The following is a 144,179-nucleotide window of genomic DNA, read 5'->3' on the forward strand; positions in this document are numbered from 1 at the left end:
TAGACGCTCCACCACGAGGTTCCTTGCTCCTTCTCGGTCGTCCGGAATCTATGTTCTTCCACTCTATTTTTTTTACGTGAGCTTTGTTCATCCCTTTGCCAACACGCGAGACATCTAGCATCAAGGTGCACGTGTTATGCAAGGATCGTTCCATCTATATGAAGAACACGTGGGACTGGAACTACGAGACGGACATGTACCCAGGAGTGGACGTACGAACCTGAGTAATGTAGCGCAGTAAGTGAAGTAGAAAGGCACAAATGGTATGAACATGCGTGGCATATAGGGTGTGTTTGGTTGCGTTCTCGTCTCAGCATAGTTGTTCCCTCTTCATGCATGCTCAACTCAACACCCCTCTTCATGCATGCTCTCTTCATGCATGCTTCTAGTGTATTTGTGCTAAACCAGTGTGGACTCATGCACCCTCCATACACTCTACCAAACACCCAAAAGTAGGTCGAGAAGGGAGCTCTTGGGCGGCATTTGTCTCTTACTACGTACTACCACTAAATGTTGTACATGCAATGAACGGTGATGTTATGGAGTATGTGCCTAAGTACTCTACTACTATATTAGTTGGAGGCACATATTAACTTTTATATTTGTTTACGTGTATGCCCCGAGATATTCCAACTAGACGTGTCTTTCTCTCCAGGTCGCACTTTGTATCATTCATACCACTAAGTACTACTACGTGTGGTTTCCGACCCAGAAGTGGAAGAAGTGGAGACGCTCTACCACGCTGTTTTTTTACGCTGGGCTCTACCACGCTGTTCATGTCCCACTCCTTTCGCTGACGTGTGGGACATCCAGCACGTGCCGTGTTTGGCACCCTTCGTCGTAAGAGTTGAAACGCTAGCATTCATCAGAAATAAAAAATAATTATAAATCAGTAGTGATACTATTTTTTTGTGAACCAATCAGCAGTGATACTATACCACGCGGTTTCCTTGCTCCTCGATATCGGAAAGAATACTTCCGTTCGCCAACATGTGGGACGTCGACCATCCTGGTCCACTTGCCATGCACGCAGAACTCCAAGGGAGAGTCACCCAGGTCGTCTCGCCGCAGTAACAATGACTAATGAGCCGTCAAATCACAGGCCCACTTCCCACTTTGAAGTTGCTCGGATGAAGGAACCATCATGACTTCGTTGAATTCCGCTTCTTGAAGAAAACTACTGTACCAGCAGTACTGCTAGCTACAGTAGTTACTCCAACAGAGGCCTCCTTTCGTTCATAGGATAGGAATATGAAAATCATAGGAAGTGAGATGACATGCATCTCAATTCCTATAGAGAAAGAGATGCCATTTGATGCTTAGGATAGGAATTTTTCCATTTAGTCTAGGCTAATGTACTGGTAATTTGCTCTAAAAACTACAGTAGTAACTAGTAGTATTGGTACATGCTCGTACTCAGACATAGACACACACACTAACTACTAGTACTACTACTTCTCAGATGCTGGCCAGACGCCGTCGTTCTCCTTCCCGGCTTTGTCGGCGACACCCCACCGTGCTTGGATCTCCGCCAACCTCTCCGTAGCAGCGCGTGCATCCTTTTCTTTCTTGCAGCGGCGGGCCTCTCTTTTCTTGAGTGCTTTCTGACTTTTCCGCTCCCTCTGTGTGGCTTTGGCCGCCTCTTGCTCTACTGCCCATTCGGCCTTGGCATCTTCAAATTCCTCCCACATAGTTGTGAGGTCGCGAGCGGCTATGAACTCGGCACGGTGGGATGCCATCGCTTCCCTACCATTTTGTGTGCGGTCGTGGGCGGCGAGGAACTCGGCGCGGCGGGATGCCATCGCTGCCTTACCGGTTAGTGTGCGGCGCGGTGGCATGAACGACGCTTGGTGAGAGCTCTGGGGTGGAGTGGCCGGACAACTGTATAGTGCATTGGTTTGTCAAGAGCTCAAGGACAGAAGACGAAGCAAATTTGGATTCCCCTTCAATCCTAGTCATTTATTACTGAGTAAAATGCATTGGCGGTCATCGAACTTGTCTTGATAGCTCACTTTGATCATTGTATACGAGATATGGTGATTATACGGTCACTGGCTCAGCGTATAGCTCCGTATTTGTCTGGTTGACCAGTCAAACAGTCCGCATGCGCCTCATCAGCTCATGTTCTTTATCTATTTACGCGGGCCTACCTGTCAATGGAGAACTGTAAAAACCAAAATTATGCGTATGTGGGGAATCAAACCATGGACTCGTCGCTGCAACGCACCCTCGTCAGCCAAATGAAAATGAAATACTTCCCGTCAGACACTCACGCTCACGCTGTCAAAGCATGCTAATGCATGCATGTCGCCCTCTAAATCAAAGTCCTGCTCATGGCGCAACGCAAACGGCGAGCCCATCACCTACGCGCCCCGGCGGTGCCTGACATTACTATTTAGACATTTGATGGAGGCCTACGCGAACGCCGAGCATGTATTCACCTAGCTCAACACCAACGGTCATACTCGGACCGCCTTGCTCATGTATATCGTCCATCACAATGACAATCTATAAAATAGCCTAAGCTAGAGAGGGTACTATGGTAGTATGGTACGGAGTATGTACTATCGTGAGCGACCGATCTTAGTGCCACTGCACACCGAAACCCCTTCCATCGCTAGCGCGCGCTTCCCGCCTGAAACAGTCACCGTCTCTCCAGAATGTCAATGCCGCATTCACCGGACTTAATTGCAGCTGCAATTGGTGTGTCACTGGCATGCGGGCCAGATGCCCGTTGGGCCCACATGTCAGTAACCCAAACGCATCTGTAGTTAAGTCATTGAAGCAGCGTTCGCATTCACGCCCGACGAACCTACTCCGGCGCCAGTTGTCCATCCGTCTGCCGTGGCTCATTGCCATTCGCCCGCTATATTAACTTGAGCCCCAGCTCCCAGCCATAGCCAAAGACCCACACTTATTCTCCTCCGGTCCCTTCCTTCTGTCGGCACCACTTCAACCATGGCCTCCTGGCGCTCCGAAGCTCTCTTGGACGTACTGTCGCAGGAGCAGACGAGGGACATCGGCGGCTCCGCTCCGGGCGCGCTCCAAAGCTCTCTTCGACGTACTGTCACAGGAGCAAATGAAGGAGATCGCCGGCACCCCCCGGCCGCCCTCCGCCGCCACGACCACGAAGCCGGCGCGCGTGTGCGGGCGCAGCCGGCAGCGAGGAAGAGTAGTACACGGTAGGTCGCCACCGCTCTGGAGGAGGAGGTTATCGAGGCGGATGAGGAGGAGGCAAAGGCAATGGCCGGCTTTCTCGGGTTCATGGCCGGACATGGTGGTCGGGCGCCGGCGATCGTTTAGATTAGGTTTACAGTAGGTTTTAGTACGGTTTGTGCGAAATATGTAATGAATTTCGTCCAGTTTGTAGGAAAAGTTTTCGAAATGTAATGAATTTCATTCGGTTAATTTGAAATTTGCTTTGTTTGCACGAATTTCGTCCGGTTAGTTCATATAGTTGTGGAAAGGTATGCGGGCAGCATCGGATGGCATCCATCAGTGTCCTCGGACAGATGCCGGTGTTAATTTGTGGGCCAGCGTTGGAGATGCCCTAACTATCATGATATAATCGCTAACAATCCTCCATTATTTGGCAGGGAACAGTTATCCCTCGATCAAAATCAGATCCGCGGTGTTTCAAACTCCTCCCGCGTAAGAGTGTAAACTCTTGCTTACATAAAAATGGAGCAAGTGGACGGCACTGTAGCATGTCATATCACTCGAACTAGCCCGCCTAACGAGCGGGAAAGCACCGCCCTCGTCATTTTGTTCTGGATTTCTATCGATCGATCGCGCGAAAATGTTATGCTTTGCAAGTTCTAAAGGAAAAGGCGGCACACTTACGACTCGTATGCGTCGCAACCCCGACAGTCCGGCTCGCACGCCGCTCACCAAAGGGGACACGCGTTGTCTTGCAATTTCACTGACATATGGACCGTAATTGAATAAACCGTCGATAGCCGAAATCTAATCGCTCAGCGGGCGTCGGCTGAGAAGAGAGAAATGGGGGAGGGAGAAGAGATCTCCTGCCTGTCGCGCACGGACTCCAAGAAATATATGGTGATAATGTGAGGTGGGCCATGCTGGAGTCCGGACCGCTTCCGGAGCCCGCTCTCACCGCCCTGGCCCCTCAAGACGCCAGCTGCCCGCCGCATGCATGCATAGCAAGTAGTACTCCTTATGTGGAGGAGAGAGAGAGGCATTGACAAAGTCAAGGAGTGGGCTCTGGAAGAGCCCGTCTCTACACGTGCTCCTAGGTATAAAAAAATAATTCTAAAAAAGGCATAAAAAACAATTGTGTCTTTAAAAAAGAAAGGTAAAAAACATTTGGGAGGAAATAGATAGAGAGAAAGTGAGAAAAAGCTATAACCTGGGCATTACATGAGGAAGGAGGGAGTGGTGCACATGCCAAGTTCACTGGGCTGCCATGTTTCACACTCCTCCGTCGTAACAGTGGAGACAATAGTTTTCATCAAAAATAAACAATGAATACTCGTTGCTCGTCCTCTATATCAGAAAGAATACTTTCATTCACCGACATGTGGGACGTCGACCATCCTGGTCCACCTGCCATGCACAAAATTATCCTGGTCTACCCCGGTCGTATCGCAGGCCCAACCTTTCCCACTGTAAGTTGTTCGGACGAAGGAACCATCATGACTTCATCGAATTCCGCTTCTTCAAGAAAACTTACTGTACCCGCAATACTACTACCACACGCGAAGACTGGACGGCACTGTACCACGTCATATCACTGAAACCCACTAGGCCAAACTAGCCCGCCTAGGTCATCTATTTTGGAACGGAGGGAGTACGTCTCTGCACTGCTATGATTTTGTGTTGCACGTTCTCTGTACTTTTGCTATGATTTTCCTACCCTATGAACCAAATGAGGCCTGAATGTATGTCGACTATTGTCTGATCGATCGCTAAGCCTACAATTTTAGGAGCTAGGTCTATTGGTCGATCGACGAGGGATAAGTATAAGCGTACCACGAGCTCATCAGCCCCAACGTTTCTCTTCGGTGAGTGTTTTGCAAGTACTATAACTCGCACAGTAGCTAGCCTACTAACACCAAGAATCATCAAACAAGCCCTGCTGATATGATAAACAGTTCAAACTTACATCTAAGCATGCCATATATTACATCAAAAGCTGGTGAGGATACATCTGTTTCCAAAACTCGGAGAGGGTTCGCATGATTCATCGCATGATTCACTATCAAACAAAAGTAGCAAGATCCGCCCACACAAGACAGTGCACTAGCCCTAAGATGGTTTGATAACACACATCGTTCTGGTAATTAAACACAGGGCAATGCAAACTACCCTGAAGGATTAGCGCGACCAACTATTTCTTGTCATTGATCTCTCGGGCAATGACCACAGCACGGACAGTGGCATGGGAATCGATTTCTGGGGTGATGTCCACAGGACTCACCGCGACATCGGAATCGATCTCTGGGGCGATGTCCACAGGATGGACAGCGGCATCGGAATCGATCTCCGGGGCGATGCCAACAGGACGGGCCACGACATCGGAATCATCAAGGACGTCCACCGGCACCTGCACAACCCTAACATATTAGCAAGCACATTGCAAGTAATCAAAAACCACAACTATGGTAATAAGCCATTATTTTTTACCTTGTGCAGCTCACCGGGGGATCTCATCCCTCCGGGGGCCATCTCCTCGTCCTCGATGGGGGCCATCACCTTGCTAGGGGAATACTGCTTCTCAACGGCGACTATCTCCTCAAACTCGGTCTTGAGCCTCACATAGGTGGCAATCAGAGTTCCTGGGGTAGGCACGGTGGGGCCCTTGCTGTTCTTCCAACTTTCTTTGAGGAGTTCGTCCGCCAACGTCCTCAACTCTTTGGCCAGTGCTTGTTTCTTGGAGTTCTTCGTCTCCATGGGTTGGCCCGCCAACATGGTCAACTCGTTGGTCGGTGCTCGCTTCCTGGAGATCGCTGTCTCCAGTGGGTTGTCCGCCGGCAACTCTTTGCCTAGTGCTCCAGGATCCATCAATGAACTGACAAACAAAAAGCAATCGAAAGGAAACCACAATCGCAATGAAAATGGGAAAAGAATAGGATGTGAGAATCGGTCGGTGCTTCACAAAAAGAAGATTCTTGGAATGAAAATATAGCAGCATAACTGATTCGCCCACCTTTCCTTCGTCGGTACAGAAGAAAAATGGCAGAAGTGAGTAGCCTGGAGTGAGGTTTTCTTCAAGAAAGGGAAGAACGGGCTTGAACGAGCGTTCCAGTGAAATGATGGTTGCTTCGTCCAGTCCAACTTGGAGGCCACCTTACCACTGCTGGTAAAGGTGTGGGTTTTGTGATATGACGGGTCATGACGGCCACACCGGGGTGACAGGTGAGTCTCGACTATAGCACCTCGCTGTGATTTGGTGGATGGCACATGGGCCCGGATGCTTTGAAATGTCCCGCATGTAGATAGAGCGGCTAGTCATATAGGAGTGCTCAATATTGTGCACCGCGACCAAGGCGGAGAGGAAAACGAGAGAACTACGTAATTAATGCATGAGTTTAATTAGGGTAGTTTTGTAAAGTACGAGATACATTCCTCCAATCGCAAAATGCCTTGGTTCATGAGATTTGAGATTTGATCCCTATAAACCGGAAGGGAGTGAGTACTGCACACGGTGTAGTCTAGTCACTTGTTGAAATCTCTAGAAAGGCAAATACTCCTTTCCGGTTTACAGGGCTATACTACCCCCTCCGTCTAGGTGTGTAAGTCATCTTACGAAAACCAAATAGTCCCAAAACACTTAGGCGCGGTGCATTAACTTCTACCTTGTTTCTTGTTTCTTGACATATCAACCAATAAGAGATGAGAGGTGTGCATGCTTTTAATGACTTGCAATGGCTAGTTCATTGCATGCAATGCTGTTAATTAGCAAATAAACATTGGTGACCCCAGGAGGAAACGGTGCTAAGCGCGTGGACCTATGCAGAATGAGTATCAACCAATGAATAATGGAGTTTAATTGTTAAACAATAGAAATTTTGTCTCATGCAAGAGCCTCGCTAGTACTCCAAAGAACCGCACCACGCGAGCGTTCGCAACTGCCACGTTCGGGTTGCGCTTGGCTCTTCGCCTCTTCGAGAAGACGAACAATGATGTTACTCCTACTTCTACAGTATCGAATCCACTGCTGCATGTCCGTCCACCTCGTGCGGGAGGGATAGTGTGTAGCGAAAGCTTCTACTTACTGCTCCTGCCTTTGCATCTATGATAGGTGGGCCCAACAGGTGGTTGGCCCTCCTGTCATGCAGCCAAAGGCAGGTGTAGTTAAGGCATCGAAGCTCAGTCCGCGAGGGAGAGGGCGTTGTAGTAATCAAATTTCTCGGTCTTGTACGAGTTGACGTGACACATCAAAGCACTACACTCGATATAAGTCTTTTTACACATTTCAAATGGGCTACTTCGTATGTAGGAGTAGACATATTATGCTTCGTATGTAGTCACTTGTTGCAATCTCTAAAAAGACTTATATTTGGAAACGGAGGGAGTACAACGCATGCATGCATGCCGTGAATTTCCTTTTGATACTTGCATGTGTTGATTTGATGCACCTTGCCAAATTTTGACTATAAATTTAACTAACCAAATTTTCATGCATGTCACAAAAAATTACGGGGCTGTTTGGATTGTGACTATGTTTGTCTTATGTTGCCACATTATTTTTCCCACACTTGCCACACTTGCCTAACCTGAGTTGCTCAAATTGTTAGACACACTTTGGCTTGCCTAAGGGAATCTTGCCACAATTTTTGTGTCTATGACATGTAGGGTTCACTGCTAATAAAAAAAATTCTTGTCTTAGGTGTGGCTAATAAAAAAGACTTATATTTAGGAACGGAGGGAGTAGAAAATATAAATAATAATGCATGTTGGGGCAACCCACGTTTCCGCTAATTTTAGCCGTGGGCTTGTTCACAATTTTTACAAGGGGGTGGTTGTTCATTTAATGGAGGGACTTGTAGTACCAGACTTTAACGATACAAAGTGCGACCTGGCACACTGTAACACCAGTTGGAACAAGCGGGTAGCTATCTCAAAAAACAATCAACAACTAAAAAAACTGCGACCTGGCATGTAGAAGTACACAATTTTAAATGATTGTTTTGATGGAGTGAAAAAGGAAAACTACCCCACTACGTATATATAGGCCGGAGCCTCCGCGCTTGCTTGCTAGGGTTGCTCTATTCACACACTCTCATCCTCTCCAGATCTAAACAAGATAGGGGTAGTAACACTGTCTTTCTCCCTTCAAAAAACATTGGCTTTCTATCCTCACCGCTGGTTACAGATCCGGACGTATCCCCCTCCGCCGGTGATGGGGAGGAGGGGCAGCGTTTAGGCCGTCGTCGACAGCGAGGGAGGAGACCCATTGTCGGCCGCACCGTTATCTTTGGCCGAGCGTCGGCGCGGGAGGTCCTCCGATCCCTTCGTCATTGCCTGTGGGCGGATCCGGCCTCCCGCCGCCCACCTATCCACATCCCGACGACTTTCAGGTATATCTTTGTTCAAAACCGCCTTAGCTCTACTTCCCCAGCTCGCTACATCGCTGCATGTGCATCATTTTCTACCTCTCAGCCCCTCTCGATCGGATGGTGCAACGTCACATATTTTTTTCTTCTATTGTTAGAGGTAAAGCTACTTCACGGAGTCGAATCTTGTACTCCCTCCGTACGAAAATACTTGTCATTGAAATGGATGTATCTAGATGTATTTTAGTTCTAGACACATCCATTTTGATGACAAGTAATTCCGGACGGAGGGAGTACATGGTTCAAACAAGAAATAAAGTGGGGGTGGGGGGATTTAGTATGTACATCGGACTTGGTACAAACAGGAAGGAAAGGGGGTGAAAGTAGTACAGACTGGTCATCCAACCGGTCTCTTGGTCGAAAAGGGAAATATAGGGGTAACGCTGTACACAGTGGTATGACCAGGACTAGATTTGCTATCCACACATAGGAGTAGGTGACTAGAGTGAACAAAAATGGGACCAACCCAGATATGTTTCTTGGATGTTTGTTTCTCGGGGCAACAAACTATGAATCACCACTTTATGCCCCTGTTTACGTACATGGTGCTGGACTGCTGGTGCACCCACTGTCCCATGCCCTGTCCCTGGTAAAAATGAAGCCATGCCACTGTTATAAGCCATGACAAGTTTAGCCAAATGTTTTTGCCTGTAATTGTTTGAGACTCTGACTGTTTCCTCTGTGCCTTTTTGTGCAAACAGGGATATCCAATTCACCTGGTTGCTGTTGTGACCTTTTGGTGCACTTCACAAAACTCTTCCTCAAAGAAGTGACTTCTGTGCTGTTTAACTGGAATGTCAGAATGGAACAGTTGGTTCATTTTGGTGGAACTGCACAACGGGAGATCTGTGTTCCAATCCTCATCATCCATATTGGCGCCATAACCTTCCTTTAGGTAAGAATGATATTTAATGCATGTGTTCATCTCTATTTTCCGACTGCCATGAGAAAATAATGCTGTTTTTACTAGTACACTTGTACTCCCTCACTGACAAAACCAATTCTGAATTAGAAGGCCAATCATGTACTTGGTTTCACCAACTAGTGAGGAGAAAGAGAAACAGAGCATGAAGAGGAAGAAGAAGAAGAATAAACAGTGCCAAGGCGATCTTGCTGAAGCCAGAGGCCTGAGTCGAGGCCATTCAAGGGCTCCGTCAATGACTACCTTACATGTGAGACGATCCTCCAGGGAGCCCTTCCACTTCTGCTGTCTCACTTAATTAATTAGGAGTACTTAAGTACCACTAATTTATTACTGCCTAATTTTCCTGTTGGAGTTAAACAAATCTTTAGTAGGACCCTATGCTGAATCATGTACGTGTGTATGTTTGTCTATGGAGGTGAATCATGTGGTGGAGCAGGGAGGGAATATTATTAGTGTCATGACATAATAGTGCTATTGTTTTGCATGTCAATTTATTGCCATTGGTTCAATGAGGCAATGGTTTGCGTATTGTCCATCATGAATTTGATGCTACTGTTTGAGTAATATGCTAATGTCTTCCTATCCTTTCTCACTAAGCTAATGAAGGTTTCACCTTGTTCCTACTTGTGCAAACAGGGATCATGTTGTGCCAATCATACATTTTAGTGGAACTACACAAGACAATACAATGAACTATATCCCAGCCAGTGCTTTAACTCTGCTGGAAGTTCTTGATAATCTTTCGATATAATCTCAGCACTGGTAAACAAGAGTGATTTCAACCATACATTTGAAGTGCACAAAAATATATACTATTGTGTGATTCCAGTGAGTGCTTTATCATCTCTTATGGGACTACATGAATAAGCTTTTTTTCTCAGGTTGGTACGGCCCTAAGGCCTTCATCCATATTAGTTTGCTGTCATCTCTATTTGTATCGTGCTACTGTCATGAGAAACTCCTTTATCTTTGCACGTTAAAGTTTTGGAACCTATGATAAATGGCAATGCTTTGAGTGTTGAGTTGAGCTAATTGGCACTGATTAAATAAACTAATACCTCTCTTTAAGCAAGACTACTATGTTGCTAACTTTACCCATTAAGATAATGAGGGTGCTTCTATTTGTTAGTGTATGTTTCATCAACTAGTCCCACTATTACAGTAATCTCACTCTCTCAATATATGTGCCAACAGGCATGCTCAATTTTGGTGGAACTACACAAAAACTTTGGGTGCTTCATTGCCTCGACAGCTTCCGTCCTTTCCTGTTAGTCGCTAATCTCCGCTTGCTTTCTTCCTTTGCTGTCAGTCGCTTGGCTTATCTCGGCTTCCAGTCAAAGGAAATAGTAATTAATATGCTACCTCACACAGGTTGGTACTGGTCTTTATCCTGATTATTGTGCCTGTCATATGTATTGGTAATTTAGTATTGTGCTACTGGTTGCCGATTTCATAAAGGAGTAATTTGGAGCCTGAACTCGCAGGCAAATCATTACATCGGGTGATTTCAGTAGAACTGCACAAAATGATCAGATGGACATGTACTTATGCTGCTGCTATGTACTCCAAAGTTCACCCAGACAAGCATCGATGTTGACAAGAAGTGCCTATATTCATTCGAGTATCAACCGGCGTCAACCAATTGTCAAACTCCAAGTATTAGGAGAGTGAACGCCAAAAATATTGCTTGGTGCATAGCCCAGAAAAACGCAGTCCAGTCTTTGGTCCCAACTTGTGCCTTTTGGTTATCGGCACATATGGTAGCGAACTATATGGCATGGAGTCTAAAGATTCCAGACAAGTTGGTTGACGCATATATTCATCTGGCACTTAATCAGTCTGCACGCCAAGGATGCTCCATTTCAGTTGAACTGCACAAAAAAATTGGGTGGTTCATTTTCTCAACCGCCTCCTTTCTCATCTGCAATGTAGAATTTTGGCGAGATACAGGACCAATATGAGCCAGTAAACTAGTTGGATGAAAGTAGTGGCCAAGTTGCTCAAACCTCCCTCGGCACGAGGCCACTATTTGAGGATAAACCTACAAGCAAAGTTCAGATTGTCTGTGCTGCCTCTTATGTACTCGAAAGTTTACTCGTACAAGAACTAATTTTAGCAAGAAGTACCTCCAATTGAACACCATTTACCAGTCTGTACCCTAGGTAATTAAAGTTCATCCATGGATCATATTGGCTGTGATCTCAATCATTTGGATGCATAAACATACTGAACATGTGTATATCTGAATCTTTTTGTGAATTATGTATGAATATTGTCGTGTGATCTATCAATCATTTGGATGCATAGATATGCTGATCTTGTGTATATATGAATCTTTTGAGTTGTTGATAGTGAATGTTGGCTATGAATATGAACGTGTCCTGTGAACCTGAGTTTGATATGAATGTTTACCTTTTCTGTTGTATTTGTGTGTGAACTTGTTAGTATGCCTACTGTGGGGTATAAAACGCAGGTCTCTTATAAAAGTAATGCTACGTCCAATTTATGTTTTCCCTTCTAACAACATTATATATATTTATATTATTACTATTATTGTATATTTTATAGAGACTTATATATACATTATAAAAACATCCCACGTGTTATTAACTTATAAAAGTAAATGTTTAACGGAAGTTGGCAAGGAAAATCCTGGTTGTTTTTGACTCACAGGCAAGGAAAATCCTGGTGATTGCGTACAAAAGCTTGCGAAGATTTTAAGGACCAATTTAATAATAACACGCTCATTTTTATTTTGAGCAATAACTCGCTAATTTCTTAATTATATATATAAAAAATGTGCCTCTCCGGTTTATTCTTTGATATTAATTGCTCCTTCTAACATAACATTATATATATAACGAGCCCACCTAATACGTGTACTTCAAGGAAGTGCAAATGGGCTGGGATTTCTTAGAAAATATAAATGGGCCTGATTGACGCGAAATTATTTGTTCACCCAGCCTAGCAAATGGACTGTACATTCTAGAAAACATGGGTTAAATATATGCCACATTTTTGCAGGCTGGCAGGTGGGCCAATAGGTCGAAGCCTACGTAGGGCGTTGTCAACTTGGTCAACAAATGATTGTGTCATCCACAGCCATTGGATTTATATCCAACGGCCGGCATGCACCTTCAATCTCTCATCTTCTTCCTCCAGTGTCGCCGGGACCACCTGGTCCGGCCTCCGGCGGCTAGCGGCTCTGCTTAGCACGCATCACTGTGAAGCGTTACCCCACCGCCGGCCAGGCTATCCCTCCACCCCTCGACACCTCCTGTTATTCTCCACAGACTATAGCCCCACGCCGCAACAGAACCAGTTATAACCCTTCTCCTCCTCTCAATCTACGACTCCACTGTTGCGTTTTGCCATCTCCGAGTCGTTCCCATCCGGGGCCTCGCCGTCGTCCACCGCCTCGCTGCGTTCGGTGCGGCGTGGTCAACAAACGAGAGTCATCAGAAGAGGACTGTACGTGGAGATCCTGACGGCTGGGACCCACGAGGTCCATGGTTGCACGCAAGGAAAGTTCCTCCTTATTAAGTTGGAAAAAATGTTTCCTCCACCTGACAGCTGGGACCCACCCGATGTATCTTCGCACGGAAGGAAGTGCCTCCTTGTTTTGCGAAAAAATTATTCATCCCTTTGACAGGTGGGACCCGTCAGATTTGGTGACTGACTTGTGGGCCTACTAAGAGGACGTGTACACACGGCTTTGCCAACTTAATCAACAATTGATTCTAGTAGCTGGACCGTTGGATGTTAATCCAACAGCCGTGCTCCTTCTTCAACCTCTGTTCTTGCTCCTGTCTCCCGTGGGCGGTACCGCGGCTGTGCTACCGCGCACCCGAACCAGTGAAGTTTCCCACTCCTCTCCATCTGCGACTCCACTGCCCCGTCTTCCCCATCTCCGGGTCGTTCCAGTCTGGGTGCACTCGGCACGGTGTGGTCAACGTGGTCAACAACCGAGAGTCATCGGAAGATGACTGTACGTGAGAGGCTGACAGTGGGGACGCACCACACCCATGGACGCATGCATGCAACGGAATGCGGCGAGGTCAACGTGGTCAAGGAACAACTTCCATCGGATGTACACTGTACGTGGAGAGTCTCAGCTGGGTCCACGGCCGCAGCAAGTAAGTGCCTCCTTATTACACGGAAAATAATGATTCCTCCAACTGATAGCAGGGACCCACTAGACGGGCCACCATATTTTGCGAAAAAATGTTTGCCCCCTGACTGCTGGGACCCACCTGACGGGCCACCGTATTTCGCGAAAAAACGTTCCCCCCACTGTCAGCTCAGACCCACCGGAAGTGCCTCCTTATTACGCACAAAAAAATGAATACTCCCCCGGCTAGCTGGGACCCACCTTGGTGGGAGGCTGACTTGTGGGCCTACTAAGTTGACGGGGACGAAGGGCTTTGTCAACTTAGTCAATATGAACGATTCTAGCTCCAGTGACCGTACGATGTCCATCCAATGGCCGTAGTGCTTCTTCAACCTCTGGTCTTCTTGCTCGAGCCGCCCAAAGCAGCGCCGGTCGTGCCTCATGCTCCTGCCTCTCGTGGCCGGCTGTGCTGCCGCGGAGGCCTCACCGCCCCCTACTATTCCCACCGCTGGCCAGGCCCTGTGGCGACGGCAGCCTCGCACAGCAGCCGAACCAGTGAACCCTCGTATCCTCTCCGCGCGGGCTTCCACTTCCGCGTCTTCCCCGGCTCCGCGTCGTCCCCTTCCTAGGCCTCGCCGTCGTCCACCGCCGTGGTGCTCTCCGCGCGGCGTGGTCAACGTGGTCAAGGAACGACTTCCATCGGAAGAGTACTGTACGTGGGGAGGCTGACAGCTGGGTCCAAGGCCACAACCCAGTTTTTTTGTGATTTGCCAAGTAAGTCGCTTTGTCAGGCCTATTGGGCTGCAAATCTTTCAAGACGAGGAGAGCTTTCATTCGGCTGGCCGAGAAAATGGCCCATCAGTAATGAGAAATGGGCTGTACATTTTTAAAACACATCAAACCGGCAATTAGTTTCAAATATCTTTTTTTTCATTTCAGGATTTTAAATTACATTAATTTTTATGCATGGAGAATTTGTTGGATTTTATATTGATATATATTTATTTTTAAAATCAGTTTGAATGTGAGTCGAAATTTCGGTATTAAAAATAGTTCGGACCGCACCGAAATATGCAAAATTTCGTATAATTTTTTAACCATGGCCACAATATGGGCTGTAATGCTAACAAAAAGAATATGGGCTCCAAAAAAACCTTAATAATTAGCAAATGGGCTGTAAATTATTAGAAATAATGGCAGATGGGTTGTATGCTGTTTTCCACAGATTTGAGGCTTTCCTAAAACGCACAAGCAGTGACTGTTGCATGGCCATCCAACGGCCGTCGTGCTTCTTCAATCTCTGCTCTTCCTGCTCCAGCCGCTCAAACAAGCGCCGGCGGGACTGCTTGCTCCCTCCTCCCCGCGGCCGGCTCTGCTGCCGCGTAGGCCTCACCACCCCACCGTACTCCCATCGCTGGCCTAGCCATCCCTCTACTCACCCACACCTGCTGTTATTCTCCGGCGACGGCAGACGAACCAGTAAACCCTCGTACAGTCGTACTCCCCTCCGCGTGGGAAACAACTGCCGAGTCTTCCCTGCCTCCGTGTCGTTCCCTTCCCAGGCCTCGCCGTCGTCCACCGCCCTAGTGCTCTCGGCGCGGCCTGGTCAACGTGGTCAACGACCGACATGCATCTGAAGTGGACTGTACGTGGAGAGGCCGATAGCTGGGTCCACGGCCGCACGCAAGGAAATGCCTCCTTATTACGCGCAAAATAATGATTCCTCCACCTGACATCAGGGACCCACCGAAAGGGCCTCTGTAGTTCGCGAAAAAAACGTTACCGCCGCTGACAGCTCGGACCCACCAGCTATATCTTCGCACGCAAGGAAGTGCCTCCTTATTACGCACAAAAAAATGAATACTCCCCATGTTAGCTGGGACCCAGTATAGTGGCAGGCTGACTTGTGGGCCTACTAAGTTGACGGGGACGGAGGGCTTTGTCAACTTAGTCAATATGCACGATTCTAGCTCCAGCGACCGTACGATGTCCATCCAACGGCCGTAGTGCTTCTTCAACCTCTGGTCTTCTTGCTCCAGCCGCCCAAACCAGCGTCGGTCGTGCCTCATGCTCCTGCCTCCCGTGGCCGGCTGCGATGCGGCGGAGGCCTCACCGCCCCCTACTACTCCCACCGCTGGCCGGGCCATCCCTCTACTCACCCACACCCCCTGTTATTCTACGGCGACGGCAGCCTCACACCGCAGCGAACCAGTGAACCCTCGTACTGCTCTACGCGTGGGCATCCACTGCCGCATCTTCCCCGGCTCCGCGTCGTCCCCTTCCTAGGCCTCGCCGTCGTCCACCGCCCTGGTGCTCTCGGCGCGGCGTGGTCAACGTGGTCAAGGAACGGCTTCCATCGGACGTGGACTATACGTGGAGAGGCTGACAGCTGGGTCCACGGCCACAGCAAGGAAGTGCGTCCAGGCAAAAAAACGTGCAAAATAATTATTCCTCCACCTGACAGCGGGGACCCACCGGACGGGCCACCGTATTTCGCGAAAAAACGTTTGCCCCTGACTACTGGGACCCACTAGCTACATCTTCGCACGCAAGGAAGTGCGTCTGGGCAAAAAAATGATTCGCCCCCCTGACTGCTGGGACCCACCAGCTACATCTTCGCAGGCAAGGAAGTGTCTGACAGTCGGGACCCACCTGGTCGAAGTGTACGTAGCGTTGTCATTCTGGTCGCGAACGTGTACGTACATATATGCTGGTGGATGTAGAGGCGTGCACGTGTCGTAGTAGAGGCGCGTACGTGTCGTAGTAGAGGCGCGCACGTAGCATGTACACGTACGTACAGCGGCCAGGGTGCAAGAAAGAAAATACGACCACGTATGTGTACATACGGGCGGGGTCTCGAACGCCTACTCGCGCATACGTATGGCCAGGGCTCGTGTACATGGCTGGGTCGGAACGGAGAAACATCGTCGTCGTCGTGTTCATGGGGAGGTAACGGAATGCGTCGTGTTCATGGGGAGGCAACAGAATGCGTCGTGTTCATCGGGAGGCAATGGAACGCGTGGGAGCCAACCGGCTGGGTCAGAACGGAATGCGTGGTCGTGTTCATCGGGAGGGCTTGGACGGAACGGGCGATGGAAACGAGGCCTGGCGTACCGCACAACGGAGGAAACGGACCTCCTACGTTCGGAACAGGGTCCTGTTGATCGGGAGGGGTGTGGCGTACCGCAAAACGGAGGAAACGGACCTCCTACGGTCGAAACGGGGGTCCTGTTGATCGGGAGGGGTGTGGCGTACCACAAAATGGACGAAACGGACCTCCTATGGTCGAAACGTTGGTCCTGTTGATCGGGAGGGGTGTGGCGTACCGCAAAACGGATGAAACGGACCTCCTACAGTCGAAACGGGGGTCCTGTTCATCGGTAGGGGTGTGGCGTACCGCAAAATGGGACTCCACGGGATACTGTTCATCTCCACCGTCGACCTCCTCCAGCCTCCACGGGCTACCGTCGACCTCCTCCAGCCTCCACGGGCTCCTGTTCATCCAGCCTCCACCGCGCGCTACTCCACCGGCTACTGTTCAACCACCCCTCCACGGGCACCCCTCCACCATCTACTGTTCATACAGCCCTCCACACCACGGGGTCCTATTCAACCACCCCTCCACGGGCACCCCTCCACCGTCTACTGTTCATCCAGCCCTCCACCACAACACGGGGTCCTGTTCATCCAGAGGCAACGCCACCGCTCACTATTCATCCAAACCCCCCCCCCCCCCCGCAACGCTCACAGTTCATCCCAGAGGCAGCATCGATCGGCTTCAGTTAGCAGCAGTAGCGAAGGAATCGCTCGATCGGGTTCAGTTAATAGCCATCGATCGCTCGGGTTCAGTAACGCGTAGCCTGCAGTGCAATCGCTCGGGTTTAGTTAGAGCCCAACCCCTCGCTCGGGTTCAGTTAGAGCCAACGCCTCGCACACACGCGCGTACGTGTACGAGAGAAACGCGCATCGCTCGGCCCCTGACCTCCCACCATAACCGGGAACTCCCCGAAATTTTCCTCCCCCTCGCTTCTACCACGGTTTTTTCCGTCATGGACGGCCCAAAGAATGTCATGCAGCTGCGTCTCCGGCCCGCCCAGGACGAAAAGCCCATTTTCTGTCATGATTTTTTGTCATAGAAGTAGGATCCCACCACATCTATGATGATACTGGGTTTTGTCACAATTATCATCATAGAAGTGTCATATGTATGACAGAAAAAAAATTCGTTCAGCCCAAAATGTGACGGATGTGTCTTTTTTTTAGTGAAATCGGCCGCAGACAGCATGGTCCGCCTTTGACCGCCATGTGCAAGGTTCGTGCTATCTTATTCAATCTCACCGTGGTTCCATTGTACCAATTCATGCGGTGGCCCGTTGCATGGCTGATCCCAATGTTGGACAAAGGTTCTACAGGAACGGTGTCACTGTTGTAAATGTTGTGCAAATTGATGTTGGTACCCTCCCGTACATATGCAAGCCAATCTCCACTTGCACCGAGCCTAACCTGTGAAACAGTGGGCAGGGGGAGAATTAGGAAATGGACACGGAAGTAGTCTTCAGAATGCATTTACTACGTGATCAAACTCATCTTACCTGCTCATCGGAGGAAATCCGAGTGCCCCTCAACGTCGGCATCTCAAGGGGCGTCAACTTGCAACTACGGCCACGCCGCGCTGGAGAGACCCCCAAGGAAACATCCTCGTGCGTTCCATGGAACATCAAGATGCATTTGTATGAGTAGTTTATATTGTGAGAGAAAAGGATGAACGAGGGAAGGCCTCTAGAGATAGAGATGGACACTACTACTACCAATGTGCTGGCCCGTGCGTTGCAATGGATCCAAAGTAGTAGAATAATACTTGTTCACGTGCTTGAAATATAAACACTCTAGTTTTGATATACATGTGTCAGCAGACATGAAAGCTTGTCCATGGAAGTTGAACCACGGCGACCATCACGTTTCTTGTTTCTACCACTGCCACACCCACACGCGATTCCCACGACGCCGCTCCAACCCACGGCACGACGTCCCCCGACGTGGACATGGATCCTCTGACGTGGCTATCACTGCCTTGCCCTGCCTTTCCTTCGCTGACAGGTGGGACCCACGCTTATGGGTCCCACATGTCAGTGACATAATGGTAGGATTGTTTTCGCGTCAGGGGATCCTCATCCCCCAACGTGCCCCTCATCCCTCTCGGCCTCACCGCTCCTCTGCCTTTGTGTGCATGACATGCGGGCCAGCTGAACTGTGGCGACCATCAACTTTCTACCACAGACACACCCGATTGGATGCGGTTTGCCTGCTCCGCTGCTGTGCTCCGATCCGTACTCCCGCACCTACGAATTTTCATCCAGCGGCTGTGACACATTTCGTCCCGGGCATCAATCCTCAGCTGGAGTACTTATGTACTACAGGTAGTACCCGCTGGTGTGGCCATCTACGCCTCGTAACGCCCCGACGCCCAGCTGTGGCACCCTCGCCAGGGCCACGCCACCACCGGCCGGTTCATCTCAAACGAGTGAGTCGCGAACCACGCCAACACCATAAGAATGACATGTGGGCCAGCCGCATTTAAGGTCCGCATGTCATTGACTCATAGGCCGGGCACTAAGCCACTGAAGTTCGGTCCCGTGGGCCCCGAGAGGGAAATGTAACTCCTGCGGCAGGCCTTGTGGGTCTGTTGCAATGGATCCAAAGTATATCTATTTAGTGGGGTGCACTCTAAACACATTATCTATTTATTTTTCTCTAACCTTCCGTAGCCATCCAACCAAGCCACAAAATCTTCATGGGTGCCCCCCACATCATATTATTCATACTACGTTGATTGAAAAAAAGATAAATCACCCAAAACAAGATCTTCCCTTTTTTCCTACGATGTTGTGTCGTGCACGTACCTACTAGTTGTATAGTGGTAGTACTAGTAATATAGTATTAGGAGTACAAACTTGGTACTAGTAGGAGTAGTACTAGTACGGAATGCTCCTACTCTATCAACGAGCCCCGTCTGACACCAAATTTCTTGGCTTCCGTGCTACAGCTAGATCTTCGCCTCGTTTCTGTTTTCCAACCCGGCGGCGGGCGGGGTGTCGGTTTGCTCAACGGCGGTCCCACATGAAAGTGAAAATGCTAGGCAACACACCTTCCCTAAGCTATGTGTCGTGCCGGACGGGCCGTGTTGTACTCCCGATTCCCGGGCATGTGGGGGTGCGACGCGAACGCGACAGGACTTTTCCTTTTACCAGCAATGTGCCCGTGCATTGCGACGGATCCAAAGTAGTATAATAGTAGTATTTGTTCACAAACTTGAAAGAAATCACTATTGTTTTGATATACTCCTAATATATTACTCCCTCCGTACCTAAATATTTGTCTTTTTTGAGATTTCAAATGGACTATCACATACGGATTATATAGACATATTCTAGTGTTTCTAGCAAGATGCCCGCGCGTTGCACGAAGTTGATGGAAAAGGTAAGCACAACTTATAAATTGACGGATGGAGTACTAGTTACAGTGATGCATAGAATTAAGCAAAGGGATCGCACATGTCGATATTGACTGGAACGAGAATGCAACAACACAATAAGAATTAAGGCCACGATGATGCGATCGCAGTGGTGGTTACAGAAGGCAAGAAGAAAGATGGATCCACGAACGTATGACCTCCTCCTCCTCAACTTAGTGCGTCGGGCCACCAACCGGCGGCTAAGGAGCGGTGTCTTTTGTGGCGAGGTCGAGGTGCTTCTCAGCAAAGGCATCCAAGGCTTCTAGCCGGTTGAGGAAGGCCAACGTCATAGCGTCCTCACTGGCCTTGTAGATACCTATGTACACGATTTGCTCGTACACGTGGATGTGTAGGTCGACGAACTCTTGCAGGGCGAGGCACCTCGCGGCGAGCGCGACCTCCAGGTGGACATTCTTCATGGCGTCGGCGGGCAGTAGCAGGGCCACCAGTGCTTGAAAGAGGTTCCGGCGATGGAGGCCGATTAGGGTGGCAGGCAATGAGGAGCCCGGGCGCGCGGGCTGGAGGAGTACGGCGATGTCGTCCGCGAGCTTCTTGAGGACGGTGAACTTGTTGCTGGTGTCAACGATCATCTGGTCCAACTGAGAGTCGTAGTTGGCGTCGACGGCGGCCATCCACCAGCCGGTCTCCAACACCGTCTGGAGACGATCCTCGGCGCCATGCCGCAGGCCGGCGTCGTGGACCATCTGGCGCAGCCGCTGGCCGCTCACGCGCATCGCCGCCATGGGTCTGGAGTGAGCTCTTTTGCGCTTAGTGTAGGTGCTTAGGCAAATGCTTAGGTGCGTACGATGTGGTAGATGCATTGGAATGGAGGGGCGCCTTTATATGAGGGCAATGAGGGCAAACTGCGTTGCATTCACATCGTGCAGCCTCTTTTCCCGGACCTCCTCCCATAACTTCCCTCATGCATTAATTGAAGGAGGATGCATTGGCCGTTCAACATATCGGGAACCGCTACTCCCTCCCTCGTCTGCATTAAAGCCGTATCGGGAACTGCGTAGCCCACTGTCAAATCGAATACTCCCTCCGTCTAGGTGAGTATTAAGTCATCTTACGAAAACCAAATAGTAAACACATAGGCGTGGTGCATTAACTCTCACGTTGTTTCTTATTTTTTGACATGAATAGAGGAATCAACCAAGAAGAGATGTGGGGCTTGTATGCTTTTAATGACTTGAGACTATCAAACATGACATGCAGTGGTCAGTTTGTTGCACAAGAACAAATACAACCCACGTCAGCACACACGCATCTTAGAGCATGGTTAATAGTATAGCCAGCTGCTGGCTATAAGCCAGTGCCATGTCATCTACAGCCCATCTTATAGCCAATATGTATAATAGTACATCAAAAGAGTGTACTACTTTTTTATTATGTGGCCCACCTTTCATTCTCACAAAGTGCCTAGGAGCACGTGCTAAAGCTGGCTCTTCACGAAGAGCCCGCTTACCTTCTCTCTCCTCTTCTCTTTCCTCCAACTAAGCAGAAATATACTAGTTTATTCCTTATAGCCCGCTGACTCAGCTCTATTATACTTGCTCTTATATAGCATCACATCCAATGGCTATAAAAGATGAATGAGACCAAATTATATCTCATCTAGATGAGTTCTAGCAAAACTGTATTAATAATACTTAGTACTCCTGCGCCATGTATCATATATTAGTATCATGTAGTCCTTTACTTATTGCCATGTATGACACAAAGTACTCAACTCTCTCTCTTTCTTCATTTAATTCTATGACACCTCCTCAAAATTGCTAAGGCTAGTACCATTACAACCGGCCTTAGCAAATGCTAAACATTAAGTTCTCTCGTTTTCCTCTCCACCTTGGTCACCTAGACGGAGGGAGTATACTGCGCGGGCTTTTCCTGCGCGGTAGGCGGGGCAGTTCCGCCTAGTCGGTTCGACAGAGACGCGAGAAGACGAGGGAGTAGGCTGCTGCAAACGTAGGGCTGTGTGATTTGACAGCGAGTTACTGCTGGACAGGTGGGGCCTCGTGATTTGACTTGCCATTATCATTTTAACTGCGGCGCTACGACCGGCGTGAGTCTCCCGATTCCTGACCACCTCCATACAGGTGCCTCTCCCAATGCTCCACCATGTAGTAGAGGCTGGCTCTTGCATGAGAGCCCACTTCTCCACTTTTTCCTTGCCTCTCTTTCCTCCACATATGCAAAAATGCCATGTAAAGCGCACTATTGTACTTACTTGCTCCTACAGGTGCTTAAGCTTGCCACATAGGCATAAAGTCTGATGTGGCAAGTTAATCAAGAAGAGAGAGACTAGTTTGGTGACCCAAGGAAGAAACGGTGCTAAGCGCGTGTACCTAGGTGAAAAGACAATTTTGAGTCTATAGCTAATTAAATGAAGCAAACTTAGCAACACCATTTCATTGGAAGAGGTCACTCCTTGGCAAATGCAATAAATACTAGTACTCCCTATGTCCCATAATATAAGAACGTTTTTGGCACTACACTAGTGTCAAAAACGTTCTTATATTATGGGACAGAGGGAGTACGAAGAAAGAGATAGAGAGAAGTAAAAAAAATACACTTATAGCCAACCTTATAGCCAAAACCTTGTTGTAGTATGAGTGACTAAGTGATGACTATGTATGACATGCCAACATCAGATAGCCTAATGCACCGTGTTAAATCTCCAAGGGCGCGACCGCACGAGCGACGCGACGGTCGTGGTAGGCGCGACCACGATACGGGCTGCTGGCAGCCCTTGGATCTGAGATCAAACGGTCGCATGCTAAGTTGCTGAAAATTTACAGAATAACCCTCCAGGATAGGATATTCACCCATAGGTCTAGAATCACGCCATGCAACCGTTCGATCTCAGATCCAAGGGCTCTCGGAAGCCCGTATCATGGGAGAATGGAAAGCCACTACCCTGCCGTTCGCATGCTGGCAGTTCGCTCCTACTCGTCCCCGCACATCCTTCAATACTACGGCGGTTCGCTCCTAGTCGTCCCGTCCATTCACATTACGGCAGTTCCACTAATCCTAACCCTCCTCCCAAATCCATGGCGTCCCAAATCTCCCCGATCGGCGGTGAGTACAAGGTTAGAACCATCACCGGCGATGAGTTCGACGTCATCTACACCCGTTCTTCCGCGACGGTGAAAGGATGCCTTTCTCACTTCAGACGCATGTTCGAAGACTCAGATGATGTGTGGGTCGCTGGGCTAGATGTTGAGTACACCACAGTCCTGGGATGAGAGAAGGATCTAAAGGACGAAGAGAGGAAGAAGCCCGCCGTGATCCAGGTTTGCATGCATGACTTATGCTTGGTCTACCACATATGCCATGCCGACGTTGAGTGCCAGGATTTTAAGGACTTCCTCGAGAGCAACCTAGTCAAATTCGTTACTGTAGACTTTGGTAACGACAAAGAAGTCCTGCGTCGGATAGGCCTCGTTGTAGGCAACACCTTCAACCTCCAGAAGAATCGGCTGGTGTCCTCTCGTCAGCCTTCAATGCTGACCCTGGCAGGAGCCATGGTTCATCCTTCGTACGGTAAACTGGAGAAGCCTCCATACACGTTTCATCATCATGCATGGCAGCGGAATGTACTAGATATAGAGCACATCCACTACGCAGCAATGGATGGCTACCTTTGCTTCAATATCTACAAGGGTTGGATGAAGAGCAACAGCCAAGTGTGTGGTTCAAGCAAAGAAGTATCGGCCAAGAGGACGTGGACGAGGACTCCGAGTAAGGTGGCAGTGTCGTTGCTCATGGTGGTTCTAATGCAGTGTCTACCGGAATAGTTGCAAAGTTTAACTTCAGGTGTGCTTAATTTAATTTGAGGGGTGTGTTGTGCTGAGCCCCCAGCAGAACTATGTTATGTTTCTTCTTGTTACTTTAACTCTTCAGTACGTACATACTAGTATTTCTTACATTTCATCTTTTAGTTGGTATAGTACTACCACCCGTTTCTTCACATTATATATGTACAATATATATGGCCAACATCATATAGCCAGCAGTTTAGTTGTCAAAGAATTTCAGGGTGCTTAGTTTTGTCAAAGAATTCCAGGGTGCTTAGTTTTATTTGAGGGGTGGGTTGTGCACTTGTGCTGGACACCATTATTGTGACAAGCCTTTTTAATAGTACTATATGCATAATTTGGCGACGAGCGCTCTCTATATGTACCACCTTTTTTAATTTCAACTTTTGCTCCATGGCGCAATCCATCGATACTACTACTGTACAAAAGTGGAGTATATACATTTTTAAAAAGGCTAGAGGGCGGGGCAGTCTAGCTCGGTCGGTTTCACGAGAGGCGAGGGCCTTTGTGATTTGATGGCTCATTACTACTGTCAAATCGAATAGTACTGCGCCGCCCGCTGCACGCCCGGTGCCTCCATTAAACCCCTCCATTAAACCCGCATGCAAACCGAGAATCCTACTCCTGCCACACGTCCGTTCATGAGCGGGCCGGAATTAAACGCAACACCGGCCGAGCTCCTCCCGTCCACTCTCAGTTTAAACGAGGCCAGACGCCGACCAAGCTCCTACCATCCGCCCTCTATTTACACGAGGCCAGACAAACAGCGGGCAAGAATCGCACCCCTCCGCCGCTCCCCCATCTCCTCCTTCACCATTTTCTCCACTCTTCCGATGGCTTCCGATGAGCCGTTCTCCGGCATATTACCCGGCTGGGTGGCCCGCCGAGCCCTCCGGATACGGGCGAGGCCGCTCGGTGCTTCACCAACCTCGCTTGGCCCGACGGAGCCAGTTGCCGCCCCAAGCAGGCGCGTGGTTCAGCAACTCGCCGCTCCAGTTCAGCTCGATGAGGAGTGGCGAGTTGCTCCACGCCGGCACGGCGGCTAGCACGCCGGTACGGGCGCCGTCGCTGCCGCGTCGTACCGCGCCACCAGTGTCTGCGGTGGCCGTGCCTCCCGTGTCTGTGGGCGCGCCTCCCGTGCCTGCGGCAGCGCCATGCAGGCAGAGACAGAAGCCGGGTGCGTGGAGAGCGACGAGTTGGTGGCCAGCTTCTCCGTGTCCGCCACCATCATCGAGGAGAAGTAGAACACGGGAGGCCGCCGCCACTTGGGACCCATGAAGGCCACCGCCGAGGCGACGACCGCGGATTCAGGTTGTTTCTTTGCTGTTTTGTCTCTTCCAAGGACCTTCGTCGACCCCGCAAGTGTCTGACGGACATGAGGAAGACAAAGGGATCCGCGGGCGGCCATTTAGAACTAAAATAAGTCTAGATACATCCATTTCTAGGACAAGTATTTCCGGACGGAGGGAGTATTAATTATACAAGAGAGCCGGATTGGCACCTCTTAGTTCATGTAAATGTAATGAAATCCATCATGTTTATATGAAGATCCGGCTTTTTTATACGAAATCCTTCATGCTTATATGAAATCAGTCCGTGTTTGCACGAATTTCATCTGGTTGGTTAGAGTTGTAAAAATGTATGCCGCTGGCGTTTCATGTCGTCCTCCGCTTAAGGAAGCGGGAGGAAATTTGCCGGCTGCCATTGGAGATGCTCTTTATGCTGGAAATAATAGAGTGACATCCAATCCATTTGAGTTAATTGCCTGTATGATTGTCCCTCTATAAAAAGTTAATTGCATGTACAGTGTACACGTGACTTGCAGGGTGGCTACAGCTTCGTACAGAAAGTTAAAAAGAAACAAGTCCATCCTTAATCTTGTATTCTAAGTACTCTGTGGGTTCCACTATCAGTACAGTAGCAAAAGAAGTATATTTTAAATAAGTAGAGTAATATATAATATACAAATATAAAGTTAAAAGACAGAATTCGAACTCATGTCATCGCGTTGCGAGCATCCGGCGCTAACCAGCCCATCACATTTTTGTTGTAGACCATGCTGGAGATATATCTCCATGTCTACTCTTATATGTACTCCATTCGTTCCTAAATATTTGTCTTTTTCAGATTTCAAATGGACTACCACATACGGATGTGTATGTAGACATATTTTAGAGTGTAGATTCACTCATCTTGCTCCGTATGTCTTTTCAGGAAGGGGTTAGATTTGTCCTTGATTTATTTATGAGGTATCCAGATGGCACTGCAACATCAAAATTATGGACTACTTTTTTGAGTATGTTGGTAAGGTCCGGTCTTAGTCACTTGTTGAAATATCTAAAAAGACAAATACTCCCTCCGTCCGGAAATACTTGTCATCAAAATGGATAAAAGGAAATGTATCTAGACGTATTTTAGTTTTAGATACATCTCTTTTTATCCATTTTGATGACAAGTATTTTTGGACGGAGGGAGTAGAAAACAGAGTTGGTGATGATGGTGTGCGTGCCATCCTGCAATATAGGCCGTCGGATTTATATCTAACGGATAGGAAAGAAACTATGGCAATTTTGCAAAAATATACCCACACGTCTCTCCACGTTCGCAAATATGGCCTTCCCTCAATCAACCTTTTCTCTCACAAGATAAACTACTCATACAAATGCATCTTGATGTTCCGTGCAACGCACGGGCAGCTAGCTAATTTCTTTTAAAATAGTTGCTGCGATAATTGGGTTGAAGTGATATATTTTATGTCTGCCCCGAATGATTTCAGATTCACTAGTAGTAACAAAGAAAAGGTTGCCTCGTTAATTAACAGAAAACAGGGTGAAAACTATCACATGAGGCCGGTAAAAACAAGGCACACTGGGTTCAGCGTCATCATCACTACAGCTGTGCGCGCGCGAGAAGTCTACATATCGAGGGGGCTACCGAGCGAGGCACCGAGACACAATGTTTGAGAGAGAAACCAGTTGACAGATTATGATCAGATTGAGTTGTCACCCTTCTGCTGTCATTGTTGCGGGGGGGGGGGGGGGGGGAGGAGGGAGAGAAAGACGTATCGAGAGTGTGCGCGGTAGGCATAGAGGCACAACTAGCGCGCGCGTGTGTGTGTGTTTGAAAGAGGAGTAGATAGATTATTATGAAGATCGATGTGCCACCCTACTCCTTCGGTGTCGGGTAGTGTGTGTGTGTGTATGTTTGAGAGAGAAGCCAGTCGATAGATTAGTATCAAGATCGAGGTGTCACCCTACTCCTTCGGTGTTGGGAAGTGTGGGTGTGTGTGTGGGGGGGGGCAGTGACACTCACATATCTCTACTCTTATAAAAAAAAGAGTTGGTGATGATGGTGTTCCTACCATCCTGCAATATAGGCCATCCGATTTATATCCGACGGACAGGAAGGAAACTATGGCAATTTTGCAAAAAGATACCCACACCCCTCTCCGCATTTGCAAATAAGGCATTCCCTCATTCATCCTTTTCTCCCACAAGATAAACTTCTCATACAAATGCATCTTGATGTTCCGTGCAATGCATGGGCATCTTGCTAGTAGGGAGAAGGAGTTTGTGTGACACATATCTAGCTATATTAAGGGATAGGTAGATAGCATATGTGTGAAAGACATTATTATACTTTGAGACATTAGTGGCTGTGGGTGGGCGGAATTAAAGGGGTGGGCATGTTAGACATAGAGAGCGTGTGTGTTTCTGTGTGAGAGACTTGTAGGACGGGGTAGAAAGACGAATTTAACCCTGACAGAGGGAGAGAAATACACGAACTGCGCATGTGTGATTCCGATGCCCACAGGGAAATGAGATATGTATGCATGTGAGAGAGATTGCACAATTCATTCACGTATCACTATCTAGTGATCGTGGATGTGCATCGCTTGAACATAAGTCAATATCTACTTCGTATCATGGCCAAAGGTACAATATCGATTGAACGCTATAAATATTGGACACTCACATATCACATTTTTTTTCTATTTAAATAAACCTTTTCAGTTGTGCATGCCAAAGTTACAGTGATGTTTCTTCAAACAACCAATGTAGCTATCATGTATATGCACCATTGTTACTCTTGCATTCAAATTCATTAGTCTTGGATGATTTAAGTTCCTATTGAAGTAATATATGTAATATTCATATATGAATTCAACGGGTACGCAATTTATGAAATGGAGGCTATGTAATCATATGAGGTAACACTTTTAAGTAGCTGACTACAATATCCATTTCTTTTTGTGCGCCTCTACACTAACACGTCAATGCATTATGTTTAAAGTAAATAACCAATGGCACTAAATTATCTATTTACATGCGAAATACATAGGCTTAGCGTTTGATCCCTATTTTTGTGAACGAGCCACTACACCCGTACGATTGGCCGCGCCCGTGTGAACGTCCAAGTTATCGGCGCATCATCCCGAGTTATTGTCTTTTTTTCTGGGGTGGACTTCACACCAGTTATTAACTGCTGACGCGTGCCCCGTGTACACAGTCTAGCATGACCTTCCCGCTAGCACGGTCCAAAATTAGTTGAAACTAGATACGAACGATCCCGCGGGCGGCAAAATCTACCGCCTCCTTCTAAAATTTCCGCCACCTTAGTCTTTAGCATGCGAAATCCCCCTTTTGTCCTTGGTGCACGGAGACCAACAGTTACAATACCACCCTCATCTACATGATAGGTCGGGGCTGCTTTGGTAACTTCCGGTTCCCCCACTACATGGCACCCCCATTTCCTCTCCCCCTCCTGCAAAAACGACTAACTCCACAGCACCAGAGCATCTTACATCACGCCGTCCGTACTTCATCGCCCTTTCTCCCCTCCCCTCTCGAAACCCTAGACTGCTCATCCACTGGCGTACCACAGCCCATTCACTGCCAGCGGCGTCCACCTCGCCGGATCTGCTTCTGCGGCCGCATCTACCCCTCCCACCTCCCCTAGAAACAAGTAGACTGCTCATCCACCACTGTACCACAGCCCATTCAGTGTCGGCCTTGTCCACGGCGCCGGATCTGCTTCGCCGGTACTCTTGTCAACCGCCGCGCATCTGCAGCGGCTCATTCGTACTCCCCACCGGAGACGCTTCGTCCACACCCCCCGGAGCCGCCCCACCGATGCCCCCGTCGACGGCCTCTGATCCTCTTCGCCGACACCTTCCTCAACCCTACCGAAGCTGCTTCACCGACAGCTTCCTCAACCCTACCGGAGCCGCTTCGCCGACACCATCGTCAACCCTACCGGAGTAGCTTCGCCTATACCATTCTCAACCCTACCGGGGCCGCTTTGCCAACTCACAAGTCCACGGCCTCAGATCCGCTTCCTCGCACCCTCATCCAACCTACCGGAGCAGCTTCTGACGCCCCGTCCACGGCCGTAGATCCGCATCGTCGACACCACCCTTAACCCAACCACCGGAGCAGCTTCTGACGCCCCGTCCACGGCCGCAGATCCGCATCGCCGACACCATCCTTAACCCAACCACTGGAGCAGCTTCTGACGCCCCGTCCACGGCCGCAGATCCGCATCGTCGACACCATCCTTAACCCAACCACCGGAGCAGCTTCTGATGCCCCGTCCACGGCCGCAGATCTGCGTCGTCGACACCATCCTTAACCCAACCACCGGAGCAGCTTCACCTACGCCCTCGTCCACGGCCACAGATCTGCTTCGCCCACACCGTAGTCCACTCTACCGGAGCCGCTCCACAAACACCCTACTTGACGGTTCTAGATCTCCTTACCAGACCCCGACAGCCAGCGCAGCGTCATCACCCTCGACGTTTCTAACCAGATTCCCACCGTCTGGAGACATGCCAGCACCCGCCACGGCCTAGGTACTTGTCACCTTTAAACCCGTCCAGCGTCACTTGCCCGATGTACTTCAAATATACTAACCGGTCGCTGTTACCTGTTATGCAGCTGGCAAAAACTACAAGGACGATGTTTCTTCTGGATCTAACAGCTTGGCCAACCAAGATCCTGGACTGAGGCATTGCTATGATCTTGTAAGCGCGTCTCTCTCTCTTGTATTGTTCTGTGCCTGCTAGCGTGCTTTGCTAGGATTTTCGACCAGTAATCCCTTTGTGCAGACAATGATTTCTACTACTGGCTGCTAAATTAGATATGTAGATGTCATACATGATACTACCTCGTACCTCCATTCCTAAATATAAGTCTTTCTAGAGATTCCACTATAGGCTACATACAGAGCAAAATGAGTGAATCTACACTCGAAAATGCATCTATATACATCTGTATGTGGTCCATACTGGAATCTCTACAAAGACATATATTTAGGAACAGGGGCAGTACATTACACAAAATCGTAGGTGGCATGTAGGAATTCCAGTGCACTACATTAGGCTCCCTTAGAGTGCCCGCTAGTCCAGCATACAGAGTCATGGCTAGTTTATGGTACGCACACAATCCTTAATTGGTGGTTTAAATATGCGCCAGGGATATGCAATGTAGTATCATGTAGAGATGTCTGAAATTAGCCGTGTCAACTTGCAGATAGGGTTACACAATGAAAAAGTACAAGATGTATGTGGCAATTTCATGGAACATCGCAAAAAAAGGAGAGGCAGCGGTGAGCCTATACAGTGTGCTATGGTACGTCACTCCTCCATTGCAATCATCGTGACATGTTATTTGTATGCCAGTTCTATTAGCCAAGTTTCTTAGGGACAGTTATTACAAGTTATCCTAAGAAAATAAGCACCTGTGAATATAAGCTCCATGTAATAAGCCAACCAGTTCTTTTCATTGCGTTTTCAGCTTATCTTTGGTATGATCAGTGGAAAGCCTAGATTGCATTATATTTTTTCATTTTGCCGCCAATATGGAAATTAATTTGACTTGCAAACATCACAAATTGAACCCAGTGCAGTAATTAATATGATAGGAAAACAGACCATCACTATTTGCTCAAAATGCAAATACAAAGATACCATCTACTTGGCACAATCTACTTTGGTCAATGTTTTCCATAGAGATCCCAATGCCTAATTTAAACGAAGAACGCATGACCCACATTTAAATGAAGAACAATTATTTATTGAAATTCGATAGTCCAAGTGGCTGGTTATTATCGTATAGCAGCACCACCTGAAAGCATCATATAGCAGCAGCAGCAGCTCATAGCAACTCATCATACAGCAGCAGCAGTCTGCAATTCATCATATACCAGCAGCAGCTCATAGCAATTCATCATATAGCAGCAGCAGGAGCAGCTCATAGCAATTCATCATATAGCAGCAGCAGGAGCAGCTCATAGCAATTCATCATATAGCGACAGCAGGAGCAGCTTGTAGCAACTCATCATATAGCAGCAGCAGCTCATAGCAATTCATCATATAGCAGCAGCAGCAGCTCATAGCAACTCACCATACAGCAGCAGCTCATAGCAATTCATCATATAGCAGCAGCAGGAGCAGCTCATAGCAATGCATCATATAGCTGCAGCAGAAGCAGCTCATAGCAATTCATCGTATAGTGGATCAGAATGAAAATTTGGCAAAAAATTAGAGGAGATCCTCACCTTGTTGGATGAGCTCATCCTTCAACAGCACCTCAAGGCCATGGCCTGGGAGGAGGGGAGGGGGAATAAGGTACCTTCTGCCGCAGTGTGGCATCAGCCGTAGTTGTGCAGCGCCCGCCGGAGTAGTGCGTTGGACGAACCACAGTGGAGCAGCTGCTGGAGACCATGAGAATGAGGGGCGGCGCCAGAGGGAGGAGCAGCCAGGGAGATTTGCCCCTACCCGCCGGCCATGTAGCCTAGCTGGACATAGCATCGTCGAGGACCAGGCCAGATGGGACCAGTGGCGACGGCTCGCTGGAGGAACCCTAGTGCTGCAGGTAGGGGATCGAGGTAGAGGGAAAGGGGAGAGGAGATGCAAGTGGGCAGGGCAATGAATGCTTGCGTGTTTGTTTTTACTTGAGGGTCAGGTGTGACACGGGTGTCAGCAGTTGCATTTTGAGTGTAATATAGGCAGACAACAGAGTCATTTCACTATTCCCCTTCCCTTCAATTTTTAGTGAGGTTCTACCCGAAACACCCCCCTCCAAAGCGAAATTAGTTAAGCCCAAGCCCATAACTGAAAATGACTTCTTTACATCTTTTATGGCTTATTTTGACAATATGCCCTGAAAAGGCGGAATCGAACTGGCCCTTAACCTGCAATTCAATTGTGCGTGCAATGATGAATCACTCCTGCCTGCTATCTGTACATTTAGGCATCATCATACATGGCATAACCTAATACATGTGCATTCCATTGTACAATCTGGAATATGCAATGTTTATGTTAGTTCATACGTTGCACATGATGTTTAAATGCCCCTTAAATCTGGTCAGTCAAGTGATGGTCTTCAAGCCTCCTTCTTTGCTTCTTTTCTTGATATGTAAGATTTGCTCACACATCTGTTCAATTGCTTGTTTGCATCAGCCAGCCATACTAGGACTGTTTGCTTTGATTACTTGTTGTTCTAGACCTAACACTCTAACAGAGCTTGTCAACGATTTAAACACTAAGGGCTGCTGTAGTGGGGCCTTGTCTAACTCATAGGTGACATAAAGGTTTGGCTGTACACTACAGTAGGCTCTCCAAGAGTACCTGGAGATCCAGTTCGAAGGTATGCCTAGTTTTTACATACTGCAGACATAGTAAATGCACATTTCATTGTGTGCAAGTGCAAGAGATGCGGCATGTTTCATTATGTGGTGTTGTTTTGTTATAATCTCATCCTTTTGTGTTCACAGACTGGGAAGTATGCATATTTATCTTCCAAGAGGACGAGTAACTAGTTTGTGTCACCTTGCAGAGGGGGTGCAATGAAGATAAGATTGAGGATTTCCAAGTACAAGATGTTAGGAAGGAGCCTTGCAAGAGAAGTAGGAGCTGCGCTGAGCCTCTTCAACCTACTAAGGTAAGTCACTGTATGCAACTCAACAGTTCAATTCCTTGTTTGTTTCAGGCATAGTTAATTTTCTCTTTTCAATTGCTTTATTTGTCCTCAGTTAATGAGATGCCCAAATAATCATGCCTGATGTTCAGTACTTGTATCACTATTAGTTGACATAATTAAAGGCCTTACCATTTAATTACTCTGCCGAAGTGTGCCTGAAGCTTTGAAGTCTATTAACCAACTATGATTGGATGAGGCTCACAATCTAGTTTATAATACGCTAATGATTGCATAGTTTTGCCTGCTGTAGTATGTTTGTATGAAACCCTCTGCCGTTCATTATGCTCCCTAAGACTTTAATTGAGGCACAGAATGGCCAACTGCTTGCTTCTTATACGCAATGTGCTGTCTAAATTTGTAACTTGTCTGTGTTTTTGATTGGGCCCCAACATCATCCTCCTCTGGTGAGCTAAGAGGGATTTCTGTATGCAGGCTGCACAGACTATCTTTTTTATAATTTTTAAAATATCACCTGCTTATGCTTCATGACGTGTAACATTTTTTTGAAAGTGACGTGTAACATTATTGTTAGTCCTGTTTTGCCATGTAGTACAAAATAGTGTCTTGTTCGCTTCACTGTTGTAACTATATTTTTGCCCTAGTCATGTGTACTTACAGAAACATTTCAGGATGAAGTGACATCAACACAAAGATCTGCGAGCAGTGCGGCATGGCCGTTACCGAATGATTATGGATTGGAATTGGAATGTGCTGATGTTCTCGAGCATCAACTAGAGGTGGCAAGACAACGTGTACATGATTGTCAACGTATAATCAACAAGTTGAGACTGGACATGCAGGTATTAGATGCAGGAGTCAAAAAAATGAAACAAGACACTGAGGTAACCATGAAGGAATTGGAGATTTTGCAGACTGAAATTTGTGCTATCTGAATCCGGCCAATCCTATTTTCTGAAGAGATTATAGTTCAAATGGAGTTAATTTGATGCGCGTCCATGATGTATGAGCTGTATTTGCCCGGTGTATGTAATTTGCTGTTTGTGTATGCTTTATTATCACCTGTGCCGAACCATAATGCCCAGTGGGTATAATCGGCTGTAATTTCTTTATTATATAATGTAGGATTATTCTACCTTTCTATGCCTTGATCTCTTTGTTGTATAGTGTATGCTTTTTAGAGGTGATAGTATTGAGTAGGATAATTCTTTGAATATGCTATATCGTTCAAACGGGGGCCAACTCGCCCGACCATGGCCCTTCACGGGCCGTCGGATCCATGGGCCTTCTACGTCTCGTAGGATCCATGGGCCTTCTACGTCTCGTAGGATCCATGGGCCTTGTACGTCTCGTAGGATCCATGGGCCTTGTACGTCTCGTAGGATCCATGGGCCTTGTACGTCTCGTAGGATCCATGGGCCTTCTATGTCTCGTAGGATCCATGGGCCTTCTACATCTCGTAGGATCCATGGGCTGCCGACTCATTTATGGGTCTTGTACGGGCCTTTAATGGGCCGTAGACGGGCCTTTAATGAAAATCGTACATTTTATGGGCTGACCATAACGGGCCGTTAATAGGCCGTATTTGGTGATGCTATGAAAATGGCCCAACAGACTAACGGTCCACAAACGGGCCGACTGTAACGACGGGCTGAATTTGGCCCACAAGCAGAAATGACAGTAACGGGCCGTAAGTAACCGAATGCTGCAAATGAGCCCAAGAATAAATGGGCCCTCGGAAGGCCGAAAGTTAACTCGGGCTGGAAATGGCCCAACGGAATAACGGGCCGTTAATGGGTATAAAGTGATACACTGTTCATTACGGGCCAGTTTCACCACGGGCCGTTAATGGGTGTAAAGTAATACACTGTTCATTATGGGCCAGTTTCAGCACGGGCCGCTAATGGGCCAAGATTTACAAAGGGCCTCATATGGGCCGAAAGACATCATGGGCTATACATGGGCCAGAAGTGAAAACGGGCTGGAATCATATTGGATGGCCCAGATGACGCTACTGTGCCTAATTCGGATAGGGCGTAACGGGCCTTGGGTTAGCGGGCTGTAAATGGGCTATATGCGAATAGGCCGTTAACAGGCTTTCCATGGGCCGGCCCGCCAGCTTTTGACCATGTCAAATGGGCCGGCCTTTTCACAGGAATGGGCCACTGTTGGGCCGTGCCATGTGTCGACGTATCATAGGCGCCTTCTGTCCAGTGAGTGGATGACATCTGTCCCAACGATGAGCCGACACGTGTTTCCTCTAGCCAATGATGATTTTACACGTGGAAAATCCCCATTGGTCGGGGCTGTTAACGGGTTATCGGATCCAAAACCTGACCCGATAGCTTAACAGCGTTCCGTTACGGTGGATGCCACGTGTCGGTCACCCTTGACGAAAGCACTTCTGTGACGCGCGATTTATCGTCATGGAAGTGGACACTTCCGTGATGATAATTTTGGTAATGTCATGGAACACTTCTACGACAGCACAGGTATGACTATCTTGATTCTGTCATAGATTTGTCATGGATGTACATGCATGACAAAAAACGCGACCTACTGTGACAAACACGTATCATCATGGAAGTGTATTTTTTTGTAGTGCTAAATGATTGTTGTTCCTTTTTATATGTTCTAAATCCCCCAGTGGGTGCCTTAGATGCGAGTCCGCTTCGCCTAAGTTTCAAAAAATAAAATCCTGCCGAGTGAAGAGCAAGCCTCTCACTCGGAGGCTTAGCTGCGAATCCGTTTCGCCTAAGTTTAAAAAATCCTACCGAGTGGTGAGCAAGCCTCTCACTCGGGGGCTTAGCTGTAGTCCAGTACTCGCCTAAGTTTAAAAAATCCTACAGAGTGGTGAGCAAGCCTCTCACTCGGAGGCTTAGCTGCGAATCCATTTCGCCTAAGTTTAAAAAATCCTACCGAGTGGTGAGCAAGCCTCTCACTCGGAGGCTTAGCTGCGAATCCGTTTCGCCTAAGTTTCAAAAATCCTACCGAGTGGTGAGCAACCCTCTCACTCGGGGGCTTAGCTGCAGTCCAGTACTCGCCTAAGTTTGAAAAATCCTACCGAGTGGTGAGCAACCCTCTCACTCAGGGGCTTAGCTGCAGTGCACTACTCGCCTAAGTTTAAAAAATCCTACCGAGTGGTGAGCAACCCTCTCACTCGGAGGCTTAGCTGCAGTCCAGTACTCGCCTAAGTTTGAAAAATCCTACCGAGTGGTGAGCAACCCTCTCACTCGGGGGCTTAGCTGCAGTCCAGTACTCACCTAATTTTAAAAAATCCTACCGAGTGGTGAGCAACCCTCTCACTCGGAGGCTTAGCTGCAGTCCAGTACTCGCCTAAGTTTAAAAAATCCTACCGAGTGGTGAGCAACCCTCTCACTCGGAGGCTTAGCTGTAGTCCAGTACTCGCCTAAGTTTAAAAAATCCTACCGAGTGGCGAGCAACCCTCTCACTTGGGGGCTTAGCTGCAGTCCAGCACTCACCTAAGTTTAGAAAATCCTACCGAGTGGTGAGCAACCCTCTCACCCGGAGGCTTAGCTGCAGTCCAGTACTCGCCTAAATTTAAAAAATCCTACCGAGTGGTGAGAAACCCTCTCACTCGGAGGCTTAGCTGTAGTCCAGTACTCGCCTAAGTTTAAAAAATCCTACCGAGTGGTGAGAAACCCTCTCACTCGGAGGCTTAGCTGTAGTCCAGTACTCGCCTAAGTTTAAAAAATCCTACCGAGTGGCGAGCAACCCTCTCACTCGGGGGCTTAGCTGCAGTCCAGTACTCGCCTAAGTATAAGACACATTCCGAGTGAGAACCGATCTTCTCGCTCGGGGACTTGGCCACACGCTCCATCCTGATCAGCAAGGACGAGGAGGTGCAGGTCGACCACGACCTTCTCCTCAGAGCTGCGCCATAAGTACAATGTGCGCTCCATCCTGATCCGCAAGGACGACGAGGTGCAGGTCGATTGTGACCTTCTCCTCAAAGCTGTGTCATAAGTACAATGTGCACTCCATCCCGATCCGCAAGGGCGACGAGGTGCAGGTCGACTGATTACCTTCTCCTTAGAGATGCATCGCAAGTACAAAGACTATTCCGAGTGAAGAAACAAGTTCCACTCAAAGGCAAACACGAACATCTCAGAGATAAACCAAGTTTAGATAAATCCTAAGGTTCCAGACCACGGATTAAAGTACTCGGGCATCAGGCCCGAAGGAGTTTAACGGTTACAAAATCACTCGGCATTCCGAGGAAAATTTAAGGCGAGGCATAAATTTTGTTCACTCCGCAGGAGGAGGGCTAGCAGGCTCGACGAACTCGTCCAGATCAATTCCGTCAGCAATCCGAGTGGCAGCAGCAATGAAGGTTTCCATGAAGGATTGGAAGTCATGCCTTTTGGTATTGGAAACCTTAATTGCCGCCAGCTTCTCCTCTCGGGCTTCCTTGCAGTGGACACAAACCAGCGACAGAGCCACGTCAGCACCGCATCGGGCAGAAGACTTCTTCAATTCCTGCACTCGACCAGGGACCTCATTGAGTTGGACCATCAGAGACTCAATGTCATTTTGGAGCGTCGCCCTTGGCTAGAGTGCTGTGTCGATTCGCGACACCGCAACTTTCAGACGAGCAAGGTAGTGGAAAACACCAGCGACACGGGATTCCACTCAGAGCACGTTCATGGCAGCTTCGTCCTTCACAGGAGAGAGGATGGGGTCCAAGCTTGTCTCAACTCGCCCGGTCTCTTCCTAAAAGTTCTGGCAAAATTCTGCACACACAATACAATGATGAGTAATGGCTATATATCGAGTCGACAGCAACAATTCAGTCGGACAAAGGAAAGCACCTTCATGCATGACGAACAACTTCTTGGCAAGTCCTCCCAGATAATTCTCCAGGTCATCTCTCTTGCGGGCGATGCCTTCCACTTTGTCGGTCAGGACTCCCTTGTCCTTCTTTAAACGAGTCGCTTCCTTATTGGCTTCATTAAGGGCAGTTTTCAGCTTGGCGTTCTCTTCCTCCAGTTTGCCGACTGAAGCCAGCTTCTGGTCGGCGAGTGTAGTTTTCTCTTCACCTGCTTTCTGCGCGGCTGCAAGGTCCAGATCCTTCTTCGCCAGAGCCTGGTTCATTGTTTTTGAAAGAAATAACGCTTGGATCAGAAAAAGCAAATAACACCCGGTTCAGGAACAAATCAGTCGACAAGTTTTTCGTACCAGCGGCTTCATCCTTGGCCTTCTGCAAGTTTGTCTTGGCTAGCTCCAGATCAAGATTGAGCTGAATCTGCTTCCGCTCCAGGTCGGCAAAACGAGCTCCAAGTTCACAGGATTTCTTTAAACAAAGGACGGTCAGTCGACAGATGAAAAGATTGGTTACTTCAGAGCAATAGAGTGATAAATTCAACAAGTTCTAAGACTACTGCCGAATCAAACATCCAACACTAGTCTCGGGGACTACACCCAGTGGGTGCACTTAGCGTGCCCCCACTTGTTCAGTTTCCACTCGACATGGTCTGTCCAGGCCGAGTGTAAAAAAAGAAGAAGAGGAAAGTTGTTCTCAGACCACAGCGACTGCCCGCAGTCGACTACGGTCTCGAGGACTACACCCAGTGGGTGCACTCAGCATGCCCCCACTAAGTTCAGGTTCCACTCGACATGACTCGTTCAGACCGGGTGAGAAATTTTTGATTCTCAAACCATAGCCAACTGCCCGCAGTCAACTATGGTCTCGGGGACTACACCCAGTGGGTGCACTCAGCGTGCCCCCACTGGTTCAAAGACTCAATCGACACAACCTAGTCGACCTAAGAAGCAAAGCTATTCAGTAGTAAGTCAAAACACCCAGTGGGTGTACAAATGCAAAACACAGACTGATGGAAAGATCCCTCAAGGAAAGTTTTCCGGTAGCATATCCTAACAGAACAAGCGGCAAGCTAAAGGGTCAGTCGGTGATCAACCAACCTGGACATTGCTCTGGAGAGCTGAGCTGGCATCGTAAGCAGCTTGGCTGGCCTCTCGGACCACCTACATCTACTCCATCATGATGCCCGCCCGGCGTATAGCCTCCTTGGTAGCACCCACTTGGTCCTCTGGGACGTGATGTGCAGTGAAGAGTGAAGATGGATCGGCTGGAGTCTGCGCAGCCGACGCCGAAGGCTGAGCACTTGACAACGGTACGGCGAAAGTCACAGAAGTCCGATTGGCATCGCCGGTCTCTTGGATTACCGGTTCCGTCACCGGCGTCGACTGAGGCGCCTTGCTAGTTGATGTCTTCCTGCTTCTTCTTCCCATGGGCCTCAGCGGCACATCCTCGTCGTCGTCTGGTAGATCAATGACATTTGGAGGAGCTGCAAAAAGAATCAATCGCTAGAATTCAGTCGACCAGCAAAACAGCTGATAAAGTAAAGACAAGATCGCAAAAATCATACCTGGGTTAGAAGTGACCGCGTCTCCCATTTCCTCGTCACCGTCTCTGTAAGCAGAAGTGCCAGAGGTAGCAGCACTACTAGTTTCAAGATTCACTCAATTAAATCAAGAAGAGAGTTGACAGCAGGTCCTTGAGCAAAAAATGAAGGCAGGTGAAAGTGCGTTATATCGACTAGAGGGGGGGTGAATAGGCGATTTTTATGAATTCTTCACCGAGGAATTTCAGGGTGAGGAAATTCCTAAGCGAAGAACTACTTGCAGCGGAATAAGTACTCAGATGTAAACATAACAGAACATAGGCATGGTCATCATGATGAAATAAAGACAAGGACAGAGTACGGAAAGCGTAAACACAGGATAACACAGGATGAAGACAAACAGACTGAAGAAATTGAATTGAGGACATTGAGAAAGTCTTCAGTCAAAGTCTTCAAACAGATATAAACAAGCACACAACACAGTAATGAGGAAATGGAAGAGTTGAGGAAATAGAACCAGTAAGCTCGGTGAAGACAATGATTTGGTAGACGAGTTCCAACTGCTGTGTCAGTTGTACATTTTATTGGAGCGGCTAGGTATTTAAACCTGAGGACACACAGTCCTCACCATATTCTCCTTGAGCTAAGGTCACACAGACCTCGCCCAATCACTCGTGGTAAGTCTTTAGGTGACTTCCAAACCATCACAAACTCGGTCACTCGACGATCCACAATTTCCTCTTGGATGCTCTAGACCATGATGCCTAACCGTCTAGAAGAAGCACAGTCTTCAAAGGTAACAAGTGTCGGATCTATGCAAGATCAATTTCTTCAGTCATGCTCAATCACTTTGGGTTTGTAGGTGTTTGGGTTTGGGTTTTCCTCACTTGATGATTTTCGCTCAAAGTCCTCGGAGGATGGGATGCTCTCAAATGACAAGTGTCAGTTTCTATCGGAGCAGCCAACCAACTAGTGGTTGTAAGGGGCGGCTATTTATAGCCTAGGGAGCAGCCCGACATGATAAGACATAAATGCCCTTCAATGATATGACCGTTAGGTGGGTAGATATTTTGGGATAGCTGGCACAAGGCACATCAACGGTCGGAAATTTGAGTATCAAATTCCTCAGGGCTATCATGTTCCTCACTGTGTAGGCAATCCGCACTGGCGAATTCCTAACTCCTCAGTCAGAACAAATTCCTCAGAGACCAGAAGAACTTCGTCTCTGTCACTGAAGAATATGACTGAACTGTATGAGATTTCCAATGGCTTCACTCGAAGGGATTGGTAGGTGTAGGATTTTGAGTTGAGCATCACTTGGAAATTTTTCCTTTGTATTTCCTTGACCCCCTTTAACAATACGGTGTTTCCTATGACTCAAGAAAGAGAAAAAGAAACTACGAAAACAAAAGTCTTCACGCTTCATGTCCCTCGAATGGATACCTAGTCTTCAAGGTCACACCAATTTCTTCAATTTCCAAGTCTTCAGAAAGTCTTCAGAAATCCAAAGTCTTCAGACGAAGAACTTCGTTTTTAGGGGTCGACTTTCTCTATAAATATCAAACTCCTCATAGACTTATAGACCTGTGTACACTCATAAACACATTAGTCCCTTAACCTATAAGTCTTCAATACACCAAAATCACTAAGGGGCACTAGATGCACTTACAATCTCCCCCTGTTTGGTGATTGATGACAATATAGGTTAAGTTTTCAATGGGGATAAACATATGAAGTGTAAATACCGAAATTGAGGAATTTGATTGCAAGATATAGAAGAACTCCCCCTGAAGATGTGCATAGTGAGGAATTTGCTTTTGAAAGCAATGCACACTTGAAGAGTAGAATCATGGAGATCTCCCCCTATATCTTTTCATTCATACATGCATTTGACATAATATATGAATTTGAAATGCATGATGAAATATGGTGACTGATGAAATTCAGCATGCGTGCATAAACATTAATGAGGAATAAGCATGCAGAAAAGCTCAGCAAAAGTACCAGGCCACCATAGAGTTTAAGTTTACAACTCGATCCAGCAAAGTCTTCAAAAGAACGAGAGTTGTAACTTAAGAAAAAAACGCCCATATAAGATAGACTCACTTGAAGACTAACTCAAATTTCTCCCCCTTTGTCATCGAATGACCAAAAGGATCGAAAAATGAGGACTAACGCCCGTGAAGAATATCATGTTGATGGAGGAGCGCCAGCGTTGTTGGGGTCGGTTGTTGTTGTAGGGCCTGCCGTAGTATCGTCCAAGTCTTCATACTCGTCGGTGTCGCGTGACGAGGAACAGGAGCTGGCCACCAAGGAAGGAACCTTGACCTTCTTGTATTTCTTCGGTGGAGGTACAGACCAGTCAAAGTTCTCCTTGAGACCCATTTGCTTCAGATCTTCTTCACCATATAGATGTGACAGAACAACCCAGGTGCGACCGAAGATTTCATGGAGGTAGTAATGGTTTTTATTCACTGCATTATGTGTAGCAGTCATGTTGTGAAGAATGGAAACAAACTGACGCTTAACCCATTTATGGTTTCGATCCACCTTCTGGTGAAGACTAAGAAGCAACTCACGGTCAGTCATCACCCTTGGAGTTGTGGCTTGAGGAGTAGGCTTGGATGCATTGGCAGCAGAATCATGAGTGGCAGAGTCAACATTCACGGAATAAGATGCAGCTTTGCGAAACTGACCATCCAATGGACGAATGCCTTCATCAATAATAGCTGGTGCCTTGCCCTTCTCATCAGCTGAGGAATATGTCCGCTTGAGGACTTCGATTGGGGGCAAGTAGCTGAGGTGATTCTGAAAATCAGCCTTGTAGTTGAGTGAAGACCTTGTTTTGAGGAATCTCATAATCCAAGGAGCATAAGGCTTCAACTCAAACAGAGAGAGTGCAACATTTGCCAGAGTCCTCATGAAGAAATCAGAGGCCGGTGCTTTATAATGAGTGTTTTTAGTCATCCAGTCCAACACCCAAGTATTGATATCGCCAGCGTCACCTGTGACATGTAGTGTTGCGTAGAACTGAAGAATAAGCTCTTCATTCCAATCTACAATGTTAGAGCAAAAGTTGAGGAGGCCTGCGTCATGAAGCACACTGAGGACAGGAGAGAAGCACGACATGGATTCCATGTCCACATGAGGAATGTGCTTGTGGTCGAAGACTTTATCCTTGTTGAAGAGTAGTAAAGAATAGAAGTTGGCCTGCCTAGCAGTCCAGAAGCGCTTCCCTCTAAGACGAGCAGAGTCATAAGGATTATAGTCAGTGAAGAACACGTGCTCGCCGAAGAAGTCACCAGCCTTGAATTTCTGCTTCTTCGAGAATGGATCCTTTGGCTTGGGCTGAGGAGTATCAGTCAATTGCATTACTACCTCAGGAATCGCAATCTCAGGTTCCACAGGCTGGGGAATTTCAGCTACTTCTTCAGTGGCAGCTTGGGTCTTCAATTCTTCATTTACATTTTCTTCAGCACTAGTGGCTGGAATCTCTTTATGTACAGAAGGAGTTGCACGAGGTTCTTCAGATCCCATTTGTACTTCAGTGTTGACAGCGGACTGAGGAATTTGTTGAAGTGGTGTGAACAGAGGAGAGTTGGGGTGCTGACTTTCCCAAAAGTCATCATTCAGCACTGGAGTTGTACACCCAATGTCCACATCTTCATCTTCTTCTTTTTCTTCAACGCCAGCCTCTTCAGCAGTGAACTGAGGCATGGGCGATGAGACTTGTGGGGTTGAAGGGATTGCATCCGCTTCAATTTCTTCATCCAACTGCTCTGACGAAGCAGCAGAAGGAATGTCATCATCAGATTCACTTGGAATCACATATTCTTCATCAAAAGGAACAAGGTCCTTTGATGGCATGGATGAGACGGGAACAACATCAATTGGATTTGCAAAAGAGCTGGTCAATGGCTTCATCTTCTTCGGAGCTGAAGAATCTGATGAAGTTGATGCCTTCCTTTTCTTCACTGCTGCACGCTCTGCAGCCTTGGTTTTCTTCACATCTGATGCAGATGGAAGGATCGGAGTTGGTTTAGACGCAGGAGAGCAGAGGAATTTGGTTCAAATTCTTCAGGCACAACTGATGCAGGTGCCCTGACTTCTTCAGTTTCTTCAGGCGCAACACTAGTGGTTGCCCTGGCAATTTCTTCAGCGGCTGGAATGCAGTCATCAGCCCTGGTACTTTGAGTTTCTTCAGCAGCCTGAATGTCATCAGCGGTGCTGGCATTTTCTTCAGTCGGCTGAGCAGATGCTTCAGCCTGAGGATTTTCTTGTTGCATTGGGGCTGCAACATTGGAACTGAACTTTTCAGTCAAATTCACAAACCTGACTTTGGCTCCAAGCCAGTCAGCACGGCATACATCAAATTCATCACTGAGTTTCTTGATCTCAGATTGAATAGTGACAAGTTCTTCAGTTGTCATAGAGACAACGTTTTTCTTCAGGAAACGCTCCTTCTTGTACTGCACTTTCTTGATCTGCCTGGCCTTTTCAAATTTCCATTTTTCTTCTTCGATGAAGGCAGTCAGCATATGACTTTGGCCAGGAGTCAGCTTGAAATCAGGCATAGGAGTGTTGGGTTCCTTGTGCCAGAGATCAATGTACTTGCGATCCAAAAGAAGAGGCACATTTGTGCCTTTGGATCTAGCGGCCTTGAGCTGCCTGTCTCTGATGATTTTGGCAAGTTCTTCATCATCAGCTTCGTCTTCATCAGACGACACTTGGAAGGCGACCTGCTTCTTGTGAGGACTCGGGCGAGAGCCTCGTCTAGCAGTGGCCTTTTTCTTCAGCAGAGAGGGGCCAGCTGAAGAATTTGGAGCAGCTGAGGAACTAGCAGAAGCTCCTGAGGCAATAGAGATGCCTGTTGTCCTTTGGCACGTGGCGAGATGCACATGTGCTGAGGATTTGGACGGAGCAGCTGAGGACTTTGGTGGAGGAGCTGGAGCAGTTTGAGGAGTTGGCCGTGAGGGCTTTGAAGAATCTGGTCATGAGGGCAATGCTGAGGAACTTGGCCATGAGGGCATTGAGGGTGAAGCACTTGGCTTATGAGCAGGCTTCTTTGCCATGGCCTTCTTCGGCTTGCTTGCAGAGGCCTCAGCAGTGGCAGCAGCAGAGTCTTCATTAAATTTCCTCACTGCTTCTCTTGCCTATTTGGCTAGTTTGGCCTGGCGCTTGGCCCATTCTTCAGGATAGTCCTCACCGCGCTTGAGGCTGGTGGGATCTGCTACTTGTCCAAGTGCCAACGGAGGTCATGGGCATGGAGGATTTAGAGTGAATTTCTTCATATACTTGGGAGTAACATACCTGTACTCCCTCCACTCCCTTGCCCATCTCATCTCTATTCTTTGGATGCGCACCTTGCGTTGATTTTTGTCCTCCTTGCCAAACTTGGCCTCATCAGGAGTGCAATACTCCTTGTATATGTCATCAGGGATCTCAAAGGCGGTATTGACCTCAGGCCTCTTTCCTCCTTTCTGTGGCTTCTTTCCATCAGCCATTTTCTTCAGCTGAGGAATATGAGCAACAGAATTTTCTGAAGATGTGTGCACCTTTTCTTCAAGGAACACTACAAATGAGTTAAGTTGATGAGAACCTAGTGATTCAACAGCGGACATGAGTACCTATGAACAGAGTATACTCGCGAGGAATTTGGAGAGGTCATATGCGTTCTCAGAAGGTTTTGCAAAAAGAACAAGTTTGAGGAATTTGACCAGATGAGTCTTGAAGAATTTCACTAAGCGTTCTTTGTCTTAGGTTCCAGAGTTGTTGTAAGTGCATCTAGTGCCCCTTAGTGATTTTGGTGTATTGAAGACTTATAGGTTAAGGGACTAATGCGTTTATGAGTGTACACAGGTCTATAAGTCTATGAGGAGTTTGATATTTACAGAGAAAGTCGACCCCTAAAAATGAAGTTCTTCGACTGAAGACTTTGGATTTCTGAAGACTTTCTGAAGACTTTGAAAGTGAAGAAATTGGTGTGACCTTGAAGACTTGGTATTCATTTGAGGAACATGAAGCGTGAAGACTTTTGTTTTCGTAGTTTCATTTTCTCTTTCTTGAGTCATAGGAAACACCGTACTGTTAAAGGGGGTCGAGGAAATACTAAGGAAAAATTTCCAAGTGATGCTCAACTCAAAATCCTACACCTACCAATCCCTTCGAGTGAAGCCATTGGAAATATCATACAGTTCAGTCATATTCTTCAGTGACAGAGACGAAGTTCTTCTGGTCTCTGAGGAATTTGTTCTGACTGAGGAGTTAGGAATTCGCCAGTGCGGGTTGCCTACATAGTGAGGAACATGATAGACCTGAGGAATTTGATACTCAAATTTCCGACCGTTGCTGTGCTACGCGCCAGCTGTCCCAAAATATCTACCCACCTAACGGTCATATAATTGAAGGGCATTTATGTCTTATCATGTCGGGCTGCTCCCTAGGCTATAAATAGCCGCCCCCTACAACCACTAGCTGGTTGGCTGCTCCGAGAGAAACTGACACTTGTCATTTGAGAGCATCCCATCCTCCGAGGACTTTGAGCGAAAATCATCAAGTGAGGAAAACCCAAACCCAAACACCTAGAAACCCAAAGTGATTGAGCATCACTGAAGAGATTGATCCTGCGTGGATCCGACGCTTGTTACCTTTGAAGACTGTGCTTCTTCCAGACGGTTAGGCGTCATGGTCTACAGCATCCAAGAGGAATTGTGGATCGCCGAGTGACCGAGTTTGTGAAGGTTCGGAAGTCACCTGAAGACTTACCATGAGTGATTGGACGAGGTCTGTGTGACCTTAGTTCAAGGAGAATACGGTGAGGATTGTGTGTCCTCAGGTTTAAATACCTAGCCGCTCCAACCAGATGTACAACTGAGACAGCAGTTGGAACTGGTCTACCAAATCATTATCTTCACCAAGCCAACTGGTTCTATTTCCTCAGCTCTTTCATTTCCTCATTACTCTGTTGTGTGCTTGTCATATCTGTGTTTGAAGACTTTGACTGAAGACTTTCTCAATTTCCTCAGTTCAATTTCTTCAGTCTGTTTGTCTTCATCCTGTGTTATCCTGTGTTTACGCTTTCTGTACTCTGTGCCTGTCTTCATTTCATCATGATGACCATGCTTGTATTCTGTTATGTTTACTTCCGAGTACTTATTCCGCTGCAAGTAGTTCTTCGCTAAGGAATTTCCTCACCGGAAAATTCCTCAGTGAAGAATTCATAAAAATCGCCTATTCACCCCCCTCTAGTCGATATAACGCACTTTCAATTGGTATCAGAGCAAGGTACTCCCTTGTTCTGTGTGATTTTGGTTTAACCACCTAGAGTTTTAGTTATGTCGACCGCAGCTATGATCTAGGTCTCTGCTGGGTGTCCTACCTTCGATGGGACGGACTACCCCTACTGGAAGAATAAGATGCGATTGCATCTTGAGGCAATTGATAACGATCTCTGGTATGTTGTGGAAAATGGTGTTCCCTCAGTCACACATTGTCTGAATGCTGCTGATGTGAAGAGATTCAAGCAACTCGACTCTCGAGCGAAGAATATCATATGTGGCCATCTGAGCAAAGGACAGTATGGAAGAGTGAGTGCTTTGGAAACTGCTAAGCTTATCTGGGATAGGCTGTCCAAAGTCAATGAAGGAGTCTCAACTCAGTGTGACTCTCGAGTTGATGTTCTTCGCAATCTCTTCAACCGCTTCAAAAGACTCGACAATGAAAATGTCCAACAAACCTTCGATCGCCTCACTGACATCTCAAATGAGCTTCAAGCGCTTGGTGCCACTGACATCACCGACCATGAGGTGGTGAAGAAATTGTTGAGATCGCTTGATTCCTCATTTGATACTCTGGCATTGATGATACAAGAACGTGCTGATTACAAGTCACTTGATCCCGCTGATATCCTCGAGAGGCTAAATACTCATGAGTTCCAGCTTGCTGAAAAGAGACCTCTATGGTTCGAGCTATGGCAGATCACGTGCACTGAAGGCCAAGGCAGTTTCTGAGTCTAAAGATGAAGACTCTGGCAGCAGCCTTGGTGATCCTGAAGAAGTGAGCCAGGAACTAGCACTGCTCCTGAAGAAATTTCAGAAGTTCTCAAGACGTGGTCACTTTGGAAGATCCTCAAGGAGCAATGATTCCTCATCCAGTGACTACAAGAAGAGGCTTTGTCACAAATGCAAGAAACCTGGACACTACATTCAAGATTGTCCTCAGTGGGAAAAGGAATCAAAGAAGAAGAAATACAAGGATTACAGTTCTGATGATGCAAAGAAAAAAAAGAAATCCTCAAAATCTTCATCATCAAAATCCTCAAAGTCTTCATCTCACAAGAAGAGCAGCTCCAAGAAGGCTCGGGCATTCATTGGCAAGGAAATGGACTCTGAAGCTGAATCTGAGGAACATGAGGAAGAGGAGGCATCTGAGGAGTCCGCGTCTGGAGTAGCGAGTCTAGCTCTCGCTACTGCATTCGTCAGCAAGTCTATCTTCAACTCTGAAGAAAATGGCTTCACCAACAAGGCTAATGAAGGCAATGATGACTATGCTCCCACCTATTGCTTCATGGCAAAGGGTGCTAAGGTACTCAAATATACCTCCTCTGAATCTAGTGAGAATGAATCTGATGAAAACCTCAAGCCCAACTACTCCAAACTTGCTAAGATTGCTGTGAAACAACAAAGGGCTTTTGAAAAGGTTCAAAACATGCTAGACAAAAGTGATGATATGTTGGGTGAAGAAATGGATCGCACTAAAACCTTGACTGAAAATCTTCAGAGACTTCAGACTAGGTTTGACAATCTTCAAGGTCATCATAACACTCTTTTGTCTGATCATGAGAGGCTTTCTTATGAATTTCTTCAAAGAAAGCAAGATCTTGAGAAGCTAAGAGTGAGTTATGAAGATCTTCAGAAGGAGCATGATTCATTACTTGCTCAACAAATCAGCGCTTCTCAGGAAGAATTTGTTCCTCCATGTTTGAAATGCATTGAACGTGAATCTGCTAATTCTTCACCTGAATGTTCAAATGCTTCTAATGTTACAAATTCTTCACCTGCCTCTGCTATCACTAATTCCTCATCTGAGGACATTGCTAGTATCACTGACGATGCAGGGCTGAAGGAATTGTACATGACAGGCATGTACAAAAGCCTCAAAGGGCATCAGACTCTTTGTGATGTGCTTAAAAAGCAGATCCTCAACAGGAACCCTAGGAAAGAGGGTATTGCCTTTGAGAGGAAACTCAATGCTGATGGTACATATTGGAAGCCTGAGCAGTACCCCAAAACCTCATGGGTTGCTGCAAAGGGACCTCCAGTTGATCCATCTAATCTATCTGGCTTTACATGTGAATCTTCTCATTCTTCTGATGAGTCATTTGACTCCAACTATAACTGTTTAAAAATCAGAATAGTGAAGTATTTGCTAGATATGTTAGCACTAACTGCGGGAAAGGTTCCCCTATGAAGAAGATCTGGGTTCCCAAAAGTTGCCTTGAAAGTCTTCAGGTGAATGTCCTCATGACACCACCTGTGAAGAATACGAACCCCAGATCAAATTCTTCATTTGGACCAAATTCTTCATATGGATCCAAGTCCTCATACGGACCAAATTCCTCACGTGGATCAAATTCCTCAATAGGATCAAAGTCCTCATATGGTTATCATCGTGCTAATACCTCTGTTTTGCAGGGAAGAGCTAAGGGCTATGAATATGAGCATTATTCTTCTAATCATTATGTTCATATGTCCTCAAAGAATTTCTCTGCTTATTCATATGCTTACCCTAACTCCTCTTATCCGAAACGAAATGGGTTGGCTTCTATGCCACCTTTCTCGTATGGAGCTCGCAGAGTGATGAACTCTTTGCCACCCCTTTAGATGTGGCTGGTGAAGAAAAAGAACTAATCTCTTCTGCAGGGTCAGGTCTCCAGACGTGCGTGAACGTATGAAGAATTTGCTGGAGACCTGAAAAGTGCCTGAAAGGATGCAGGCTAATCATGAAGAAATGAATTTTCATTTCTCCCGTCCTCATACTGCTTTATCTTTCTATTGCTTGATGAAGTTGATCTGATGAATTGATGTCATATTCTTCACTGATGAAGTATATGAGTTCGTAAGCTACACTAATTCATCTGCTGGATGATCAACCCAAAGCCACTGAGTGGGTTCTTGATAGTGGATGTACAAATCACATGGCTGGTGACAATAATCTATTGATGAATGCTCCCTTATCACCATCGCATCTGAAGCATATCATCTTCGCTGACAAAGGCAAAAGTCAGGTATTGGGTCCAGGTAAGGTTGCGATCACAAAGGATCGACACATGGACAAAGTCATGCTTGTCAAGTCCTTAGGATACAACCTCATGTCTGTCTCAATGCTTTGCGATCTTGATATGGTTGTTGTCTTTGGAAAGTATCATTGTGTTGTGGTTATGGAAGCTGACAATTCCAAAGTCTTCGAAGGCTTTAGGAGAGGAGACTTGTATATTGTTGATTTCTCTACAGGACCGCAACCAGCCGTGTGCTTACTTGCAAAAGCTTCAGAAGGCTGGCTATGGCATCGATGACTTGGTCATGCAGGCATGAGGAATTTGCACACGCTTGCGAAGAAGAAGCATGTCATTGGCATTGAGAATGTCAAATTCCTCAAGGATCACTTGTGTGGAGCTTGTGAAGGGTGGATGACCAAGGCCAAGCATCCAGCGAAGACTATCATGACCACTACTCGACCATTTGAATTGCTTCATATGGATCTCTTCGGTCCTAATCATTACTCAGCAGTCACAAATTACACATCTCTCTATGGCTTTGTTATTGTTGATGATTTATCTCGATACACATGGGTACATATTGTCACTTACAAACATGAAGTGCAGGAAGTCTTCAAACGATTTTCCTCGAGGGCTTCAACCAACTTTGGTGTGAAGATCAAGCACATCAGAAGTGACAATGGAACTGAGTTCAAGAATTCTGGTCTTGATGACTATCTTGATGAACTTGGTATTACTCATGAGTTATCTGCTCCTTATACTCCTCAGCAGAATGGCGTCGTGGAGCACAAGAACAGAACTCTTGTTGAGATGGCTCGCACTATGCTTGATGAGTACAAGACGCCTCGTCACTTCTGGATTGAGGCAATCTATACTGCGTGCCACATCATCAACAGGGTATATCTTCACAAATTCTTCAAGAAGACTGCCTATGAACTCCTCACTGACAAGAAACCCAATGTGAGTTATTTCAAAGTCTTCGGTCCTAAATGTTGGATTAGAGATCCTCATTACAATGCTAAATTTGCACCGAAAGCACATGAAGGTTTTATGCTTGGTTACGGAAAGGACTCGCACACCTACAGAGTCTTCAACAACATTCTTCACAAGGTTGTTGAAACTGTAGATGTGCGGTTCGATGAAACTAATGGCTCGCAAAGAGAGCACCTACCTTATGTGATAGATGAACCAGCACCTGAGGAAACTATCAAGTTCAAGGCTACTGAGGATGTCATTCCTACCGAAGAATCTGCTAAAGAATTCATTCCAGAACGTGAAGAACGTCGAGCTAATGCACCTGAAGAAAATGCTGAAGAATATGCTGATCAAATTCCTCGACGACAACCAGCTCATCCTCGCGTTGCAAAAGAAGTGCAAGTTGAAAAGATCATCGATGACATTGAAGCACCAGGTCCTCTCACACGCTCAAAAGCTTCACATTTATCTAACTTTTTTGGGCACTATGCTTTTGTCTCTATCACAGAGCCCACTAAGGTAGATGAAGCATTTCTGGGGCCTGAGTGGATTCAGGCCATGCAAGAAGAATTACATCAATTCGAGCTCAACAACGTCTGGGAACTGGTCAAACGTCCAGATCCTCGCAAGCACAATATCATTGGCACAAAGTGGATCTACCACAACAAGCAAGATGAAAATGGCCTTGTGGTGAGGAATAAGGCATGACTTGTAGCTCAAGGCTACACACAGGTTGAAGGAATTGATTTCGATGAAACTTTTGCACCTGTTGCTAGACTTGAGGCTATTCGCATATTACTTGCTTATGCTAACCATCATGATATCACTTTATATCAAATGGATGTGAAAAGTGCATTCCTCAATGGTAAGCTTGAGGAAGAAGTATATGTTGCTCAACCCCCAGGTTTTGAAGATCCAAAGAATCCTGACAAAGTCTTCAGACTCAATAAGGCCCTCTATGGCCTCAAGTAGGCTCCTCGGGCGTGGTAAGATACTTTGAAGGAATTCCTCATGAAGAAAGGCTTCAAACCCGGTTCACTCGACCCTACTCTTTTCACTAAATCTTATGATGGTGAACTATTTGTGTGCCAAATATATGTTGATGATATTATCTTTGGCTGTACTGACCAACGTTATAGTGATGAATTTGCCTATATGATGAGTGCAGAATATCAAATGTCTATGATGGGAGAGCTGAAATTCTTCTTAGGTCTTCAAATTCGTCAACAGCGCAATGGAATATTCATATCTCAGGAGAAATACCTCAAGGATGTACCGAGGAAATTCGGCATGCAAGATTGCAAAGGCGTCAAAATTCCTATGCCCACAAATGGCCATCTGTGCACCGATGAAAATGGTATTGACTTCGATCATAAGGTATACCGCTCCATGATTGGTTCTTTATTGTACTTATGTGCATCTAGGCTAGATATTATGCTTAGTGTTTGCATGTGTGCCCGATTTCAAGCTACACCGAAGGAATCACATCATAAGGCTGTGAAGCATATTCTTCGATATCTAGCTCACACACCAACACTTGGATTATGGTACCCCAAGGGCTCAGCTTTTGATCTCATTGGATATTCTGACTCTGGCTATGCTGGTGATCGTGTGGACCGCAAGTCAACATCTGGTACATGTCATTTCCTCGGACGATCTTTGGTCTGTTGGTCCTCGAAGAAACAGAACTGCGTATCACTGTCTACTGCTGAAGCTCAGTACATTGCTGCTGGTTCTTGCTGTGCTTAATTGCTATGGATGAAGCAAACTCTCAAGGACTACGGCGTCAACGTGAAGAATGTGCCTCTCTTCTGTGACAATGAGAGTGCCATCAAGATTGCTCACAACCCAGTTCAGCACTCGAAGACAAAGCACATTCAGATTCGTCATCATTTTCTTCGTGATCATGTGTTGAAGGGCGACATTTCTATTGAGCATGTGAAGACTAAAGAACAGCTAGCCGATATCTTCACAAAGCCCTTGGATGAGAAGAGATTTAGCAAGTTGCGGTGTGAGCTAAATATCTTAGAATCTTCGAATGTTCTTTGAAAAGGACACTCATCCTAACACTTCTGCAAAATTGATGACTTAGATGTGCAACACATGAAGAAACGTTTTTCTTCAATCAATGAAGACTAACACTCTAAGTGTGAAGAAATTAATAAAGAATTTGATTCTCAGAACCCTATGACAATTGTACGCGGTGTCTGAAATCATCATTCTTATACGGTGGGTCACGCCACCACCAAAAGTTGAAAAATCTTCAATTTGAGTTTTTCCTCAGTTTTGAAATTCCTCGGTTGTTCAAATTCTTCAACTTTGCAAAATCTTCACTATTTCCATCATTTTTCTTCATTGGCTATATATAATATATGAGTTTATGTCCTCTACAGCATTCACTTATGGCTAATTCTTCAAGTTGGTTGTTCTGCTAAGTGAATGTGATCGGACCCTTCCCCTCTATGCTATACTCAACCCAATCTATTCACAAATTCTTCATGTGCATTCTATTTGAAACTCGTTCAAAATCTTCACTGCGTCCTTGTCAGCTGAAGAATTTGCGAACGGAACGTTAAAACTTATCTTATCCAAATTTTCGGCTTTGCCGCTCAAACCGTTCCACATCCCACGAAATACTTATCTATTCACCCACGATCTAACACGATCTCCACTTCTCAGTACGTGGGTGACACATGTCAAGCGAATGAGGAGGGTCAGGGGCACGTTCGTCCAAATTCTTCGGGCGAACAGTTTTTCACCGTGGCTATAAATACCCCTTCTTCCCTTCCTCACTTCCTTTACTCCGCTCGACCTCTCTCCCGCTCGAGCTTCTCAAACCCTAGCGCCGCTGCTACTTCATCGTCACCGGTGAGGAAGAGCTTCACTGCCTGGACCTCGTCGCCGTCGTACTCGCGTCGGCCGTGGATTTCTTCACTCTGCCGCCGCCGTAGCCATCTTCCTCTGTCGAGTTAGGGCGTGGAAGATCTGCACAGACGAACTTCTCATCTCTACCTCACAGTTTGTCGTGTTCTTCGTCCAGGGTAATTAAAAGTTACTTTTACTGCCCTCTTTGATTCAAATGATTTCTACAAAATCTTCAAAGGTGTTTATTCTTCAAATTATTCACACACTAAACACCTCACATGTCATCTATTCTTGATTCGTTTCTCTAAGCAATAATTTTTCTTCAAGATTCCTCAATTGTGTGGATCTTCGATCTATACAACTCTGGAACCTAAGACAAAGAACGCTTAGTGAAATTCTTCAAGACTCGTCTGTTCAAATCCCTCAAACTTTTTCTTCTTACAAAACCTTCTGAGAACGCATATGACCTCTCCAAATTCCTCGCAACTATACTCTGTTCACAGGTACTCATGTCCACTGCTGAATCACTAGGTTCTCATCAACTTAACTCATTTGCAGCGTTCTCGAAGAAAAGTTGCATACTTCTTCAGAGAATTCCATTGTTCAAATTCCTCATCTGAAGAAAATGGCTGATGGAAAGAAGCCACAGAAGGGAGGAAAGAGGCCTGAGGTTAATACTGCTTTTGAAATCCCTGATGACATATACAAGGATTACTGCACTCCTGATGCGGACAAGTTTGGAAAAGAGGACAAAAATCAGCGCAAGGTGCGCATCTATAGGATAGAAAGGAGATGGGCAAGAGAGTGGAGGGAATACAGATATGTTACTCCCAAGTACATGAAGAAATTAGCACTCAATCCTCCATGCCCAAGACCTCCATTGGCACCTGGCCAAGAAGCAGATCCCACCAGCCTCAAGCGCGGTGAGGACTATCCTGAAGAATGGGCCATGCGCCAAGCCAAGCTGGCTAGACAAGCCAGAGAAGCAGTGAGGAAATTCAATGAAGACTCTGCTGCTGCTGCCGTTGAGGCGTCTGTCAAGCCGAAGAAATCCATGGCAAAGAAGCCTGCGCATAAGCCAAGTGCTTCACCTCCAAAGCCCTCACGGCCAATTCCTCACGCTGCTCCTGCTCCTCGAAAATCCTCAGCTCCTCCGAAGTCCTCAGCTGCTCAAACCAAGTCCTCAGCACCTGTGCATCTTGCCACGTGCCAAACGACTACAGGCATCTCTATTGCCTCAGGAGCTTCAGCTAGTTCCTCAGCTGCACCAAATTCTTCAACAGGACCCTCTCTGTTGAAGACAAAGACCACTGCTGGACGAGGTTCTCGCCCAAGTCCTCACAAGAAGCGGGTCGCCTTCCAAGTGCCGTCTGAAGAAGACAAAGCTGATGATGAAGAACTCGCTGAAATCATTAGAGATAGGCAAGTCAGGGCCGCTAGAGCCAAGGGCACAAATATGCCACTGCTTTTGGATCCAAAGTTGATCCTCGACTACATTGATCTCTGGCACAAGGACCCAAACACTCCTATGCCTGATTTCAAGTTGACTCCTGGCCAAAATCATATGCTGACTGCCTTCATCCAAGAAGAGAAATGGAAATTTGAGAAGGCTAGGCAGATCAAGAAAGCGTAGTACAGGAAAGAGAAATTCTTGAAGAACAACATTGTCTCTATGACAACAGATGATCTTGTGAAAATACAGTCTGAAATCAAAGTCCTCAGCAATGATTTCAATGCTTACTATGCTGATTGGCAAGGAGCCAAGGTCAGGTTTGTAAAACTGACTGAGAAATTCACCTCCAATGTTGCAGCTCCAACGCAACAAGAAATTCCTCAGGCTGAAGCATCTGCTCAGCTGACTGAAGAACATGCCAGCACCGCTGATGAAATTCAGGCTGCTGAAGAAAATGTGAGTTCCATGGCTGATGACTGCATTCCAGCCGCTGATGAAATTGCCAGGGCATCCACTAGTGGTGCGCCTGAAGAAAATGAAGAGGTCAGGGCAACTACATCAGTTGTGCCTGAAGAAAATCAACCACATTCCTTTGCTCCTCCTGCGCCCACTCCAACTCCAATCCTTCCATCTGCATCAGATGTGAAGAAGACCAAGGCTGTAGAGCGTGCAACAGTGAAGAAAAGGAAAGCATTAGCTTCTTCAGATTCTTCAGCTCCGAAGAAAATGAAGTCTATGACCAGCTCTTTTGCAAACCCCATTGATGTTGTTCCGATCTCAACCATGCCATCAAAGGATCTTGTTCCTTTTGATGAAGAATATGCAATCCCTGGCGGATCTGATGAAGAAACTCCTTCTGCTGCTACGTCAGAGCAGATGGATGAAGAAATTGAAGTGGATGAAATCCCTTCAACCCCAGTTGTTTCCTCGCCTATGCCTTAGTTTACTGCTGAAGAGGCCGGCGTTGAAGAAATAGAAGATGAAGATGTGGACATTGGCTGCACCACACCAGTGCTGAATGATGACTTTTGGGAAAGTCAGCACCCCAACTCTCCACTGTTCACACCTTTATAGCAAATTCCTCAGTCCCCAGCAACTACAATTCAAATGGGATCTGATGAACCACATGCCACACCGTCTGTCCATGAAGAAATTCCAGCCACTAGTGCTGAAGAAAATGTTAATGAAGAATTGAAGACCCAGGCTGTTACTGGAGTAGAAGCTGAAATTCCTCAGCCTGAAGAACCTGAGATTGCGATCCCTGAGGTGATAATGCAATTGACTGACACTCCTCAGCCCAAGCCAAAGGATCCATTCTCAAAGAAGCAGAAATTCAGGGCTGATGATTTCTTCGGCGAGCACGTGTTCTTCACTGACTACAATCCTTATGATTCTACTCGTCTTAGAAGGAAGCGCTTCTGGACCGCCAGCCAGGCCAACTTCTATTCTTCACTGCTCTTCAACAAGGACAAAGTCTTCGACCACGAGCATATTCCTCATGTGGACATGGAATCACTGCCATGCTTCACTCCTGTCCTCAGTGTGCTTCATGACACAGGCCTCCTCAACTTTTGCACAGACATAGTTGATTGGAATGAAGAACTCATTCTTCAATTCTACGCAACTTTGCAGATCAGAGGAGATCCTAACGATGTGAACTCCTGGGTTTTGGACTGGATGACTGAAAATACTCACTATAAGGCACCGGCCACTGAATTACTTCACGCCCTGCCCATCAGTCCTCCACCTGAAGGAGCTCGTTGCATGTACCAAGAGCCTGAGCTTACTGATCACTATATGCAAGTGCTGATGAAGCCATTGAAGCCCGGTCAAGCCTCCAGGACAAAATTCCTCGTGAAGGAATTACAGTATGTACCAAGGACAGTCTATCGCATTCTGACGAAGACTACGAGTCCAATCAAAGGCCACGACTCATCTGATGAGGAAATTGTCGGCATCATGAAGAATCTGGTTTTCAACATCATTCATGGCATTCCTATCAATTATCATGATTTCTTCATGAGGACTCTGGCAAATGTTGCACTTTCACCGTTTGAGCTGAAGCCTTATGCACCTTGGATTATGAGATTCCTCAGGACAAGGTCTTCACTCAACTACAAAGCTGATTTTCAGAATCACCTCAGCTACTTGCCCCCGATTGAAGTCCTCAAGTGGACCTATTCCTCAACTGATGAAAAGGGCAAGGCACCAGCTGTTATAGATGAAGGCATTCGTCCATTGGATGGTCAATTTCGCAAGGCTGCATCTTATTCCACCAATGATGACTCTGCCACTCATGATTCTGCTGCCCATGCCTCCAAGCCAAATCCTCAAGCTACTGCTCCTCGTGTGATGACTGACCGTGAACTTCTACTAAGTCTTCACAACCAGAAGGTGGATCAAAACCATAAATGGGTTAAGCGTCAGTTTGGTTCAATTCTTCACAACATGACTGCTACACATAATGCAGTGAAGAAAAACCATTACTACCTCCATGAAGTCTTCGATCGCACCTGGGCTATTCTATCACATGTATATGGTGAAGAAGATCTGAAGAACATGGGTCTCAAGGAGGACTTTGACTGGTCTGCACCTCCACCGAAGAAATACAAGAAGGTCAAGGTTCCTTCCTTGGTGGCCAGCTCCTATTCTTCATCGCGCGAAACCGATGAGCATGAAGACTTGGACGACACTGCGGTAGGCCCTACATCAACAAACGACCCCAACAACGCTGGCGCTCCTTCATCAACTTGATATTCTTCAGGGGCGTTAGTCCTCATTTTTCGATCCTTTTGGCCATTCGATGACAAAGGGGGAGAAATTTGAGTTAGTCTTCAAGCAGGTCTATCATATATGGGCGTTTTTTCTAAAGTTACAACTCTCGTTCTTCTGATGACTTTGCTGAATCGAGTTGTAAACTTAAACTCTATGGTGGCCTGATACTTTTGTTGTTTCTTCTGCATGCTTATTCCTCGTTAATGTTATTGCACGCATGCTGAATTACATCAGTCACCATATTTCATCATGCATTTCAAATTCTTCATATTATATATCAAATGCGTGTATGAATTACAAGATATAGGGGGAGATCTCCATGATTCAACTCTTCAACTGTGCATTGCTTCAAAAGCAAATTCCTCACTATGCACATCTGTAACATCCCAAATTTTCAATTTGGTATGTTATACATAGATCATCATTGCAAATCATGTTTTATTGCATTTTGACAAATCCTCGATAAATCCTAAGCAACTCAAGGACCCTCGGAGAGAGTTGGGGATTTTCTCAAATTTTCATATTTGATTTTCATCAAATAATAAGACGAGGATTTTGGTTTTAATTATTTTCTCTCCGGAAAAATATTTCATTTTAAAAATAAATGAGAGGAGAAAATATGACTTCTCCAAAACAATTGAAATATTGGAGGTAAAATGTTAAAATCATTTATTGGAATTTATTTGGATTTATTTGCAATTTTTATTGCATTAAAAATATTGCATGTTCTCGAAATATTTATTTTGTGTTAAAAAAATGTTCACCCTATTCTAGATTTTCTAACTAGACGGGGAAAATTTATTTTATATTTTTTGGACTTTTATTTATTTTTCTACTAATTATTTTCCGCGGAACGTTTTAAAAAAAACGCGCGCGCCCGCCGGGCCGAGCCAGCCGCGCCAGGCCGCCGGCCCACCCCGCTCTCCCTCTCCTTCGCCAGCACGCGCCGCCGCCGCCGTGTCCATGGCGGACACGGGAGTCCGAGCCCGCGCCGCCGGAGCTTGCCCCTCCTCCAAGCCGAGCTCTCCCCCCCTTCCCCCTTTATATACCCCCTCCCCCTCTTCTCTCCTCTCATCTCGCCGCCGCCCGCCTGGCCCGCCTCGCCGCCGCCGGACCGAGCCCGAGCCCGAGCCCCGAGCCGCCGCCGAGCCGGCGCCGTTCGCCGCCGCCCCTCGCACCCCCCCCCCGAGCCCGCACCCCGCGCCCCTCGCCGCCCCGAGCCCCGAGCCGCCGGAGCCCCGCCGGAGCCCCCGCCCCGATGAGGTACTGCCCCGTTTGTTTTGCCGGTTTTCTAAAAAACAAAAACCATTCGTTAAAAAAAAACCCTAGATCGGTTTTTTTTTGGTTTTATTATTTTGCGAGCGTTCACCGAACCGTTCGTTTTAACGAACGCGTTCATCGGTTTTTCTCTGTTAACGAACGTCCGTTCTTTAACCGTTCGTCCGTTTTTTCTTTTTCGCCGGATTTTTCTGCGATTATCTCAGATTCGATTTCTGATCGAATCTTCGTTTCTGTTTAACTTCTCGCTCGTTTATCGGAATCAGGCGATTCAAGCGCCTAGAGTTTCGTCTCGAAATTCTCTTTCCGTTTAACCTACTCAAACAAGTTTTTGCTACAGTAAAATTTGACCTAGATCCAGATTAGTAAACGAAGCTTCTTTCTTTCGCCGTTTGACTTTCGTTGTTTCTTTCGAGTTGATTCTTTTTGCAAACCGGAGTTCTTAAGTTGGACTTTCTGGTTGGATCTTTCATTCGAGTTTTACCTGTGCATTAGATGAGTACTGATTGTATGCTTGTTTGTTTGCGATAGAGTACCCGGAGTGTGCCGCTTGTTACTTCGAATCGCTAGGTTTTGCGGATCATCAGCAAGGCAAGTAACACTTTGATCATACCTTTCCATACCCAGTTTTTATTGCATTAGATCAATCCTCAAACATTGCATGGTTAGGATCTAATTAAATTGTGGGTATTGGGAAGTAGTTGAGGTAGTACCTATTACCTGTTTTATTTATCAAACCCTTGGGAGTTACTTCTACGTTGCTATTATATTGCCATGCTATGCTCGTAGACGTGGATTGGGTTTGAGAGATATTCATGACAGATGTGAGATTGTTAATGGTTTACTTAAGGTGGCAACTAAAACTCACATCTGGGTGGATTGAGGTACCTGGGTATTCCAGGATTGCCTGTTTTTCTTTTGGACCGCCACCCAGGTTCAAAGGGATCATGAGATTATTCATGCTAGAAACTTCCGTGTGCAGCCGCAAGCTATTATGGGCTCTAGCATAGTTGACTAAGTTGTGTGAACTCTTACAGTGGTAGACTAGCAGATGTAAGGGAAAGTAGGTGTAACTGTCTACCCATACGTAAGGTGCAAACACTTCTGAAAGACTGTGTCTCGGTCATCCGTTACTCAAACACCATGTAGTGCGAGTAATCCAACGGAGGAGATCGAGTCTTGTGGGGAAAAGTGCACAAACCTCTGCAGAGTGTACAAACTAATCATGGTTAGCCGTGTCCCCGGTTATGGACAACTTGAGTATCTAGTACTTGGATTATCATGTGAATCTCATCACTATGTTACCTCTAATTAATTTTGTTGGGTTATTGATGACATTTAATTGGGATTGAGATGCTGTCAACCATCTCAATGTTTCACAACCACCATGATAGTTAAATAAAATTTATTCCTTTGAAGTAGGATAAAATTGGCTTTTCACAAAATTGTAACCATAGAGCTTTCCACCAGCCATATATGCATGTAGTATAGCATTAGTATTGTTCATTATTCTCTATGTGTTACATTGCCAGCATATTCTATGTGCTGACCCGTTTTCGGGCTGCAACGTTTCATGTTGCAGACTTTTCAGACGACGAGTAAGGTGCCTTAGGTCGTGGTCTTATACTCAGTGATGCCGCTGGAGTTGATGGACTCACTTATCTTCCAAGTCTTCCGCTGTTATCGTTTAGATGGCCTTAAGCCATATTTTTCATACTTAATCTCTTTGGAGATATTCGATGTAATAAGTGTGTGATTGCTACTCTGTTATAAATCCTCCATTTGTACTGTGCGTGTCAGCATTACTGATCCAGGGATGACACTGGTGCACAGCAGCACAGACCATTTGAGGTCTGGTCGCTACAAAGTTGGTATCAGAGCACACGCTGACTGTAGGACACGACCACTAAGCTTAAGCCCTAGAAAGCTTCTCTCTTCTCATTTCTGACCCCTCTCCACTTTCTACTCTTTTAGGAATGGCGGATGCAAGGAGCAAGTTCATGCAACCAGATGAAGACACGCCGTTTGGTTGACACTTGAAGGAAGTCACCAAGTACTTGAACATAGGAATACCAAGCATCACCGGAACCTACAACGCCACATTACCTGAAGAGGAGAGCTGGAAGATTCAGGTTCTTATTCCAGGAAGGACGTTTGTGCCAGTTACTGAACCCATAAGATTGGTTTTCGAAGCACCAACCTGGAGTTTAGGGAAGAGCATGGCCGCACACATCGCCATGGGACGCATTGGAGAAGTCTACCACCAGGAGCTAAAGGATACAATTTACCAAATTTGTGGACGCCGAGACGCGCAATGGGAGATGATCAGAACCAAGAAGGATGGATCAATTGCAGCTTTCATCCAGGAGCAGAACCAACATATTCGTCGCCAGGAGAACCAGATGTGCACGGACAAGGAAGAACTGAAGAAGGCATTGACGAAGATCAAGGAGCTCCAAGTAGAACTCAAGGCTACACGCGAGGATTATATGGAGGAAATCATCGCACTAGTAGGGAAGAATGATGACCTGGAGAAGAAGATTGGAGTATTCATGGGAAATCCAGTGCCAAAAGCAGAAGACGACGAATGCACTTGTCCGGATAACTACATCATCATCGACGACACTGACTCGGAACCAAGTGAAGACGACTTTGTTGATGAAGCTGGAGCGGACATCATGGAGTCTTCGACGGATTAGAATTTTATTAGACCACCATATCAGTAGTAGTTTTCCCCCATTTAATAGTATAGTTCAAGCACTTTGTAACGCTAGTTAGATCGATTGTTTTGCCTTGTTTGAATTGATTGAGTGATATTGATTGTATTTGTCTCATGAGCATATGGGTAGTGTTTTCTCTCTAGACCTCATTCTATTCTTAACTCTCATCTTTTCTAAACCTATCAGATGCCTCCGAGACGCGACACCGGATTTGTTTTCCCACCAGAGATCACCCAGTTGATTCAGCAACAGAATGCCCTGATGCAAGTGTTAGTGCAGAACCAAGGCAACAACAACAATAACAACAACCCACCGCCACCACCACCTGTTGATCAGTTAGCCCGTTTCTTAAGGCTAAACCCGCCGGTGTTTTCCAGTAGCACCGAGCCGATTGTTGCAGATGATTGGCTCCGCAAAGTTGGAAGGGAGTTGACCACTGCAGGATGCACAGATGCGCAAAGAGTGCGTTTTGCCGCACATCAGCTTGATGGACGCGCAGCATCATGGTGGGAGAATTATACAGCCACACACCCTATTGACACCGTCACATGGGACCAGTTTCAGCAAGCTTTCCGTACAGCACATGTTTCAGCAGGAGCTATGGCTATGAAGAAGCATGAGTTTCGCAACCTACGCCAAGGAGGACGCACCGTAGGCCAGTATGTGGAGGATTTTAGTAAGTTAGCACGTTATGCACCAGATGACGTTGCCACAGATGCAGCCAAGCAGGAGAAGTTTTTGGAAGGACTGAATGATGAGCTGAGTATGCAGTTGATGGTACAACTTTCAACAACAACCAGGAGCTGGTAGATAGAGCTCTCATGATTGAAGGAAAGCAACAACAGATTGAAAATCGTAAGAGGAAGTATGGACAAGGGAAGTACAATTCTGGAGCTCAGCAGAAGCCTCGTTTTGCCCCGAAGCCGGGAGGACAGTTTCAGCATACCCATGGAGGAGGTAGTTCGCACAACCATAATGGCTCTAAAAATGGAAATGGGAATGGAGGAAGCAACAGACAGAACTGCACCAACCCATCTACCCCAGCCAAGAGGGACCTGAGCCAAGTCACTTGCTTTAAGTGCCAGAAGAATGGACATTATGCCAATGAATGTCCTGAAGCCCAAAATGGAAATGGCAATGGAAGCTCTGGGAAGAAGCCGAACCCGTTCAACAAAGGACACGTGAACCACGTGAGCGTGGAGGAGGTTGAAGCTCAGCCTGATGCAGTAATAGGTAAGTTTTTGGTTAAGTCATTTACTGCAACCGTTCTTTTCGATACTGGTGCATCGCATTCATACATATCAAGGGGATTTGTGAATAAGTTTAAGATGTCCACCAAAGTTCTCAGAACCCCTATGTTAGTAACCTCGCCAGGAGCAGAGTATATGGCAACCCAAGGATGTTTTCAGATACCATTGGCCATTGGTAGGCATGTTTTCCCCTCAGACCTCATAGTTTTGGAGTCGCAAGGTTTGGATGTGATTTTGGGAATGGATTGGCTATCGTTGTATGGAGGAAACATCGATTGTGCGAGCAAGACGATTTTGCTTACCACCCCGGAAGGAAAAAGGATCAAGTACGTATCCCGGCATATGCCGAAGAGGACTCAAGTGAATTCCTTATCAGGAATTGTACAGGAGGAAGTACCAGTGGTGAAGGACTATCCGGATGTATTTCCAGAAGAGTTGCCAGGCATGCCACCAGATAGAGACATTGAGTTCTTGATTGAACTTTTGCCAGGCACAGGGCCAATATCTAAGAGACCGTACAGGATGCCCGCAAAAGATTTGGAGGAAATTAAGAAGCAGATCAAGGAGTTACTGGATAAAGGCTATATTCGCCCAAGTTCGTCACCTTGGGGATCACCACTACTTCTAGTGGAGAAGAAAGATGGATCGCTGAGGATGGTTGTTGATTACCGAGGATTGAATGAAGTGACCATCAAAAACAAGTACCCGCTGCCAATGATCAATGATTTGTTTGACCGCCTACAAGGAGCTAAAGTATTTTCCAAGATCGATCTACGATCAGGATACCATCAGTTAAATATTCGAGAGCAGGATATACCCAAGACGGCATTTACCACCAGATATGGATTGTATGAGTATACCGTTATGTCATTTGGTTTGACTAACGCCCCTGCCTATTTCATGAACCTGATGAACAAAGTGTTTATGGAGTTTTTGGATAAGTTCGTCGTGGTGTTCATTGATGATATTTTAATCTTTTCCAAGGATGAGGAAGAGCATGAGGAGCATTGGCGATTGGTACTTGAGAAGCTCAGAGAACATCAGTTATATGCCAAGTTCAGCAAATGTGAATTTTGGCTGAAGGAAGTTGGATTCCTTGGACATGTTATTTCTGGAGAAGGAGTAGCAGTGGACCCTGCCAAGGTTGATGCAGTGACAAGTTGGGAATCACCCACGACAGTTGGAGAAATCCGGAGTTTTCTTGGACTCGCAGGATATTACCGGAGATTCATCGAGAATTTCTCGAAGATTGCTAAGCCCATGACTGAGTTATTGAAGAAGGACACCAAATTCAATTGGACTGAGGAGTGTGAAGCTAGTTTCCAAGAGTTGAAGGAACGATTGGTTACATCACCAGTGTAGATTCTACCAGATCAACGCAAGAATTATGAAGTTTATTGCGACGCTTCTCGTCAAGGAATTGGAGCAGTGCTTATGCAGGAAGGAAGAGTTGTGTCATATGCTTCCCGACAACTTAAACCCCATGAGAAGAATTATGCCACGCATGATTTGGAATTAGCAGCCGTGGTGCATGCATTGAAGACATGGAGACATTTTCTCATCGGAAACCATTGTGAGGTGTACACGGATCACAAGAGTTTGAAGTATATTTTCACGCAGAAGGAGTTAAATCTCAGACAGAGGAGATGGTTGGAGCTCATTAAAGATTATGATATGAGATTGCATTATCACCCTGGAAAGGCTAACGTAGTAGCAGACGCGTTGAGCCGCAAGAGTCATGTCAACACCCTCATGACAGGAGAGTTACCTCAGGAGTTAGCCGAGGACCTTCGCGAGCTATGTTTGGAGATAGTCCCAAGAGGCTATTTAGCGACATTGGAGCTTCAGTCTACCTTGATGGAAAGGATCAGAGAAGCTCAGAAGACAGACAAGGAGATTGAAGAGATAAAGGAGAAGATGAGCAAAGGAAAAGCCAAGGGATTTCATGAGGATGAGCACGATACCTTATGGTTTGAGGACCGTGTATATGTGCCAAATGATCCGAAGATCAGGAAGTTGATTTTGCAAGAAGCCCATGATTCACCGTACTCGATTCACCCAGGGAATACCAAGATGTATTTGGATTTGAAGAATACTTTCTGGTGGACCGGAATGAAGAAGGATATTGCAGAGTATGTAGCAGTTTGTGATGTGTGTCAGAGAGTGAAGGCAGAGCATCAGAAGCCAGCAGGATTGCTACAACCATTGCCGATACCTGAATGGAAGTGGGATAAAATAGGCATGGATTTTATCACAGGATTACCCAGGACTCGTTCAGGCTATGACTCAATATGGGTTGTAGTCGACCGTTTGACGAAAGTGGCTCAATTTATTCCAGTGAAGACCACTTACACCAGTGCTAAGTTGGCAAAGATATACATGACCAGGATCGTATGTTTGCATGGAGTTCCGAGGACCATTGTATCAGACAGAGGAACCCAATTTACCTCGAAGTTTTGGAAGTAGTTACATGAAACATTGGGAACCAGGCTGGAATTTAGTACAGCTTTTCACCCGCAGACAGATGGACAGACCGAGAGAGTCAACCAGATTTTGGAGGACATGTTGAGAGCATGTGCACTAGATTATGGATCTAGTTGGGACGATAATTTGCCATATGCGGAGTTTTCATATAACAACAGTTATCAAACCAGTTTGAAGATGGCCCCTTTCGAAGCTTTGTACGGAAGGAGGTGTAGAACACCGTTGTTATGGGACGAAGTTGGAGACCGTCAGCTGTTTGGACCAGATTTGATTAAGGAGTCTGAACAGAAAGTAAGGTTGATTCGCGACAGGCTCAAGGTAGCCCAGTCCAGGCAGAAGAGTTATGCTGATTCTAAACGAAAAGAGACAGTTCACGAAGTCAGAGACCGAGTGTATCTTCGAGTATCACCACTTCGAGGAGTGAAGCGCTTTGGAGTTAAGGGAAAGTTAGCGCCCCGTTTTATCGGACCATACAGAGTTGTGGAACGTATGGGAGAAGTTGCCTACAAACTGGAATTGCCCGAAGGATTGTCTGGAGTTCATGATGTGTTTCACGTTTCCCAGTTGAAGAAGTGCCACGCAGAGATGGCTGAGATACCACTGAGAGATACTGTGCCACTGGAAGCGATTCAGCTGGAAAGTGATTTGACCTATGAGGAGAAACCAGTTAAGATTCTTGAGTATGCCAGCCGAGTTACCCGCAGCAAGGTCATCAAGTTTTGCAAAGTCCAGTGGAGTCACCACACGGAACATGAAGCCACCTGGGAGCGAGAGGAAGATCTACGGAAGGACCACTCCCACCTGTTTTCTAGCCAACCCGAATCTCGAGGGCGAGATTCATCTTAAGGGGGTAGGTTTGTAACATCCCAAATTTTCAATTTGGTATGTTATACATAGATCATCATTGCAAATCATGTTTTATTGCATTTTGACAAATCCTCGATAAATCCTAAGCAACTCAAGGACCCTCGGAGAGAGTTGGGGATTTTCTCAAATTTTCATATTTGATTTTCATCAAATAATAAGACGAGGATTTTGGTTTTAATTATTTTCTCTCCGGAAAAATATTTCATTTTAAAAATAAATGAGAGGAGAAAATATGAATTCTCCAAAACAATTGAAATATTGGAGGTAAAATGTTAAAATCATTTATTGGAATTTATTTGGATTTTATTTGCAATTTTTATTGCATTAAAAATATTGCATGTTTTCAAAATATTTATTTTGTGTTAAAAAAATGTTCACCCTATTCTACATTTTCTAACTAGACGGGGAAAATTTATTTTATAGTTTTTGGACTTTTATTTATTTATCTATGAATTATTTTCCGCGGGACATTTTAAAAAAAAGAACGCGCGCGCCCGCCGGGCCGAGCCAGCCGCGCCAGGCCGCCGGCCCACCCCGCGCTCCCTCTCCTTCGCCAGCACGCGCCGCCGCCGCCGTGTCCATGGCGGACACGGGAGTCCGAGCCCGCGCCGCCGGAGCTTGCCCCTCCTCCAAGCCGAGCTCTCCCCCCCTTCCCCCTTTATATACCCCCTCCCCCTCTTCTCTCCTCTCATCTCGCCGCCGCCCGCCTGGCCCGCCTCGCCGCCGCCGGACCGAGCCCGAGCCCCGAGCCGCCGCCGAGCCGGCGCCGTTCGCCGCCGCCCCTCGCACCCCCCCCCCCCCGAGCCCGCACCCCGCGCCCCTCGCCGCCCCGAGCCCCGAGCCGCCGGAGCCCCGCCGGAGCCCCCGCCCCGATGAGGTACTGCCCCGTTTGTTTTGCCGGTTTTCTAAAAAACAAAAACCATTCGTTAAAAAAAACCCTAGATCGGTTTTTTTTCGGTTTTATTATTTTGCGAGCGTTCACCGAACCGTTCGTTTTAACGAACGCGTTCATCGGTTTTTCTCTGTTAACGAACGTCCGTTCTTTAACCGTTCGTCCGTTTTTTCTTTTTCGCCGGATTTTTCTGCGATTATCTCAGATTCGATTTCTGATCGAATCTTCGTTTCTGTTTAACTTCTCGCTCGTTTATCGGAATCAGGCGATTCAAGCGCCTAGAGTTTCGTCTCGAAATTCTCTTTCCGTTTAACCTACTCAAACAAGTTTTTGCTACAGTAAAATTTGACCTAGATCCAGATTAGTAAACGAAGCTTCTTTCTTTCGCCGTTTGACTTTCGTTGTTTCTTTCGAGTTGATTCTTTTTGCAAACCGGAGTTCTTAAGTTGGACTTTCTGGTTGGATCTTTCATTCGAGTTTTACCTGTGCATTAGATGAGTACTGATTGTATGCTTGTTTGTTTGCGATAGAGTACCCGGAGTGTGCCGCTTGTTACTTCGAATCGCTAGGTTTTGCGGATCATCAGCAAGGCAAGTAACACTTTGATCATACCTTTCCATACCCAGTTTTTATTGCATTAGATCAATCCTCAAACATTGCATGGTTAGGATCTAATTAAATTGTGGGTATTGGGAAGTAGTTGAGGTAGTACCTATTACCTGTTTTATTTATCAAACCCTTGGGAGTTACTTCTACGTTGCTATTATATTGCCATGCTATGCTCGTAGACGTGGATTGGGTTTGAGAGATATTCATGACAGATGTGAGATTGTTAATGGTTTACTTAAGGTGGCAACTAAAACTCACATCTGGGTGGATTGAGGTACCTGGGTATTCCAGGATTGCCTGTTTTTCTTTTGGACCGCCACCCAGGTTAAAAGGGATCATGAGATTATTCATGCTAGAAACTTCCGTGTGCAGCCGCAAGCTATTATGGGCTCTAGCATAGTTGACTAAGTTGTGTGAACTCTTACAGTGGTAGACTAGCAGATGTAGGGGAAAGTAGGTGTAACTGTCTACCCATACGTAAGGTGCAAACACTTCTGAAAGACTGTGTCTCGGTCATCCGTTACTCAAACACCATGTAGTGCAAGTAATCCAACGGAGGAGATCGAGTCTTGTGGGGAAAAGTGCACAAACCTCTGCAGAGTGTACAAACTAATCATGGTTAGCCGTGTCCCCGGTTATGGACAACTTGAGTATCTAGTACTTGGATTATCATGTGAATCTCATCACTATGTTACCTCTAATTAATTTTGTTGGGTTATTGATGACATTTAATTGGGATTGAGATGCTGTCAACCATCTCAATGTTTCACAACCACCATGATAGTTAAATAAAATTTATTCCTTTGAAGTAGGATAAAATTGGCTTTTCACAAAATTGTAACCATAGAGCTTTCCACCAGCCATATATGCATGTAGTATAGCATTAGTATTGTTCATTATTCTCTATGTGTTACATTGCCAGCATATTCTATGTGCTGACCCGTTTTCGGGCTGCAACGTTTCATGTTGCAGACTTTTCAGACGACGAGTAAGGTGCCTTAGGTCGTGGTCTTATACTCAGTGATGCCGCTGGAGTTGATGGACTCACTTATCTTCCAAGTCTTCCGCTGTTATCGTTTAGATGGCCTTAAGCCATATTTTTCATACTTAATCTCTTTGGAGATATTCGATGTAATAAGTGTGTGATTGCTACTCTGTTATAAATCCTCCATTTGTACTGTGCGTGTCAGCATTACTGATACAGGGATGACACTGGTGCACAGCAGCACAGATCATTTGAGGTCTGGTCGCTACAACATCTTTAGGGGGAGTTCTTCTATATCTTGCAATCAAATTCCTCAGTATCAAATATTCAAAAAAGATCCTTAGTATCAGTATTTACACTTCATATGTTTATCCCCGTTGAAAACTTAACCTATATTGTCATCAATCACCAAAAAGGGGGAGATAGTAGGTGCATCTAGTGCCCCTTAGTGATTTTGGTGTATTGAAGACTTATAGGTTAAGGGACTAATGCGTTTATGAGTGTACACAGGTCTATAAGTCTATGAGGAGTTTGATATTTACAGAAAAAGTCGACCCCTAAAAATGAAGTTCTTCGTCTGAAGACTTTGGATTTCTGAAGACTTCCTGAAGACTTTGAAAGTGAAGAAATTGGTGTGACCTTGAAGACTTGGTATTCATTTGAGGAACATGAAGCGTGAAGACTTTTGTTTTCGTAGTTTCATTTTCTCTTTCTTGAGTCATCGGAAACACTGTACTGTTAAAGGGGGTCGAGGAAATACTAAGGAAAAATTTCCAAGTGATGCTCAACTCAAAATCCTACACCTACCAATCCCTTCGAGTGAAGCCATTGGAAATCTCATACAGTTCAGTCATATTCTTCAGTGACAGAGACGAAGTTCTTCTGGTCTCTGAGGAATTTGTTCTGACTGAGGAGTTAGGAATTCGCCAGTGCGGGTTGCCTACACAGTGAGGAACATGATAGCCCTGAGGAATTTGATACTCAAATTTCCGACCGTTGTTGTGCTACGCGCTCGCTGTCCCAAAATATCTACCCACCTAACGGTCATATCAATGAAGGGCATTTATGTCGGGCTGCTCCCTAGGCTATAAATAGCCGCCCCCTACAACCAATAGCTAGTTGGCTGCTCCGAGAGAAACTGACACTTGTCATTTGAGAGCATCCCATCCTCCGAGGACTTTGAGCGAAAATCATCAAGTGAGGAAAACCCAAACCCAAGCACCTACAAACCCAAAGTGATTGAGCATCACGGAAGAGATTGATCGTGCGTGGATCCGATGCTTGTTACCTTTGAAGACTGTGCTTCTTCCAGACGGTTAGGCGTCATGGTCTAGAGCATCCAAGAGGAATTGTGGATCGCCGAGTGACCGAGTTTGTGAAGGTTCGGAAGTCACCTGAAGACTTACCATGAGTGATTGGGCGAGGTCTGTGTGACCTTAGTTCAAGGAGAATACGGTGAGGACTGTGTGTCCGGAACTGTGTGTCCTCAGGTTTAATACCTAGCTGCTCCACCCAGATGTACAACTGAGACAGCAGTTGGAACTGGTCTACCAAATCATTGTCTTCACCAAGCCAACTGGTTCTATTTCCTCAACTCTTTCATTTCCTCATTACTGTGTTGTGTGCTTGTCATATCTGTGTTTGAAGACTTTGACTGAAGACTTTCTCAATTTCCTCAGTTCAATTTCTTCAGTCTGTTTGTCTTCATCCTGTGTTATCTTGTGTTTACGCTTTCTGTACTCTGTGCCTGTCTTCATTTCATCATGATGACCATGCTTGTATTCTTTTATGTTTACTTCTGAGTACTTATTCCGCTGCAAGTAGTTCTTCGCTAAGGAATTTCCTCACCGGCAAATTCCTCAGTGAAGAATTCATAAAAATCGCCTATTCACCCCCCTCTAGTCGATATAACGCACTTTCAGTTGTACAGATCAAAAATCCATACAATTGAGGAATCTTGAAGAAAGATTATTGCTTAGAGAAACGGATCAAGAACAGATGACATGAGAGGTGTTTTAGAGTGTGAGGATTTGAAGAAAAACACCTTTGAAGATTTTGTAGAAATCATTTGAATCAAAGAGGGTAGTAAAAGTAACTTTTAATTACCCTGGACGAAGAACACGACGAACTGGGAAGTGTAGATGTGAAGTTAGTCAGTTCAGATCTTCCACGCCCTAACACGGCTGAGGAAGACAACTACGGCGGCGGCGGAGTGAAGAAATCCGTAGCCGGCGCGAGTACGACGGCGACGAGGTCAAGGCAGTGAAGCTCTTCCTCACTGGCGACGATGAAGTAGCGGCGGCGCTAGGGTTTGAGAAGCTCGAGCTGGAGTGAGGTCGAGCGGAGTAAAAGAGAAGTGAGGAAGGGGAGGGGTATTTATAGCCACGGTGAAAAAACTGTTCGCCCGAAGAAATTGGACGAACGTGCCCCTGACCTTTCTCATTCGCTTGACATGTGTCACCCATTTACTAAGAGGTGGTGATCGTGTGAGATCATGGGTGAATAGATACGTGTTATCGTGGAATGTGAAACGGTTTGAGCGGCAAAGCCGAAAATTTAGATAAGATAAGTTAAATGTTCTGTTCGCAAATTCTTCAGCTGACAAGGACACAATGAAGATTTCGAACGAGTTTCAAATAGAACGCACATGAAGAATTTTTGAATAGATTGGGTTGAGTATAGCATAGAGGGCGAAGGGTCCGATCACATTCACTTAGCAGAAAAAGCAACATGAAGAATTAACAATAAGTGAATGTTGTAGAGGACATAAACTCTTATATATATATATATATATATATATATATATATATATATATATATATATATATATATATATATATATATATATATATATATATATATATATATATATATAGCCAATGAAGAAAAATGACGGAGATAGTGAAGACAATGCAAAGTTGAAGAAATTTGAACAACTGAGGAATTTCAAAACTGAGGAAAAGCTCAAATTGAAGATTTTTCAACTTTTGGTGGTGGCGTGACCCACCGTATAAGAATGATGATTTCAAACACCGCGTACAATTGTCGTAGGGCTCTGAAAATCAAATTATTCGTTAATTTCTTCAGACTTAGGGTGTTATTCTTCATTGATTGAAGAAAAACTTTCTTCATGTGTTGCACATCTAAGTCATCAATTTTGCATAAGTGTTAGGATGAGTGTCCTTTTCAAAGAACATGCGAAGATTCTAAGATATTTAGCTCACACCGCAACTTGCTAAATCTCTTCTCATCCAAGGGCTTTGTGAAGATATCGGCTAGCTGTTCTTCATTCTTCCCGTGCTCAATAGAAATGTCGCCCTTCAACACTGATCGCGAAGAAAATGATGATGAATCTGAATGTGCTTTGTCTTCGAGTGCTGAACTGGGTTATGAGCAATCTTGATGGCGCTCTCATTGTCATGGTAGAGAGGCACATTCTTCATGTTGACGCCGTAGTCCTTGAGAGTTTACTTCATCCATAGTAATTGAGCACAACAAGAACCAGCAGCAATGTACTCAGCTTCAGCAGTAGACAGTGATACACAGTTCTGTTTCTTCGAGGACCAACAGACCAAAGATCGTCCGAGGAAATGGCATGTGCCAGACGTTGACTTGCGGTCCACACGATCACCAGCATAGTCAGAGTCTGAATATCCAATGAGATCAAAAGCCGAGCCCTTGTGGTACCATAATATAAGTGTTGGTGTGTGAGCTAGATATCGAAGAATATGCTTCACAGCCTTATGGTGTGATTCCTTCGGTGTAGCTTGAAATCGGGCACACATGCAAACACTAAGCATAATATCTGGCCTAGATGCTCATAAGTACAATAAAGAACTAATCATGGAGCGGTATACCTTTTGATCGAAGTCAATACCATTTTCATTAGTGCATAGATGACCATTTGTGGGCATAGGAATTTTGACCCCTTTGCAATCTTGCATGCCGAATTTCCTCAGTACGTCCTTGAGGTATTTCTCCTGAGATATGAATATGCCATTGCGCTGTTGACGAATTTGAAGACCTAAGAAGAATTTCAATTCTCCCATCATAGACATTTCATATTCCTCTCTCATCATATAACCAAGTTCGTCAGTGTAACATTGGTTAGTACAGCCAAAGATAATATCATCAACATATATTTGGCACACAAACAATTCACCATCATAGGATTTAGTGAAAAGGGTAGGATCAAGTGAACCAGGTTTGAAGCCTTTCTTCATGAGGAATTCCTTCAAGGTATCATACCACGCCCGAGGGGCCTGCTTGAGGCCATAGAGAGCCTTATTGAGTCTGAAGACTTTGTCAGGATGCTTTGGATCTTCAAAACCTGGGGGTTGAGCAACATATACTTCTTCCTCAAGATGACCATTGAGGAATGCACTTTTCACATCCATTTGATATAGAGTGATATCATGATGGTTAGCATAAGCAAGTAATATGCGAATATCCTCAAGTCTAGCAACAGGTGCAAAATTTCATCGAAATCAATTCCTTCAACCTATGTGTAGCCTTGAGCTACAAGCCGTTCCTTATTCCTCACCACAAGGCCATTTTCATCTTGCTTGTTGCGGTAGATCCACTTTGTACCAATGATATTGTGCTTGCGAGGATCTGGACGTTTAACCAGTGCCACGACGTTGTTGAGCTCGAACTGATGTAATTCTTCTTGCATAGCTTGAATCCACTCAGGCTCTAGAAATGCTTCATCTACCTTAGTGGGCTCTGTGATAGAGATGAAAGCAAAGTGCCCACAAAAGTTAGACAAATGTGAAGCTCTTGAGCGTGTGAGAGGACCTGGTGCTTCAGTGTCATCGATGATTTTCTCAATTTGCACTTCGTTTACAATGCGAGGATGAGCTGGTTGTCGTCGAGGAATTTGATCAGCATTTTCTTCAGGTGCATTAGCTCGACGTTCTTCACGTTCTAGAATGAATTCTTCAGCAAATTCTTCGGTCGGAATGACATCCTCAGTAGCCTTGAACTTGATAGTTTCCTCAGCTGCTGGTTCATCTATCACAGAAGGTAGGTGCTCTCTTTGCGAGCCATTAGTTTCATCGAACCACACATCTACAGTTTCAACAACTTTGTGGTGAACATTGTTGAAGACTCTGTTGGTGTGCGAGTCCTTTCCGTAACCAAGCATAAAACCCTCATGTGCTTTCGGTGCAAATTTAGAGTTGTGATGAGGATCTCTAATCCAACATTTAGCACCAAAGACTTTGAAATAACTCACATTGGGTTTCTTGTCAGTGAGGAATTTGTGAAGATATACTCTGTTGATGATGTGGCAAGCAGTATCAATTGCCTCAATCCAGAAACGACGAGGCGTCTTGTACTCATCAAGCATAGTGCGAGCCATCTCAACAAGAGTCTTGTTCTTGCGTTCCACGACGCCATTCTGTTGAGGAGTATAAGGAGCAGATAACTCATGAGTAATACCAAGTTCATCAAGATAGTCATCAAGACCAGAATTCTTGAATTCGGTTCCATTGTCACTCCTGATGTGCTTCATCTTCACACCAAAGTTGGTTGAAGCCCTCGAAGAAAATCGTTTAAAGACTTCTTGCACTTCATGTTTGTAAGTGACAATATGCACCCATGTGTAACGAGAGTAATCATCAACAATAACAAAGCCATAGAGAGATGCATCATTTGTGACTGCTGAGTAATGATTAGGACCAAAAAGATCCATGTGAAGCAATTCAAATGGTCGAGTAGTAGTCATGATAGTCTTCGCTGGATGCTTGGCCTTGGTCATCTTTCCAGCTTCACAGGCTCCGCACAGGTGATCCTTGAGGAATTTAACATTCTCAATGCCAATGACATGCTTCTTCTTCACAAGCGTGTGCAAATTCCTCGTGCCTGCATGACCAAGTCGTCGATGCCATAGCCAGCCTTCTGAAGCTTTTGCAAGTAGGCATACAGCTGGTTGTGGTCGTGTAGAGAAATCAACAATATAGAGATCTCCTCTCCTAAAGCCTTGAAAGACTTTGGAATTATTAGCTTCCATGATCACAACACAACAATACTTGCGAAAGACAACAACCATATCAAGATCACAAAGCATTGAGACAGACATGAGGTTGTATCCTAAGGACTCGACAAGCATGGCTTTGTCCATATGTCGATACTTTGAGATCGCAACCTTACCTAGACCCAATACCTGACTTTTGCCTTTGTCAGTGAAGATGATATGCTTTAGATGCGATGGAGATAAGGGAGCATCCATCAATAGATTCTTGTCACTAGTCATGTGATTTGTACATCCACTATCGAGGACCCACTCATTGGCTTTGGGTTGATCATCCTGCATATGAATTAGTGCAACTTACGAACTCATATACTTCATCAGTGAAGAATATGACATCAATTTCATCAGATCAATTTCATCAAGTAATAGAATAGATAAAGCAATATGAGGACGTGAGAAATGAGAGTTCACTTCTTCATGATTAGCCTGCATCCTTTCAGGCAATTTCAGGTCTCCAGCAAATTCTTCAGACGTTTGAGCACGTCTGGAGACCTGACCCTACATAAGAGATTAGTTCTTTTTCTTCACCACCCACATCTGAAGGGGTGGCAAAGAGTTCATCACTCTGCGAGCTCCATACGAGAAAGGTGGCATAGAAGCCAGTCCATTTCGTTTCACATAAGAGGGGTTAGGATAAGCATATGAATAAGTAGAGAAATTCTTTGATGACTTATGGACATAATGATTAGAAGAATAATGCTCATATTCATAACCCATCGCTGTTAGGACGATGATGTTCATATGAGAACTTTGATCCTTTTGAGGAATTTGATCCACGTGAGGAGTTTGGTCCATATGAGGACTTGGATCCATATGAAGAATTTGGTCCATATGAAGAATTTGATTTGGGGTTCCTTTTCTTCATAGGTGGTGTCCTGATGACATTCACCTGAAGATTTTCAAGGCACCTTTTGGGAACCCAGATTTTCTTCATAGGGGAACTGTTCCTGCAGTTAGTGCCAACATATCTAGCAAATACTTCACCATTCTGATTTTTGAACAGTTTATAGTTGGAGTCAAACGACTCATCAGAAGAATGAGGAGATTCACATGTAAAACCAGATAAATTGGATGAATCAATTGGAGGTCCCTTTGCAGCAACCCATGAGGTTTTGGGGTACTGCTCAGGCTTCCAATATGTTCCATCAGCATTGATTTTCCTCTCAAAGGCAATGCCCTCTTTCCTAGGGTTCCTGTTGAGGATCTTCTTTTTAAGCACATCACAAAGAGTTTGATGCCCTTTGAGGCTTTTGTACATGCCTGTCATATACAATTCCTTCAACCCTACATCATCAGTGATACTAGCAATGTCCTCAGATGAGGAATTAGTGACAGCGGAGACAGGTGAAGAATTTGTAGCAGAAGAAGCATTTGAACATTCAGGTGAAGAATTAGCAGTTTCACGTTCAATGCACTTCAAACATGGAGGAATGAATTCTTCCTGGGTAGCGCTGATATGTTGAGCAAGTAATGAATCGCGCTCCTTCTGAAGATCTTCATAACTCTCCCTTAGCTTCTCAAGATCTTGCTTTCTTTGAAGAAATTCATAAGAAAGCTTCTCATGATCAGATAAGAGAGTGTTATGATGACTTTGAAGATTGTCAAACTTAGACTGAAGTCTCTGAAGACTTTCAGCCAAAGCTTTTGACTGATCCATTTCTTCACCCAACATATCGTCGCTCTTATCAAGCATGTATTGAACTTTGTCCAAAGCTCTTTGTTTTTTAGTGGCAAGGGAAGCAAGTTTGACATAACTGGGTCCAAATCCATCACCAGATTCCTCATCACTAGACTCAGATAGGTAGCATTCAGTTACCTTAGCACTTCCTACCATAAGGCAAGGTGAAGAGGATGAAGATTCTGGTTCGAATGACATGGCTTTGAGAGATTCCTAGAAATCCTCAAACCAAGGGTCATGTCGAGTTCGATGACCCTCATAGACCTCAGAGAGACGGTCCCAGATAAGCTTTGCATGATCGAGATGCATGATGTTCCTGAACTGATTTTGAGATAGACAGGAACAGATGACGTCCTTCGCCGTGAGGTTGAGAAGAGTGTACTTGCGAATGTCATCAGCTTCCGCCATCTTGCACAGATCGGTAAGACCAATCTCAGTGACGGTCCACAGCTTGCTGTTCATCGCCATGAGGCGCTTCTTCATCATGGCCTTCCACTTGGGATACTCGTGACTGTCAAAGATGGGACATGACACGGTCTTCATTCCTGTGGTCGACATAACTAAAACTCTAGGCGGTTAAACCAAAATCACACAGAACAAGGGAGTACCTTGCTCTGATACCAATTGAAAGTGCGTTATATCGACTAGAGGGGGGTGAATAGGCGATTTTTATGAATTCTTCACCAAGGAATTTCAGGGTGAGGAAATTCCTAAGTGAAGAACTACTTGTAGCGGAATAAGTACTCAGATGTAAACATAACAGAACATAGGCATGGTCATCATGATGAAATAAAGACAAGCACAGAGTACGGAAAGCGTAAACACAGGATAACACAGGATGAAGACAAACAGACTGAAGAAATTGAACTGAGGAAATTGAGAAAGTCTCTAGTCAAACTTTTCAAACAGATATGAACAAGCACACAACACAGTAATGAGAAAATGGAAGAGTTGAGGAAATAGAAACGGTAAGCTCGGTGAAGACAATGATTTGGTAGACCAGTTCCAACTGCTGTGTCAGTTGTACATCTGGTTGGAGCGGCTAGGTATTTAAACCTGAGGACACACAGTCCCGGACACACAGTCCTCAACGTATTCTCCTTGAGCTAAGGTCACACAGGCCTCGCCCAATCACTCGTGGTAAGTCTTCAGGTGACTTCCAAACCTTCACAAACTCGGTCACTCTGCGATCCAAAATTTCCTCTTGGATTCTCTAGACCATGACGCCTAACCGTCTGGAAGAAGCATAGTCTTAAAGGTAACAAGTGTCGGATCTACGCAAGATCAATCTCTTCCGTGATGCTCAATCACTTTGGGTTTGTAGGTGTTTGGGTTTGGGTTTTCCTCACTTGATGATTTTCGCTCAAAGTCCTCGGAGGATGGGATGCTCTCAAATGACAAGTGTCAGTTTCTCTCGGAGCAGCCAACCAGCTATTGGTTGTAGGGGGCGGCTATTTATAGCCTAGGGAGCAGCCCAACAAGATAAGACATAAATGCCCTTCAATGATATGACCGTTAGGTGGGTAGATATTATGGGACAGCTAGCACAAGGCACAACAACGGTCGGAAATTTAAGTATCAAATTCCTCAGGGCTACCATGATCCTCACTGTGTAGGCAATCCGCACTAGCGAATTCCTAACTCCTCAGTCAGCAAATTCCTCAGAGACCAGAAGAACTTCATCTCTATCACTGAAGAATATGACTGAACTGTAAGAGATTTCCAATGGCTTCACTCGAAGGGATTGGTAGGTGTAGGATTTTGAGTTGAGCATCACTTGGAAATTTTTCCTTAGTATTTCCTCGACCCCCTTTAACAATACGGTGTTTCCTATGACTCAAGAAAGAGAAAAAGAAACTACGAAAACAAAAGTCTTCACGCTTCATGTTCCTCGAATGGATACCTAGTCTTCAAGGTCACACCAATTTCTTCACTTTCAAAGTCTTCAGAAAGTCTTTAGAAATCCAAAGTCTTTAGACGAAGAACTTCATTTTTAGGGGTCGACTTTCTCTGTAAATATCAAACTCCTCATAGACTTATAGACTTGTGTACACTCATAAACACACTAGTTCCTTAACCTATAAGTCTTCAATACACCAATCACAAAGGGGCACTAGATGCACTTACAACAAGACACTTACGCAGAAGCGACGGGAACATCGATCTTGATCTTGGGCAGGGTCTTCCGAGACTTCGATGCCGCAACTTTGGGCTGCTTTGAAGCCTTTTCACTCGGCGCTGGGGAAGAAGTCTGAGTGCGCTTGGAAGACTGCCCAGTCGGCAGAGCTACTTTGCCACGTACACTTGCTGGGTCGTGCTTATTCTTGGAACGCCTTTTGTTGCGAGGTGGTGACTTGACCTCTTCGCCACTGCTCGAGTCCTCGCTTTCCTCCTCCTCTTCTCCTCCATCAGACTGATAATCCATGCTTTCGCCTCCGCTTTCTTCTCCTTCCTGGTACTGCTCTTGCTCCCCGTTTGGCATTGAGTATGTATCCGTATAGATCTGCGAAGCAAAAGAGGTGAACAAAGGATGGTCGACTCAGTAAACAATTGCAATTCAGGATGAAAAACACTCGGAAATAAAGAATGGACCTTGTCTGGTTGGTTGTTGGCGTCGAATGGAAAAACTCTTTGGGACCCCCTGGGCTTGTCCTTATTTCCTGTGATGCCTTGCACCCACTGCGCCACCGTCTTCTCATCAACATCCTCCGGGTGGATCCGAGTGGAATCTTCAATCCCCGAGTACATCCACATCGAGTGATCACGAGCCAGGAGGGGCTGGATACATCGACTAAGAAATACCTCGAGCAAATCCATTCCAGTCACACCATCATGAATCCGCTGAACTACTCGCTCCATCAACATGCCACCTCCACCTTCTCTGCTGGAGTCACTTTCAAGGTGGTAGGTTTCTGGACTCGCGCCAAAGAAAAGGGGGGAGACCTGTCGAGTGGCCAGGAGTCGACTTGTCTTTGCAATAAAACCAAGTCGACTGCCACCCTCTAACCGAGTCAGGGAGAGTCATCGCAGGAAAAGCGCTCTTCCCCCGCATCTGGATGCCTAAGCCCCCACACATCTGGATTACCTGGGTTTTCTCGTCACTCGGGCTAGCTTTTTTCACAGTCTGTGAGCGACATGTGAAGATGTGCTTGAACAGACCCCAGTGCGGTCGGCAGCCCAGGAAATTCTCACGCAGCGAGACAAAGGCAGCAAGGTACGTGATTGTATTGGGAGAGAAATGGTGGAATTGAGCTCCGAAGAAGTTCAGAAAGGCACGGAAAAAGGGATGTGGGGGCAAGGAAAAACCACGGTCGACGTGGGTGGCGAGCAAGACACATTCGCCCTCTTGGGGCTGTGGTTCAGTTTCGTCCCCCGGGAGCCTCCAGGAACCATGCTCGATCAGCCCACTCTCGGCCAGATCCCGCAGATCATCCAACTCGATGGTGGATTGGATCCAGTCGCCATGAACCCAGCCGCGCGGCAAGCCGGATCTCGACGACGACCCGCTCCTGCCAGTCTTCTTCCCCTTCCCCTTCGCCGCTCCCTTCTTCGCGCGTTCCAGCGCCGCCGTCTTGTCCTTCGCCATCAAAGCAAGAGGAGCACGAGTGGGAGGTGGCGTCAAGAACAGAAGCGGCAGTGGTGGAGAAGCAGAGGAGGAAGAAGGGGGAATTGGGGCGCACTGTGCAGAATTCCCCAATCCAATGCCTTATATGGAATTGTTTCCGAGTGACTGACCACTGGGCCCGGGCGATCCTGTCAAATCCTGCAACTGGCACTCGCTCGGTACATGTACCAAAGGTGCCGCATATATCGAGGCGTCCCTGCCTAATCCGTCCCGATTACTGCGGCCTCCTCCGTCCCGCGCGCTTCCCAAAATTTTGAATCCCGCAAGATCCAGGAGCAGCAGAGCAGTCCGTCAGACCGAAGATATTTTCCATATCGACACTCGAAGATTTTCAGTAAAATTTCACTCGACAAACTAAGAATGGATCAAGGCGACTGAAAAATAAGTTGAAGTCATCATGTTGTTCATTGGTCCCAGCAAGACGCTTCCGAAGCGCAAAAATTGAGTTGGAAGTATTTTCAACTCCTTCTCCACTCAAACCCTGAACCATTCGGGGGCTAATGATGAAGCTATGTACCTAGGGTAGGGTCATAGGCCTGACCTAGACACCCTCCCCTAGGACATCACCCTAAAGTCAGAAGCATTCAAGGGATACCATCAGCCACTCGACCAGAAGCATTCCACTTGGAAGATTTGAGTTCACTCGACCGTAACAAGAGTCACTCGACGGACAGAAGATCTAAAGCCACTCTGTATGGCAATGGTCAGACGTTACTTTGTAGACTTAATGGTCATTCATGTATCTTTATTGCAGGCGTTACCAGTAACGCCCCCTCTTTATGTACCTTAAACCCTGTGTAACTGAGGGCGGGAGGGGCTGACGAACTCTATATAAGCCACCCACCTCCTCAGGGACAAGGGTTCGCACCCCCTGTAACTCCACACACATAAAATCCAGTCGGCCGCCTCCGGGCACCGAGACGTAGGGCTATTACTTCCACCGTGAATGGCCTGAACTCATAAACCTTGTGTGTACAACTTCACCATAGCCGGGATCTTGCCTCCTCATACCTACCCCCCATTCTACTGTCAGCCTTAGAACCACGACACTAAGCACTTCTCCCATTGTAAGAAAGATCAATCTAGTAGGCCAAACCAAACTGATAATTCAAAGAGACTTGCAAAGATAACAAATCATACATAAAAGAATTCAGAGGAGATTCAAATATTTTTCATAGATAATCTTGATCATAAAACCACAATTCATCGGATCTCGACAAACACACCGCAAAAAGAATTACATCGAATAGATCTCCAAGAAGATCGAGGAGAACTTTTTATTGAGATCCAAAGAGAGAGAAGAAGCCATCTAGCTAATAACTATGGACCCGAAGGTCTGTGGTAAACTACTCACACATCATCAGAGAGGCTATGGTGTTGATGTAGAAGCCCTCCTTGATCGATTCCCCCTCCGGCGGAGCGCCAGAAAAGGCCCCAAGATGAGATCTTACGGGTACAAAAGGTTGCGGCGGTGGAAATAGGGTTTCGTGCTCTCGGATGTTTTCGGGGTATATGAGTATATATAGGCAAAAGAAGTCGGTCAGGGGAGCCACGAGGGGCCCACGAGGGTGGGGGCGCGCCCTCCTGCCTCGTGGCCTCCTCGTTTCTTTCTTGACGTCCACTCCAAGTCTCCTGGATTGCGTTTGTTCCAAAAATCACTCTCCCGAAGGTCTCATTCCGTTTGGATTCCGTTTGATATTCCTTTTCTGCGAAACACTGAAATAGGCAAAAAAATTAGCAATTTGGACTGGGCCTTTGGTTAGTAGGTTAGTCCCAAAAATAATATAAAAGTGTATAATAAAGCCCATTAAACATCCAAAACAGATAATATAATAGCATGGAATAATAAAAAATTATAGATACATTGGAGACGTATCAAGCATCCCCAAGCTTAATTGCTGCTCGTCCTCGAGTAGGTAAATGATAAAAAACAGAATTTTTGATGTGGAATGCTACCTAGCATAATTCTCAACTTTAATTTTCTTTATTGTGGCATGAATATTCAGATCTAAAAGATTCAAGATGAAAGTTTAATGTTGACATAAAAATAATAATACTTCAAGCATACTAACTAAGCAATTATGTCTTCTCAAAATAACATGGCCAAAGAAAGTTCATCCCTACAAAATCATATAGTTTGGTCATGCTCCATTTTTGTCACAGAAGAATGCTCTCATCATGCACAACCCCGATGACAAGCCAAACAATTGTTTCATACTTTAGTAATCTCAAACTTTTTTCAACTTTCACGCAATGCATGAGCGTGAGCCATGGACATAGCACTATGTGTGGAATAGAGTATAATGATGGGGTTATGTGGCGAAGAAAAAAAAGGATAAAGTCTCACGTTGACGCGGCTAATCAACGGGCTAGGGAGATGCCCATCAACTGATGTCAATGCAAGGAGTAGGGATTGCCATGCAACGGATGCACTAGAGCTATAAATGTATGAAAGATCAACAAAATAAACTAAGTGGGTGTGTATCCAACTTGCTTGCTCACGAAGACCTAGGGCATTTGAGGAAGCCCATTGTTGGAATATACAAGCCAAGTTCTATAATGAAAAATTCCCACTAGTATATGAAAGTGACAAAAGAAGAGACTCTCTATCATAAAGATCATGGTGCTACTTTGAAGCATAAGTGTGGAAAAAAGGATAGTAGAATTGTCCCTTTTTATTTCGTTTCTCTTTTTTGGGCCTTTCCTTTTTTTATTTGGCCTTTCTTCTTCCTTTTTTTATTTGGGACAATGCTCTATTAATGATGACCATCACACTTCTATTTATTTACAACTCGATACTAGAACAAAATATGACTCTATATGAATGGCTCCAGCGGTGTACCGGGATGGGCAATGAATCAAGAGTTACATGTATGATAAATTATGCATGGTGGCTTTGCCACAAATACGATGTCAACTACATGATCATGCAAGGCAATATGACAATGATGAAGCATGTCATAATAAATGAAACAGTGGAAAGTTGCATGGCAATATATCTCGGAATGGCTATGGAAATGCCATAATAGGTAGGTATGGTGGCTGTTTTGAGGAAGATATAAGGAGGTTTATGTGTGATAGAGCGTATCATATCACGGGGTTTGGATGCACCGGCGAAGTTCACACCAACTCTCAAGGTGAGAAAGGGCAATGCATGATACCGAAGAGGCTAGCAATGATGGAAAGGTGAGAGTGCGTATAATCCATGGACTCAACATTAGTCATAAAGAACTCACATACTTATTGCAAAAATATACAAGTCAGCAAAAACCAAGCATTACGCGCATGCTCCTAGGGGGATAGATTGGTAGGAAAATACCATCGCTCGTCCCTGACCGCCACTCATAAGGATGACAATCAAAGAACACCTCATGTTTCAAATTTGTTACACAACAGTTACCATACGTGCATGCTACGAGACTTGCAAACTTCAACACACGTATTTCTCAAATTCACAACTACTCAACTAGCACGACTCTAATATTACCATCTTCATATCTCAAAACAATCATCAAGTATCAAACTTCTCATAGTATTCAGTGCACTTTTTATGAAAGTTTTTATTACACCAATCTTGGATGCCTATCATATTAGGACTAATTTTATAGCCAAAGAAAATTACCATCCTGTTCTAAAGGACTCTCAAAATAATATAAGTGAAGCATGAGAGATCAATAATTTCTATAAAATAAAACCACCACCATGCTCTAAAAGATATAAGTGAAGCACTGGAGCAAAATTATATAGCTCAAAAGATATAAGTGAAGCACATAGAGTATTCTAATAAATTCCCATTCATGTGTGTGTCTCCCAAAAGGTGTGTACAGAAAGGATGATTGTGGTAAACTAAAAATAAAAGACTCAAATCATACAAGACGCTCCAAGCAAAACACATATCATGTGGTGAATAAAAATATAGCATCAAGTAAAGTTACCGATGGACGAAGACGAAAGAGGGGATGCCTTCTGGGGCATCCCCAAGCTTAGGCTTTTGGTTGTCCTTGATTTTTACCTTGGGGTGCCTTGGGCATCCCAAGCTTAGGCTCTTGCCACTCCTTATTCCATAATCCATCAAAACTTTACCCAAAACTTGAAAACTTCACAACACAAAACTCAACAGAAAATCTCATGAGCTCCGTTAGTGAAAGAAAACAAACCACCACTTCAAGGTACTGTAATGAACTCATTCTTTATTTATATTGGTGTTAAACCTACTGTATTCCAACTTCTCTATGGTTCATACCCCCCGATACTAGCCACAGATTCATCAAAATAAGCAAACAACACACGAAAAACATAATCTGTCAAAACAGAACAGTCTGTAGTAATCTGTATCAAACGTATACTTGTGGAACTCCAAAAATTCTGAAATAAATTGTTGGACGTGAGGAATTTATCTATTAATCATCTTCAGAAACAATCAACCTAAAAGCACTCTCCAGTAAAAAATGATAGCTAATCTCGTGAGCGCTAAAGTTTCTGTTTTTTACAGCAAGATCATAAAGACTTCACCCAAGTCTTCCCAAAGGTTCTACTTGGAACAAACACTAATTTAAAACATAAAACCACATCTAAACAGAGGCTAGATGAATTATTTATTACTAAACAGAACCAAAACGCAAGAAACAAAAATAACATTGGGTTGCCTCCCAACAAGCGCTATCGTTTAACGCCCCTAGCTAGGCATAAAGGCAAGGATAGATCTTGGTATTATCATCTTTGGTTGGCAATTCTTCAAAAGAACACTTATAACCCTTAGGAGTTTCCTTCTTTTTATTAATGATCAAACTCCTAGGCAAGAAATCAAGAAATTCATTTGTAGCAAAAGGTTCCTCAATGATAGCGAAAAAGTTGGGGTGAACACTTATTGATTTGAGATCCGCATTTTCCTTACTAGAAGATTCACCCTTATTTTCAGGAACATACATTAATATGGCAACTCTGGTAGTAGGAGGATTTGGAGTATTTTTCACGGATGAAAAGGCAGACCCTAAGTTGGTAATAATATCCTCAAGTTTATCAATTCTTGTGGAATCTTGATCTATTCTTTCGTTAACTATAGGTTCCTTTTATTTAAAAAAATTCAGAGTAACTCCTACCTTAGATCCATATTGGGTAATTTGGTTGTGGATCTTTTTATCCAAATTTTCAATCAACTCTACAGTGGCAACTTTATTTTCAATAATTTCAAGCCTTTGCATCACATGTTCCAAAGTTAAAATAGTTCCATTAACCAAAAGAGGTGGTGCGCCAAACAAATCTATCATAACATTATAAGAATCAAAAGTATGGCTACCCAAGAAATTCCCTCTGGTAATGGTATCAAGAATATATCTATTCCAAGGAGTGATGCCTACATAGAAATTGCGAAGAAGAACGGAAGTAGATTGCTTCCAAGTAGATCTATTCTGAGCATTGCAAATTCTATGCCAATCATCTTTTAGATTTTCTCCCTCCCTTTGTTTAAAATTAAGAACTTCATGATCGGGAGTACTAATAATGATAGAAGGACTAGCCATGATGACACACGACGACACAAGAAGCAAGCGAAAAAGAGGCGAACGGAAAAGGAGGCGAATAAAACGGCAAGGGTGAAGTGGGGGAGAGGAAAACGAGAGGCAAATGGTGAATAATGTAATGCGAGGATAAGAGTTTGTGATGGGTACTTGGTATGTCTTGACTCGACTTGACTTGGCGTAGATCTCCCCGGCAACGGCGCCAGAAATCCTTTTTGCTACCTCTTGAGCATGCGTTGGTTTTCCCTTGAAGAGGAAAGGGTGATGCAGCAAAGTAGCGTCACTATTTCCCTCAGTTTTTGAGAACCAAGGTATCAATCCAGTAGGAGACTACACGCAAGTCGCCTCGTACCTACACAAACAAATAAGAACCTTGCAACCAAGGCGATAAAGGGGTTGTCAATCCCTTCACGGCCACTTGCAAAAGTGAGATCTGATAGAGATAATAAGATAAATATTTTTGGTATTTTTATGATATAGATTGAAAGTAAAGATTGCAAAGTAAAATAGATTGGAAACTTATATGATGGAAAATAGACCCGGGGGCCATAGGTTTCACTAGTGGCTTCTCTCAAGATAGCATAAGTATTACGGTGGGTGAACAAATTACCGTCGAGCAATTGATAGAAAAGTGCATAATTATGTGAATATCTAGGCATGATCATGTATATAGGCATCACGTCCACGACAAGTAGACCGAAACGATTCTGCATCTACTACTATTACTCCACACATCGACCGCTATCCAGCATGCATCTAGAGCATTAAGTTCATAAGAATAGAGTAACGCATTAGGCAAGATGACATGATGCAGAGGGATAAACTCAAGCAATATGTTATAAACCCCATCTTTTTATCCTCGATGGCAAAAATCCAATGTGTGCCTTACTGCCCCTGCTATCACTGGGAAAGGACACCGCAAGATTGAACCCAAAGCTAAGCACTTCTCCCATTGCAAGAAAGATCAATCTAGTAGGCCAAACCAAACTGATAATTCGAAGAGAGTTGCAAAGATAACAAACCATACATAGAAGAATTCAGAGGAGATTCAGATATTGTTCATAGATAATCTTGATCATAAACCCACAATTCATCGGATCTCGACAAACACACCGCAAAAATAATTACATCGAATAGATCTCCAAGAAGATCGAGGAGAACTTTGTATTGAGATCCAAAGAGAGAGAAGAAGCCATCTAGCTAATAACTATGGACCCGAAGGTCTGTGGTAAACTACTCACACATCATCGAAGATCTATGGTGTTGATGTAGAAGCCCTCCGTGATCGATTCCCCCTCCGGCGGAGCGCCGGAAGAGGCCCCAAGATGGGATCTCACGGGTACAGAAGGTTGCGGCGGTGGAAATAGGGTTTCGTGGTGCTCTCGGATGTTTTGGGGGTATATGAGTATATATATATAGGCGAAAGAAGTTGGTCAGGGGAGCCACGAGGGGCCCACGAAGGTGGGGGCACGCCTAACCCCCTGGGCGCGCCCTCCTGCCTCGTGGCCTCCTCGTTTCTTTCTTGACGTTGATACGTCTCCAACGTATCTATAATTTTTGATTGTTCCATGCTATTATATATTCTGTTTTGGATGTTTAATGGGCTTATTTATACACTTTTATATTATTTTTGGGACTAACCTATTAACCGGAGGCCCAGTGCAAATTGTTGTTTTCTTGCCTATTTCAGTGTTTCGAAGAAAAGGAATATCAAACGGAGTCCAAACGGAATGAAACCTTCAGGAGAGTTATTTTTGGAACGGAAGCAATCTAGGAGACTTGTAGTAGACGTCAGGAAAGCTTCGAGGCGGCCACGAGGCAGGGAGGCGCGCCTGGCCCCCTGGGCGCCCCCACCCTCGTGGGCCCCTCGTGGCTCCCCTGACCGACTTCTTTCGCCTATATATATCCATATACCCTAAAAACATCGGGGAGCGGAATAGATCGGGAGTTCCGCCGCCGCAAGCCTCTGTAGCCACCAAAAACCAATCGGGACCCTGTTCTGGCACCCTGCCGAAGGGGGGATCCATCACCGATGGCCATCTTCATCATCCCGACGCTCTCCATGACGAGGAGGGAGTAGTTCACCCTCGGGGTTGAGGGTATGTACCAATAGCTATGTGTTTGATCTCTCTCTCTCGTGTTCTTGAGGTGGTACGATCTTGATGTATCGCGAGCTTTTCTATTATAGTTGGATCTTATGATGTTTCGCCCCCTCTACTCTCTTGTAATGGATTGAGTTTTCCCTTTGAAGTTATCTTATCGGATTTGAGAACACTTGATGTATGTCTTGCATGTGCTTATCTGTGGTGACAATGGGATATTCACGTGATCCACTTGATGTATGTTTTGGTGATCAACTTGCGGGTTCTGCTCGTGAACTTATGCATAGGGGTTGGCACACTTTTTTGTCTTGATTCTCCAATAGAAACTTTGGGGCACTCTTTGAAGTACTTTGTGTTGGTTGAATAGATGAATCTGAGATTGTGTGAGGTGACATTGGAGTATCTAGGTGACATTAGGGTTTTGGTTGATTTGTGTCTTAAGGTGTTATTCTAGTACGAACTCTATGATAGATCGAACGGAAAGAATAGCTTTGTGTTATTTTACTACGGACTCTTGAATAGATCGATCTGAAAGGATAACTTTGAGGTGGTTTTGTACCCTACCATAATCTCTTCGTTTGTTCTCCGCTGTTAGTGACTTTGGAGTGACTCTTTGTTGCATGTTGAGGGATAGTTATATGATCCAATTATGTTATTATTGTTGAGAGAACTTGCACTAGTGAAAGTATGAACCCGAGGCCTTGTTTCCTAGCATTGCAATACAGTTCGTGCTCACTGTTATCATTAGTTATCTTGCTGTTTTTATATCTTCAGATTACAAAAACCTATATCTACCATCCATATTGCACTTGTATCACCATCTCTTCTCCGAACTAGTGCACCTATACAATTTACCATTGTATTGGGTGTGTTGGGGACACAAGAGACTCTTTGTTATTTGGTTGCAGGGTTGTTTGAGAGAGACCATCTTCATCCTACGCCTCCCACGGATTGATAAACCTTAGGCCATCCACTTGAGGGAAACGTGCTACTGTCCTACAAACCTCTGCACTTGGAGGCCCAACAACGTCTACAAGAAGAAGGCTGCGTAGTAGACATCAAGCAGTTTCTAGCGCCGTTGCCGGGGAGGTGAGTGCTTGAAGGTATATCTTTAGATATTGCGATCGAATCTTTTTGTTTCTTGTTTGATCAGTCGTTTAGTCTATAAAAGAAAACTACAAAAAAATGGAATTGAGTTTGCCTCATACGCTTCATCTTTTTAATATCTTTCGTGAGTATGATGGAAAGGAAAATTGTGCCAAAGTGTTAGAAGAAGAATGCATTAAAATGTTTGGCACTAAATCTTTGAATGATGAGCATGATTGCAATGTTGTTAGTATGAACTCCTTGAATATCCATCGTACTAATGATGATTGCACTAGTCATGATGAAAATGTCTCTTATAAGCATGTCAACTTTTGTGGAGTGCATAGAGTTTGCAAGTACACACCAATTAGGGAAAATAGATTTTTCAAGAGGCATAAGTATTTGGAAACTAAATGGTTGCAAGAGAGGCTAGATGTTTGTGCTGAAAATTTAAAATTTCTTCACCATACTTGTGAACTTTGCAATGAACATGGTCATTTAAATCTCCAATGCAAATTGTTTCATCATCGTATCGTGTCCAAAACTTGTGATGATTTGATTTCCCTTGCACATCATAATGAACTTAGTTTGCTTTTGGGTTATGAAGAAATGAAATGTACAACTAAGCATATTCCAGAATATAACCTTGACAAATTCCTCGATATTGATCTAGAAGAAATTTTTATGTATTGTGCGGTGAATTTCATTGAAAATCCTTATATTGCCAATTACATAAAGAAAAGAAAACAAATAGAGGATGAAGAGAATACTAATGAAAGGGAAGAGACTTCCCAATATCCTCCTATTATTTCTTATGATGAATCAGGTAACGAGGAGGAGCTTTCTATTCAACCAATCTCATTAATAAGGAGCTCAAAAAAGAGGGTTAAACCCACACATGATGTGAAGAAGAAAAAGAAAAGACGGAGAAGCAAAGGTGAAAAGGTATCCCTCCCAAATGATGTTGCTCCTATCACTCATTGTGATGATGATAATTGCTATACTATTGGTGCTATCCATATTATTAATGATGAGAGTGATTATGCTTATGATATGAAAAGGCCCAAGCTTGGGGATGCTATGTTTGATGAGAATGACAAGTTTGAGAATATATTTTCTGAAATTAATGTTTGTCCCAAGCTTGGGGATGCTATGTTTAATGAAGATGATATTTTTTGTCTCCCAAGTTTTGATATGCAAATTTATTATGATGATAGCATGCCTCCTACTTATGATGATTATATTGATGAAAGTGGGTTTGGAAGAATGCCAACTTTAGGAAGTAATGATCCCACTATTTTGGAGGATGTTGAATCTTATTGTGATAATTATGAAAGTGGATTTGGAGAGGTCATGACTTTATTTAGTAATGATTCCACTATCTTGGAAGAGGTTTCAATTGATTATGATGAGAACAAAGTTGCTACTTATGATGATTATTGTGATGAAACTTATGCTATAAAAAGTAGTGATGATTATATTTATAAAACTTGTCATGATTATGATTATCCTTTTTCTGAACATTACTCTTTTAATATGGAAACAATTTATAGTACTCGAGTTTCTTATGATACTCCCACTATTTCGAATGAGAAGAATTTTGCTTATGTGGAGAGTAGTAAATTTTCTATGCTTGTAGATCATGAAAAGAATGCTTTAGGTGCTGGTTATATTGTTGAATTCATTCATGATGCTACTGAAAATTATTATGAGGGAGGAATATATGCTTGTAGGAATTGCAATAGTATCAAGTTTCCTCTCCATGTGCTTAAAGTTTTGAAGTTATGCTTGTTTTGCCTTCCTATGCTAGTTGATTATTGTTCCCATAAGTTGTTTGCTCACAAAATCCCTATGCATAGGAAGTGGGTTAGGCTTAAATGTGCTAGTCATATTCTTCATGATGCTCTCTTTATGTTTCAATTCTTATCTTTTATGTGAGCATCATTGAAATCATCATGCCTAGCTAGGGGCGTTAAACGTTAGCGCTTGTTGGGAGGCAACCCAATTTTATTTCAGTTTCTTGCTTTTTGGTTCTGTTTAGTAATAAATAATCCATCTATCTTCTTGTTAGATGTGTTTTTGTGTTTTAATTAGTGTTTGTCCCAAGTAGAACCTTTGGGAAGACTTGGGTGAAGTCTTTTTGATCTTGCTGTAAAAAAACAGAAACTTTAGCGCTCACGAGATTAGCTACAACTTTTTACTGGAGAGTACTATTTAGTTGATTATTTTTGAAGATGATTAATATACAAATTCCTCAGGTCCACCAATTTAGTTCAGAATTTTTGGAGTTCCAGAAGTATACGTTTGATACATGTTACTACAGACTGTTCTGTTTTTGACAGATTCTGTTTTCATTGTGTTGTTTGCATATTTTGATGAATCTATGGGTAGTATCGGAGGGTATGAACCATAGAGATGTTGGAATACAGTAGATATTATACCAATATGAATTTATAATGAGTTCACAACAGTACCAAAAGTGGTGATTTATTTTCTTATACTAACGGAGCTTACGAGTTTTCTGTTGAGTTTTGTGTTGTGAAGTTTTCAAGTTTTGGGTAAAGATTCGATGGACTGTGGAATAAGGAGTGGCAAGAGCCTAAGCTTGGGGATGCCCAGGGCACCCCAAGGCAATATTCAAGGACGACCAAGAGCCTAAGCTTGGGGATGCCCCGTAAGGAATCCCCTCTTCCGTCTTCGTTCATCGGTAACTCTACATGGAGCTATATTTTTATTCACCACATGATATGTATTTTGCTTGGAGCGTCATTTTATTTTCGTTTGTTTTGCTTGCTGTTTGAATAAAATTCCAAGATATGAAACTCTTAAATGTTAGAGACCCTTGACATATTTACATAATTATTCGACTACTCGTTGATCTTCACTTATATCTTTTGGAGTAGTTTGTCGTTTGTTCTAGTGCTTCACTTATATCTTTTAGAGAACGACGGTGGTTTTATTTTGAAGAAATAGATGAACTCTCATGCTTCACTTATATTATTTTGAAAGTCTTTAGAACAGCATGGTAATTTGCTTTGGTTTTAGTCCTAATATGATAGGCATCCAAGAGGGATATAATAAAAACTTTCATATAAAGTGCATTGAATACTACGTGAAGTTTGGTTCCTTATGATTGTTTTGAGATATGAGGATGGTAATATTAGAGTCATGCTAGTGAGTAGTTGTGAATTTGAGAGATGCTTGTGTTAAAGTTTGTGATTTCCGTAGCATGCACGTATGGTGAACCATTATGTGATGAAGTCGGAGCATGATTTATTTATTGATTGTCTTCCTTATGAGTGGCGGTCGGGGACGTGCGATGGTCTTTTCCTACAAATCTATCCCCCTAGGAGCATGCGTGTAGTACTTTGTTTTGATAACTAATAGATTTTTGCAATAAGTATGTGAGTTCTTTATGACTAATGTTGAGTCCATGGATTATACGCACTCTCACCCTTCCACCATTGCTAGCATCTCTAATACCGCGCACCTTTCGCCGGTATCATACACCCACCATATACCTTCCTCAAAACAGCCACCATACCTACCTATTATGGAATTTCCATAGCCATTCCGAGATATATTGCCATGCAACTTACCACCATTCCGTTTATTATGACATGCTTCATCATTGTCATATTGCTTTGCATGATCATGTAGTTGACATTGTATTTGTGGCTAAGCCACCTTCATAATTCTTTCATACATGTCACTCCTGATTCATTGCATATCCCGGTACACCGCTGGAGGCATTCACATAGAGTCATAATTTGTTCTAAGTATTGAGTTGTAATTCTTGAGTTGTAAGTAATAAAAGTGTGATGATCATAATTATTAGAGCATTGTCCCATGTGAGTAAAGGATGATGGAGACTATGATTCCCCCACAAGTCGGGATGAGATTTCGGACTAAATTAAAAAAAAGGCCATAAAAAAAGAGAAAAAGGCCCAAACAAAAAAATAAAAAAATGAGAGAAAAAGATAGAAGGGGCAATGCTACTATCCTTTTACCACAGTTGTTCTTCAAAGTAGCACCATCATCTTCATGACAGAGAGTCTCCTATGTTGTCACTTTCATATACTAATGGGAATCTTTCATTATAGAACTTGGCTTGTATATTCCAATGATGGGCTTCCTCAATGCCCTAGGTCTCCGTGAGCAAGCGAGTTGGATGCACACCCACTTAGTTTCTTTTGTTGAGCTTTCATACACTTATAGCTCTAGTGCATCCGTTGCATGGCAATCCCTACTCGCTCACATTGATATCTATTGATGGGCATCTCCATAGCCCGTTGATACGCCTAGTTGATGTGAGACTATCTTCTCCTTTTTGTCTTCTCCACAACCACCATTCTATTCCACCTATAGTGCTATGTCCATGGCTCACGCTCATGTATTGCGTGAAAGTTGAAAAAGTTTGAGAACTTCAAAGTATGAAACAATTGCTTGGCTTGTCATCGGGGTTGTGCATGATTTAAATATTTTGTGTGATGAAGATAGAGCATAGCCATACTATATGATTTTGTAGGGATAGCTTGCTTTGGCCATGTTATTTTGAGAAGACATGATTGCTTTGTTAGTATTCTTGAAGTACTATTATTTTCATGTCAATATTAAACTTTTTTCTTGAATCTTATGGATCTGAATATTCATGCCACAATAAAGAAAATTACATTGAGAAATATGCTAGGTACGTCTCCAAATCAAAAATTATGTTTTTATCATTTACCTACTCGAGGACGAGCAGGAATTAAGCTTGGGGATGCTTGATACGTCTCCAACGTATATATAATTTTTGATTGTTCCATGCAATTATATATTCTGTTTTGGATGTTTAATGGGCTTATTTATACACTTTTATATTATTTTTGGGATTAACCTATTAACCAGAGGCCCTGTGCAAATTGTTGTTTTCTTGCCTATTAAGTGTTTCGAAGAAAAGGAATATCAAACGGAGTCCAAACGGAATGAAACCTTCGGGAGAGTTATTTTTGGAACGGAAGTAATCCAGGAGACTTGGAGTAGACGTCAGGGAAGCTTCAAGGTGGCCACGAGGCAGGGAGGCGCGCCTGCCCCCCTGGGGGCGCCCCCACCCTCGTGGGCCCCTCGTGGCTCTTCTGACCGACTTCTTTCGCCTATATATATATATATATATATCTATATACCCTAAAAACATCGGGGAGTAGAATAGATCGGGAGTTCCGCCGCCGCAAGCCTCTATAGCCACCAAAAACCAATCGGGACCCTGTTCCGGCACCCTGCCGGAGGGGGGATCCATCACTGGTGGCCATCTTCATCATCCCGACGCTCTCCATGACGAGGAGGGAGTAGTTCACCCTCGGGGCTGAGGGTATGTACCAATAGCTATGTGTTTGATCTCTCTCTCTCATGTTCTTGAGGTGGTACGATCTTGATGTATCGTGAGCTTTGCTATTATAGTTGGATCTTATGATGTTTCTCCCCCTCTACTCTCTTGTAATGGATTGAGTTTTCCCGTTGAAGTTATCTTATCGGATTGAGTCTTTGAGGATTTGAGAACACTTGATGTATGTCTTCCATGTGCTTATCTGTGGTGACAATGGGATATTCACGTGATCCACTTGATGTATGTTTTGGTGATCAACTTGCGGGTTCTGCTCGTGAACTTATGCATAGGGGTTGGCACACGTTTTCGTCTTGACTCTCTGGTAGAAACTTTGGGGCACTCTTTGAAGTACTTTGTGTTGGTTGAATAGATGAATCTGAGATTGTTTGATGCATATCGTATAATCATACCCACGGATACTTGAGGTGACATTGGAGTATCTAGGTGACATTAGGGTTTTGGTTGATTTGTGTCTTAAGGTGTTATTCTAGTACAAACTCTATGATAGATCGAACGGAAAGAATAGCTTCGTGTTATTTTACTACAGACTCTTGAATAGATCGATCAGAAAGGATAACTTTGAGGTGGTTTTGTACCCTACCATAATCTCTTCGTTTGTTCTCCGCTGTTAGTGACTTTGGAGTGACTCTTTGTTGCATGTTGAGGGATAGTTATATGATCCAATTATGTTATTATTGTTGAGAGAACTTGCACTAGTGAAAGTATGAACCCTAGGCCTTGTTTCCTAGCACTGCAATACCGTTTGTGCTCACTTTTATCATTAGTTATCTTTCTGTTTTTATATTTTCAGATTACAAAAACCTATATCTACCATCCATATACAATTTACCATTGTATTGGGTGTGTTGGGGACACAAGAGACTCTTTGTTATTTGGTTGCAGGGTTGTTTGAGAGAGATCATCTTCATCCTACGCCTCCCACAGATTGATAAACCTTAGGTCATCCACTTGAGGGAAACTTGCTACTGTCCTACAAACCTCTGCACTTGGAGGCCCAACAACGTCTACAAGAAGAAGGTTGCGTAGTAGATATCAGACGTCCACTCCAAGTCTCCTGGATTGCGTTTGTTCCAAAAATCATTCCCCCGAAGGTTTCATTCCGTTTGGATTCCATTTCATATTCCTTTTCTGCGAAACACTGAAATAGGCAAAAAAACATCAATTTGCACTGGGCCTTTGGTTAGTAGGTTAGTCCCAAAAATAATATAAAAGTGTATAATAAAGCCCATTAAACATCCAAAACAGATAATATAATAGCATGGAACAATAAAAAATTATAGATACGTTGGAGACGTATCAGCCAGCACAAGCTCTCGGCCCCTTGGGAAGGCCCCTTCGTCGTCAGCAAAGCTTTGGGCAATGACTCCTACTACCTCATCGACGCATAGAAGCCCAAAGCACGAAAGAGAGATGACTCGGGCAAGGAATCGGAGCGTCCATGGAATGCAAACCTCCTCCGAAGATTTTACAGTTGGTGCAGTATGTACCATGCTACCTTTTGTACTAAGCACTAAGACATCGGGTCCCTCGAGGAGCACTCGGGGACTACCCTTTTTATCTATATGATAAGTTCTATGCCTATGAATGTGTTATTCTATTCTTCTTCCTGGCACCGGGTTCGACCAGTCGGCCCAGGGCCTTGCCGCCTTGTACTATGTCGGTGCTACCTGCAGTCGGACAAGTAATGTGCCGGCATCTAAGTCCTCTCTTGCTATAAGACGCAGCTCGCAGAGCGACTGGCCGGCTGGAAAGAGTTAAAGGTAGGAAAGGATGCCCACATGAAAAATGGCTAAGGACCAAAGCACTCACATAGCCCAAGCTGGCTCCTTGCCTCACCGACCGGCTGCTCAGCAGCCGGCCGGCCGGCTTCTTACTCAACTTGCTACGTTCTAAAAATGGCCAAAGTACTTGCCTTCCCAAAAATGGCCAAGTACTTGACCCAGCCACAGACCGCAGAGCGGCTGTTTGGCTGTCAAGACGGCAGCCAAGGGAAGGCGGCAAAGGAAAAAGCCAAAAGAACAGAAAAGCAAGACAAGTTTGAATCCGACAAAGTTAATTTCCATAGTAAAAGGCCCTCGGCCAGCATTCAACAGAGTTTGAATACACCCCCAGCGGGTGGAACTACACAAATTGAACAAATTTGTTCGAGAGATTACAAAACGGGAAAGAAAGATAAACTGGCCGCCTAGGCCAGAGGAGCAGCAGGTGGGTTCGGCAGGTTGGTGGAGTCAGCGGCGCCGACTGGTGGAGTGGTCGACTGGCGAGTCTCGGCTTGGTTGCCTTTGGCAACAGTTGGTGTTCTCGCGCGCGGCTCGTTGCTCGAGGCACGGTCGAGCTGAGGTTGGCCATCCGCTTCGTCCTCTGGCGCTTCGTCTTCACCATCCTCGCCCTCCTCGTCCTCGCCTTCGTCGTTGGAGGCGATCTCCTCCACCGAGTCCTCGCCGTCTGCCGGGTTCAGCCCAAACCAGTCGGGGTGCACCTCGGCAGCCTCCTCGTCAAGCTCGGGGAGGAAGACACTGGTATCAGTGTACTCAGCGATCGCTGCAGCACGATGATAGAGCGCGGGCGCCACCGTCGCCAGCTCTTCGACGGCTTCAGCCCAGAGCATGGCCAACTGGGCTAGGTTCAGCCCAGGGTACCACGCCTTGACAAACTCCAAGGCTCGTCGTGCGCCCGCCCGGGCCGCGGAGCCCTTCCACGCATCGAAACGGCCAACGGCCACCTCTAACTAGTCGGCGGTCCAACTAGGGGTGCGCAGAACTGGAGTACCTGGCCAGAGGGCGGAAACCACCTGGGCTCCGATGCGCTGCAGACGGCAGAACGCCCGATGAGCCGGCTGAAGACGAGCTTGAATGGCGAGAAGCTGCTCGCTGAGGGTCCGTGGGGTGTTAGGCGCGATTTCTGCACCAGCCAGCCTTCGCTCGTTGCGGCGAGCCTCGATGGCTTGGCTGGCGGCAACGACGTGACCAGGAAAATACTCTCCACAAGAAGGAAAATGAAGTATGAAGTTAGAAGACGGCTCGAATGAGAAGTCGGCAGGCAGAAGAAAGGGAAGAACAACTCACCATCGAGCATGTCCTCGATCTCGCTGTAGCCGTCGGCCAGAGCCTTCTCACTCTCGACCTAGTTCGAGCGCTGAGTCACGAACTAGGCCTGGAGGGCCTCCTCCGCCTCCTTGAGCTTCTGGAGCTCCGCCTTGTGCTGGTCCGCCTAGTCAGCCAACTTCTTGGCCAGACGGTCACGCTCCTGCTCCGCCTTACTACGCTCCTCCTCCTAGGTGCGCAGCACGGTTTGAGCCTCGCCCAGCTACTGCTGCAAGGTGGCGTTGGCTCCTGCAGAAGATAAGAAAGAAGAGACAGCCAGCAAGTCAACAAAAGAAAAAAGTAGCTGCTGGAAGATCCGGCCCGACTGCTCAGCAGTCGGCCCGAATCTCGGGGGCTACACCCCGCGGGTGCGCTGGCGCGCCCCTGTGAGAATAAGGATGGAGTGCTTACTCTGGCTGTCGGCCAAGTCAGCAGTCCGCTTGGCCAGCTCCCGGACATGGGAGTTGAAGGCGTCCGCGCGGATGTTGTGGTAGCCTGCAGCAAAGACAACAGAAGAAAAAAGAAGAGGTTAACACTCGGAACTTACCTTTAAGTTTCGAGCCGCCTGCTCAGCAGCCGGCACGGAACTCGGGGGGCTACACCCAGTGGGTGCGCTGGCACGTCCCCACGGAAGATTGCAAGACAATTACAAGAATCAAAAACAAGCAATCAAGAGACATACCCGGACGGCGGCACGCGTCGCCAAAAACTCCTTTATGTACTGCTGGAGGGCGGCGCCTTGGGCTTGAAGATGGGCCTGGACGTCATTTGCGGCTCGATTCAGCATGCTCGTCCCGCCCCCAGGAGTCCACTCTGGTGGGGCGGCGCTGCTGGCCTCAGCATCAGGAGCCGAAGAGCTTGCGGCCCCGAAATCTAGCGGCCTTGACGCTGACGCCGCCTTCTCCGAGCAACGACACCCCAGAGTGAGGCCTGCCGGGGTCGCCCCCACCACTAGCTCGCCACCGACTGGCGGCCCTTGCGGCGCCTCAGGCCGATTGGTCTGAGCGTCGGCAGTCGGCATGGGCGGGGTACTTCCGCCTCCACGATGACGGGGTCGCCCCCTCCACTCTCCATGACCGGCTGGTCGTCGCCAGCTCCTCCAATCGGCGCCGGGATCCCGGGCGCGGGTGGCGCGGAGCGCAGAGGGATGACGAGTTGCGGAGCCCGGCTGTGGGTCGCATCCGCCTCCCGCACCTTCGCGGCCGCGTTCGCCCGCTCCTTGGCCGCAGCGTCGGCCTGAGCCTTGGTGTCCGTGTCGGGTTCGGCTTGCGCCGCCTTAGTCGCCGCCGCCTTCTGCCGCTCCGCCTCTTCCCGCTCCTCGCGCGCCTCCCGCGTGTTCTGCTCCATCGCCGCTTGGAGCTCAGCATGCGGGTCCACGTGGCGGGTGTCGGTGGAGCCTTCCGCCACCCCGATCATGGAAGCAGAGGTCGACCGCTCAAGAGAGAGCGGGGACCTGTTCAAGCAAGACAAGAAGAAACTAAGAAGGAGTTTTGCAAGAAAGACAAAAGGAAAAAGCAAGAAAGGTCAAGCACTTACGCAGACACCGTCAGGGGCTGCTTCGTGGTCCTCTGGAACTGGGCCGCCTTGGCGCCGGCCTCCTGCCGCCTGGTCGCGGCGGACGTGTTCCGGGGCTTCTTCGGCCGGCTGCCGAACTGAGGCGGGCCGACTCGGCGCTTCTACGCGCCGCCTGGTGCAGTCGGCGTGGCTGAGAAGCCCACGCCCGTCTTGTCGGCCTCGGGCGGGCGGCGTGGCTCGGCCTCCTCCTCTTCGTCATCTGGCCAGTCCTCGACGCCGCCTCCTCCGGAGCCGCCTGCTCCGCCACCACCACATGTGGTGTCATCCTCCTCCATGGCGGTCGTCCCCAAGTCGGGGTCGTCCGCGTCGCTCACCGACCGGTCCGGCAGGTACTCCTGGCCTTGCTCCAGGGCGTCGGCTGCCGACTGGGGTGTGAGGATCTGCATTGTGGCCGACTGATCAGGCGGCAAAAGCAGAACCCGGCAAGTGAAGGGAAAAAAGAGTTAAGGACTTACCGCGGGCGGCGGGTTTACGCGGGAGTACAGCCGCTTGCCGAATTGCCACTCCTCCTCCGGGAGTTCGCAGTTCGAGATGAAGTTCACCAAACAGGCCACCTCCGCGTCCGGCATCTCCTTGGTGCACATCCGGCACGGGTCCCGATGCCCGCTCATCCGGCTGATCATGTGAGGCCGGAATTGGAGAGGGAGTACCCGGCGCACCACGAAGGCGATCAGCAGGTCCGATGCCTTGAGACCCTCCGACTCCACCATCACCTTGAGCCGGACGATGGCGGCAGTGGAGGCGGCCGACAGTGTCTTCGGCCTGAAGGTCTAGTTGGTGCGGGGCTCAGCCGGCAGGTTGGCGAAGTTCTTCGTCGGGTGGACGTTCTTCACGTAGAAGTAAGATTTTTGCCACAGCTTGACCGCCTGTGTTAAATTGATGGCCGGGAAGCAGTTCCCAGCACCCGGACGCCGCACCGTGATGAAGGCTCTGCACTGAGCCGCCTCCTTCTTGACGGCGGTGCCGAGCTTGGTGTAGTAGAACTCCCCCCCAGAGCTCGAGGGTGGGGAGAATGCTGAGGTAGCCCTCGCACAGCGTGACGAAGGCCGACAGCAGCACCACTGTGTTTGGCGTAAGGTGGTGTGGCTGGAGCCAGTAGAACTGAAGAAAGGAGCAGAAGAAGTCGCTCGACGGCAGACTGAGGCCGCGAATGAAATGCGACCGGAAGACGACACGTTCGCCGTCCTCCGGCGCCGGCGAGATCTCCGTTTCGGGCGGAGGACGCGCCCGCACGTAGTTCTAATCGGGAAGCCACCGCGTCTAGCGGAGGACGGTGATGTGATCCTCGTGGACGTTGGAGCCGTCCCAGGCGCCGGCTCGTTCGCGCGCCATCGAATCTTGGGCCCGACGGTGGCGCGGCGAGGCGAGGAACGCACGAGCTCGCGGCGGAGCAGCGACGCTGCAGGGAAGATGGGCTCGGAGACGATGGGGCTGCGGTAGCACTTCAGCAAGATGCGGGAGTGCGGCGGAGGCAACGAGAAGAAGAAAGGAGAAGGGAGAGGAGGGCGCGCGTGCGTCTGCCGCCCCTCCTCCCCCTACTTATAGCCCCAGGCGGCGAAGCCAAGGGGGCGGGAACGTGGGGGTCGTGGGATTAACTGCGCCCACGACCCCATGACCCCGCATTAACCGCGCAGTAACGACGTGTAGTTACTGCGCCACGGAATCATAATCGTTCGCCTCGATAGGACCGGATCCGCGCGCGCGCTGAGGCCTGGTAGTGGCGGGCCCCAGCCTGCAGCGGCGCCCCGTCGCGCGCGTGGGCTAGCAGGCCGGCCCGGCTGGCTGGCACCGCGTGGCGCGCAGGCAGCGGGAGGTGAGCCTGGCGCCTGGCTGGCGCGCCACCTGGCTCCCGCCACGACGTTTCGAAATCATCAGGCGGCAGCCTGGTCGCGGCCAGCTCCTACTAGTTGGCGCTTCGGAAGACGGACGAAGCAACATCATCAGACCACTCGGAGTAGGAAGCTGCTGAAGCTCCTCGCCTCTTCAGCCGCGGCACCCCACCAGCTTCGGAGACTACTGTCAGAGTAAATGACCACGGGTAGCCTCGTCTGCTCCCCATGGCGATTCAAGACATCGGGGCTGGCTGCGCCCCTCGAGCCTCGAAGACGAAGAGCCGCCTTCTCAGGGCCGGCTGCTAGAGGGCGGCAGTTCCCAAAAGACAGCCATGAGGTGGGCCGACTCCTAGCAGGCGGTCTCCAGAGAGGCCGGCTCCTAACAGGCGGCCCCCTCCGCCCCCTTGAAGTTTGCACCACATTATGACGACGAGGCGGGGTGTGGCTACAGTGTAGCCTGCCACCCCCGAATCCAGGGCAGGGCGTGGCCACAGTGCAGTGTACTGGCCGGACATCCCTCGCCCGGCGCGACACTGTTGCCACGCACCCATGACATCACCCATGGCAGAGGAGGCCATGCTCCCACTACGGACTGTCGGTACGGCCCGCATGCGGCGGGCCCTACCTATCCGTGAGAGACCAACTCCTGACCAGCCGGCACAGGGGAGGCCGACTCCCCACCAGGCGGCCCTCCCCCTCCCTCGGAGTCCGTGCGCCATTAATCAGAAGGGACGGGGAGTGGCTACGGTGAACGCCCGCCAGGCGGCGGCACTGTAGCCACGCCTTCCCCGACAAAGCACACATCATCAGTGGCACTGCCACAGTACTAAGCAGCCGGCAGGACCCGCCAACGGCGGGCACGGCCTATCGGCCAAGTACGAGACAGCCGGCGGGCCCCAGCGGCCGGTGGAGATGCCGGCAACTATAGACACTGACAGCCGGGTCCTAAACCCGGCCAGATTACCATTGTACCCCTGGGGGGTAGGCCTACATAACCCCCCAGGACACCCATGCAAATGGTTCAGCCTCATAGAGATTACACACACATAGAGAGAGTGAAGCTTGGGCTAGCCTTGTTCTTCTTCCTCCTCTAGAGGAACAGCTCAAGAAGCAAGCTTGTAGCCACCCTTGTTGAGATAGTGATCATGCGGAGACCCCACAGAGCAGGACTAGGGGTGTTATCTCCTAGGAGAGCCCCAAACCTGGGTAAAGTTCCTATTGGTTCTACTTGGCACAAACACTAATAAAAACATAAAACCACATCTAACCAGAGGCTAGATAGATTATTTATTACGAAACAGGAGCAAAAGGCAAAGAACAAAAATAAAATTGGATTTCCTCGCAACAAGCGCTAACGTTTAACGCCCCTAGCTAGGCATGATGATTTCAATGATGCTCACATAAAATATAAGAACTGAAACATAAAGAGAGCATCATGAAGAATATGACTAGCACATTTAAGTCTAACCCACTTCCTATGCATAGGGATTTTGTGAGCAAACAATTTATAGAAACAAGAATCAAGTAGCATAGGAAAGCAAAACAAGCATAACTTCAAGATTTTAAGCACATATAGAGGAAACTTGATATTATTGCAACTCCTACAAGCATATATTCCTCCCTCATAAAAATATTCAGTAGCTTCATGAATGAATTCAACAATATAACCATCACATAAAGCATTCTTTTCATGATCTACAAGCATATAATTTTTATTACTCTCCACATAAGCAAAATTCTTCTCATTCGGAATAGTGGGAGCATCATAAGAAACTCGAATACTATAATTTGTTTCCACATTAAAAGAGTAATGTTCAGAAAAAGGGTAATCATAATCATGACAAGTTTTATAAATATAATCATCACTACTTTTTATAGCATAAGTATCATCACAATAATCATCATAAATAGGAGGCATGCTATCATCATAATAAATTTGCTCATCAAAACTTGGGAGACTAAAAATATCATCTTCGTTAAACATAGCATCCCCAAGCTTGGGACAAACATTAATTGCAGCAAATAAATTCTCAAACTTGTCATTCTCATCAAACATAGCATCCCCAAGCTTGGGCCTTTTCACATCATAAGCATAATCACTCTCATCATTAATAGTGTGGATAGCACCAATACTATAGCAATTATCATCATCACAATGAGTAATATGAGCAACATCATTTGGGAGGGATATCTTTTTACCTTTGCTTCTCCGTCTTTTCTTTTTCTTCTTCTAGTTAAGTATAGGTTTAATCCTCTTTTTGGAGCTCATTATTAATGAGATTGGTTGAATAGAAGGCTCCTCCTCGTTACCTGATTCATCATACGAAAGAATAGGAGGATATCGGGGAATATCTTCCCTTTCATTAGTATTCTCTTCATCTTCTATTTGTTTTCTTGTCTTTATGTAATTGTCAATATAAGGATTTTCAATGCAATTCACCACACAATACATATAAATTTCCTCTAGATCAAAATCAAGAACTGTCTCAAGGGCATATTCTGGAATATCCTTAGTTATACGTTTCATTTCTTCATAACCGAGAAGCAAACTAAGTTCATTATGATGCACAAGGGAAATCAAATCATCACACTATTTGGACACGATTCGATCATGAAACAATTTGCATTGGATATTTAAATGACCACGTTCATTGCAAAGTTCACAAGGATGGCTAAGAAAATTTAAATTTTTAGCACAAACATCTAGCCTTTCTTGCAACCATTAAGTTTCTAAATACTTATGGCTCTTGCAAAATCTATCTTCCCTATTCGGCGTGTACTTGCAAACTCTATGTACTCCACAAAAATTGACATGCTTATAAGAGACATTTTCATCATGACTAGTGCAATCATCATTAGTACTATGGATATTCAAAGAGTTCGTACTAACAACATTGCAATCATGCTCATCATTCAAAGATTTAGTGCCGAACATTTTAATGCATTCTTCTTCTAGCACTTGGGCACAATTTTCCTTTCCATCATTTTCATGAAAGATATTAAAAAGATGAAGCATATGAGGCAACCTCAATCCATTTTTTTAGTTTTATTTTATAGACTAAACTAGTGATAAAATAAGAAACAAAAAGATTCGATTAAAAGATCTAAAGATATACCTTCAAGCACTAACCTCCCCGGCAACGGTGCCAGAAAAGAGCTTAATTGATGGGGTAGTAGTGCCGCTTACCTAGCCTCCCCGACAACGGCGCCAGAAAAGAGCTTGATGTCTACTACACAACCTTCTTCTTTTAGACGTTGTTGGGCCTCCAAGTGCAGAGGTTTGTAGGACAGTAGCAAATTTCCCTCAAGTGGATGACCTAAGGTTTATCAATCCGTGGGAGGCGTAGGATGAAGATGGTCTCTCTCACACAACCCTGCAACCAAATAACAAAGAGTCTCTTGTGTCCCCAACACACCCAATACAATGGTAAATTGTATAGGTGCAGTAGTTCGGCGAAGAGATGGTGATACAAGTGCAATATGGATGGTAGATATAGGTTTTTGTAATCTGAAAATATAAAAACAGCAAGGTAACTAATGATAAAAGTGAGCGTAAACGGTATTGCAATGCTAGGAAACAAGGCCTAGGGTTCATACTTTCACAAGTGCAAGTTCTCTCAACAATAATAACATAATTGGATCATATAACTATCCCTCAACATGCAACAACGAGTCACTCCAAAGTCACTAATAGCGGAGAACAAAATAAGAGATTATTGTAGGGTATGAAACCACCTCAAATTTATCCTTTCTGATCGATCTATTTAAGACACAAATATTAGAATAACACCTTAAGACACAAATCAACCAAAACCCTAATGTCACCTAGATACTCCAATGTCAACTCAAGTATCCGCGGGTATGATTATACGATATGCATCACACAATCTCAAATTCATCTATTCAACCAACACAAAGTACTTCAAAGAGTGCCCCAAAGTTTCTACCGGAGAGTCAAGACGAAAATGTGTGCCAACCCCTATGCATAAGTTCACAAGGTCACTGAACCCGCAAGTTGATCACCAAAACATACACCAAGTAGATCACGTGAATATCCCATTGTCACCACAGATAAGCACATGCAAGACATACATCATGTGTTCTCAAATCCTTAAAGACTCAATCCGATAAGATAACTTCAATGGGAAAACTCAATCCCTTACAAGAGAGTAGAGTGGGAGAAACATCATAAGATCCAACTATAATAGCAAAGCTCGCGATACATCAAGATCGTGCCACATCAAGAACACGAGAGAGAGAGAGATCAAACACATAGCTACTGGTACATACCCTCAGCCCCGAGGGTGAACTACTCCCTCTCGTCATGGAGAGCACTGGGATGATGAAGATGGCCACCGATGATGGATCCCCCTCTGGCAGGGTGCCGGAACAGGGTCCCGATTGGTTTTTGCTGGCTACAGAGGCTTGCGGCGGCGGAACTCCCGATCTAGGTTTCTTTCTGGGGGTTTCTGTATTTATAGGAATTTTTGGCGTCGGTCTCACGTCAGGGGGGTCTTCGAGTCATCCACGAGGAAGGGGGCGCGCCCAGGGGGTAGGGCTCACCCTCCACCCTCGTGGACGGCTCGGGACTCTTCTGGCCCAACTATTTTACTCCGGGGGCTTCTTTTGGTCCATAAAAAATTATCAAAAATTGGCACGTCAATTGGAATCCGTTTGGTATTCCTTTTCTGTAAAACTCAAAAACAAGGAAAAAATCAGAAACTGGCACTGTGCTCTAGGATAATAGGTTAGTCCCAGAAATCATATAAAATAGCATATAAATGCATATAAAACATCCTAGATGGATAATATAATAGCATGGAACAATCAAAAATTATAGATACGTTGGATACGTATCAGTGATCTATACATTGTTGACCAAAAGGATTAGTCAAAGGCTCATGCCTTGCATGTATCCAAATGGAGTTTCTACTCCAAGTTTGAGGCATCAATAATGTTCAATTCACCTCTCAAATGGCAAAATACTTTGTCATCAAGCGGTTTGGTGAATATATCCGCCAATTGCTTATCTGTATGAACATGCTTAAGACTCATGTCTCCTTTAGCAACATGATCTCGAATGAAATGATGACAAATTTCAATATGCTTAGTTCGAGAATGTTGCACGGGATTGTGAGAAATCTTAATAGCACTTCCATTATCACAAAGCAATGGAACATGTTTCACATAGATCCCATAATCTTTAGGAGTTTGGGTCATCCAAAGTAATTGAGCACAACATGAACCGGCAACAATGTATTCCGCTTCGGCAGTGGATAAGGATACCGAGTTTGCAACTCATTCCATTTGGATACATGCAAGGCATGAGCCTTTGACTAATCCTTGATATTTCTCTTATGATAATGATCATATGTCTTGGATCTATTCTTGTACCCTTGCATGCTATCTAACCCTTGTAGGTACATGGATGAATCTAAATCTATGAGATTGCAACTCACTCACATCTTGAGCAATCTCTACATCACTAAGTCTCTACAAATTGGTGGTTGAAGACAAGGAAGCATGAATCCTTTCAAACATATCCTTTGAAAATCTCTATATATCAAATTTCATTTGGTATCAAACTTCATGCTTGTCATTTTGGATACACAAGTGCTCTTCCTTGCAAGACTAACCCATGTAGGCAGATGAACTCAAACTACAAGTGGTGCTCCCAACTCATTGATGAGCTACATCAACCTTGAGCATCCTATACAAGTTCAACTACATGACCAAGATCAACACCACCACCCAAGGTATGTCATTCCATCTAATAGAAACTTTACCCCAAGACATGGGTCAAAGCAGCTCAATGAGATGTGAATACATCAAAATACTTAAACAAAAAATGGTAACCCCATTTTGAGCTTAAACGATGAGTATGACCTACGATCAAGTGTTCTCACTTGACTCCTTAGTCAATATACTCTAACATAGGTGACTTTGTCGCTGACCAATTCTAGATGAAGTTCTCTAGTGTTTCTTTGTGTTCTTGCATTTGTGCCTAGCATGTTTACTTCATCTAGATTTCTTTTTTTATGTTCTGCATTCCCTGCATCCAATTTATTGCAAATCCTTCAGTTAATTCCTTGCAAATCTTTGTGAGATCTTATTTTCCTAAGTGAGCTGTGATGCCAATTGTTTTCTCTCTGAGTTGAATTCGGCCTCACACTACAAGAATCAACTATTTTGCCGTCTGCCACGGCGGACGGCAAAGGCATGAACGGCGGACGGCAAAGGCCTTTGCCGTCAGCCGCGGACGGCAAAAGGCTCCGGCAAAGTAGGCTACGGTAAACAGCTAATTTGCCGTCTGCTTCCTGGCGGCTGACGGCAAAGGCCCTTTGCCGTCTGCCGCGGACGGCAAAGAGAGCGGACGGCAATAATTGTGCTGTCAGTCCGTTAAGTGGCTAACGGCAGGCCTTTGCCGTCCGCGGCAGATGGCAAACTTTCTAGTGTCTTTGCCGTCCGCCTTATGATGTCATCTATACATCACTACACGGCAGGCCTTTGCCGTCCGTCCCTAACGGCAAAATTATTTACTCTTTGCCGTCTGCCACTGTAGGCAAACTGACCAAATGGGTCAGCTCCCAGAAAGCACAGCTGGATGCCACGTGGCTTCTTTGTCGTCCGCGGCAGACGGCAAAGAGCCCGTTGCCGTCGGTGGCAGACGGCAAAGAGCCTGCATATTGGCTCTTTTTTCTGTTTTTTATTAAATCCAACAATTTTCATCACAAATATATATGACATATATAGATATATTTCAAAAGGCCATTACAGAGCAAACATATAAGATATCCAACACATAACTTCATCATCCAACCATATATATTACATGCATAGTTCCATCATACATAACAAGTTCAACATAGAGGCATCCAACCATATATATTACAATAGTTTCATCCAACGATACATGCATAGTTCAACGATACAAAAGAAACAGAGAAAGGGATAAGGAGCACTCCATCTATGCAAGCTTTCTTCAAGTGAATGAAATCTGCAAAATGAAAAATAAGAAAGTTAGAACAATAAGAGTAGAACAAGAAGAAGAGTAGAACAAGAAGAAGACAAGAACAAGAAGAGTAGAACAAGAAGAAGACTAGAACAAGAAGAGTATGTCATTTATGAGCTAACTTACGTGAAATGGATCATATATGAGCTAACTAAGTTGAAATGGGTCGTTTATGAGCTAGCTAAGGTGAAATGGATCATTTATGAGCTAACTTAGTTGAAATGGGTCGTTTATGAGCTAACTAAGGTCAAATGGATCGTTTTTGAGGTAACTAAGGTGAAATGGATCATTTGTGAGCTAACTTAGTTCAAATGGATCGTTTTTGAGCTAACTTAGGTGAAATGGATCATTTATGAGCTAATTTAGGTGAAATGGATCGTTTTTTAGCTAACTTGGTGAAATGGATCGTTTATGAGCTAAATTAGTTGAAATGGATCGTTTATGAGATAACCTAGGTAAGATGTGTCATTTTGGAGTTAACCTAGGTGAAATGGGCCATTTTAAAGCTAACGTAGGTAAAATGGATCATTTAGGAGCTAATCTAGGTAAAATGGGTCATTTTTGAGCTAACTTGGATGAACTGGATCATTTATAAGCTAACCTAGGTAAAATGGGTCATTTTAGAGCTAACTTAGGTAAAATGGATCGTTTATGAGCTAACTAAGCTAATTATGCAACTTTTGACATAAGTAAGCTAAGTACAGATCGTTTTAGAGCTAACTTAGGTAAAATGGATGGTTTTGGAGGTCAGTAAGCTTATTAAGTCATTTTGGAGGAGAAGAAGCTAAGTCTAGGTCATTATGGTAAGCATTGGAGGAAATAAAGCTAAGTCTAGGTCTTTATGCATGTGTAAAGCAAAACACTAGATAAACTTACCAAGATCCAGGAGGTGTAGGAGCGGGGTGGCTCGTGTCGGTAGCTGGAGAAGGATCGTGCGATGCTTGTCTGGAGTTACGCTGCACCAAAGATCATTTCCAATGTCTTGTTAGCATGATGACACTCAAATGTTAAGACTAGAAAGTAATGTCCATTCAAATAAAACTCACCGTGGTCCCAGGAGCAATCACTGGCATCGGCGGAGCGGTCTGACCTGTCTTCTCGCACACAGACTGCACATTTGGTTTCGACGACTCAGTCATACTAGTTAGTAATGAGACAAACACTACATGAATGTTTTGGCTAATCTGCAGAAGAAACTTACCACAAGGAGCTCGTACATGGCCCTTGCCTGCATGTCATTCCGTGCCCTCTCCTCCTCCATCATCTTTGTCGTCCTCTCCTCCAACTCCCGCTGCCTCTCCGCCGCCTCCGCCAGAAGTTTCTCCGTTCTATCTCTCTCACTCTGTATAGCAGCCTGCAACACCACTCACATGACCATTTGTAATCATTGATGGAAGCGCACACAATGTAATGGAGAAAGATAACTGAGTACGTATCACTAACCTTGATGGCGAGTTGCACTGGCCGTTCACGAGGCCTTATCTCAGGAGCGAAGCTCGATTGGCGCGCCTTGATCTCCGGGAGAGTGCTAGGACAACGGATAAGTCCATCTCCAATGGCTATGGAGCCATGGGACCTCCCGCCACCAGATATCATCACCAGCTCTGGATCAATGGGACCCTGGCTCGGGTTAAAGTCCTCCCCTTTCCTCGCCTTCCCCTCATCTCTATATCTCACGAGCTTGTTGTGGGAGGAGATGTTGGTGAAGTTGTTTGCATCATCGAGGTCAGACTGAGAGAAAGCCTTGACTTTCTTGAAAGAGGCAGTGTGGGCCATGGCATACAGGTCGTACACCTCTGGCACCTTATCCACCTTATTGTGGCGTGCCTGAAAGAGAGAAACAATGAAAATTAGTAATTAAAGGGCTCAAGCTAGCATGATGAATGAATTGCATGAATCATGAAGCAAACCACATACCCAGTTGCGCCCGAACTGATATAAGTTGGAGCTTCCTTGATGGTGTGGCACACCTTCCATTTGGGCACGTTTGTCCTTGGCCTCATTGTGGAGGGCTAGCCATTCTTTTGAGCACCACTCATCGACCAACACCTCCCAACAATCCATCCGATCCGCACACCATCTCGGAGGCGCCTAAGTTAGCAAATAGAAACTTGAGCGCTACGGCTAAGAATTACTAAATGAAGGAACTTAAGTAGAAGGCCTTAAGAATTACCTTCATGTACTGCTCCTTACTCAGGAACTTATCACCGCACGCCGGCTTGGTCTTCTTGATACCACGCAAGGCGTAGTAGTCTCGAACAGCCTGCACCCGAGCCTCGTGCCGTAAGTTCTGGAGTAGGCGCTTGCAGACGTTCTCGATAACATGTGCCGCGTCCTCCTCGTATCCCTCCTCACACATTTAGAATGTCTGCAATCAAATGAGACAATATTGATTAGTACAATTAATAACTAGCTAGTTGAAGATTTTTAAATGTGTAAAGGAGAAATTACCCAGAACTTTCTGATCACCATGTCTGCCCTCGTGTCGCACACGACACCGTCGATAATCTCATCCGGCGGGGCCGGGGCAGCCACGTAGTGCTCCCAGCTCAATCCAAGCTCTGGAAGCCGACCCTCACCAGGCAACGTGACAAACCCCGGGAAGTTTTGCCGGCAAAGAACTCCAAGGACGGAGTTGGGCCGGCGGACACTATGATGGTGGTCCCAACCCCTGCAGCATGACAAGGCCAACGCATTAGTTATTTGAAGAAATGTGAATGCACAAGGTACAAAAATATTAAATGCACTTACGTACCTCTCCCCATCAGGGAAAATCAACCACCTCTGCTCGCGGGTCGCCGGCACGGACGGGAGCCATGTAGCACCACGCTGGTAGACGGTGCCCCCCTCCTCCTCAAGATCAGTCGGCTCCCCGCCATCATCAGCATGGCCACTCGGCTCCTCGGGTTGATCCGGCCAGGTACCCCATCCGGACGTGTGCTCCTCCGGGGTCTCGTGGGCTGAACTCTCGTGGGCCGAAGGCCAGTCGACCCGAGGCTCGTGGGCCCAAGACCCATGGACCGGAGGCTCGTGGACCGGAGTCCGTGTAGCATCCTCCTCGGACGAGTCCACCCTAGCAGTCACGTGCTCGGGTGAAACAGCTGGGGGTGGCGGCGAGGAAGGCGCCGTAGCAGTCACCCTACCTCCTCTCCCGCGACCACAAACCCCTTGGTTTTTGTGAACCATTCAGTGCTCCATTTGTTCTGACCAGTGTGACCGGTGTACATCCACGCACGATCACTCATCTTGACTTTCAGAGCTACTAGACACACAACAAATATATATATATATATATATATAATTCACCATGTATATATTCATCAGTTGATCTACTTTGTCAATTTTATTACGTCCATGCAACCTACACTCTAATAGGTAATGATAGGTCCTAATCCCACCTGAGTATGTTTAGATTGGGTTCATTTTCCCATGCTATGCTCCGGATCCTACGCAAAATTTCGGCTGCACCTCCCCGCTGTTCTCCTGATACACGTCTCTGCAATAAACAGAGATGATCTGTACCTGGAGAACAACAGGGGAGGCACTGACGAAATTTATGCGTCGGATCCGGAGCAAAGCATATGGGAAAACGAACCCAATCTAAACATACTCGGGCTGTCCATGGATAGTGTTGGACAATTCGAAAGAATCAAGGTTACAAATATGCAAATGCATGCATATTTATAACTATGACGCTTTCGAACGGGGGACACATATTGGTTACGCATACTGATGATTCAAGACACATATATAGCTAGCTATCAAGTTTCATCGGAATAGATCAAATAATTAATGGGGAGGAGGACATGTCATTTGTGCTCACCCACGAACGAAGGGGCAGAGCTCATCAAACGCACGGCGAGGTCGTTGAACACCAAACCTCGCAGCGATGAAACAACTGCACATTTAAAACTACCCGATCAACACAATTATATATGATGTTTTTCATAACAAAATCGAAAGATATATGACCTAACTAATAATTCACAAATATATGACCCCGTCGGCTTCTGGAAGGCCAAAGAACACCTTTTCGGGAGGTTTCGGGGGTCGGGGTGTCGTGTCGGTCTTGGGGTGCCGTGTCGGGGTCGGGGTCGGGGTCTCGGGGTCGAGGTGTCGGGTCGGGGTCGGGGTGCCGTGTCGGTGTCGGGGTGTCGGGTCAGGCTCGGGGTCGGGGTGTCGGTGTCGGGGTCGGGGTCGGGGTGTCGGGGTCGGGGTGTCGGGTCGGGGTCAGGGTGCCGTGTCGGTGTCGGGGTCGGGGTGTCGGGTCAGGCTCGGGGTCGGGGTCTCGGGGTCGGGGTGTCGGGTCGGGGTGCCGTCTCGGGGTCGGGGTGTCGGGTCGGGGTGCCGGGTCGGGGTCGGGGTACCGTGTCGGTGTCGGGGTAAGGGTGGGTGTGGTGTCAGGGTGTCGGTGTCGGGGTGTCGTGTCGGTGTCAGGGTCTCGGGGTCAGGGTGTCGGGTCGGGGTGCCGGGTCGGGGTCGGGGTGCCGTGTCGGTGTCGGGGTCGGGGTGTAGGGTCAGGCTCGGGGTCGGGGTGTCGGGGTCGGGGTCGGGGTGCCGGGTCGGGGTCGGGGTGCCGGGTCGGGGTCGGGGTGCCGTGTCGGTGTCGGGGTCGGGGTGTCGGGTCAGGCTCGTGGTCGGGGTGTCGGGGTCGGGGTCGGGGTCGGGGTGTCGGGGTCGGGGTCTAGGGTGTCGGGGTCGGGGTCTTCTTCCTATTCTTCCTTTTTTTCCTTCTTCTTCTTCCTCCTTTCCTTTTTCCTCTTCTTCTCCTCCTCCTCTCCTCTTTCTTCTTCTTCTTCTTCTTCTTCTTCCTCTTCTTCTTTTTTCTTCTCCTCCTCCTCTTCTTCTTCTTCCTTTCCTTTTTCCTCTTCTTCTTCTCCTCCTCTCCTCTTTTTTCTTCTTCTTCTTCCTCTTCTTCTTTTTTCTTCTCCTCCTCCTCCTCTTGTTCTTCCTTTCCTTTTTCCTCTTCTTCTTCTCCTCCTCTCCTCTTTTTCTCTTCTTCTTCTTCTTTCCTCAAACTAAACTAAACCTAAAACTAAAACTAAACTAAAACTAAACCTAAAACTACAACTAAAACTAAATCTAAACTAAAACTAAAACTAAAAAGGAAAAAAACAGAAAAAAAAGAAAAAAAAGGAGGGGGGGCTCACCTGGGGCAGTGCCGGTGGAGGAGGAGGCCGGTGGAGGAGGGGGGCGGGGCGGTGGAGGAGGTGGCCGGGGCGCGGGGGCGGCCTGGGGCGGCGGGGGGCCGGGCCCGGGGCGGTGGGGCGCGGGGCGGCGGGCGGCCGAGGCGCGGGGGGGCCGGGGCGCCGGGGCGGGGCGGGCGACGGGGCGGTGGGGCGGCGGAGAGCCGGGGCGGTGGGGCGACGGGGCGGCGGGGGCGACGGGTGGTGGGGCGACGGCGGGCGACGGGCGGTGGGGCGGCGGGGGCGACGGGCGGTAGGGCGGCGGGGCCCCGGGGCGGCGGCGAGTGGTGGGGGCGGCGGCGCGCGGCGGGCGGCGGCGGCGGCGGCGGGGTGGGAAGTGGTGGCGGGGCTCGGCGAGGAGAGAACAGAGTAACGGGCGGGTGGGGGGTACGGGCCGTTAGGTAGTGCCCTCTTTGCCGTCCGCCTCTCTTTGCCGTCCGCCCTTTTGCCTCTTTGCCGTCAGCTGGCAGACGGCAAAAAGGTGGGCCGTTAAGTTTTTTCCAAACGGGCGGGGGGTGGGGGCCACCTCTCTCTTTGCCGTCTGCCAGCGGACGGCAAAGATTCTTTGCCGTCTGCTGGCAGACGGCAAAGAGCTCGCAGATGGCAAAGAGCTTCTTTGCCGTCTGCCATTTCTTTGCCGTCTGCTTTTGGGTAGCTGATGGCAAAGAGCTTCTTTGCCGTCAGCTAGCAGACGGCAAAGAGCTGGCAGATGGCAAATTAGCTGATTCCAGTAGTGTCACCGGTTTGTTTCTTTCGGCTAAACCGAAAACAACTTGGTGCCACCGAAGAAAAAGACTCGATGTTACCGATTTCAGTGCTGAGAAAACACTTTGCCATTTGCATCCTGCATATTTGTTCCAGCTCCACTCAATGACTCTTGTCCTCTACCAGCATCTTATATTACATGTTGCTTTGTAATGTGACTCAAGGACCAAACCTACTTGACTCATGCTCCAGAAGATCCCCTCTTGGAAATTGATGTCAAAGGGGGTGAGAGATCACATCAAAGCTTATCACATAAGAGAGAATGCACACCTTAAGCTTCTCCAGATGCTTATTATCCATAGAGGAGAGAAGTCACATGTCTTCAAGAGGGGAAAGACATGGTAGTATTTGTTATGATTGTTTTGTTCTGATTTTATTTTCCCTATCCTCTCCCATTATCCAATATCAGATTCAGGGGGAGAGAGCTCATTTCCAAGGGAAGAAAATCTTTCGAATTCATTGCATATCTTTACACTTTGAGGACATGTCTATATCCAATGGAGTACTAAGTACTCACTCACTACATGTCATCCCAATCTTGGTACTCTTGTGGTTTTCTCAACTTGCTTTGTTTACTAGGTGTTCTTGTGTTATCTAACCCTATTTTCTCAAGTTCACCTTCTCCAAAGCGAGCTCAAGACCACAAGGATAGTATATGCATCACACTCATGTGCATGATAATCTCTTGCTGATGTACATATTGTTTGAAAGAAGGACTCATGAACATGAAGGTATATTTCCAGTATCTACATCATTTGCTCTGATGCATATAGCCAAGATAAATGTAACTCATTGCTTGCTCTGACATGCCTATGCATTCACATGCTCTTATATTCTATATTCACATGATTGCATACATGTAAGGGGAGCCTATGCATGTTACATGTCCTTCCAAAGCTTTACCTGTCATTCTTCATATCTTTATCTAAAGCTTTGATGTATGTTGTCATCAATTACCAAAAAGGGGGAGATTGGAAGCACAAGTGCTCCCTAGGTGATTTTGGTAATTAATGTCAACATATCTCTTGTTGGACTAATATTTTTATCTAGTGTATTTCAAAAAGTTCAACAAAGGCATGGCATGGACAAGAGAATGTGGAACCTCTTCAAGATCTAAGGACAAACATTGGCAAAAGCTCAAGACTCTACATTTTCATTTTAGTGATTCAAGATCACATTGAGTCCATAGGAAAAGCCAATACTATTAAAAGGGGATGAGGTGTTGCTTAATGGATTGCTTGCACAAAGTGCTTAGTGATATGCTCCAACGCCCTCAACCACTTTCTCATTTCCACATATGTCCCAAACCTAAAGTCAAACTCAGCCCCACCGATTTGATCTATCCGGTGCCACCGAGTTCACTTGACATATCCACTACAAGAAACCCTAATCAATTCGGTCTCACCGATGGGATCTCGGTCTCACCGAGATGGGCTTGCAAACTCTCTAATTATCTGTTGCAATTATTTCGGTCCCACCAAGATATGCAATCGATCGCACCGAGTTTGCTTGACCAACTCGCTGTTTGCTCATTACCAAAATCGGTCTCACCGAGTTTGTGTAATCGTTCAAACCGAGTTGAGGTTTTACCCTAACCCTAGCACATCGGTCCCACCGAGTTGATCATGTCGGTCCCTCCGAAAAGCCTAACGTTCACATTTTGAACTAAATCGGTCTGACCGGGTTTCACTATTCGGTCCCACCAAGTTTGTAAATTGTGTGTAACGGTTAGATTTTGTGTGGAGGATATATATACCCCTTCACCCATCCTCCATTCATGGAGAGAGCCATCAGAACGTGCCTACACTTCTAGCATTCATTTTCTGAGAGAGAACCACCTACTCATGTGTTGAGACCAAGACATTCCAATCCAACCATAAGAATCTTGTTCTCTAGCCTTCCCCAAGTTGCTTTCTACTCAAATCATCTTTCCACCATATCCAAATCTGTGAGAGAGAGTTGAGTGTTGGGGAGACTATCATTTGAAGCACAAGAGCAAGGAGTTCATCATCAACACACCATCTATTACCTTTTGGAGAGTGGTGTCTCCTAGATTGGTTAGGTGTCACTTGGGAGCCTCCGTCAAGATTGTGGAGTTGAACCAAGGAGTTTGTAAGGGCAAGGAGATCGCCTTCTTCGTGAAGATCTACCGTAGTGAGGCAAGTCCTTCGTGGGCGATGGCCATGGTTGGATAGACAAGTCTGCTTCTTTGTGGACCCTTCATGAGTGGATCCCTTCGTGGACTCATGCAACCGTTACCCTTCGTGGGTTGAAGTCTCCATCAACGTGGATGTACGATAGCACCACCTATCGGAACCACGACAAAAATCTCCGTGTCTCCAATTGCATTTGCACACTCCAATCCCATCCAGTTTACTTTCTTGCTACTTCATGCTTTACTTTCCGCTGCTCATATACTCTTGGCATCCTTGCTTGAAATGTATTGTGAATGTTTAAACTTGTGCTAAAACTCCACCTTAACTTGAAGAAATTAAAAACTACTACTTTTCTTTGTTGAGGGTCTAATCACCCCCCTAGACACCTCTTCTCGATCGTTTCAAGTACCGAACATACGACACCTCCGCGTTCAACACACGTTCAGCTCAATGATGTCCTCGCCTTCTCGATCTAGCAAGAGAGGCAAAGTAGTAGATGAGTTCCCGCAGCACGACGGCGTGGTGGCGGTGGTGGTGAAGAACAATCTCCGCAGGGCTTCGCCAAGCATAAAGGAAACTATGACAAAGGATAAACTAGAGGGGATGGGGTTGCCGGCACACGGCTTGGTGAATCTTGATCTCCTTTGGGTGCTAGCCCTGCCCCTCTATTTGTATATTGAGCCCTGGGGTTGAAACTTGGAGTAAAAGCCTCCTCAAAGTCGATTTGGCCCGAAAGGCAAGAGTCCTTCTTGGACTCCAGGACCAGATGCCAGGGTTCCCGGCGTCTGGACCCAGACGCCAGGGTCCCTGGCCTCCGCAAAACTTCCTTTTGCACTTTCCAAAAACCTCATGGGCTTTATCCCTTGGTCCAAATAAAGTGTTCTCGCACAAAAACATTTCGGGAAACATTCAAAACCCCTTCCGGTGAATTCCGGAACCCTTCCGAAGACCAAACACTATTATCCCATATATCAATCTTTACCTCCGGACCATTCCGGAGCTCCTCGTCATGTCTGTGATCTCACCCGGGACTCCGAACAACATTCGGTCACCAACATACATAACTCATATAATACTATATCGTCAACGAACGTTAAGCATGCGGACCCTATGGGTTTGAGAATGATGTAGACATGACCGAGACGCTTCTCTGATCAATAACCAATAGCGGGACCTGGATGCCCATATTGGTTCCTACATATTCTACGAAGATCTTTATCGGTCGAACTTGTATGACAACATACGTAGTTCCCTTTGTATGTCGATATGTTACTTGCTCGAGATTCGATCGTCGGTATCTTCATACCTAGTTCAATCTCGTTACCGGCAAGTCTCTTTACTCGTTCTGTAATACACCATCTCGTAACTAACTCCTTAGTCACTTTGCTTGCAAGCTTCTTGTGATGTGTACTACCGAGAGGGCCCAGAGATACCTCTTCGATGCACGGAGTGACAAATCCTAATCTCGATCCATGCCAACTCAACAGACATCTTCAAATATACCCGTAGAGCATCTTTCCGATCACCCAGTTACGTTGTGATGTTTGATAACACACAAAGTATTCCTCCGGTATCCGGGAGTTGCATGATATCATAGTCCGAGGAATATGTATTTGACATTAAGAAAGCAGTAGCAATAAACTGAACGATCATACGCTAAGCTAACGAATGGATCTTGTCCATCACATCATTCTCCTAATGATGTGATCCCGTTGTCAAATGACAACTCATGTCTATGGTTAGGAAACCTTAACCATCTTTTGATCAACGAGCTAGTCTAGTAGAGGCTCACTAGGGACACGATATTTGTTTATGTATCCACACATGTATGTAAGTTTCAGGTCAATAAAATTCTAGCATGAATAATAAACATTTATCATGAATAAGGAAATATAATAATAACAACTTTATAATTGCCTCTAGGGCATATTTCCATCAATTTTAGCAGGAGGAAAATACTTGGAAATAAAAGCATCCTTACACTTATTCCATGAATCGATACTATTTTTAGGCAAGGACGAAAACCATGTTTTAGCATGATCTCGTGGTGAGAACGAAAATAGCTTCAATTTGACAATATCATTATCCACATCTTTTTACTTTTGCATATCACACAATTCAACGGAAGTATTAAGATGGGAAGAAACATCTTCATTAGGACTACCAGAAAATTGTTCTTTCATAACAAGATTCAACAAAGCAGCATTAATTTCACAAGGTTCCACACTAGTGGTGCGAGAAATCGGAGTACTAATAAAATCATTATTATTAGTGTTGGAAAAATCACACGGCTTAGTGTTTTCTTGAAACATCGTGACAAACCAAGCAATCTAGCACACAAGCAAACAAGAAGCAACCGAAAAGAAGCCAAATAAAAGGTAGACACTTTTGTATTTTTCTGAAAACGTTTTAGAAGTGGGGGAGAGGAAAACGAGATTCAAATGGCAAATAATGTAAATGCGAGAGATGAGAGTTTATGATAGGTATTTGGTAGGCTGGATGTAGATCCTCCCCGGCAACGGCGCCAGAAATTCTTCCTGGTAAGTTTTGTGCTTGCGTTAGTTTTTCCCTTGAAGAGGAAATGGTGATGCAACAAAGTAGAGATAAGTATTTCCCTCAGTTAAGAACAAAGGTATCAATCCAGTAGGAGGAACACACAAGTCTCCAATAGTTGTACCTACACGAACAAACAAATACTTGCACCCAACGCGATAAAGGGGTTGTCAATCCCTTCATGGTTACTTGCAAGGATGAGATATGATAGTGATAGATATAAAAGATAAGTAGAAGTGCAAAATAAAATAAAAGTAAATAAATTGCAGCAAGATATTTTTGGGTTTTGCTTTTTGTAGATCTGAAAATAATATGATAAAAGATAGACCCGAGGGCCATAGTTTTCACTAGAGGCTTCTCTCTTGAAAGAAAGCATGCGGTGGGTAAACAAATTACTTTTGAGCAATTGATAGGAAAGCACATAGTTATGGCGATATCTAAGGCAATGATCATGTATGTAGGCATCACTGAAGGAAATATGCCGTAGAGGCAATAATAAAGTTATTATTTATTTCCTTATATCATGATAAATGTTTATTGTTCATGCTAGAATTGTATTAACCGGAAACATAATACATGTGTGAATACATAGACAAACATAGTGTCACTAGTGTGCCTCTACTTGACTAGCTCGTTGATCAAAGATGGTTGAGTTTCCTAGCCATGGACATGAGTTGTCATTTGATTAACGGGATCACATCATTAGGAGAATGATGTGATTGACTTGACCCATTCCGTTAGCTTAGCACTTGATCGTTTAGTATGTTGCTATTGCTTTCTTCATGACTTATACATGTTCCTATGACTATGAGATTATGCAACTCCCGTTTACCGGAGGAATACTTTGTGTGCTACCAAACGTCACAACGTAACTGGGTGATTATAAAGGTGCTCTACAGGTGTCTCCGAAGGTACTTGTTGAGTTGGCGTATTTCGAGATTAGGATTTGTCACACCGATTGTCGGAGAGGTATCTCCGGGCCCTCTCGGTAATGCACATCACTATAAGCCTTGCAAGCAATGTGACTAATGAGTTAGTTGCGGGATGATGCATTACGTAATGAGTAAAGAGACTTGCCGGTAACGAGATTGAACTAGGTATTGAGATACCGACGATCGAATCTCGGGCAAGTAACATACCGATGACAAAGGGAACAACGTATGTTGTTATGCGGTTTGACCGATAAAGATCTTCGTAGAATATGCGGGAGCCAATATGAGCATCCAGGTTCCGCTATCGGTTATTGACCGAAGACGTGTCTCGGTCATGTCTACATAGTTCTCGAACCCGCAGGGTCCGCACGCTTAAAGTTCGGTGACGATCGGTATTATGAGTTTATGTGTTTTGATGTACCGAAGGTAGTTCAGAGTCCCGGATGAGATCGGGGACATGACGAGGAGTCTCGAAATGGTCTAGACGTAAAGATCGATATATTGGACGACTATATTCAGACATCGGAAAGGTTCCGAGTGATTCGGGTATTTTTCGGAGTACCGGAGAGTTACGGGAATTCGCCGGGGAGTATATGGGCCTTATTGGGCTTTAGGGGAAAGAGAGAGGGGAGGCTGCGCGCCCCCCAAGGCTTAGTCCGAATTGGACTAGGGGGAGGGGCGGCGCCCCCTCCTTCCTTCTCTTCTACTCCTACTACTTGGAAGGGCTCCTAGTTCTACTAGGAAAGGGGGAATCCTACTCCCGGTGGGAGTAGGACTCCCCTAGGGCACGCCATAGAGAGGGTCGGCCCTCCCCCTCCTCCACTCCTTTATATATGGGGAGGGGGGCACCCCTTGGAGACACAACAATTGATCATTGATCTCTTAGCCGTGTGCGGTGCCCCCTTCCACCATATTCCACCTCGGTAATATCATAGGGGTGCTTAGCCAAAGCCCTGCGTCGGTAGCATCATCAACATCGTCATCACGCCGTCGTGATGACAGAACTCTCCCGCAAAGCTCTGCAGGATCGGAGTTCGTGGGACGTCATCGAGCTGAACATGTGCTGAACTCGTATGTGCCGTGCGTTCGGTACTAGGATCGGTCGGATCGTGAAGACGTACGACTACATCAACCGCGTTGTCATAATGCTTTCGCTTTCGGTCTACGAGGGTACGTGGACAACACTCTCCCCTCTCGTTGCTATGCATCACCATGATCTTGTGTGTGCGTAGGATTTTTTTTGAAATTACTACGTTCCCCAAAAGTGGCATCCGAGCCTGGTTTTATGCGTTGATGTTATTCGCACGAGTAGAACACTAGTGAATTGTGGGCGATACAAGTCATACTGCTTACCAGCATGTCATACTTTGGTTCGGCGGTATTGTTGGATGAAGCGGCCCGGACCGACATTACGCGTACGCTTACGCGACACTGGTTGTACCGATGTGCTTTGCACACAGGTGGCTGGCGGGTGTCAGTTTCTCCAACTTTAGTTGAACCGAGTGTGGCTACGCCCGGTCCTTGAGAAGGTTAAAATAGCACTAACTTGACGAACTATCGTTGTGGTTTTGATGCGTAGGTAAGAACGGTTCTTGCTCAGCCCGTAGCAGCCACGTAAAACTTGCAACAACAAAGTAGAGGACGTCTAACTTGTTTTTGCAGGGCATGTTGTGATGTGATATGGTCAAGGCATGATGCTATATTTTATTGTATGATATGATCATGTTTTGTAACCGAGTTATCGGCAACTGGCAGGAGCCATATGGTTGTCGCTTTATTGTATGCAATGCAATCGCCCTGTAATTTCTTTACTTTATCACTAAGCGTTAGCGATAGTCGTAGAAGTAATAGTTGGCCAGACGACAACGATGCTACAATGGAGATCAAGGTGTCGCGCCGGTGACGATGGTGATCATGACGGTGCTTCGGAGATGGAGATCACAAGCACAAGATGATGATGGCCATATCATATCACTTATATTGATTGCATGTGATGTTTATCTTTTATGCATCTTATTTTGCTTTGATTGACGGTAGCATTATAAGATGATCTCTCACTAAATTGCAAGATAAAAGTGTTCTCCCTGAGTATGCACCGTTGCCAAAGTTCGTCGTGCCGAGACACCACCTGATGATCGGGTGTGATAAGCTCTACGTTCATCTACAACGGGTGCAAGCCAGTTTTGCACACGCAGAATACTCGGGTTAAACTTGACGAGCCTAGCATATGCAGATATGGCCTCGGAACACTGGAGACCGAAAGGTCGAGCGTGAATCATATAGAAGATATGATCAACTTAGTGATGTTCACCATTGAAAACTACTCCATCTCACGTGATGATCGGACATGGTTTAGTTGATTTGGATCACGTGATCACTTAGATGATTAGAGGGATGTCTATCTAAGAGGGAGTTCTTAAGTACTATGATTAATTGAACTTTAATTTATCATGAACTTAGTCCTGGTAGTATTAGCATATCTATGTTGTAGATAAATTGCTCGTGTTTAGCTCCCCAGTTTTATTTTTGATATGTTCCTAGAGAAAACTAAGTTGAAAGATGTTAGTAGCAATGATATGGATTGGATCCGTGATCTGAGGATTATCCTCATTGCTGCACAGAAGAATTATGTCCTTGATGCACCACTAGGTGACAGACCGATTGCAGGAGCAACTGCAGACATTATGAACGTTTGGCAAGCTCGATATGATGACTACTTGATAGTTCAGTGCACCATGCTTTACAGCTTAGAATCGATGATTCAAAGATGTTTTTTGAAACACCACGGAGCATATGAGATGTTCCAAGAGTTGAAATTAGTATTTCATACTCATGGCCATGTCGAGAGGTATGAGACCTCTGACAGTACTTTGCCTAAAAGATGGAGGAGAATTGCTCAGCTAGTGAGCATGTGCTCAGAATGTCTGAGTACTACAATCATTTGAATCAAGTGGGAGTTAATCTTCCAGATAAGATAGGGATTGGCAGAGTTCTCTAGTCACTATCACCAAGTTACTAGAACTTTGTGATGAACTATAATATGAAAGGGATAACGGAAATGATTCCCAAGCTCTTCGTGATGCTGAAATCGACGAAGGTAGAAATCAAGAAAAACATCAAGTGTTGATGGTTGACAAGACCACTAGTTTCAAGAAAAGGGCAAAGGCAAGAAGGGGAACTTCAAGAAGAATGGCAAGCGAGTTGCTGCTCAAGTGAAGAAGCCCAAGTCTGGACCTAAGCCCGAGACTAAGTGCTTCTACTGCAAAGGGACTGGTCACTAGAAGTGGAACTGTCCTAGATACTTGGCGGATAAGAAGGATGGCATAGTGAACAAAGGTATATTTGATATACATGTTATTGATGTGTACTTTACTAGTGTTTATAGCAACCCCTTAGTATTTCATACTAGTTTAGTTGCTAAGATTAGTAACTCGAAACGGGAGTTGGAGAATGAACAGAGACTAGTTAAGGGTGAAGTGACGATGTGTGTTGGAAGTAGTTCCAAGATTGATATGATCATCATCGCACACTCCCTATATTTTCGGGATTAGTGTTGAACCTAAATAAGTGTTATTTGGTGTTTGCGTTGAGCATGAATATGATTTGATCATGTTTATTGCAATACGGTTATTCATTTAAGTTAGAGAATAATTGTTGTTCTGTTTACATGAATAAAACCTTCTATGGTCATACACCCAATGAAAATGGTTTGTTGGATCTCGATCGTAGTAATACACATATTCATAATATTGAAGCCAAAAGATGCAAAGTTAATAATGATAGTGTCAGAATATGGACTAGAGAGACCAGGAATCATCTGTTTTTTGAATGCAACTTCAGTGTCAGAATATGGAATTACCTGCAAATCACATGGTCACCTGGGAATGACAGGTCTGATATTGTTTTGCAAGCTAAACAGGACTTTGCAAAGCCTTTTTTCACTGAAGTTGTTTTTATTGCTTGCTAGAACATATGGATAATCCGGAATGCAAAGGTGTTTAGGCATGAGAGGCAGAGTTTCAACAAGTGGAGGACTGCTTTTATCCATGATATTTTGCTAATGCAGCACAGAGTTAAGGCTAGGTACAAGGAAGAGCTTCTTAAGTGGATTTCCTTTCTTCCTCCTTAAGGTTTTGTATCTCTAGATCTTTAGTTTTTAGTTTTCTCTTCTGATTACCCCTTGTAATCCTTGTATATTGTATGCTACTTTGTTTTGAAATAAAGTTTTGAATGCTGTGGGGGGTTTTCCCTACAGTCACCAGTCAAAAAAATACACATATTCATAATATTGAAGCCAAAAGATGCAAAGTTAATAATGATAGTGCAACTTATTTGTGGCACTGACGTTTAGGTCATATTGGTGTAAAGCGCATGAAGAAAATCCATGCTGATGGGCTTTTGGATCACTTGATGCTTGCGAACCATGCCTCATGGGCAAGATGACTAAGACTCCGTTCTCCAAAACAATGGAGAGAGCTACTGACTTATTGGAAATAATACATACCGATGTATGCGGTCCGATGAGTGTTGAGGCTCACGGCTGGTATCGTTATTTCCTGACCTTCATAGATGATTTGAGCAGATATGGGTATATCTACTTAATGAAACTGAAATAGTTGAAAAGTTCAAATAATTTCAGAGTGAAGTGGAGAATCATTGTAACAAGAAAATAAAAGTTTTTCTGCGATTTGATCGCGGAGACGAATATTTGAGTTACAAGTTTGGCCTTCAATTAAAACAATGTGGAATAGTTTCACAAACTCATGCCACCTGGAACACCATAGCATAATGGTGTGTCTGAACGTCATAACCGTACTTTATTGGATATAGTGCAATCTATGATGTCTCTTACCGATTTACCACTATCGTTCTAGGGTTATGCATTAGAGGCAGCTGCATTCACATTAAATAGGGCACCGTCTAATCCGTTGAGACGACACCGTATGAGCTATGGTTTAGCAAGAAACCTAAGCTGTCGTTTCTTAAAGTTTGGGGATACGATGCTTATGTGAAAAAGTTTCAACCTGATAAGCTCAAACCCAAATCGGAGAAGTGCGTCTTTATAGGACACCCAAAAGAAAATGTTGGGTACACCTTCTATCACAGATCTGAAGGCAAGACATTCGTTGCTAAGAATGGATCCATTCTAGAGAAGGAGTTTCTCTCGAAAGAAGTGAGTGGGAGGAAAGTAGAACTTGATGAGGTAACTGTACCTGCTCCGTTATTGTAAAGTAGTTCATCACAAAAATCTGTTCCTGTGACTCCTACACCAATTAGTGAGGACGCTAATGATGATGATCATGTAACTTCAGATAAAGTTACTACCAAACCTCGTAGGTCAACCAGAGTGAGATCCGCACTAGAGTGGTACGGTAATCCTGTGCTGGAGGTCATGTTACTTGACCATGACGAACCTACGAACTATGAGGAAGCGATGATGAGCCCAGATTCTGCGAAATGGCTTGAGGCCATGAAATCTGAGATGGGATCCACGTATGAGAACAAAGTGTGGACTTTGGTTGACTTGCCCGATGATCGGCAAGCCATAGAAAATAAATGGATCTTCAATAGGAAGACGGACGTTGATAGTAGTGTTACTATCTACAAAGCTAGACTTGTCGAAAAAGGTTTTTGACAAAGTTCAAGGTGTTGACTACGATGAGATTTTTTCACTTGTACCGATGCTTAAGTCTGTCCGAATCATGTTAGCAAATTGCCACATTTTATGAAATCTGGCAAATGGATGTCAAAACTACATTCCTTAATGGATTTCTTAAAGAAGAGTTGTATATGATGCAACCAGAAGGTTTTGTCGATCCTAAAGGTGCTAACAAAATGTGCAAGCTCCAGCGATCCATCTATGGACTGGTGCAAGCATCTCGGAGTTGGAATATACGCTTTGATGAGTTGATCAAAGCATATTGTTTTATACAGACTTGTGGTGAAGCCTGTATTTACAAGAAAGTGAGTGGGAGCACTACAGCCTTTCTGATAAGTATATGTGAATGACATATTGTCGATCGGAAATGATGTAGAATTTTCTGTAAAGCATAAAGGAGTGTTTGAAAGGAGTTTTTCAAAGAAAGACCTCGGTGAAGCTGCTTACATATTGAGCATCAAGATCTATAGAGATAGGTCAAGACGCTTGATAAATTTTTTCAATGAGTACATACCTTGACAAGTTTTTGAAGTAGTTCAAAATGGAACAGTCAAAGAAAGAGTTCTTGCCTGTGTTGCAAGGTGTGAAGTTGAGTAAGAAAGAATGAAAGTCATTCCCTATGCCGCAGCTATAGGTTCTATAAAGTATGCCATGCTATGTAGCAGACCTATTGTATACCCTGCCCTGAGTTTGGCAAGGGACTACAATGGTGATCTAGGAGTAGATCACTTGACATTGGTCAAAAGTATCCTTAGTGGAATAAGGATATGTTTCTCGGTTATGGAGGTGACAAAAAGTTCATCGTAAAGGGTTAATCGATGCAAGTTTTGGCTGTGATCCGGATGACTCTAAATCTCAATCTGGACACATATTGAAAGTGGGAGCAATTAGCTAGAGTAGCTCCGTGTAGAGCATTGTTGACATAGGAATTTGCAAAATACATACAGATCTGAATTTGCCAGACCCGTTGACTAAACTTCTCTCAAAAGCAAAACATGATCACACCCTTGTACTCTTTGGGTGTTAATCACATGGCGATGTGAACTAGATTGCTGACTCTAGTAAACCCTTTGGGTGTTGGTCACATGACGATGTGAACTATGGGTGTTAATCACATGGTGATGTGAACTATTGATGTTAAATCACATGGCGATGTGATCTAGATTATTGACTCTAGTGCAAGTGGGAGACTGAAGGAAATATGCCCTAGAGGCAATAATAAAGTTATTATTTATTTCCTTATATCATGATGAATGTTCATTATTCATGCTAGAATTGTATTAACCGGAAACATAATACATGTGTGAATACATAGACAAACCTAGTGTCACTAGTATGCCTCTACTTGACTAGCTCGTTGATCAAAGATAGTTGAGTTTCCTAGCCATGGACATGAGTTGTCATTTGATTAACGGGATCACATCATTAGGAGAATGATGTGATTGACTTGACCCATTCCGTTAGCTTAGCACTTGATCGTTTAGTATGTTGCTATTGCTTTCTTCATGACTTATACATGTTCCTATGACTATGAGATTATGCAACTCCCGTTTACCGGAGGAACACTTTGTGTGCTACCAAACGTCACAACATAACTGGGTGATTATAAAGGTGCTCTACAGGTGTCTTCGAAAGTACTTGTTGAGTTGGCGTATCTCGAGATTAGGATTTGTCACTCCGATTGTCGAAGAGGTATCTCTGGGCCCTCTCGGTAATGCACATCACTATAAGCCTTGCAAGCAATGTGACTAATGAGTTAGTTGCGGGACGATGCATTACGTAACGAGTAAAGAGACTTGCCGGTAACGAGATTGAACTAGGTATTGAGATACCGACGATCGAATCTCGGGCAAGTAACACACTGATGACAAAGGGAACAACGTATGTTGTTATGCGGTATGACCGATAAAGATATTCATAGAATATGTGGGAGCCAATAGGAGGATCCAGGTTCCGCTATTGGTTATTGACCGGAGACGTGTCTCGGTCATGTCTACATAGTTCTCGAACCCGTAGGGTCCGCACACTTAAAGTTCGGTGACGATCGGTATTATGAGTTTATGTGTTTTGATGTATCGAAGGTAGTTCGGAGTCCCGGATGAGATCGGGGACATGACGAGGAGTCTCGAAATGGTCTAGACGTAAAAATCAAGATATTGGACGACTATATTCAGACATCGGAAAGGTTCCGAGTGATTCGGGTATTTTTCGGAGTACCGGGGAGTTACGGGAATTCGCCGGGGAGTATCTGGGCCTTATTGGGCTTTAGGGAAAGAGAGATGGGAGGCTGCACGCCCCCCAAGGCTTAGTCCAAATTGGACTAGGGGGAGGGGCGGCGCCCCCTCCTTCCTTCTCTTCTCTTTTCCCTTTCCTTGTCTCCTACTCCTACTACTTGGAAGGGCTCCTAGTTCTACTAGGAAAGGGGGAATCCTACTCCCGACGGGAGTAGGACTCCCCTAGGGCGCGCCATAGAGAGGGCCGGCCCTCCCCCTCCTCCACTCCTTTATATACGGGTTGGAGACACAACAATTGATCATTGATCTCTTAGCCGTGTGCGGTGCTCCCCTCCACCATATTCCACCTCGGTAATATCGTAGGGGTGCTTAGGCAATGCCCTGCATCGGTAGCATCATCAACACCGTCATCACGCCGTCGTGCTGACGGAACTCTCCCGCAAAGCTCTGCTGGATCGGAGTTCGTGGGACGTCATCGAGCTGAACGTGTGCTGAACTCGGAGGTGCCGTGTGTTCGGTACTTGGATCGGTCGGATCGTGAAGACGTACGACTACATCAACCGCGTTGTCATAACGCTTCCGCTTTCGGTCTACGAGGATACGTGGACAACACTCTCCTCTCTCATTGCTATGCATCACCATGATCTTGCGTCTGCGTAGGATTTTTTTTTTTCAAAATTACCACGTTCCCCAACAATCACGGCCGAGACAAGTAGACCGAGTCCTGCCTGCATCTACTACTATTACTCCACACATCGACGTTTATCCAACATGCATCTAGTGCATCAAGTTAACAAGAACGGAGTAACGCCTTAAACAAGATGACGTCATGTAGAGGGATAGATCCAAACAATATGAACAAAGCCCATCCTTTTATCCTTAATGGAAACAATACAAATATGTGTCATGTCTGTTCACTACAAAAAAAAGACACATCCGTGACATTTTGGGCCGAACAAAAAAATTGTCATACTTATGACACTTGTATGATGATAATTGTGACAAAACCCGGTATCATCATATATGTGGTGGGGTCCTACTTCTATGAAAAAAAATCATGACAGAAAATGGGCTTTTCGTCCTGGGCGGGCCGGAGACGCAGCTGCATGACATTCTTTGGGCTGTCCATGACGGAAAAAACCGTGGTAGAAGGGAGGGCGAGGAAAATATCGGGGTGTTCCCGGTTACGGTGGCTGGTCGGGGCCGAGCGATGCACGTTTCTCTCGTACACGCATGCACGTGGGTGCGAGGCGTTGGGCTCTAACTGAACCCGAGCGAGGCGTTGGGCTCTAACTGAACCCGAGCGATTGCACTGCAGGCTACGCGTTACTGAACCCGAGCGATCGATCGATGGCTGTTAACTGAACCCGATCGAGCGATTCCTTCGCTACTGCTGCTAACTCAAGCCGATCGATGCTGCCTCTGGATGAACAGTGAGCGTTGCTGGGGGGGTTTGGATGAATAGTTCCCGGTGGGGGTGGATGAACATGACCCCGTGGTGTTGCCTCTGGATGAACAGGACCCCGATCGATCGAGCCGGTTGGGGCTGGATGAACATGACCCCGTGGAGGGTAGGATGAACAAGACCACCCCGTGGATGGCAGGATGAACACTAGACGGTGTAGGACTGGATGAACAGTAGCCTGTGGAGGGGTCGTTGAACAGGAGCCCGTGGAGAGGGCTGGTTGAACAGTAGCCGGTGGAGTAGCGCGCGGTGGAGGCTGGATGAACAGGAGCCCATGGATGAACAGTCGCAGGTGGAGGCTGGAGGAGATCGACGGTGGATGAACAGTAGCCCGTGGAGGCTGGAGGGGGTCGACGGTGGAGATGAACAGTATCCCGTGGAGTCCCGTTTTGCGGTATGCCACACCCCTCCCGATGAATAGGACCCCCGTTTCGACCGTAGCACTCCAACACAAGTCCGTTTCCTCCGTTTTGCGGTACGCCACACCCCTCCCGATCAACAGGACCCCCGTTTCGACCGTAGGAGGCCCGTTTCCTCCGTTTTGCGGTACGCCAGACCCCTCCTGATGAACGAGATCCCATTTCAAACATGGCCGGTCGAACACAAGGCTGTTTCCTCCGTTCTGCGATACGCCAGGCCTCGTTTCCATCGGCTGTTCCGTCCAAGCCGGTTGGCTCCCACGCGTTCCGTTGCCTCCCGATGAACACGACGCATTCCGTTGCCTCCCCATGAACACGACGACGACGTTGTTTCTCCGTTCAAACCCAGCCATGTACACGAGCCCTGGTCGTATGTACGCGCGAGTAGGCGTTCGAGACCCCGCCCGTATGTACGTATGTGGTCGTATTTACTTTCTTGTACCATGGCCGTTGTACGTACGTGTACATGCTACGTGCGCGCCTCTACTACGACACGTGCGCGCCTCTACATCGACCAGTATGTATGTACACGTTCGCGACCAGAATGACAACGCTACGTACGCATCGACCAGGTGGGTCTCGACTATCAGGCTCTTCCTTGCCTGCGAAGATGTAGCTGGTGGGTCCCAGCAGCCAGGGGGCGAATCGTTTTTTTTTTTGCCCGGACGCACTTCCTTGCTTGCGAAGATGTAGCTCGTGGGTCCCACCAGTCAGGGGGAAATGTTTTTTTCGCGAAAAGCGGTGGCCCGTCCGATGGGTCCCCGCTATCAGGTGGAGGAATACTTATTTTGCGCGTAACAAGGAGGCACTTCCTTGCTGCGGCCGTGGACCCAGCTGTCAGCCTCTCCACGTACAGTCCACATCCGATGGAAGCCTCCACAGCATCGCAGCCGGCCACAGGAGGCAGGAGCACGAGGCACGACCGGCGCTGGTTTGGGCGGCTGGAGCAAGAAGACCAGAGGTTAAAGAAGCACTACGGCCGTTGGATGGACATTGTACGGTCACTGGAGCTAGAATCGTGCATATTGACTAAGTTGACAAAGCCCTCCGTCCCCGTCAACTTAGTAGGCCCACAAGTCAGCCTGCTACTATACTGGGTCCCAGCTAATAGGGCGAGTATTCATTTTTTTGTGCGTAATAAGGAGGCACTTCCTTGCGTGCGAAGATATAGCTGGTGGGTCCGAGCTGTCAGCGGCGGTAAAGTTTTTTTCACGAAATACAGAGGCCCTTTCGGTGGGTCCCTGATGTCAGGTGGAGGAATCATTATTTTGCGCGTAATAAGGAGGCATTTCCTTGCGTGCGGCCGTGGACCCAGCTGTCAGCCTCCCCACGTACAGTCCACTTCAGATGCATGTCGGTCGTTGACCATGTTGACCAGGCCACGCCGAGAGCACCAGGGCGGTGGACGACGACGAGGCCTAGGAAGGGAACGATACGGAGGCAGGGAAGACTCGGCTGTTGTTTCCCACGCGGAGGGGAGTATGACTGTATGAGGGTTTAGTGGTTCGTCTGCCGTCGCCGGAGAATAACAACAGGTATGGGTGAGTAGAGGGATGGCTAGGCCAGCGATGGGAGTATGGTGGGGCGGTGAGGCCTGCGCGGCAGCACAGCCGGCCGCGGGGAAGAGGGAGCAGGCAGTCCCGCCGGCGCTTATTTGAGCGACTGGAGCAGGAAGAGCAGAGATTGAAGAAGCACGACGGCCGTTGGATGGACATCCAACAGTCACTGCTTGTGCGTCAACCTTTTTTTAGGAAAGCCTCAAATCTGTGGAAAACAGCATACATCCCATCTGCCATTATTTCTAATAATTTACAGCCCATTTGCTAATTCTTAAGGGTTTTTTTGGAGCCCATATTCTTTTTGTTAGCATTACAGCCCATATTGTGGCCACGGTTAAAAATTATACGAAATTTTGCATATTTCGGTGCGGTCCGAACTGTTTTTAATCCCGAAATTTCGAGTCACATTCAAACTGATTTTAAAAATGAATGTATATCAATATAAAATCCAACAAATTGTCCACGCGTAAAAATTAATGTAATTTAAAATCTCAAAATGAAAAAAAGAAATTTGAAACTAATTGCCGGTTTGATGTGTTTTGAAAATGTACAACCTATTTCTCATTACTGATAGGCCATTTTCTCGGCCAGCCGAATGAAAGCTCTCCTCGTCTTGAAAGATTTGCAGCCCAACAGGCCTGACAAAGCGACTTACTTGGTAAATCACAAAAAAACTGGGTTGTGGCCGTGGACCCAGCTGCCAGCCTCTCCACGTACAATACTCTTCTGATGGAAGTCGGTCGTTGACCACATTGAACACACCGCGCCGAGAGCACCAAGGCGGTGGACGACGGTGAGGCCTAGGAAGGGGACGACGCAGAGCCGGGGAAGACGCGGCAGTGGGTGCCCACACGGAGAGGAGTACGAGGGTTCACTGGTTCGGCTGCGGTGTGAGGCTGCCGTCGCCGTAGGGCCTGGCTAGCGGTGGGAGTAGTAGGGGCGATGAGGCCTCAACGGCAGCACAGCCGGCCACTGGAGGCAGGAGCAGGCGGTCTCGCTGGCGCTGGTTTGGGCGGCTGGTGCAAGAAGAGCAGCAATTGAAGAAGCAGCAGGACCGTTCGATTCAAATCCAACGGTTACTGCTGCTAGAATCGTTTGTTGACTAAGTTGACAAGCCCTGCGTACGCGTCAACTTAGTAGGCCCACAGGTCAGCCTCCCAACCGGTGCGCCCCAGATGTCAGTGGGAGGAATCATTTTTTTCGCGTAAGAAGGAGGCAGTTGATTGCGTGCGGCCAGGCCAGCGGAGGGAGGAGGGTGGGCCGGGGAAGCCTGCGCGGCATCACAGCGGGCCACAAGAGGAGGGAGCGGGCAGTCGCGCCGGCGCTAATTTAGGCGGATGGAGCAGGAAGATCAGAGATTGATGAAGCACGCGGCCGTTGGATGGAGATCCAACAGTCAGTGCTGCTAGAATTGTGTGTTGACTGACAAAGCCTTGCGTAAACAAGTCAGCCTCGAAATCTGTGGCGTGTACAGCCCATTTGCTATTATTTTTATAATTTTTACTCATTTTCTAATTCATATGGAATTTATTGTAGCCTGTTTTCCATTTGTAGAATTGCTGCCCATTTTCTGGTCAGTACCAGGGTTAAAAAATTAACTAAATATGTGGGAAATTTTGAAAATTCACAAATTTTTCCTGGGGAACAAAATATTCTTAATCCAAAAATTAGTAGCCATACTAAAACAACTTTAAAAATAAATTAGTACTATGTCATGTTAAATCCAATGAAATGTGTATAAGATATCAGTGAAGAACAAAAACAAAAAAGAAACTAATATCCCATTTGCTATATTATTTTGGAATTTTCAACCCCTTTTGAAATTACTTTTAATAGACACTGACCATACTCTTTGGCCATGCCGGAATGCATCCCTCCTCGTCTTGAAAGATTTGCAGCCCAGTAAGTCGGAGAAAACAAATAGGCCTAGCTTGGGTATTCTTCAAAAAGAAATACTGGGCTACCTATTTTCCCAAAGAAAAAACTGCTGGGTTGGTCATGTTGTTAGACGGGCCACAAAGACCGCACAACCCAGTTTATAGCCTGCTCCTCCGAATTACTACTAAAAAAAGTTGTGCAATTATGTCGTTAATTGACTATACGTTGAAAATGATGTGGGTCCCAGATATCAGCAGGGTGGATTGGAGTAAAAAAATGAGGGGTTCATCTGAGTAGTAAAAGAGGCGCTTGCTTGTGTTCGGGAGTGGACCTGGTGGGTCCGTACTGTCATACTCACAACTACAGTCCTCTCCCGATTCACTATGTTGACAGGGACCATTTCAAAAAAAAACTATGTTGACAGGGCCGGACGGCGGCGCCGCGGCGAGCGCACCAAGGCGGAGGATAAAGTGTTGTCGCCAATATGCTGGGCTGGGTTGGACATTCTTATTCAAAAATAAAAATGGACCGGATCTATTTACGACATTGACTACGATTTGCATGGGTCCACAGGTTGCAGGAAGAAAATGTTGGGAGAAAGAAGACTGGTCGCAATCTTTGCCGAAGAATAATATCGACTGAATGTAACGACACTATCATAGGAAATAGTATCCTCCTGTTAAATCGTGAATTTAAAAAACTGGTGCATGAGCATTTAGCTTTATTTATTTATTTACTTATTTATGTTTAGGGGACCATGAGCATGTACCTGGGCCGGATTCATTTGAGAGCCTCCCTTCCAGTTAATTATGGGCTTCTCTATTGGGCCTTCATCAGTGGGCTGCATGTTATCAACAAGTGGAAAATATGTTTTGTACGAAAAATAGTATGCGCTACGTACGGTACGGGGCACTAAAGGATCGAACCATGCAACAACTTCCAAAACATTGTGTTTGTCGTTCTAACAACACATTTATTCAATCAACAGGCGAAATATACTACTGATTGTACATTGAAAACAGCAGCAGCAGCAACCAGGGCTGGGGGTGCAACAGAAGCAGTAAGCAGGCCAGAAGAGTGAAGACGCAACTCTCTCTTCCAAACCAAACATCAGCCATCATTACAAAAGGGCTACCAAAAAAGAACAAGTGTATGCATCAAACTAGATAAAGATCCTACTACACCAAGTGTACGCATCTAACTAACTGGTTCAGTTAGACGTTACTATTTATTAAGCAGTGGACATTGGCTGACAGCTTGAACCAGATGGGTGCCTAACGGGGGAAACTCCAGCCAGCAGGTCAAAGTCTGATACTTGCGACCCTCTCTCCTACTTTGGGCTGCAGAGCGTGGCGGCACATATCTGGATATGGTGCATGCAGGGATGCATGGTACGCTGTGCACACACAGTTTTGCCTGATGAACGAAACCGCGCTGCCATCATGATCCTTGCCGTCGGTTATCTCCTGGTTAATCGGATAATTCAGTCCGACAAACAGAGAGCGTGTACCAAGGCTACTTACCAACCTCCAGTCAAAAATTCCTGAAGGCCCAGAGAAGCTGGGACCCTGCTCAAAGACCTTGCAATGACTGTGATTGTATTCCGCGAAACAACACATCCGGTACGTGCGAACGATCATCAATCGTTCGCCGTCGTCTGATCGAGCCAGGAACCACCTGCAACTGCCATGCCGCTTTTCTTTGAAAGGTTCTGGGATTAGGAAGGGTAGGGACACCAGGCGGCCTACAACATCATATCAAGTTGGAGTCAAATAACCCTAAAAAAGTTGGAGTCAAATAAAAAAGGGCTCTTGATGTAGTCAATCTTAAGAACAACATGTTATGAGCATGAATATTTTTTCAGTAAATGTTGACAGTAATATAAGCAAGCCATCATGATATCATAGGAAAGTAACATACTGCTGTAACAGCCGTTTGTAGCGATGACTGGAGTAGGCCAGCAATACGTCCAGTCATAGAAGGAGTCGACAGCGTAAATGAAGCCCTTGTGTTCAATGGCATCAGAGAACCATGGAGGATGTATGATCCTGCGATGGACGTGCAGATTTATCCACTTACCGCAGTGACCTGTCAGATAGGCGAGACCGTGGTTGAAGAACGCAATTAGCTTGAAGTCGTTATAATTCGCAGATCTTGTGGGCACTTGGCAGATTACAACCTTGAGCAAATCAAACTTGGTATCATGTTGGCTACTGTAAGATTGCTGAGTATTCTGGGCCGCGGTGCCAAAGCAGTGCAGTGTTAATCGAAGGAAGGGGATCAATCGCCGGGTGTAGACCTCCACGAGCATCCAGCTGCCGCGACCGTTGACGAGCACCATCCAAGACGTGTTCATGCCGACCCAGTACATACCGTTAATGTAGTTGAGGGTGATGGGGATCAGATCGCAGTCAAGGGGGTTGATGCTCACTACCCTACGATCGTTATGTTGCGTGACACACCGTTTCTGAAGATCAGGCGGCATCAGCAAGCAAGGAGTTGGCTTAAAAAGCTCCGGCCTGAGGGCTTTGAGTAAACGGTACAGCCCCGACGAGCACGCGGCGAGAGGCATGGTACTGAGATTGTCCACACGCGAAACAATGAGCTTGATTACCTCTGCGGGAGCGAATTCTAGCCACTTGTTAGTGCTTGGGTTTCGGACGAGGGGGGAGGCGCCTTAGCGGGGATGGAAGAGCGGACAAAGATGGAGAAGCGAATATGTGCTGCAGGAAGTGGACAGGTGATGATGACTACAGCACGCCGCTTGACTTACGAGACACATACCAGCAGCGTAGGGTCATATCGAAGTCAGACAACTTGCTTGAGTGCTCACAGTACTGGTACTCCCTACAGTACCTGGTATTATGCCCTAACTTGCTTGAGTAGAGTAGTAGTGGAGTAGGACTCTGCTCTACTACTAGCACCGGAGGAGTAGTATGTTCTAATCTAAAATAGTTACAAACTTTAATGCCCGAGCGTGGAACGACTACGAACCGCCATCGGTGCTAACTCCAATCCTGCAAGTCATGGATTTGTTTCTTTTTAACTTTCTGTACGAATCTGTAGCCAGCCTGCAAGTCATGTACACTGTACTGACAGTGGAACCCACAGAGTACTTAGAATACAAGATTAAGGATGCAATTAACTTTTTATAGAGGGAGAATCATACACGCAATTAACTCAAATGGATTGGACGTGACTCTATATTCTCCAACGGCAACCGGAAAATTTCCTCCGGCAGGCCGGAGTAGGTTTCTCGGTTTGCATGCGAGTTTAACCGAGGGGTTTGATGGAGGCGAGGAGGCGTGTTCAGCCGGGCGTGCAGTGGACCGTGCAGTACTATTCGATTGACAACTACAACTAGTATATTATTAAAAACAAAGAAGAGTAGTAGAGATAGAGATAAGAATAGAGACTAGGGAGGAGCACCATCTACTGCTTCGTGGGCTACTCCTGCACTCCATTCGGCGGCCGCAACGTCCCCTACAGCCACTCCCTCCTGCGCTACATTCGGCGGGCGCCGTTGAAATTTGGGGAGCGCACTCCCGCGACTGCTAGCAGCGACGACTTCACCGACGACGACTTCTTCCCCGACCTCGGCAACCTCTTCCTCAACGACATGGGCGACAACCTCAACGACAATGGTGCTGCTCCCATTGCACCGTATGTGTTTCCATCCTTCCTGTTCGAAATTGTGGTAGAATTCAAGTTTCTAGTATGTGTCCTAGATTCGATCTGTTCATCTACTATGCTAGTCCGCTTGATTAGTTTAATCTCTGTTATCGCCATCATGATTTATTTTGTGCTTATTCGGACTAAATCTCGTAGTAACTTGCTCATATATTCAACTGGCGGAACGTCCACTACAGCCACTCCCGTTTCATGGACGGCCTGGTCGATGCCTCCAAGGAGCCCTTCGTCTACTATTATGAGTGTCGGTGCCGTTTTGGGGCTCGCCGGCGGACATCGTGCATCACCTGACGCAGGCGTGCGGCAATCACTACTGGCCCTTGGCGAAGAACATCAATTACGAGACGTGCTACCCGTTCACCGTGCCGGAGTCGCTGGAGGATCAGCGCCGCCTGCTAGTCCCGGAGGAGGACGACATCGTCTTCCTCTTGATCGTGGCCATCGGCGAGGCCCGCGCAGGCCGCCGCCACATCTCTGTAGTGTGCGTCATGGGCGACGCCGCTGACACTGACACGAGGCCGATGTACGGGTGCGTGCTCACTATTACTACCCCTCGGAGGTACGTGGGCGGCGACACTGGCTATGCCAAGCATACTTGGACTCTGCCGAGCTGGGACTTTCCCGCCGATGTGGACATGGAAGACGCACGGTATTATTTGACCCCCAACAATGTGCACGGGGACTCCAAGGAGGTTCACCTGGACATCTGCATTATCAAGTTAAATGTTGATCATTAGTCTTCGCTCATTGTAATCCGTTGTCTAAGCATGTGGATACTTCCATGCATGATCTTGCTCTATTGGAGTATCGCGCATGAATAAAAGTGTATCCATTTATGGTTTAGTCTAGAATCTTCCATGCATGAATTTTTACTGCAGTACTGGTGAAAGACTTACGATGAACCATTTCTTACATATCCTCTGCCCCTTCCAAGTCATCCTGATTTAATCCCTCCGTCTAGGTGTATAAGGGCATGGTTAATACTTAAATAGTATAGCCAACTGTTAAATATAAGAAAGTGCCATGTCATCTGTAGCCAACATGTATAACAATGGATACTCAAAAACTAATTCTTGAAGATCATTTCCTGCAAAGCACAATAAGAGTTATTTCTTCACAAGTTTTGGATGCAGGTTGAACAGTTGAACGCTTTTGTTTGCAAAAGATACTTTTTTATCTATTTCACCCGGATGTTTGTGAGCTATAGAGATGAAATAATATCCGAACAAACCTATCGATACCCGTTACACATGAGATGACCCCCACATCCTTTGTCAAAATAAACAACTCCCCGATCAATGCATTTCACTCTTCCGTGCAACGCACGGGCACCTTACTATAGATTAGTACGACCAAAAATTGAACTAACATTATATATAGTACGATAAATGATGATGCATGTCACCTAAAATTATATCATTGAAAACTATGTTCAAATACGAATCCAACGATATTGTTTTTGTTGACATGAACTAAGATTTTGTCGGTTAAATCTTCAGTCAAATTCAATGGGGGATAAACCACGACCGATGTAGTAGTACTAGTGTAGAGGGCGGCACTGCACGGGAGTCTCACCCTGCTCGTGGCGCGGCAGTAAAGACGTCATATCACAAATTCCAACCACTCCCAGTAATAAGTGGCCTGGTAAAATAAACGGACAAGCAACCATCACATCCCTCCGTCTTTTTTGCATTTCATCTCTCTGCATTTACTTTCTCCGGTTCATCTCGCACACTCGATCCCTAGCTACTACTCCTAGTATCCCTAGCTACTACTCCTAGGGCCAGTTCTTTTGGCAGCTTCCCCAGCTTTTCCCATAAGACTAGTCACAGTGGAGAGTAACATTAAGGCGCCTCACTCATTTATTTGGGCTTCTAAACTACTACTAGTAGTACGTCTGTCCTGGTTTATTCCTCACCATTGTAATTTGTGCTAAATTTTGACCAAAGATTTAACTGATAAAATGTTAGTGCATGTGACACGCACTAAAATTTCATTAGTTAAATTTATGATCAAAATTTGACACAGATTACAATGAGGACCAATAAACCAGGACGAAGGTAGCAGTTATGGGATTACTTATCTTGAAACCTAAAAGAACTGGCCCCTAGTACTCCTACTAGTAGTAGTACTCAAGTTGGAATTCCAATTGCACGGCACAACTTGTTAGGCGAAAAATTCGATGCAGGGTGTAGGAAGCGGGTTGGGAATTTGCATGCCTTTCCAACCAGTGAGATACTCCGTACAAAGTACGACAGAGAAATAACCACAGAGAAGGAAGCTAACAGTAAACAATCAAACGAGCATTTTTGCATTTTTGCATTGAATCGTTTCACAAGCTTGACTAGTGCTGTTTTTCTACTTTTACAAAAACCGCATCGTAATGTCAAAATGTGCATTTGCACGTACATAAGTAATAGTAGTACTCCCTCCGTCTAGGTGTATAAGTCTTCCCTCCTTCCTGGTCATGGTGCACAACCAAAGATGACTTATTGACCTGGACGGAGGGAGTAGCACAGTCTACAAGCATATATAGAGAGAGACGTGTAGTGCGATAGTATATAGTAAAGTTTGTGCTATATGCACATACTTGCAAAATGCGTACAAATACACAAGGTTTCCAAACTTTCCCTTTTACATACTTAATTAAGGACGCTAATAATTCTTGAACGTTCAGGATTTATCATTTGCGTCCCAAAACTAATGAGATCGCCTTACGAAACAAAAATTATACTCCTCCTAAAAGCCATGGCGCTTGCGGCGCGCCACGAGTGCCCTAGTGCGCGGCCGTTTCCCAGCACGCCGACACAATGCCTCTTCCTCAGCCTCGCAACTCGCGAGGTGCTGATTGGCGGCTTGCCGGCGGGCGAGCGCGATCTCACCGGTGTGGTGATCCGGCGCCAACAGGTACTCCTCCTCGCTGGAAGCGTGCACCCGGTCCACGTACCGCCAAGCGTAGATGAGGCGCTTGGGCCCGACTACACTCAGGGCGTCGGCACGGGTGTTCTCCGCCACCCTCACGGCCCACGCATGAGCCTTCTGCCAAAGAGCCAATTGCCTGACTCTCTCAGACGCGACATAGGCCTCCCAGGCAGCTTGTTCCGCGGTGCGCTTCTCTTCCTCGGCCTTCTTCTCCGCCTCTATTTTGGCGCGCTCTGCTGGAGGCAAAGCCTCCCACAAGGCGACATCCATTTCTTTCCAAAGCTCTTCAAGGCTGGGGGCTCGGCGGGCGGCGCGGCGTCCTCCTTGTAGCGGGGAGCCGACGCGTCCTCCGACGCGCATGCTGGCGAGATTGGGAACACCGACGCGTCCACCTCGACGCGTCGCAGCGAGGAGTGGAACGCCGACGCGTCCTCCTGGACTAGTGGCGGCGAGGAACGGGATGGCGATGCGTCACGTCGCGGCGAGGAGCGGAACGCCGACGCGTCCTCCTTGACTAGTGGCGACGAGGAACGGAACAGCGACGCGTGACCGTCCGCGCGGTGCAGCATGGTGCACCTAGGGCTTGGGAGGGGCGATGACATGGTGGTCGACGTGAGAGGGAGCCAGGGAGGGGGAGGAGATAGCGATGAACGTGAACATGAGGGGGAGGAGATCGCGATGTCGTGGGAGGCGCAGTATTTATAGCGAGCAATGGCACACCTACGTAAGATATGGACTGAGCTGCACTGACGTAACTGCAGGTCCAGTAGCGTCACTGACATGTGGGCCAGACCCCTGTTGGGCCCATATGTCAGTGACCCAATGCACCTGCAGTTAAGTAACAACTACGTGGGCATATTTGTTGGAGTAAATTACGGGGGAGGGAAGGGGTGGAAATATTGCTGGTCACAACGGATTGGACGAGCGCGGGGGGAGGAGAGTCATGCATGCAGATTTTTTCCACACGGGGTGGAGTGGTGGGACCGCCGGAGGGAGAAGGAGAGTCTGGCAGGCATATTGTTTCCACACATGGAGAGGAAAAGATTTGGAGACGAACGGGCTTCCTGCAGGTATGGGGAACGGTGCATAATAAATCTCATCTTGCATGTCGGGCTAGGTATAGTCTCAAGTCATTAAAAACATACACGCCCCACACATGTTCATATTTCAAGGTGCACCAAATTATTGCATGCGATGATTAAGGCTGGCCATATTGGTGGTATCTTAGCTGGTATCATGCACACGGGAATAGCAAACATGCTGATGTGGCAAAGAATTAAAGAAGAGAGGGGGGTTAGAGTAACTAGTGTTCAAGCATGCATTGGTAAACACATTTTTTGTGAAGAACTACAAAAACTATTCCACCGCCTCTATCTTGCTAAGAGTAGGTCAAATTTTTGAATCAAGCCCTTTAAACTAGAAGGGAGGTAGTAGTACTCTAATAGCTAACCATGGCCCTGTTTGGATCCATGTGTTAGAGTTAGTTTGGGTTAGTTTGAACTCAACTAACCCAAAAAAATCTAACCCACCAAAGAGGTGCTTATTTGGGTTACTCCCTCCGTCTAGGTGTGTAAGTCATCTTACGTTGTGCACCATGACCAAGGCGGAGAGGAGAACGAGAAAACTTAATGTCTTTTTGCTAATTAATAGCATTGCATGCAATGAACTAACCACTGCATGTCATGTTTGGCAGTCTCAAGTCATTGAAAGCATGCACCGCCCACATCTCTTATTGGTTGATATGTCACAAAACAAGAAACGATATTGTAGATATTGATATTTTTAGTACTTATAAATTTGGTCAAACACTTTGCAAACGCATTATAATCAGTATTGTAGATATTGATATTTTTAGTATAAACGGTTGACGGAAGTAAAAAGGACCAGAGGGAGTATCATGCATGCGGAGTAGGCAAAAAATTGCTCATTTATAGCCGGTCGAAGTCTCAAAGGGCCCAACCGCGCGAGGGAGGCGAAGGTCGTGGGAGGCGCGACAGTTGACGAAATTAATTGAAGTTACACACAAGCAGGCATGGCGTGCGAACAGGCAGAAGCTATACCGTCAGGCCTACGATATGGGTCTAGTAGACATGACATCTAGTGGGTCCTGCATAGTTCTCGAGAACTCTTTGGGGGCTTGCAGCCGTTTATCCACCGGGCAAGCCAGCAACCCCACGCCGTTCGCACGCCCTACTCATCCCTGTCTTCTACTAGTACAGTACCTTACCACAGTTCGCTCCCAGTTGTCCCGTCCTTTCACATTACGGAAGTTCCACTAATCCTAACCCTCCTCCCAAATCCATGGCATCCCAAATCTCCATGATCGGCGGCGAGTACAACGTTAGAACCATCACCGGCGATGAGTTCGACGTCATCTACACCCGTTCTTCCGCAATGGTGAAAGAATGCCTTGCTCGCTTCAAACGCATGTTCGAAAACTCAAATGATGAGTGGGTCGCTGGGCTAGATGTTGAGTACACCACAGTCCTGGGAAGCGAGAAGAAACTAAAGGAGGCAAAGAAGAAGAAGCCCGCCGTGATCCAGGTTTGCGTGCATGACTTATGCTTGGTCTACCACATATGCCATGCCGACGTTGAGTGCGAGGAATTTAAGAAGTTCCTCAAGGGTGGCCGAGTTAAATTTGTTACTGTAGACTTTAGGAACGACAAGGAAGTCCTGGGTCGGATAGGCTTCGTTGTAGGCAACCCCTTCGACCTCCAGAAGGAAGGGCTGCTGTCCTCCTCTCAGCCTTTAATGCTGACCCTGGCAGCAGCCATGATTGATCGTTCGTACGCTAAACTTAAGAAACCTCATCACGAGTTTCATCATGCATGGGAGTCGAAGACATTAGATGAAGATCACATCCTGTACGCAGCAATGGATGCCTACTTTTGTTTAAATATCTACAAGGGTTGGATGAAGAAGCAGAGCCCAGTGTCCGGTTCAAGCAAAGAAGCGTCGGCGAAGAGGAAGAGGGACATGGATGAAGTCGAGGACGTGGACTCGCACTCCGAGTAGGTGGCAGTGCCGTCGCTCATGCTGGTTCTACTGCAGTGTCAAGCGGACTAGTTGCTTAGTTTATTTTCAAGGGTGTGTTGTGCTGAGGCCCCAACAGAACTATGTTTATGTTCTTTCTCATTATTTGAACTCTTTAGTACGTACAGTAGTACTAGCACTATGTCTTACTAATGTTCTTCTTGCAGTTGGTACCACTGCTCATAGCTTCGTGTTCCTACTGTAGTTAATACGTTCGTACTAGTAGTATAATTTGGGTCAGTCGATTTGTGAAAGAAGTTCGACGGAGTGAAGGAAGAAGACGGCAGGGTGCCCATGGTCTATCTTATGAGTGTTGGGTGTGGAATGCAGTTCGCCGGAAAAAAAATGGATCGTGCTTGGGGTTAAACGGATGGCGGGGTGGGGGAGCATGGCGGTGGGAGGCGGTTCAGGGGAGGGCGCGGCGGCGGCGGCAGGCGGTTAGGCCTGTGGCGGGCTGAGAAGATGAACCGTGCATCTATTTCGGAGGTTGAAGAAGCCCTTCTAGCGATCCATGTTGCATCAAACGGCTCACAAGAGTCGACTGACCCAAATTGCTCCTTCAGATTGCAGGATCCACGTGGCATTCAAGGTCTCGAAGGTAGATTCCGCGTCCGCACCCAGTTTGTGGGCTGGACGAGCGTGCGACCGGCTTCCGCCGCGACAGCCACCATGCGCGCCTCCGCGCCGCGGGCGGAGACGACAATGACACGCTAGTTCCTCCTCGCCGGCGTGCTGGAGCACGCGCTCGTCCTCCTCTTCGTATCCTACGTGCATAGACGTGGCTCCACCAGCTGCTCGCGTGCTTGGCAGCGCGGCGACATCACGAGGAGGGACTGCAGGCGACGTGAGCGGGCGAGCCTTCGGCTTGGCGGTGACACAGCGGTGATGGGCGAGAAATTGTTGGCCGGAGCAGGCGGGTGGCAGCATGCGCAAGGGCGGCGGCGGCATATTGATGAGTGCGCGTATGGGAGCTTAGTTTAGTTTTATATAGGGTTGGTCAAACTTAAAAGAAAACCGCACTAGTACACGTAAACATTAGACTTAGCAGCGCTTTATTAGTTACCACAGCCACGATATAGAATCCTGTGCAAGCGCGTGAACCGCGGCCGCGCGGTCGATCGAACGGTGCGTCACCGTGTCGCGCTCGAAGGACATCCACCGAACCTTTTTTTGTGTGTGAAAACAATCCCCGAATATTACTCAACTTTTTTTTCCGGGAAAAGTTCTTGACGCTACAATATTTCCATATATTTGAATTTAACTCCAGTTCGTGTTTATTTGGATTTGGACGTTTTAGGTGCGCCCTAGTTGTTTTTAATACTGATTTTGGGGTTGTTTGGTTCCCAGCCACCGTTTGCCAAGCCAAAATTTGGCAGCCACAGTTTAGTTGGCATGTGTTTGGCTTTTGCCACACTTTGGCTTGCCACACTTTATTGCCCCTATGGCCCACTTGTCATAGAGACAATGTTGCCACACTTGCCTAAGGTTATTAGTTCTTCAAAATGAGAGCCACAAGTTGGCAAGCCTAAGGGAGTCTTGCCACACTTTTTGAGTGTATGTAATGTGGGACCCTAATGTGGCTTGCGTACACTACAAAAAAAGACACATCCGTGACATTTTGGGCCGAACGAAAATCTTTTCTGTCATACTTATGGCACTTCTATGACGATAATTTTGACAAAACCCGGTATCATCATAGATGTGGTGGCGTCCTACTTCTATGACAAAAAATCATGACAGAAAATGGGCTTTTCGTCCTGGGCGGTCCGGAGACGCAGCTGCATGACATTCTTTGGGCCGTCCATGACGGAAAAAACCGTGGTAGAAGCGAGGGCGCGGAAAATATCGGGGAGTCCCCGGTTACGGTGGGTGGTCGGGGGCCGAGCGATGCACGTTTCTCTCGTACGTACGCGCGTGTGTGCGAGGCGTTGGGCTCTAACTGAACCCGAGCGAGGCGTTGGGCTCTAACTGAACCCGAGCGATTGCACTGCAGGCTACGCGTTACTGAACCCGAGCGATCGATCGATGGCTGTTAACTGAACCCGATCTAGCGATTCCTTCGCTACTGTTGCTAACTGAAGCCGATCGATCC

This window comes from Aegilops tauschii, chromosome 1 (genome assembly GCF_002575655.3).
Source record: "Aegilops tauschii subsp. strangulata cultivar AL8/78 chromosome 1, Aet v6.0, whole genome shotgun sequence".
In the NCBI taxonomy this organism is placed as follows: Eukaryota; Viridiplantae; Streptophyta; class Magnoliopsida; order Poales; family Poaceae; genus Aegilops; species Aegilops tauschii.